Source organism: Schistocerca nitens, chromosome 3 (assembly GCF_023898315.1).
Source record: "Schistocerca nitens isolate TAMUIC-IGC-003100 chromosome 3, iqSchNite1.1, whole genome shotgun sequence".
NCBI classification, from domain to species: domain Eukaryota; kingdom Metazoa; phylum Arthropoda; class Insecta; order Orthoptera; family Acrididae; genus Schistocerca; species Schistocerca nitens.
The window spans coordinates 106,611,821-106,755,999 of record NC_064616.1 but is presented as its reverse complement, the minus strand read 5'-3'; positions in this window follow the sequence as shown (position 1 = coordinate 106,755,999).

Below are 144,179 nucleotides of genomic sequence, written 5' to 3'. Positions count from 1 at the left end.
CCGACTGGCCAAAGTATCAAAAAAATGTGTACTTGGGTGAGCAATTAGCAGGAATCACTATGACACTCATAGGGTAGCCAATGCCTCGTCACCAGCATAATCACATCAGCAACTTCAAGAAACCCCTGGCAAAAGTTACAAGACTCTTAAGATACACAACTAGTGGCGTAGCTATCAGGCAGACTGGAAAGAGTATCTAAAAAATGTGAATTTGGATGAGCAACTGGCAGGAAACACTGTGACTCTCTTAGGGTAGCCAATATCTCGTCACCAGTATAATCACATCTTCAAAGTCAAGAAACCGCTGGCAAGAGTAACGATGTTCCTCTTAAGATACACAACTAGTGGCGTATCGCTTCAGGCACACTGGAAACAGTATCTAAAAAATGTGTATTTGGGTGAGCAACTGGCACGAAACACTGTGACTCTCTTAGGGTAGCCAATATCTCGTCACCAGTATAATCACAGCTTCAAAGTCAAGAAACCGCTGGCAAGAGTAACGATGTTTCTCTTAAGATACACAACTAGTGGCGTATCGCTTCAGGCAGACTGGTCACAATATCTCAAAATGTGTATTTGGGTGAGCAACTGGCAGGAAGCACTATGACTCTCTTAAGGTAGGCAATGCCTCGTCACCAACATAATCCCATCACCAACTTCAAGAAACCGCTTGCAAAGGTAACGAAGCTTCTCATAAGATACACAGCTAGTGGGGTGTCACTTGAGGCAGACTGGCCAAAGTATCAAAAAAATGTGTATTTGGGTGAGCAACTAGCAGGAATCACTATGACACTCATAGGGTAGCCAATGCCTCGTCACCAGCATAATCACATCAGCAACTTCAAGAAACCCCTCGCAAAAGTTACAATGACTCTTAAGATACACAACTAGTGGCGTAGCTATCAGGCAGACTGGAAAGAGTATCTAAAAAATGTGTATTTGGGTGAAGAACTGGCAGGAATCTCTATGACTCTCTTGAGGTAGCCAATGCCTCGTCACCAGCAGAATCAAATCATCAACTTCTAGAAACCCCTGGCAAAAGTAACGATGTTTCTCTTAAGATACACAACTAGTGGCGTATCGCTTCAGGCACACTGGAAACAGTATCTAAAAAATGTGTATTTGGGTGACCAACTGGCACGAAACACTGTGACTCTCTTAGGGTAACCAATATCTCGTCACCAGTATAATCACATCTTCAAAATCAAGAAACCGCTGGCAAGAGTAACGATGTTTCTCTTAAGATACACAACTAGTGGCGTATCGCTTCAGGCAGACTGGCCGCAGTATCTCAAAATGTGTATTTGGGTGAGCAACTGGCAGAAAGCACTATGACTCTCTTAAGGTAGCCAATGCCTCGTCACCAACATAATCACATCACCAACTTCAAGAAACCGCTTGCAAAGGTAACGAAGCTTCTCCTAAGATACACAGCTAGTTGGGTGTCACTTGAGGCAGACTGGCCAAAGTATCAAAAAAATGTGTATTTGGGTGAGCAACTAGCAGGAATCACTATGACACTCATAGGGTAGCCAATGCCTCGTCACCAGCATAATCACATCAGCAACTTCAAGAAACCCCTGGCAAAAGTTACAAGACTCTTAAGATACACAACTAGTGGCGTAGCTATCAGGCTGACTGGAAAGAGTATCTAAAAAATGTGAATTTGGATGAGCAACTGGCAGGAAACACTGTGACTCTCTTAGGGTAGCCAATATCTCGTCACCAGTATAATCACATCTTCAAAGTCAAGAAACCGCTGGCAAGAGTAACGATGTTCCTCTTAAGATACACAACTAGTGGCGTATCGCTTCAGGCAGACTGGCCGCAGTATCTCAAAATGTGTATTTGGGTGAGCAACTGGCAGAAAGCACTATGACTCTCTTAAGGTAGCCAATGCCTCGTCACCAACATAATCCCATCACCAACTTCAAGAAACCGCTTGCAAAGGTAACGAAGCTTCTCATAAGATACACAGCTAGTGGGGTGTCACTTGAGGCAGACTGGCCAAAGTATCAAAAAAATGTGTATTTGGGTGAGCAACTAGCAGGAATCACTATGACACTCATAGGGTAGCCAATGCCTCGTCACCAGCATAATCACATCAGCAACTTCAAGAAACCCCTCGCAAAAGTTACAATGACTCTTAAGATACACAACTAGTGGCGTAGCTATCAGGCAGACTGGAAAGAGTAACTAAAAAATGTGTATTTGGGTGAAGAACTGGCAGGAATCTCTATGACTCTCTTGAGGTAGCCAATGCCTCGTCACCAGCAGAATCAAATCAGCAACTTCTAGAAACCCCTGGCAAAAGTAACGATGTTTCTCTTAAGATACACAACTAGTGGCGTATCGCTTCAGGCACACTGGAAACAGTATCTAAAAAATGTGTATTTGGGTGACCAACTGGCACGAAACACTGTGACTCTCTTAGGGTAACCAATATCTCGTCACCAGTATAATCACATCTTCAAAATCAAGAAACCGCTGGCAAGAGTAACGATGTTTCTCTTAAGATACACAACTAGTGGCGTATCGCTTCAGGCAGACTGGCCGCAGTATCTCAAAATGTGTATTTGGATGAGCAACTGGCAGAAAGCACTATGACTCTCTTAAGGTAGCCAATGCCTCGTCACCAGCATAATCACATCACCAACTTCAAGAAACCGCTTGCAAAGGTAACGAAGCTTCTCCTAAGATACACAGCTAGTTGGGTGTCACTTGAGGCAGACTGGCCAAAGTATCAAAAAAATGTGTATTTGGGTGAGCAACTAGCAGGAATCACTATGACACTCATAGGGTAGCCAATGCCTCGTCACCAGCATAATCACATCAGTAACTTCAAGAAACCCCTGGCAAAAGTTACAAGACTCTTAAGATACACAACTAGTGGCGTAGCTATCAGGCAGACTGGAAAGAGTATCTAAAAAATGTGAATTTGGATGAGCAAATGGCAGGAAACACTGTGACTCTCTTAGGGTAGCCAATATCTCGTCACCAGTATAATCACATCTTCAAAGTCAAGAAACCGCTGGCAAGAGTAACGATGTTCCTCTTAAGATACACAACTAGTGGCGTATCGCTTCAGGCACACTGGAAACAGTATCTAAAAAATGTGTATTTGGGTGAGCTACTGGCACGAAACACTGTGACTCTCTTAGGGTAGCCAATATCTCGTCACCAGTATAATCACAGTTTCAAAGTCAAGAAACCGCTGGCAAGAGTAACGATGTTTCTCTTAAGATACACAACTAGTGGCGTATCGCTTCACGCAGACTGGCCACAGTATCTCAAAATGTGTATTTGGGTGAGCAACTGGCAGGAAGCACTGTGACTCTCTTAAGGTAGCCAATGCCTCATCACCAACATAATCCCAAAACCAACTTCAAGAAACCGCTTGCAACGGTAACGAAGCTTCTCATAAGATACACAGCTAGTGGGGTGTCACTTGAGGCAGACTGGCCAAAGTATCAAAAAAATGTGTATTTGGGTGAGCAACTAGCAGGAATCACTATGACACTCATAGGGTAGCCAATGCCTCGTCACCAGCATAATCACATCAGCAACTTCAAGAAACCCCTGGCAAAAGTTACAATGACACTTAAGATACACAACTAGTGGCGTAGCTATCAGGCAGACTGGCAAGTGTATCTAAAAATGTGTATTTGGATGAGCAACTGGCAGGAAACACTGTGACTCTCTTAGGGTAGCCAATATGTCGTCACCAGTATAATCACATCTTCAAAGTCAAGAAACCGCTGGCAAGAGTAACGATGTTTCTCTTAAGATACACAACTAGTGGCGTATCGCTTCAGGCAGACTGGTCACAATATCTCAAAATGTGTATTTGGGTGAGCAACTGGCAGGAAGCACTATGACTCTCTTAAGGTAGGCAATGCCTCGTCACCAACATAATCCCATCACCAACTTCAAGAAACCGCTTGCAAAGGTAACGAAGCTTCTCATAAGATACACAGCTAGTGGGGTGTCACTTGAGGCAGACTGGCCAAAGTATCAAAAAAATGTGTATTTGGGTGAGCAACTAGCAGGAATCACTATGACACTCATAGGGTAGCCAATGCCTCGTCACCAGCATAATCACATCAGCAACTTCAAGAAACCCCTCGCAAAAGTTACAATGACTCTTAAGATACACAACTAGTGGCGTAGCTATCAGGCAGACTGGAAAGAGTATCTAAAAAATGTGTATTTGGGTGAAGAACTGGCAGGAATCTCTAAGACTCTCTTGAGGTAGCCAATGCCTCGTCACCAGCAGAATCAAATCAGCAACTTCTAGAAACCCCTGGCAAAAGTAACGATGTTTCTCTTAAGATACACAACTAGTGGCGTATCGCTTCAGGCACACTGGAAACAGTATCTAAAAAATGTGTATTTGGGTGACCAACTGGCACGAAACACTGTGACTCTCTTAGGGTAACCAATATCTCGTCACCAGTATAATCACATCTTCAAAATCAAGAAACCGCTGGCAAGAGTAACGATGTTTCTCTTAAGATAGACAACTAGTGGCGTATCGATTCAGGCAGACTGGCCGCAGTATCTCAAAATGTGTATTTGGGTGAGCAACTGGCAGAAAGCACTATGACTCTCTTAAGGTAGCCAATGCCTCGTCACCAACATAATCACATCACCAACTTCAAGAAACCGCTTGCAAAGGTAACGAAGCTTCTCATAAGATACACAGCTAGTTGGGTGTCACTTGAGGCAGACTGGCCAAAGTATCAAAAAAATGTGTACTTGTGTGAGCAATTAGCAGGAATCACTATGACACTCATAGGGTAGCCAATGCCTCGTCACCAGCATAATCACATCAGCAACTTCAAGAAACCCCTGGCAAAAGTTACAAGACTCTTAAGATACACAACTAGTGGCGTAGCTATCAGGCAGACTGGAAAGAGTATCTAAAAAATGTGAATTTGGATGAGCAACTGGCAGGAAACACTGTGACTCTCTTAGGGTAGCCAATATCTCGTCACCAGTATAATCACATCTTCAAAGTCAAGAAACCGCTGGCAAGAGTAACGATGTTCCTCTTAAGATACACAACTATTGGCGTATCGCTTCAGGCACACTGGAAACAGTATCTATAAAATGTGTATTTGGGTGACCAACTGGCACGAAACACTGTGACTCTCTTAGGGTAGCCAACATCTCGTCACCAGTATAATCACAGCTTCAAAGTCAAGAAACCGCTGGCAAGAGTAACGATGTTTCTCTTAAGATACACAACCAGTGGCGTATCGCTTCAGGCAGACTGGTCACAATATCTCAAAATGTGTATTTGGGTGAGCAACTGGCAGGAAGCACTATGACTCTCTTAAGGTAGGCAATGCCTCGTCACTAACATAATCCCATCACCAACTTCAAGAAACCGCTTGCAAAGGTAACGAAGCTTCTCATAAGATACACAGCTAGTGGGGTGTCACTTGAGGCAGACTGGCCAAAGTATCAAAAAAATGTGTATTTGGGTAAGCAACTAGCAGGAATCACTATGACACTCATAGGGTAGCCAATGCCTCGTCACCAGCATAATCACATCAGTAACTTCAAGAAACCCCTGGCAAAAGTTACAAGACTCTTAAGATACACAACTAGTGGCGTAGCTATCAGGCAGACTGGAAAGAGTATCTAAAAAATGTGAATTTGGATGAGCAACTGGCAGGAAACACTGTGACTCTCTTAGGGTAGCCAATATCTCGTCACCAGTATAATCACATCTTCAAAGTCAAGAAACCGCTGGCAAGAGTAACGATGTTTCTCTTAAGATACACAACTAGTGGCGTATCGCTTCAGGCAGACTGGTCACAATATCTCAAAATGTGTATTTGGGTGAGCAACTGGCAGGAAGCACTATGACTCTCTTAAGGTAGGCAATGCCTCGTCACCAACATAATCCCATCACCAACTTCAAGAAACCGCTTGCAAAGGTAACGAAGCTTCTCATAAGATACACAGCTAGTGGGGTGTCACTTGAGGCAGACTGGCCAAAGTATCAAAAAAATGTGTATTTGGGTGAGCAACTAGCAGGAATCACTATGACACTCATAGGGTAGCCAATGCCTCGTCACCAGCATAATCACATCAGCAACTTCAAGAAACCCCTCGCAAAAGTTACAATGACTCTTAAGATACACAACTAGTGGCGTAGCTATCAGGCAGACTGGAAAGAGTATCTAAAAAATGTGTATTTGGGTGAAGAACTGGCAGGAATCTCTAAGACTCTCTTGAGGTAGCCAATGCCTCGTCACCAGCAGAATCAAATCAGCAACTTCTTGAAACCCCTGGCAAAAGTAACGATGTTTCTCTTAAGATACACAACTAGTGGCGTATCGCTTCAGGCACACTGGAAACAGTATCTAAAAAATGTGTATTTGGGTGACCAACTGGCACGAAACACTGTGACTCTCTTAGGGTAACCAATATCTCGTCACCAGTATAATCACATCTTCAAAATCAAGAAACCGCTGGCAAGAGTAACGATGTTTCTCTTAAGATAGACAACTAGTGGCGTATCGATTCAGGCAGACTGGCCGCAGTATCTCAAAATGTGTATTTGGGTGAGCAACTGGCAGAAAACACTATGACTCTCTTAAGGTAGCCAATGCCTCGTCACCAACATAATCACATCACCAACTTCAAGAAACCGCTTGCAAAGGTAACGAAGCTTCTCATAAGATACACAGCTAGTTGGGTGTCACTTGAGGCAGACTGGCCAAAGTATCAAAAAAATGTGTACTTGGGTGAGCAATTAGGAGGAATCACTATGACACTCATAGGGTAGCCAATGCCTCGTCACCAGCATAATCACATCAGCAAATTCAAGAAACCCCTGGCAAAAGTTACAAGACTCTTAAGATACACAACTAGTGGCGTAGCTATCAGGCAGACTGGAAAGAGTATCTAAAAAATGTGAATTTGGATGAGCAACTGGCAGGAAACACTGTGACTCTCTTAGGGTAGCCAATATCTCGTCACCAGTATAATCACATCTTCAAAGTCAAGAAACCGCTGGCAAGAGTAACGATGTTCCTCTTAAGATACACAACTATTGGCGTATCGCTTCAGGCACACTGGAAACAGTATCTAAAAAATGTGTATTTGGGTGAGCAACTGGCACGAAACACTGTGACTCTCTTAGGGTAGCCAATATCTCGTCACCAGTATAATCACAGCTTCAAAGTCAAGAAACCGCTGGCAAGAGTAACGATGTTTCTCTTAAGATACACAACTAGTGGCGTATCGCTTCAGGCAGACTGGTCACAATATCTCAAAATCTGTATTTGGGTGAGCAACTGGCAGGAAGCACTATGACTCTCTTAAGGTAGGCAATGCCTCGTCACTAACATAATCCCATCACCAACTTCAAGAAACCGCTTGCAAAGGTAACGAAGCTTCTCATAAGATACACAGCTAGTGGGGTGTCACTTGAGGGAGACTGGCCAAAGTATCAAAAAAATGTGTATTTGGGTGAGCAACTAGCAGGAATCACTATGACACTCATAGGGTAGCCAATGCCTCGTCACCAGCATAATCACATCAGCAACTTCAAGAAACCCCTCGCAAAAGTTACAATGACTCTTAAGATACACAACTAGTGGCGTAGCTATCAGGCAGACTGGAAAGAGTATCTAAAAAATGTGTATTTGGGTGAAGAACTGGCAGGAATCTCTATGACTCTCTTGAGGTAGCCAATGCCTCGTCACCAGCAGAATCAAATCAGCAACTTCTAGAAACCCCTGGCAAAAGTAACGATGTTTCTCTTAAGATACACAACTAGTGGCGTATCGCTTCAGGCACACTGGAAACAGTATCTAAAAAATGTGTATTTGGGTGACCAACTGGCACGAAACACTGTGACTCTCTTAGGGTAACCAATATCTCGTCACCAGTATAATCACATCTTCAAAATCAAGAAACCGCTGGCAAGAGTAACGATGTTTCTCTTAAGATACACAACTAGTGGCGTATCGCTTCAGGCAGACTGGCCGCAGTATCTCAAAATGTGTATTTGGGTGAGCATCTGGCAGAAAGCACTATGACTCTCTTAAGGTAGCCAATGCCTCGTCACCAGCATAATCACATCACCAACTTCAAGAAACCGCTTGCAAAGGTAACGAAGCTTCTCCTAAGATACACAGCTAGTTGGGTGTCACTTGAGGCAGACTGGCTAAAGTATCAAAAAAATGTGTATTTGGGTGAGCAACTAGCAGGAATCACTATGACACTCATAGGGTAGCCAATGCCTCGTCACCAGCATAATCACATCAGTAACTTCAAGAAACCCCTGGCAAAAGTTACAAGACTCTTAAGATACACAACTAGTGGCGTAGCTATCAGGCAGACTGGAAAGAGTATCTAAAAAATGTGAATTTGGATGAGCAACTGGCAGGAAACACTGTGACTCTCTTAGGGTAGCCAATATCTCGTCACCAGTATAATCACATCTTCAAAGTCAAGAAACCGCTGGCAAGAGTAACGATGTTCCTCTTAAGATACACAACTAGTGGCGTATCGCTTCAGGCACACTGGAAACAGTATCTAAAAAATGTGTATTTGGGTGAGCTACTGGCACGAAACACTGTGACTCTCTTAGGCTAGCCAATATCTCGTCACCAGTATAATCACAGTTTCAAAGTCAAGAAACCGCTGGCAAGAGTAACGATGTTTCTCTTAAGATACACAACTAGTGGCGTATCGCTTCACGCAGACTGGTCACAATATCTCAAAATGTGTATTTGGGTGAGCAACTGGCAGGAAGCACTATGACTCTCTTAAGGTAGCCAATGCCTCGTCACCAACATAATCCCATCACCAACTTCAAGAAACCGCTTGCAAAGGTAACGAAGCTTCTCATAAGATACACAGCTAGTGGGGTGTCACTTGAGGCAGACTGGCCAAAGTATCAAAAAAATGTGTATTTGGGTGAGCAACTAGCAGGAATCACTATGACACTCATAGGGTAGCCAATGCCTCGTCACCAGCATAATCACATCAGCAACTTCAAGAAACCCCTCGCAAAAGTTACAATGACTCTTAAGATACACAACTAGTGGCGTAGCTATCAGGCAGACTGGAAAGAGTATCTAAAAAATGTGTATTTGGGTGAAGAACTGGCAGGAATCTCTAAGACTCTCTTGAGGTAGCCAATGCCTCGTCACCAGCAGAATCAAATCAGCAACTTCTAGAAACCCCTGGCAAAAGTAACGATGTTTCTCTTAAGATACACAACTAGTGGCGTATCGCTTCAGGCACACTGGAAACAGTATCTAAAAAATGTGTATTTGGGTGACCAACTGGCACGAAACACTCTGACTCTCTTAGGGTAACCAATATCTCGTCACCAGTATAATCACATCTTCAAAATCAAGAAACCGCTGGCAAGAGTAACGATGTTTCTCTTAAGATAGACAACTAGTGGCGTATCGCTTCAGGCAGACTGGCCGCAGTATCTCAAAATGTGTATTTGGGTGAGCAACTGGCAGAAAGCACTATGACTCTCTTAAGGTAGCCAATGCCTCGTCACCAACATAATCACATCACCAACTTCAAGAAACCGCTTGCAAAGGTAACGAAGCTTCTCATAAGATACACAGCTAGTTGGGTGTCACTTGAGGCAGACTGGCCAAAGTATCAAAAAAATGTGTACTTGGGTGAGCAATTAGCAGGAATCACTATGACACTCATAGGGTAGCCAATGCCTCGTCACCAGCATAATCACATCAGCAACTTCAAGAAACCCCTGGCAAAAGTTACAAGACTCTTAAGATACACAACTAGTGGCGTAGCTATCAGGCAGACTGGAAAGAGTATCTAAAAAATGTGAATTTGGATGAGCAACTTGCAGGAAACACTGTGACTCTCTTAGGGTAGCCAATATCTCGTCACCAGTATAATCACATCTTCAAAGTCAAGAAACCGCTGGCAAGAGTAACGATGTTCCTCTTAAGATACACAACTATTGGCGTATCGCTTCAGGCACACTGGAAACAGTATCTAAAAAATGTGTATTTGGGTGAGCAACTGGCACGAAACACTGTGACTCTCTTAGGGTAGCCAATATCTCGTCACCAGTATAATCACAGTTTCAAAGTCAAGAAACCGCTGGCAAGAGTAACGATGTTTCTCTTAAGATACACAACTAGTGGCGTATCGCTTCACGCAGACTGGCCACAGTATCTCAAAATGTGTATTTGGGTGAGCAACTGGCAGGAAGCACTGTGACTCTCTTAAGGTAGCCAATGCCTCATCACCAACATAATCCCATCACCAACTTCAAGAAACCGCTTGCAACGGTAACGAAGCTTCTCATAAGATACACAGCTAGTGGGGTGTCACTTGAGGCAGACTGGCCAAAGTATCAAAAAAATGTGTATTTGGGTGAGCAACTAGCAGGAATCACTATGACACTCATAGGGTAGCCAATGCCTCGTCACCAGCATAATTACATCAGCAACTTCAAGAAACCCCTGGCAAAAGTTACAATGACTCTTAAGATACACAACTAGTGGCGTAGCTATCAGGCAGACTGGCAAGTGTATCTAAAAATGTGTATTTGGATGAGCAACTGGCAGGAAACACTGTGACTCTCTTAGGGTAGCCAATATGTCGTCACCAGTATAATCACATCTTCAAAGTCAAGAAACCGCTGGCAAGAGTAACGATGTTTCTCTTAAGATACACAACTAGTGGCGTATCGCTTCAGGCAGACTGGTCACAATATCTCAAAATGTGTATTTGGGTGAGCAACTGGCAGGAAGCACTATGACTCTCTTAAGGTAGGCAATGCCTCGTCACCAACATAATCCCATCACCAACTTCAAGAAACCGCTTGCAAAGGTAACGAAGCTTCTCATAAGATACACAGCTAGTGGGGTGTCACTTGAGGCAGACTGGCCAAAGTATCAAAAAAATGTGTATTTGGGTGAGCAACTAGCAGGAATCACTATGACACTCATAGGGTAGCCAATGCCTCGTCACCAGCATAATCACATCAGCAACTTCAAGAAACCCCTCGCAAAAGTTACAATGACTCTTAAGATACACAACTAGTGGCGTAGCTATCAGGCAGACTGGAAAGAGTATCTAAAAAATGTGTATTTGGGTGAAGAACTGGCAGGAATCTCTATGACTCTCTTGAGGTAGCCAATGCCTCGTCACCAGCAGAATCAAATCAGCAACTTCTAGAAACCCCTGGCAAAAGTAACGATGTTTCTCTTAAGATACACAACTAGTGGCGTATCGCTTCAGGCAGACTGCCCGCAGTATCTCAAAATGTGTATTTGGGTGAGCAACTGGCAGAAAGCACTATGACTCTCTTAAGGTAGCAAATGCCTCGTCACCAACATAATCACATCACCAACTTCAAGAAACCGCTTGCAAAGGTAACGAAGCTTCTCCTAAGATACACAGCTAGTTGGGTGTCACTTGAGGCAGACTGGCCAAAGTATCAAAAAAATGTGTATTTGGGTGAGCAACTGGCAGGAAGCACTGTGACTCTCTTAAGGTAGCCAATGCCTCATCACCAACATAATCCCATCACCAACTTCAAGAAACCGCTTGCAAAGGTAACGAAGCTTCTCATAAGATACACAGCTAGTGGGGTGTCACTTGAGGCAGACTGGCCAAAGTATCAAAAAAATGTGTATTTGGGTGAGCAACTAGCAGGAATCACTATGACACTCATAGGGTAGCCAATGCCTCGTCACCAGCATAATCACATCAGCAACTTCAAGAAACCCCTGGCAAAAGTTACAAGACTCTTAAGATACACAACTAGTGGCGTAGCTATCAGGCAGACTGGAAAGAGTATCTAAAAAATGTGTATTTGGATGAGCAACTGGCAGGAAACACTGTGACTCTCTTAGGGTAGCCAATATCTCGTCACCAGTATAATCACATCTTCAAAGTCAAGAAACCGCTGGCAAGAGTAACGATGTTCCTCTTAAGATACACAACTAGTGGCGTATCGCTTCAGGCACACTGGAAACAGTATCTAAAAATGTGTATTTGGGTGAGCTACTGGCACGAAACACTGTGACTCTCTTAGGGTAGCCAATATCACGTCACCAGTATAATCACAGTTTCAAAGTCAAGAAACCGCTGGCAAGAGTAACGATGTTTCTCTTAAGATACACAACTAGTGGCGTATCGCTTCACGCAGACTGGCCACAGTATCTCAAAATGTGTATTTGGGTGAGCAACTGGCAGGAAGCACTGTGACTCTCTTAAGGTAGCCAATGCCTCATCACCAACATAATCCCATCACCAACTTCAAGAAACCGCTTGCAAAGGTAACGAAGCTTCTCATAAGATACACAGCTAGTGGGGTGTCACTTGAGGCAGACTGGCCAAAGTATCAAAAAAATGTGTATTTGGGTGAGCAACTAGCAGGAATCACTATGACACTCATAGGGTAGCCAATGCCTCGTCACCAGCATAATCACATCAGCAACTTCAAGAAACCCCTGGCAAAAGTTACAATGACTCTTAAGATACACAACTAGTGGCGTAGCTATCAGGCAGACTGGCAAGTGTATCTAAAAATGTGTATTTGGATGAGCAACTGGCAGGAAACACTGTGACTCTCTTAGGGTAGCCAATATGTCGTCACCAGTATAATCACATCTTCAAAGTCAAGAAACCGCGGGCAAGAGTAACGATGTTTCTCTTAAGATACACAACTAGTGGCGTATCGCTTCAGGCAGACTGGCCACAGTATCTCAAAATGTGTATTTGGGTGAGCAACTGGCAGGAAGCACTATGACTCTCTTAAGGTAGCCAATGCCTCGTCACCAACATAATCCCATCACCAACTTCAGGAACCCGCTTGCAAAGGTAACGAAGCTTCTCATAAGATACACAGCTAGTGGGGTGTCACTTGAGGCAGACTGGCCAAAGTATCAAACAAATGTGTATTTGGGTGAGCAACTAGCAGGAATCACTATGACACTCATAGGGTAGCCAATGCCTCGTCACCAGCATAATCACATCAGCAACTTCAAGAAACCCCTGGCAAAAGTTACAATGACTCTTAAGATACACAACTAGTGGCGTAGCTATCAGGCAGACTGGAAAGAGTATCTAAAAAATGTGTATTTGGGTGAAGAACTGGCTGGAATCTCTATGACTCTCTTGAGGTAGCCAATGCTTCGTCACCAGCAGAATCAAATCAGCAACTTCTAGAAACCACTTTCAAAAGTAACGATGTTTCTCTTAAGATACACAACTAGTGGCGTATCGCTTCAGGCACACTGGAAACAGTATCTAAAAAATGTGTATTTGGGTGACCAACTGGCACGAAACACTGTGACTCTCTTAGGGTAACCAATATCTCGTCACCAGTATAATCACATCTTCAAAATCAAGAAACCGCTGGCAAGAGTAACGATGTTTCTCTTAAGATACACAACTAGTGGCGTATCGCTTCAGGCAGACTGGTCACAATATCTCAAAATGTGTATTTGGGTGAGCAACTGGCAGGAAGCACTATGACTCTCTTAAGGTAGGCAATGCCTCGTCACCAACATAATCCCATCACCTACTTCAAGAAACCGCTTGCAAATTAACGAAGCTTCTCATAAGATACACAGCTAGTGGGGTGTCACTTGAGGCAGACTGGCCAAAGTATGAAAAAAATGTGTATTTGGGTGAGCAACTAGCAGGAATCACTATGACACTCATAGGGTAGCCAATGCCTCGTCACCAGCATAATCACATCAGCAACTTCAAGAAACCCCTGGCAAAAGTTACAAGACTCTTAAGATACACAACTAGTGGCGTAGCTATCAGGCAGACTGGAAAGAGTAACCAAAAATGTGAATTTGGATGAGCAACTGGCAGGAAACACTGTGACTCTCTTAGGGTAGCCAATATCTCGTCACCAGTATAATCACATCTTCAAAGTCAAGAAACCGCTGGCAAGAGTAACGATGTTTCTCTTAAGATACACAACTAGTGGCGTATCGCTTCAGGCAGACTGGCCACAGTATCTCAAAATGAGTATTTGGGTGAGCAACTGGCAGGAAGCACTATGACTCTCTTAAGGTAGCCAATGCCTCGTCACCAACATAATCCCATCACCAACTTCAAGAAACCGCTTGCAAAGGTAACGAAGCTTCTCATAAGATACACAGCTAGTGGGGTGTCACTTGAGGCAGACTGGCCAAAGTATGAAAAAAATGTGTATTTAGGTGAGCAACTAGCAGGAATCACTATGACACTCATAGGGTAGCCAATGCCTCGTCACCAGCATAATCACATCAGCAACTTCAAGAAACCCCTCGCAAAAGTTACAATGACTCTTAAGATACACAACTAGTGGCGTAGCTATCAGGCAGACTGGAAATAGTATCTAAAAAATGGGTATTTGGGTGAAGAACTGGCAGGAATCTCTATGACTCTCTTGAGGTAGCCAATGCTTCGACACCAGCAGAATCAAATCAGCAACTTCTAGAAACTCCTTTCAAAAGTAACGATGTTTCTCTTAAGATACACAACTAGTGTCGTATCGCTTCAGGCACACTGGAAACAGTATCTAAAAAATGTGTATTTGGGTGAGAAACTGGCACGAAACACTGTGACTCTCTTAGGGTAGACAATATCTCGTCACCAGTATAATCACAGCTTCAAAGTCAAGAAACCGCTGGCAAGAGTAACGATGTTTCTCTTAAGATACACAACTAGTGGCGTATCGGCTCACGCAGACTGGCCACAGTATCTCAAAATGTGTATTTGGGTGAGCAACTGGCAGGAAGCACTATGACTCTCTTAAGGTAGCCAATGCCTCGTCACCAACATAATCCCATCACCAACTTCAAGAAACCGCTTGCAAAGGTAACGAAGCTTCTCATAAGATACACAGCTAGTGGGGTGTCACTTGAGGCAGACTGGCCAAAGTATCAAAAAAATGTGTATTTGGGTGAGCAACTAGCAGGAATCTCTATGACACTCATAGGGTAGCCAATGCCTCGTCACCAGCATAATCACATCAGCAACTTCAAGAAACCCCTGGCAAAAGTTACAATGACTCTTAAGATACACAACTAGTGGCGTAGCTATCAGGCAGACTGGAAAGAGTATCTAAAAATGTGTATTTGGGAGAAGAACTGGCAGGAATCTCTATGACTCTCTTGAGGTAGCCAATGCCTCGTCACCAGCAGAATCAAATCAGCAACTTCTAGAAACCCCTGGCTGAAGTAACGATGTTTCTCTTAAGATACACAACTAGTGGCGTATCGCTTCAGGCAGACTGGCCACAGTATCTCAAAATGTGTATTTGGGTGAGCAACTGGCACGAAACACTGTGACTCTCTTAGGGTAGCCAATATCTCGTCACCAGTATAATCACAGCTTCAAAGTCAAGAAACTGCTGGCAAGAGTAACGATGTTTCTCTTAAGATACACAACTAGTGGCGTATCGCTTAAGGCAGACTGGTCACAGTATCTCAAAATGTGTATTTGGGTGAGCAACTGGCAGAAAGCACTATGACTCTCTTAAGGTAGGCAATGCCTCGTCACCAACATAATCCCATCACCAACTTCAAGAAACCGCTTGCAAAGGTAACGAAGCTTCTAATAAGATACACAGCTAGTGGGATGTCACTTGAGGCAGACTGGCCAAAGTATCAAAAAAATGTGTATTTGGGAGAGCAACTAGCAGGAATCACTATGACACTCATAGGGTAGCCAATGCCCCGTCACCAGCATAATCACATCAGCAACTTCAAGAAACCCCTGGCAAAAGTTACAATGACTCTTAAGATACACAACTAGTGGCGTAGCTATCAGGCAGACTCGCAAGTGTGTCTAAAAAATGTGTATTTGGATGAGCAACTGGCAGGAAACACTGTGACTCTCTTAGGGTAGCCAATATCTCGTCACCAGTATAATCATATCTTCAAAGTCAAGAAACCGCTGGCAAGAGTAACGATGTTTCTCTTAAGATACACTACTAGTGGCGTATCGCTTCAGGCAGCCTGGCCACAGTATCTCAAAATGTGTATTTGGGTGAGCAACTGGCAGAAAGCACTATGACTCTCTTAAGGTAGGCAATGCCTCGTCACCAACATAATCCCATCACCAACTTCAAGAAACCGCTTGCAAAGGTAACGAAGCTTCTCATAAGATACACAGGTAGTGGGGTGTCACTTGAGGCAGACTGGCCAAAGTATAAAAAAAATGTGTATTTGGGTGAGCAACTAGCAGGAATCACTATGACACTCATAGGGTAGCCAATGCCTCGTCACCAGCATAATCACATCAGCAACTTCAAGAAACCCCTGGCAAAAGTTACAATGACTCTTAAGATACACAACTAGTGGCGTAGCTATCAGGCAGACTGGAAATAGTATCTAAAAAATGTGTATTTGGGTGAAGAACTGGCAGGAATCTCTATGACTCTCTTGAGGTGGCCAATGCTTCGTCACCAGCAGAATCAAATCAGCAACTTCTAGAAACTCCTTTCAAAAGTAACGATGTTTCTCTTAAGATACACAACTAGTGTCGTATCGCTTCAGGCACACTGGAAACAGTATCTAAAAAATGTGTATTTGGGTGAGCAACTGGCACGAAACACTGTGACTCTCTTAGGGTAGACAATATCTCGTCACCAGTATAATCACAGCTTCAAAGTCAAGAAACCGCTGGCAAGAGTAACGATGTTTCTCTTAAGATACACAACTAGTGGCGTATCGGCTCACGCAGACTGGCCACAGTATCTCAAAATGTGTATTTGGGTGAGCAACTGGCAGGAAGCACTATGACTCTCTTAAGGTAGCCAATGCCTCGTCAACAACATAATCCCATCACCAACTTCAAGAAACCGCTTGCAAAGGTAACGAAGCTTCTCATAAGATACACAGCTAGTGGGGTGTCACTTGAGGCAGACTGGCCAAAGTATCAAAAAAATGTGTATTTGGGTGAGCAACTAGCAGGAATCTCTATGACACTCATAGGGTAGCCAATGCCTCGTCACCAGCATAATCACATCAGCAACTTCAAGAAACCCCTGGCAAAAGTTACAATGACTCTTAAGATACACAACTAGTGGCGTAGCTATCAGGCAGACTGGAAAGAGTATCTAAAAAATGTGTATTTGGGAGAAGAACTGGCAGGAATCTCTATGACTCTCTTGAGGTAGCCAATGCCTCGTCACCAGCAGAATCAAATCAGCAACTTCTAGAAACCCCTGGCTGAAGTAACGATGTTTCTCTTAAGATACACAACTAGTGGCGTATCGCTTCAGGCAGACTGGCCACAGTATCTCAAAATGTGTATTTGGGTGAGCAACTGGCACGAAACACTGTGACTCTCTTAGGGTAGCCAATATCTCGTCACCAGTATAATCACAGCTTCAAAGTCAAGAAACTGCTGGCAAGAGTAACGATGTTTCTCTTAAGATACACAACTAGTGGCGTATCGCTTAAGGCAGACTGGTCACAGTATCTCAAAATGTGTATTTGGGTGAGCAACTGGCAGAAAGCACTATGACTCTCTTAAGGTAGGCAATGCCTCGTCACCAACATAATCCCATCACCAACTTCAAGAAACCGCTTGCAAAGGTAACGAAGCTTCTAATAAGATACACAGCTAGTGGGATGTCACTTGAGGCAGACTGGCCAAAGTATCAAAAAAATGTGTATTTGGGAGAGCAACTAGCAGGAATCACTATGACACTCATAGGGTAGCCAATGCCCCGTCACCAGCATAATCACATCAGCAACTTCAAGAAACCCCTGGCAAAAGTTACAATGACTCTTAAGATACACAACTAGTGGCGTAGCTATCAGGCAGACTCGCAAGTGTGTCTAAAAAATGTGTATTTGGATGAGCAACTGGCAGGAAACACTGTGACTCTCTTAGGGTAGCCAATATCTCGTCACCAGTATAATCATATCTTCAAAGTCAAGAAACCGCTGGCAAGAGTAACGATGTTTCTCTTAAGATACACTACTAGTGGCGTATCGCTTCAGGCAGCCTGGCCACAGTATCTCAAAATGTGTATTTGGGTGAGCAACTGGCAGAAAGCACTATGACTCTCTTAAGGTAGGCAATGCCTCGTCACCAACATAATCCCATCACCAACTTCAAGAAACCGCTTGCAAAGGTAACGAAGCTTCTCATAAGATACACAGGTAGTGGGGTGTCACTTGAGGCAGACTGGCCAAAGTATAAAAAAAATGTGTATTTGGGTGAGCAACTAGCAGGAATCACTATGACACTCATAGGGTAGCCAATGCCTCGTCACCAGCATAATCACATCAGCAACTTCAAGAAACCCCTGGCAAAAGTTACAATGACTCTTAAGATACACAACTAGTGGCGTAGCTATCAGGCAGACTGGAAATAGTATCTAAAAAATGTGTATTTGGGTGAAGAACTGGCAGGAATCTCTATGACTCTCTTGAGGTGGCCAATGCTTCGTCACCAGCAGAATCAAATCAGCAACTTCTAGAAACTCCTTTCAAAAGTAACGATGTTTCTCTTAAGATACACAACTAGTGGCGTATCGCTTCAGGCACACTGGAAACAGTATCTAAAAAATGTGTATTTGGGTGAGCAACTGGCACGAAACACGGTGACTCTCTTAGGGTAGCCAATATCTCGTCACCAGTATAATCACAGCTTCAAAGTCAAGAAACCGCTGGCAAGAGTAACGATGTTTCTCTTAAGATACACAACTAGTGGCGTATCGCTTCAGGCAGACTGGCCACAGTATCTCAAAATGTGTATTTGGGTGAGCAACTGGCAGGAAGCACTATGACTCTCTTAAGGTATCCAATGCCTCGTCACCAACATAATCCCATCACCAACTTCAGGAACCCGCTTGCAAAGGTAACGAAGCTTCTCATAAGATACACAGGTAGTGGGGTGTCACTTGAGGCAGACTGGCCAAAGTATCAAACAAATGTGTATTTGGGTGAGCAACTAGCAGGAAACACTATGACACTCATAGGGTAGCCAATGCCTCGTCACCAGCATAATCACATCAGCAACTTCAAGAAACCCCTGGCAAAAGTTACAATGACTCTTAAGATACACAACTAGTGGCGTAGCTATCAGGCAGACTGGAAAGAGTATCTAAAAAATGTGTATTTGGGTGAAGAACTGGCAGGAATCTCTATGACTCTCTTGAGGTAGCCAATGCTTCGTCACCAGCAGAATCAAATCAGCAACTTCTAGAAACCCCTTTCAAAAGTAACGATGTTTCTCTTAAGATACACAACTAGTGGCGTATCGCTTCAGGCACACTGGAAACAGTATCTAAAAAATGTGTATTTGGGTGAGCAACTGGCACGAAACACTGTGACTCTCTTAGGGTAGCCAATATCTCGTCACCAGTATAATCACATCTTCAAAATCAAGAAACCGCTGGCAAGAGTAACGAACTTTCTCTTAAGATACACAACTAGTGGCGTATCGCTTCAGGCAGACTGGCCGCAGTATCTCAAAATGTGTATTTGGGTGAGCAACTGCCAGGAAGCACTATTACTCTCTTAAGGTAGCCAATGCCTCGTCACCAACATAATCACATCACCAACTTCAAGAAACCGCTTGCAAAGGTAACGAAGCTTCTCATAAGATACACAGCTAGTTGGGTGTCACTTGAGGCAGACTGGCCAAAGTATCAAAAAAATGTGTATTTGGGTGAGCAACTAGCAGGAATCACTATGACACTCATAGGGTAGCCAATGCCTCGTCACCAGCATAATCACATCAGCAACTTCAAGAAACCCCTGGCAAAAGTTACAATGACTCTTAAGATACACAACTAGTGGCGTAGCTATCAGGCAGACTGGAAATAGTATCTAAAAAATGGGTATTTGGGTGAAGAACTGGCAGGAATCTCTATGACTCTCTTGAGGTAGCCAATGCTTCGTCACCAGCAGAATCAAATCAGCAACTTCTAGAAACTCCTTTCAAAAGTAACGATGTTTCTCTTAAGATACACAACTAGTGGCGTATCGCTTCAGGCACGCTGGAAACAGTATCTAAAAAATGTGTATTTGGGTGAGCAACTGGCACAAAACACTGTGACTCTCTTAGGGTAGCCAATATCTCGTCACCAGTATAATCACAGCTTCAAAGTCAAGAAACCGCTGGCAAGAGTAACGATGTTTCTCTTAAGATACACAACTAGTGGCGTATCGTTTCACGCAGACTGGCCACAGTATCTCAAAATGTATATTTGGGTGAGCAACTGGCAGGAAGCACTATGACTCTCTTAAGGTAGCCAATGCCTCGTCACCAACATAATCCCATCACCAACTTCAAGAAACCGCTTGCAAAGGTGACGAAGCTTCTCATAAGATACACAGCTAGTGGGGTGTCACTTGAGGCAGACTGGCCAAAGTATCAAAAAAATGTGTATTTGGGTGAGCAACTAGCAGGAATCACTATGACACTCATAGGGTAGCCAATGCCTCGTCACCAGCATAATCACATCAGCAACTTCAAGAAACCCCTGGCAAAAGTTACAATGACTCTTAAGATACACAACTAGTGGCGTAGCTATCAGGCAGACTGGAAAGAGTATCCAAAATATGTGTATTTGGGTGAAGAACTGGCAGGAATCTCTATGACTCTCTTGAGGTAGCCAATGCCTCGTCACCAGCAGAATCAAATCAGCAACTTCCAGAAACCCCTTTCAAAAGTAACGATGTTTCTCTTAAGATACACAACTAGTGGCGTATCGCTTCAGGCACACTGGAAACAGTATCTAAAAAATGTGTATTTGGGTGAGCAACTGGCACGAAACACGGTGACTCTCTTAGGGTAGCCAATATCTCGTCACAAGTATAATCACAGCTTCAAAGTCAAGAAACCGCTGGCAAGAGTAACGATGTTTCTCTTAAGATACACAACTAGTGGCGTATCGCTTCAGGCAGACTGGCCACAGTATCTCAAAATGTGTATTTGGGTGAGCAACTGGCAGAAAGCACTATGACTCTCTTAAGGTAGCCAATGCCTCGTCACCAACATAATCCCATCACCAACTTTAGGAACCCGCTTGCAAAGGTAACGAAGCTTCTCATAAGATACACAGCTAGTGGGGTGTCACTTGAGGCAGACTGGCCAAAGTATCAAACAAATGTGTATTTGGGTGAGCAACTAGCAGGAATCACTATGACACTCATAGGGTAGCCAATGCCTCGTCACCAGCATAATCACATCAGCAACTTCAAGAAACCCCTGGCAAAAGTTACAATGACTCTTAAGATACACAACTAGTGGCGTAGCTATCAGGCAGACTGGAAAGAGTATCTAAAAAATGTGTATTTGGGTGAAGAACTGGCAGGAATCTCTATGACTCTCTTGAGGTAGCCAATGCTTCGTCACCAGCAGAATCAAATCAGCAACTTCTAGAAACCCCTTTCAAAAGTAACGATGTTTCTCTTAAGATACACAACTAGTGGCGTATCGCTTCAGGCACACTGGAAACAGTATCTAAATAATGTGAATTTGGGTGAGCAACTGGCACGAAACACTGTGACTCTCTTAGGGTAGCCAATATCTCGTCACCAGTATAATCACATCTTCAAAATCAAGAAACCGCTGGCAAGAGTAACGATGTTTCTCTTAAGATACACAACTAGAGGCGTATCGCTTCAGGCAGACTGGCCGCAGTATCTCAAAATGTGTATTTGGGTGAGCAACTGGCAGAAAGCACTATTACTCTCTTAAGGTAGCCAATGCCTCGTCACCAACATAATCACATCACCAACTTCAAGAAACCGCTTGCAAAGGTAACGAAGCTTCTCATAAGATACACAGCTAGTTGGGTGTCACTTGAGGCAGACTGGCCAAAGTATCAAAAAAATGTGTATTTGGGTGAGCAACTAGCAGGAATCACTATGACACTCATAGGGTAGCCAATGCCTCGTCACCAGCATAATCACATCAGCAACTTCAAGAAACCCCTGGCAAAAGTTACAATGACTCTTAAGATACACAACTAGTGGCTTAGCTATCAGGCAGACTGGAAAGAGAATCTAAAAAATGTGAATTTGGATGAGCAACTGGCAGGAAACACTGTGACTCTCTTAGGGTAGCCAATATCTCGTCACCAGTATAATCACATCTTCAAAGTCAAGAAACCGCTGGCAAGAGTAACGATGTTCCTCTTAAGATACACAACTAGTGGCGTATCGCTTCAGGCACACTGGAAACAGTATCTAAAAAATGTGTATTTCGGTGAGCAACTGGCACGAAACACTGTGACTCTCTTAGGGTAGCCAATATCTCGTCACCAGTATAATCACAGCTTCAAAGTCAAGAAACCGCTGGCAAGAGTAACGATGTTTCTCTTAAGATACACAACTAGTGGCGTATCGCTTCAGGCAGACTGGTCACAATATCTCAAAATGTGTATTTGGTTGAGCAACTGGCAGGAAGCACTATGACTCTCTTAAGGTAGGCAATGCCTCGTCACCAACATAATCCCATCACCAACTTCAAGAAACCGCTTGCAAATTAACGAAGCTTCTCATAAGATACACGGCTAGTGGGGTGTCACTTGAGGCAGACTGGCCAAAGTATCAAAAAAATGTGTATTTGGGTGAGCAACTAGCAGGAATCACTATGACACTCATAGGGTAGCCAATGCCTCGTCACCAGCTTAATCACATCAGCAACTTCAAGAAACCCCTGGCAAAAGTTACAATGACTCTTAAGATACACAACTAGTGGCGTAGCTATCAGGCAGAGTGGAAAGAGTATCTAAAAAATGTGTATTTGTGTGAAGAACTGGCAGGAATCTCTATGACTCTCTTGAGGTAGCCAATGCTTCGTCACCAGCAGAATCAAATCAGCAACTTCTAGAAACTCCTTTCAAAAGTAACGATGTTTCTCTTAAGATACACAACTAGTGGCGTATCGCTTCAGGCACGCTGGAAACAGTATCTAAAAAATGTGTATTTGGGTGAGCAACTGGCACAAAACACTGTGACTCTCTTAGGGTAGCCAATATCTCGTCACCAGTATAATCACAGCTTCAAAGTCAAGAAACCGCTGGCAAGAGTAACGATGTTTCTCTTAAGATACACAACTAGTGGCGTATCGTTTCACGCAGACTGGCCACAGTATCTCAAAATGTGTATTTGGGTGAGCAACTGGCAGGAAGCACTATGACTCTCTTAAGGTAGCCAATGCCTCGTCACCAACATAATCCCATCACCAACTTCAAGAAACCGCTTGCAAAGGTAACGAAGCTTGTCATAAGATACACAGCTAGTGCGGTGTCACTTGAGGCAGACTGGCCAAAGTATCAAAAAAATGTGTATTTGGGTGAGCAACTAGCAGGAATCACTATGACACTCATAGGGTAGCCAATGCCTCGTCACCAGCATAATCACATCAGCAACTTCAAGAAACCCCTGGCAAAAGTTACAATGACTCTTAAGATACACAACTAGTGGCGTAGCTATCAGGCAGACTGGAAAGAGTATCTAAAAAATGTGTATTTGGATGAGCAACTGGCAGGAAACACTGTGACTCTCTTAGGGTAGCCAATATCTCGTCACCAGTATAATCACATCTTCAAAGTCAAGAAACCGCTGGCAAGAGTAACGATGTTTCTCTTAAGATACACAACTAGTGGCGTAGCGCTTCAGGCACACTGGAAACAGTATCTAAAAAATGTGTATTTCGGTGAGCAACTGGCACGAAACACTGTGACTCTGTTAATGTAACCAATATCTCGTCACCAGTATAATCACATCTTCAAAGTCAAGAAACCGCTGGCAAGAGTAACGATGTTTCTCTTAAGATACAGAACTAGTGGCGTATCGCTTCAGGCAGACTGGCCACAGTATCTCAAAATGTGTATTTGGGTGAGCAACAGGCAGGAAGCACTATGACTCTCTTAAGGTAGCCAATGCCTCGTCACCAACATAATCCCATCACCAACTTCAAGAAACCGCTTGCAAAGGTAACGAAGCTTCTCATAAGATACACAGCTAGTGGTGTGTCACTTGAGGCAGACTGACCAAAGTATCAAAAAAATGTGTATTTGGGTGAGCAACTAGCAGGAATCACTATGACACTCATAGGGTAGCCAATGCCTCGTCACCAGCATAATCACATCAGCAACTTCAAGAAACCCCTGGCAAAAGTTACAATGACTCTTAAGATACACAACTAGTGGCGTAGCTATCAGGCAGACTGGAAATAGTATCTAAAAAATGTGTATTTGGGTGAAGAACTGGCAGGAATCTCTATGACTCTCTTGAGGTAGCCAATGCTTCGTCACCAGCAGAATCAAATCAGCAACTTCTAGAAACTCCTTTCAAAAGTAACGATGTTTCTCTTAAGATACACAACTAGTGGCGTATCGCTTCAGGCACGCTGGAAACAGTATCTAAAAAATGTGTATTTGGGTGAGCAACTGGCACAAAACACTGTGACTCTCTTAGGGTAGCCAATATCTCGTCACCAGTATAATCACAGCTTCAAAGTCAAGAAACCGCTGGCAAGAGTAACGATGTTTCTCTTAAGATACACAACTAGTGGCGTATCGTTTCACGCAGACTGGCCACAGTATCTCAAAATGTGTATTTGGGTGAGCAACTGGCAGGAAGCACTATGACTCTCTTAAGGTAGCCAATGCCTCGTCACCAACATAATCCCATCACCAACTTCAAGAAACCGCTTGCAAAGGTAACGAAGCTTCTCATAAGATACACAGCTAGTGGGGTGTCACTTGAGGCAGACTGGCCAAAGTATCAAAAAAATGTGTATTTGGGTGAGCAACTAGCAGGAATCACTATGACACTCATAGGGTAGCCAATGCCTCGTCACCAGCATAATCACATCAGCAACTTCAAGAAACCCCTGGCAAAAGTTACAATGACTCTTAAGATACACAACTAGTGGCGTAGCTATCAGGCAGACTGGAAAGAGTATCTAAAAAATGTGTATTTGGATGAGCAACTGGCAGGAAACACTGTGACTCTCTTAGGGTAGCCTATATCTCGTCACCAGTATAATCACATCTTCAAAGTCAAGAAACCGCTGGCAAGAGTAACGATGTTTCTCTTAAGATACACAACTAGTGGCGTAGCGCTTCACGCACACTGGAAACAGTAACTAAAAAATGTGTATTTCGGTGAGCAACAGGCACGAAACACTGTGACTCTGTTAGGGTAACCAATATCTCGTCACCAGTATAATCACATCTTCAAAGTCAAGAAACTGCTGGCAAGAGTAACGATGTTTCTCTTAAGATACAGAACTAGTGGCGTATCGCTTCAGGCAGACTGGCCACAGTATCTCAAAATGTGTATTTGGGTGAGCAACTGGCAGGAAGCACTATGACTCTCTTAAGGTAGCCAATGCCTCGTCACCAACATAATCCCATCAACAACTTCAAGAAACCGCTTGCAAAGGTAACGAAGCTTCTCATAAGATACACAGCTAGTGGTGTGTCACTTGAGGCAGACTGACCAAAGTATCAAAAAAATGTGTATTTGGGTGAGCAACTAGCAGGAATCACTATGACACTCATAGGGTAGCCAATGCCTCGTCACCAGCATAATCACATCAGCAACTTCAAGAAACCCCTGGCAAAAGTTACAATGACTCTTAAGATACACAACTAGTGGCGTAGCTATCAGGCAGACTGGAAATAGTATCTAAAAAATGTGTATTTGGGTGAAGAACTGGCAGGAATCTCTATGACTCTCTTGAGGTAGCCAATGCTTCGTCACCAGCAGAATCAAATCAGCAACTTCTAGAAACTCCTTTCAAAAGTAACGATGTTTCTCTTAAGATACACAACTAGTGGCGTATCGCTTCAGGCACGCTGGAAACAGTATCTAAAAAATGTGTATTTGGGTGAGCAACTGGCACAAAACACTGTGACTCTCTTAGGGTAGCCAATATCTCGTCACCAGTATAATCACAGCTTCAAAGTCAAGAAACCGCTGGCAAGAGTAACGATGTTTCTCTTAAGATACACAACTAGTGGCGTATCGTTTCACGCAGACTGGCCACAGTATCTCAAAATGTGTATTTGGGTGAGCAACTGGCAGGAAGCACTATGACTCTCTTAAGGTAGCCAATGCCTCGTCACCAACATAATCCCATCACCAACTTCAAGAAACCGCTTGCAAAGGTAACGAAGCTTCTCATAAGATACACAGCTAGTGGGGTGTCACTTGAGGCAGACTGGCCAAAGTATCAAAAAAATGTGTATTTGGGTGAGCAACTAGCAGGAATCACTATGACACTCATAGGGTAGCCAATGCCTCGTCACCAGCATAATCACATCAGCAACTTCAAGAAACCCCTGGCAAAAGTTACAATGACTCTTAAGATACACAACTAGTGGCGTAGCTATCAGGCAGACTGGAAAGAGTATCTAAAAATTGTGTATTTGGATGAGCAACTGGCAGGAAACACTGTGACTCTCTAAGGGTAGCCAATATCTCGTCACCAGTATAATCACATCTTCAAAGGCAAGAAACCGCTGGCAAGAGTAACGATGTTTCTCTTAAGATACACAACTAGTGGCGTAGCGCTTCAGGCACACTGGAAACAGTATCTAAAAAATGTGTATTTCGGTGAGCAATTGGCACGAAACACTGTGACTCTGTTAGGGTAACCAATATCTCGTCACCAGTATAATCACATCTTCAAAGTCAAGAAACCGCTGGCAAGAGTAACGATGTTTCTCTTAAGATACAGAACTAGTGGCGTATCGCTTCAGGCAGACTGGCCACAGTATCTCAAAATGTGTATTTGGGTGAGCAACTGGCAGGAAGCACTATGACTCTCTTAAGGTAGCCAATGCCTCGTCACCAACATAATCCCATCACCAACTTCAAGAAACCGCTTGCAAAGGTAACGAAGCTTCTCATAAAATACACAGCTAGTGGTGTGTCACTTGAGGCAGACTGACCAAAGTATCAAAAAAATGTGTATTTGGGTGAGCAACTAGCAGGAATCACTATGACACTCATAGGGTAGCCAATGCCTCGTCACCAGCATAATCACATCAGCAACTTCAAGAAACCCCTGGCAAAAGTTACAATGACTCTTAAGATACACAACTAGTGGCGTAGCTATCAGGCAGACTGGAAATAGTATCTAAAAAATGTGTATTTGGGTGAAGAACTGGCAGGAATCTCTATGACTCTCTTGAGGTAGCCAATGCTTCGTCACCAGCAGAATCAAATCAGCAACTTCTAGAAACTCCTTTCAAAAGTAACGATGTTTCTCTTAAGATACACAACTAGTGGCGTATCGCTTCAGGCACGCTGGAAACAGTATCTAAAAAATGTGTATTTGGGTGAGCAACTGGCACAAAACACTGTGACTCTCTTAGGGTAGCCAATATCTCGTCACCAGTATAATCACAGCTTCAAAGTCAAGAAACCGCTGGCAAGAGTAACGATGTTTCTCTTAAGATACACAACTAGTGGCGTATCGTTTCACGCAGACTGGCCACAGTATCTCAAAATGTGTATTTGGGTGAGCAACTGGCAGGAAGCACTATGACTCTCTTAAGGTAGCCAATGCCTTGTCACCAACATAATCCCATCACCAACTTCAAGAAACCGCTTGCAAAGGTAACGAAGCTTCTCATAAGATACACAGCTAGTGGGGTGTCACTTGAGGCAGACTGGCCAAAGTATCAAAAAAATGTGTATTTGGGTGAGCAACTAGCAGGAATCACTATGACACTCATAGGGTAGCCAATGCCTCGTCACCAGCATAATCACATCAGCAACTTCAAGAAACCCCTGGCAAAAGTTACAATGACTCTTAAGATACACAACTAGTGGCGTAGCTATCAGGCAGACTGGAAAGAGTATCTAAAAAATGTGTATTTGGGTGAAGAACTGGCAGGAATCTCTATGACTCTCTTGAGGTAGCCAATGCCTCGTCACCAGCAGAATCAAATCAGCAACTTCCAGAAACCCCTGGCAAAAGTAACGATGTTTCTCTTAAGATACACAACTAGTGGCGTATCGCTTCAGGCACACTGGAAACAGTATCTAAAAAATGTGTATTTGGGTGAGCAACTGGCACGAAACACGGTGACTCTCTTAGGGTAGCCAATATCTCGTCACCAGTATAATCACAGCTTCAAAGTCAAGAAACCGCTGGCAAGAGTAACGATGTTTCTCTTAAGATACACAACTAGTGGCGTATCGCTTCAGGCAGACTGGCCACAGTATCTCAAAATGTGTATTTGGGTGAGCAACTGGCAGGAAGCACTATGACTCTCTTAAGGTAGCCAATGCCTCGTCACCAACATAATCCCATCACCAACTTCAGGAACCCGCTTGCAAAGGTAACGAAGCTTCTCATAAGATACACAGCTAGTGGGGTGTCACTTGAGGCAGACTGGCCAAAGTATCAAAAAAATGTGTATTTGGGTGAGCAACTAGCAGGAATCACTATGACACTCATAGGGTAGCCAATGCCTCGTCACCAGCATAATCACATCAGCAACTTCAAGAAACCCCTGGCAAAAGTTACAATGACCCTTAAGATACACAACTAGTGGCGTAGCTATCAGGCAGACTGGAAAGAGTATCTAAAAAATGTGTATTTGGGTGAAGAACTGGCAGGAATCTCTATGACTCTCTTGAGGTAGCCAATGCTTCGTCACCAGCAGAATCAAATCAGCAACTTCTAGAAACCCCTTTCAAAAGTAACGATGTTTCTCTTAAGATACACAACTAGTGGCGTATCGTTTCAGGCACACTGGAAACAGTATCTAAAAAACGTGTATTTGGGTGAGCAACTGGCACGAAACACTGTGACTCTCTTAGGGTAGCCAATATCTCGTCACCAGTATAATCACAGCTTCAAAGTCAAGAAACCGCTGGCAAGAGTAACGATGTTTCTCTTAAGATACACAACTAGTGGCGTATCGCTTCACGCAGACTGGCCACAGTATCTCAAAATGTGTATTTGGGTGAGCAACTGGCAGGAAGCACTATGACTCTCTTAAGGTAGCCAATGCCTCGTCACCAACATAATCCCATCACCAACTTCAAGAAACCGCTTGCAAATGTAACGAAGCTTGTCATAAGATACACAGGTAGTGGGGTGTCACTTGAGGCAGACTGGCCAAAGTATCAAAAAAATGTGTATTTGGGTGAGCAACTAGCAGGAATCACTATGACACTCATAGGGTAGCCAATGCCTCGTCACCAGCATAATCACATCAGCAACTTCAAGAAACCCCTGGCAAAAGTTACAATGACTCTTAAGATACACAACTAGTGGCGTAGCTATCAGGCAGACTGGAAAGAGTATCTAAAAAATGTGTATTTGGGTGAAGAACTGGCAGGAATCTCTATGACTCTCTTGAGGTAGCCAGTGCCTCGTCACCAGCAGAATCAAATCAGCAACTTCCAGAAACCCCTTTCAAAAGTAACGATGTTTCTCTTAAGATACACAACTAGTGGCGTATCGCTTCAGGCACACTGGAAACAGTATCTAAAAAATGTGTATTTGGGTGAGCAACTGGCACGAAACACGGTGACTCTCTTAGGGTAGCCAATATCTCGTCACCAGTATAATCACAGCTTCAAAGTCAAGAAACCGCTGGCAAGAGTAACGATGTTTCTCTTAAGATACACAACTAGTGGCGTATCGCTTCAGGCAGACTGGCCACAGTATCTCAAAATGTGTATTTGGGTGAGCAACTGGCAGGAAGCACTATGACTCTCTTAAGGTAGCCAATGCCTCGTCACCAACATAATCCCATCACCAACTTCAGGAACCCACTTGCAAAGGTAACGAAGCTTCTCATAAGATACACAGCTAGTGGGGTGTCACTTGAGGCAGACTGGCCAAAGTATCAAAAAAATGTGTATTTGGGTGAGCAACTAGCAGGAATCACTATGACACTCATAGGGTAGCCAATGCCTCGTCACCAGCATAATCACATCAGCAACTTCAAGAAACCCCTGGCAAAAGTTACAATGACTCTTAAGATACACAACTAGTGGCGTAGCTATCAGGCAGACTGGAAAGAGAATCTAAAAAATCTGAATTTGGATGAGCAACTGGCAGGAAACACTGTGACTCTCTTAGGGTAGCCAATATCTCGTCACCAGTATAATCACATCTTCAAAGTCAAGAAACCGCTGGCAAGAGTAACGATGTTCCTCTTAAGATACACAACTAGTGGCGTATCGCTTCAGGCACACTGGAAACAGTATCTAAAATATGTGTATTTGGGTGAGCAACTGCCACGAAACACTGTGACTCTCTTACGGTAGCCAATATCTCGTCACCAGTATAATCACAGCTTCAAAGTCAAGAAACCGCTGGCAAGAGTAACGATGTTTCTCTTAAGATACACAACTAGTGGCGTATCGCTTCAGGCAGACTGGTCACAATATCTCAAAATGTGTATTTGGTTGAGCAACTGGCAGGAAGCACTATGACTCTCTTAAGATAGCCAATGCCTCGTAACCAACATAATCCCATCACCAACTTCAAGAAACCGCTTGCAAAGGTAACGAAGCTTCTCATAAGATACACAGCTAGTGGTGTGTCACTTGAGGCAGACTGACCAAAGTATCAAAAAAATGTGTATTTGGGTGAGCAACTAGCAGGAATTACTATGACACTCATAGGGTAGCCAATGCCTCGTCACCAGCATAATCACATCAGCAACTTCAAGAAACCCCTGGCAAAAGTTACAATGACTCTTAAGATACACAACTAGTGGCGTAGCTATCAGGCAGACTGGAAATAGTATCTAAAAAATGTGTATTTGGGTGAAGAACTGGCAGGAATCTCTATGACTCTCTTGAGGTAGCCAATGCTTCGTCACCAGCAGAATCAAATCAGCAACTTCTAGAAACTCCTTTCAAAAGTAACGATGTTTCTCTTAAGATACACAACTAGTGGCGTATCGCTTCAGGCACGCTGGAAACAGTATCTAAAAAATGTGTATTTGGGTGAGCAACTGGCACAAAACACTGTGACTCTCTTAGGGTAGCCAATATCTCGTCACCAGTATAATCACAGCTTCAAAGTCAAGAAACCGCTGGCAAGAGTAACGATGTTTCTCTTAAGATACACAACTAGTGGCGTATCGTTTCACGCAGACTGGCCACACTATCTCAAAATGTGTATTTGGGTGAGCAACTGGCAGGAAGCACTATGACTCTCTTAAGGTAGCCAATGCCTCGTCACCAACATAATCCCATCACCAACTTCAAGAAACCGCTTGCAAAGGTAACGAAGCTTCTCATAAGATTCACAGCTAGTGGGGTGTCACTTGAGGCAGACTGGCCAAAGTATCAAAAAAATGTGTATTTGGGTGAGCAACTAGCAGGAATCACTATGACACTCATAGGGTAGCCAATGCCTCGTCACCAGCATAATCACATCAGCAACTTCAAGAAACCCCTGGCAAAAGTTACAATGACTCTTAAGATACACAACTAGTGGCGTAGCTATCAGGCAGACTGGAAAGAGTATCTAAAAAATGTGTATTTGGGTGAAGAACTGGCAGGAATCTCTATGACTCTCTTGAGGTAGCCAATGCCTCGTCACCAGCAGAATCAAATCAGCAACTTCCAGAAACCCCTGGCAAAAGTAACGATGTTTCTCTTAAGATACACAACTAGTGGCGTATCGCTTCAGGCACACTGGAAACAGTATCTAAATAACGTGTATTTGGGTGAGCAACTGGCACGAAACACTGTGACTCTCTTAGGGTAGCCAATATCTCGTCAAAAGTATAATCACATCTTCAAAATCAAGAAACCGCTGGCAAGAGTAACGATGTTTCTCTTAAGATACACAACTAGTGGCGTATCGCTTCAGGCAGACTGGCCGCAGTATCTCAAAATGTGTATTTGGGTGAGCAACTGGCAGAAAGCACTATGACTCTCTTAAGGTAGCCAATGCCTCGTCACCAACATAATCACATCACCAACTTCAAGAAACCGCTTGCAAAGGTAACGAAGCTTCTCATAAGATACACAGCTAGTTGGGTGTCACTTGAGGCAGACTGGCCAAAGTATCAAAAAAATGTGTATTTGGGTGAGCAACTAGCAGGAATCACTATGACACTCATAGGGTAGCCAATGCCTCGTCACCAGCATAATCACATCAGCAACTTCAAGAAACCCCTGGCAAAAGTTACAATGACTCTTAAGATACACAACTAGTGGCGTAGCTATCAGGCAGACTGGAAAGAGTATCTAAAAAATGTGTATTTGGATGAGCAACTGGCAGGAAACACTGTGACTCTCTTAGGGTAGCCAATATCTCGTCACCAGTATAATCACAGCTTCAAAGTCAAGAAACCGCTGGCAAGAGTAACGATGTTTATCTTAAGATACACAACTAGTGGCGTATCGCTTCAGGCAGACTGGCCACAGTATCTCAAAATGTGTATTTGGGTGAGCAACTGGGAGGAAGCACTATGACTCTCTTAAGGTAGCCAATGACTCGTCACCAACATAATCCCATCACCAACTTCAGGAACCCGCTTGCAAAGGTAACGAAGCTTCTCATAAGATACACAGCTAGTGGGGTGTCACTGGAGGCAGACTGGCCAAAGTATCAAACAAATGTGTATTTGGGTGAGCAACTAGCAGGAATCACTATGACACTCATAGAGTAGCCAATGCCTCGTCACCAGCATAATCACATCAGCAACTTCAAGAAACCCCTGGCAAAAGTTACAATGACTCTTAAGATACACAACTAGTGGCGTAGCTATCAGGCAGACTGGAAAGAGTATCTAAAAAATGTGTATTTGGGTGAAGAACTGGCAGGAATCTCTATGACTCTCTTGAGGTAGCCAATGCTTCGTCACCAGCAGAATCAAATCAGCAACTTCTAGAAACCCCTTTCAAAAGTAACGATGTTTCTCTTAAGATACACAACTAGTGGCGTATTGCTTCAGGCACACTGGAAACAGTATCTAAAAAATGTGTATTTGGGTGAGCAACTGGCACGAAACACTGTGACTCTCTTAGGGTAGCCAATATCTCGTCACCAGTATAATCACATCTTCAAAATCAAGAAACCGCTGGCAAGAGTAACGATGTTTCTCTTAAGATACACAACTAGTGGCGTATCGCTTCAGGCAGACTGGCCGCAGTATCTCAAAATGTGTATTTGGGTGAGCAACTGGCAGAAAGCACTATTACTCTCTTAAGGTAGCCAATGCCTCGTCACCAACATAATCACATCACCAACTTCAAGAAACCGCTTGCAAAGGTAACGAAGCTTCTCATAAGATACACAGCTAGTTGGGTGTCACTTGAGGCAGACTGGCCAAAGTATCAAAAAAATGTGTATTTGGGAGAGCAACTAGCAGGAATCACTATGACACTCATAGGGTAGCCAATGCCTCGTCACCAGCATAATCACATCAGCAACTTCAAGAAACCCCTGGCAAAAGTTACAATGACTCTTAAGATACACAACTAGTGGCGTAGCTATCAGGCAGACTGGAAAGAGAATCTAAAAAATTTGAATTTGGATGAGCAACTGGCAGGAAACACTGTGACTCTCTTAGGGTAGCAAATATCTAGTCACCAGTATAATCACATCTTCAAAGTCAAGAAACCGCTGGCAAGAGTAACGATGTTCCTCTTAAGATACACAACTAGTGGCGTATCGCTTCAGGCACACTGGAAACAGTATCTAAAAAATGTGTATTTGGGTGAGCAACTGGCACGAAACACTGTGACTCTGTTAGGGTAGCCCATATCTCGTCACCAGTATAATCACAGCTTCAAAGTCAAGAAACCGCTGGCCAGAGTAACGATGTTTCTCTTAAGATACACAACTAGTGGCGTATCGCTTCAGGCAGACTGGTCACAATATCTCAAAATGTGTATTTGGTTGAGCAACTGGCAGGAAGCACTATGACTCTCTTAAGGTAGGCAATGCCTCGTCACCAACATAATCCCATCACCAACTTCAAGAAACCGCTTGCAAATTAACGAAGCTTCTCATAAGATACACAGCTAGTGGGGTGTCACTTGAGGCAGACTGGCCAAAGTATCAAAAAAATGTGTATTTGGGTGAGCAACTAGCAGGAATCACTATGACACTCATAGGGTAGCCAATGCCTCGTCACCAGCTTAATCACATCAGCAACTTCAAGAAACCCCTGGCAAAAGTTACAATGACTCTTAAGATACACAACTAGTGGCGTAGCTATCAGGCAGACTGGAAAGAGTATCTAAAAAATGTGTATTTGGATGAGCAACTGGCAGGAAACACTGTGACTCTCTTAGGGTAGCCAATATCTCGTCACCAGTATAATCACATCTTCAAAGTCAAGAAACCGCTGGCAAGAGTAACGATGTTTCTCTTAAGATACACAACTAGTGGCGTAGCGCTTCAGGCACACTGGAAACAGTATCTAAAAAATGTGTATTTCGGTGAGCAACTGGCACGAAACACTGTGACTCTGTTAGGGTAACCAATATCTCGTCACCAGTATAATCACATCTTCAAAGTCAAGAAACCGCTGGCAAGAGTAACGATGTTTCTCTTAAGATACAGAACTAGTGGCGTATCGCTTCAGGCAGACTGGCCACAGTATCTCAAAATGTGTATTTGGGTGAGCAACTGGCAGGAAGCACTATGACTCTCTTAAGGTAGCCAATGCCTCGTCACCAACATAATCCCATCACCAACTTCAAGAAACCGCTTGCAAAGGTAACGAAGCTTCTCATAAGATACACAGCTAGTGGGGTGTCACTTGAGGCAGACTGGCCAAAGTATCAAAAAAATGTGTATTTGGGTGAGCAACTAGCAGGAATCACTATGACACTCATAGGGTAGCCAATGCCTCGTCACCAGCATAATCACATCAGCAACTTCAAGAAACCCCTGGCAAAAGTTACAATGACTCTTAAGATACACAACTAGTGGCGTAGCTATCAGGCAGACTGGAAATAGTATCTAAAAAATGTGTATTTGGGTGAAGAACTGGCAGGAATCTCTATGACTCTCTTGAGGTAGCCAATGCTTCGTCACCAGCAGAATCAAATCAGCAACTTCTAGAAACTCCTTTCAAAAGTAAAGATGTTTCTCTTAAGATACACAACTAGTGGCGTATCGCTTCAGGCACGCTGGAAACAGTATCTAAAAAATGTGTATTTGGGTGAGCAACTGGCACAAAACACTGTGACTCTCTTAGGGTAGCCAATATCTCGTCACCAGTATAATCACAGCTTCAAAGTCAAGAAACCGCTGGCAAGAGTAACGATGTTTCTCTTAAGATACACAACTAGTGGCGTATCGTTTCACGCAGACTGGCCACAGTATCTCAAAATGTGTATTTGGGTGAGCAACTGGCAGGAAGCACTATGACTCTATTAAGGTAGCCAATGCCTCGTCACCAACATAATCCCATCACCATTTCAAGAAACCGCTTGCAAAGGTAACGAAGCTTCTCATAAGATACACAGCTAGTGGGGTGTCACTTGAGGCAGACTGGCCAAAGTATCAAAAAAATGTGTATTTGGGTGAGCAACTAGCAGGAATCACTATGACACTCATAGGGTAGCCAATGCCTCGTCATCAGCATAATCACATCAGCAACTTCAAGAAACCCCTGGCAAAAGTTACAATGACTCTTAAGATACACAACTAGTGGCGTAGCTATCAGGCAGACTGGAAAGAGTATCTAAAAAATGTGTATTTGGGTGAAGAACTGGCAGGAATCTCTATGACTCTCTTGAGGTAGCCAATGCCTCGTCACCAGCAGAATCAAATCAGCAACTTCCAGAAACCCCTGGCAAAAGTAACGATGTTTCTCTTAAGATACACAACTAGTGGCGTATCGCTTCAGGCACACTGGAAACAGTATCTAAAAAATGTGTATTTGGGTGAGCAACTGGCACGAAACGCGGTGACTCTCTTAGGGTAGCCAATATCTCGTCACCAGTATAATCACAGCTTCAAAGTCAAGAAACCGCTGGCAAGAGTAACGATGTTTCTCTTAAGATACACAACTAGTGGCGTATCGCTTCAGGCAGACTGGCCACAGTATCTCAAAATGTGTATTTGGGTGAGCAACTGCCAGGAAGCACTATGACTCTCTTAAGGTATCCAATGCCTCGTCACCAACATAATCCCATCACCAACTTCAGGAACCCGCTTGCAAAGGTAACGAAGCTTCTCATAAGATACACAGCTAGTGGGGTGTCACTTGAGGCAGACTGGCCAAAGTATCAAAAAAATGTGTATTTGGGTGAGCAACTAGCAGGAATCACTATGACACTCATAGGGTAGCCAATGCCTCGTCACCAGCATAATCACATCAGCAACTTCAAGAAACCCCTGGCAAAAGTTACAATGACTCTTCAGATACACAACTAGTGGCGTAGCTATCAGGCAGACTGGAAAGAATATCTAAAAATGTGTATTTGGGTGAAGAACTGGCAGGAATCTCTATGAGTCTCTTGAGGTAGCCAATGCTTCGTCACCAGCAGAATCAAATCAGCAACTTCTAGAAACCCCTTTCAAAAGTAACGATGTTTCTCTTAAGATACACAACTAGTGGCGTATCGCTTCAGGCACACTGGAAACAGTATCTAAAAAATGTGTATTTGGGTGAGGAACTGGCACGAAACACTGTGACTCTCTTAGGGTAGCCAATATCTCGTCACCAGTATAATCACATCTTCAAAATCAAGAAACCGCTGGCAAGAGTAACGATGTTTCTCTTAAGATACACAACTAGTGGCGTATCGCTGCAGGCAGACTGGCCGCAGTATCTCAAAATGTGTATTTGGGTGAGCAACTGGCAGAAAGCACTATTACTCTCTTAAGGTAGCCAATGCCTCGTCACCAACATAATCCCATCACCAACTTCAAGAAACCGCTTGCAAAGGTAACGAAGCTTCTCATAAGATACACAGCTAGTGGGGTGTCACTTGAGGCAGACTGGCCAAAGTATCAAAAAAATGTGTATTTGGGTGAGCAACTAGCAGGAATCACTATGACACTCATAGGGTACCCAATGCCTCGTCACCAGCTTAATCACATCAGCAACTTCAAGAAACCCCTGGCAAAAGTTACAATGACTCTTAAGATACACAACTAGTGGCGTAGCTATCAGGCAGACTGGAAAGAGTATCTAAAAAATGTGTATTTGGATGAGCAACTGGCAGGAAACACTGTGACTCTCTTAGGGTAGCCAATATCTCGTCCCCAGTATAATCACATCTTCAAAGTCAAGAAACCGCTGGCAAGAGTAACGATGTTTCTCTTAAGATACACAACTAGTGGTGTAGCGCTTCAGGCACACTGGAAACAGTATCTAAAAAATGTGTATTTCGGTGAGCAACTAGCACGAAACACTGTGACTCTGTTAGGGTAACCAATATCTCGTCACCAGTATAATCACATCTTCAAAGTCAAGAAACCGCTGGCAAGAGTAACGATGTTTCTCTTAAGATACACAACTAGTGGCGTATCGTTTCACGCAGACTGGCCACAGTATCTCAAGAAACCGCTGGCAAGAGTAACGATGTTTCTCTTAAGATACACAACTAGTGGCGTATCGCTTCAGGCAGACTGGTCACAATATCTCAAAATGTGTATTTGGTTGAGCAACTGGCAGGAAGCACTATGACTCTCTTAAGGTAGGCAATGCCTCGTCACCAACAAAATCCCATCACCAACTTCAAGAAACCGCTTGCAAATTAACGAAGCTTCTCATAAGATACACAGCTAGTGGTGTGTCACTTGAGGCAGACTGATCCAAAGTATCAAAAAAATGTGTATTTGGGTGAGCAACTAGCAGGAATCACTATGACACTCATAGGGTAGCCAATGCCTCGTCACCAGCTTAATCACATCAGCAACTTCAAGAAACCCCTGGCAAAAGTTACAATGACTCTTAAGGTACACAACTAGTGGCGTAGCTATCAGGCAGACTGGAAAGAGTATCTAAAAATTGTGTATTTGGATGAGCAACTGGCAGGAAACACTGTGACTCTCTTAGGGTAGCCAATATCTCGTCACCAGTATAATCACATCTTCAAAGTCAAGAAACCGCTGGCAAGAGTAACGATGTTTCCCTTAAGATACACAACTAGTGGCGTATCGCTTCAGGCAGACTGGCCACAGTATCTCAAAATGTGTATTTGGGTGAGCAACTGGCAGGAAGCACTATGACTCTCTTAAGGTAGCCAATGCCTCGTCACCAACATAATCCCATCACCAACTTCAGGAACCCGCTTGCAAAGGTAACGAAGCTTCTCATAAGATGCACAGCTAGTGGGGTGTCACTTGAGGCAGACTGGCCAAAGTATCAAACAAATGTGTATTTGGGTGAGCAACTAGCAGGAATCACTATGACACTCATAGGGTAGCCAATGCCTCGTCACCAGCATAATCACATCAGCAACTTCAAGAAACCCCTGGCAAAAGTTACAATGACTCTTAAGATACACAACTAGTGGCGTAGCTATCAGGCAGACTGGAAAGAGTATCTAAAAAATGTGTATTTGGGTGAAGAACTGGCAGGAATCTCTATGACTCTCTTGAGGTAGCCAATGCTTCGTCACCAGCAGAATCAAATCAGCAACTTCTAGAAACCCCTTTCAAAAGTAACGATGTTTCTCTTAAGATACACAACTAGTGGCGTATCGCTTCAGGCACACTGGAAACAGTATCTAAAAAATGTGTATTTGGGTGAGCAACTGGCACGAAACACTGTGACTCTCTTAGGGTAGCCAATATCTCGTCACCAGTATAATCACAGCTTCAAAGTCAAGAAACCGCTGGCAAGAGTAACGATGTTTCTCTTAAGATACACAACTAGTGGCGTATCGCTTCAGGCAGACTGGTCACAATATCTCAAAATGTGTATTTGGTTGAGCAACTGGCAGGAAGCACTATGACTCTCTTAAGGTAGGCAATGCCTCGTCACCAACATAATCCCATCACCAACTTCAAGAAACCGCTTGCAAAGGTAACGAAGCTTCTCATAAGATACACAGCTAGTGGGGTGTCACTTGAGGCAGACTGGCCAAAGTATCAAAAAAATGTGTATTTGGGTGAGCAACTAGCAGGAATCACTATGACACTCATAGGGTAGCCAATGCCTCGTCACCAGCATAATCACATCAGCAACTTCAAGAAACCCCTGGCAAAAGTTACAATGACTCTTAAGATACACAACTAGTGGCGTAGCTATCAGGCAGACTGGAGAGAGTATCTAAAAAATGTGTATTTGGGTGAAGAACTGGCAGGAATCTCTATGACTCTCTTGAGGTAGCCAATGCCTCGTCACCAGCAGAATCAAATCAGCAACTTCCAGAAACCCCTGGCAAAAGTAACGATGTTTCTCTTAAGATACACAACTAGTGGCGTATCGCTTCAGGCACACTGGAAACAGTATCTAAAAAATGGGTATTTGGGTGAGCAACTGGCACGAAACACGGTGACTCTCTTAGGGTAGCCAATATCTCGTCACCAGTATAATCACAGCTTCAAAGTCAAGAAACCGCTGGCAAGAGTAACGATGTTTCTCTTAAGATACACAACTAGTGGCGTATCGCTTCAGGCAGACTGGCCACAGTATCTCAAAATGTGTATTTGGGTGAGCAACTGGCAGGAAGCACTATGACTCTCTTAAGGTAGCCAATGCCTCGTCACCAACATAATCCCATCACCAACTTCAGGAACCCGCTTGCAAAGGTAACGAAGCTTCTCATAAGATACACAGCTAGTGGGGTGTCACTTGAGGCAGACTGGCCAAAGTATCAAACAAATGTGTATTTGGGTGAGCAACTAGCAGGAATCACTATGACACTCATAGGGTAGCCAATGCCTCGTCACCAGCATAATCACATCAGCAACTTCAAGAAACCCCTGGCAAAAGTTACAATGACTCTTAAGATACACAACTAGTGGCGTAGCTATCAGGCAGACTGGAAAGAGTATCTAAAAAATGTGTATTTGGGTGAAGAACTGGCAGGAGTCTCTATGACTCTCTTGAGGTAGCCAATGCTTCGTCACCAGCAGAATCAAATCAGCAACTTCTAGAAACCCCTTTCAAAAGTAACGATGTTTCTCTTAAGATACACAACTAGTGGCGTATCGCTTCAGGCACACTGGAAACTGTATCTAAAAAATGTGTATTTGGGTGAGCAACTGGCACGAAACACTGTGACTCTCTTAGGGTAGCCAATATCTCGTCACCAGTATAATCACAGCTTCAAAGTCAAGAAACCGCTGGCAAGAGTAACGATGTTTCTCTTAAGATACACAACTAGTGGCGTATCGCTTCAGGCAGACTGGTCACAATATCTCAAAATGTGTATTTGGTTGAGAAACTGGCAGGAAGCACTATGACTCTCTTAAGGTAGGCAATGCCTCGTCACCAACATAATCCCATCACCAACTTCAAGAAACCGCTTGCAAATTAACGAAGCTTCTCATAAGATACACAGCTAGTGGGGTGTCACTTGAGGCAGACTGGCCAAAGTATCAAAAACATGTGTATTTGGGTGAGCAACTAGCAGGAATCACTATGACACTCATAGGGTAGCCAATGCCTCGTCACCAGCTTAATCACATCAGCAACTTCAAGAAACCCCTGGTAAAAGTTACAATGACTCTTAAGATACACAACTAGTGGCGTAGCTATCAGGCAGACTGGAAAGAGTATCTAAAAAATGTGTATTTGGATGAGCAACTGGCAGGAAACACTGTGACTCTCTTAGGGTAGCCAATATCTCGTCACCAGTATAATCACATCTTCAAAGTCAAGAAACCGCTGGCAAGAGTAACGATGTTTCTCTTAAGATACACAACTAGTGGCGTATCGCTTCAGGCACACTGGAAACAGTATCTAAAAAATGTGTATTTCGGTGAGCAACTGGCACGAAACACTGTGACTCTGTTAGGGTAACCAATATCTCGTCACCAGTATAATCACATCTTCAAAGTCAAGAAACCGCTGGCAAGAGTAACGATGTTTCTCTTAAGATACAGAACTAGTGGCGTATCGCTTCAGGCAGACTGGCCACAGTATCTCAAAATGTGTATTTGGGTGAGCAACTGGCAGGAAGCACTATGACTCTCTTAAGGTAGCCAATGCCTCGTCACCAACATAATCCCATCACCAACTTCAAGAAACCGCTTGCAAAGGTAACGAAGCTTCTCATAAGATACACAGCTAGTGGGGTGTCACTTGAGGCAGACTGGCCAAAGTATCAAAAAAATGTGTATTTGGGTGAGCAACTAGCAGGAATCACTATGACACTCATAGGGTAGCCAATGCCTCGTCACCAGCATAATCACATCAGCAACTTCAAGAAACCCCTGGCAAAAGTTACAATGATCTTAAGATACACAACTAGTGGCGTAGCTATCAGGCAGACTGGAAATAGTATCTAAAAAATGTGTATTTGGGTGAAGAACTGGCAGGAATCTCTATGACTCTCTTGAGGTAGCCAATGCTTCGTCACCAGCAGAATCAAATCAGCAACTTCTAGAAACTCCTTTCAAAAGTAACGATGATTCTCTTAAGATACACAACTAGTGGCGTATCGCTTCAGGCACACTGGAAACAGTATCTAAAAAATGTGTATTTGGGTGAGCAACTGGCACGAAACACTGTGACTCTCTTAGGGTAGCCAATATCTCGTCACCAGTATAATCACAGCTTCAAAGTCAAGAAACCGCTGGCAAGAGTGACGATGTTTCTCTTAAGATACACAACTAGTGGCGTATCGCTTCAGGCAGACTGGCCGCAGTATCTCAAAATGTGTATTTGGGTGAGCAACTGGCAGAAAGCACTATGACTCTCTTAAGGTAGCCAATGCCTCAACACCAACATAATCACATCACCAACTTCAAGAAACCGCTTGCAAAGGTAACGAAACTTCTCATAAGATACACAGCTAGTTGGGTGTCACTTGAGGCAGACTGGCCAAAGTATCAAAAAAATGTGTATTTGGGTGAGCAACTAGCAGGAATCACTATGACACTCATAGGGTAGCCAATGCCTCGTCACCAGCATAATCACATCAGCAACTTCAAGAAACCCCTGGCAAAAGTTACAATGACTCTTAAGATACACAACTAGTGGCGTAGCTATCAGGCAGACTGGAAAGAGTATCTAAAAAATGTGTATTTGGATGAGCAACTGGCAGGAAACACTGTGACTCTCTTAGGGTAGCCAATATCTCGTCACCAGTATAATCACATCTTCAAAGTCAAGAAACCGCTGGCAAGAGTAACGATGTTTCTCTTAAGATACACAACTAATGGCGTATTGCTTCAGGCACACTGGAAACAGTATCTAAAAAATGTGTATTTCGGTGAGCAACTGGCACGAAACACTGTGACTCTGTTAGGGTAACCAATATCTCGTCACCAGTATAATCACATCTTCAAAGTCAAGAAACCGCTGGCAAGAGTAACGATGTTTCTCTTAAGATACAGAACTAGTGGCGTATCGCTTCAGGCAGACTGGCCACAGTATCTCAAAATGTGTATTTGGGTGAGCAACTGGCAGGAAGCACTATGACTCTCTTAAGGTAGCCAATGCCTCGTCACCAACATAATCCCATCACCAACTTCAAGAAACCGCTTGCAAAGGTAACGAAGCTTCTCATAAGATACACAGCTAGTGGGGTGTCACTTGAGGCAGACTGGCCAAAGTATCAAAAAAATGTGTATTTGGGTGAGCAACTAGCAGGAATCACTATGACACTCATAGGGTAGCCAATGCCTCGTCATTAGCATAATCACATCAGCAACTTCAAGAAACCCCTGGCAAAAGTTACAATGACTCTTAAGATACACAACTAGTGGCGTAGCTATCAGGCAGACTGGAAATAGTATCTAAAAAATATGTATTTGGGTGAAGAACTGGCAGGAATCTCTATGACTCTCTTGAGGTAGCCAATGCTTCGTCACCAGCAGAATCAAATCAGCAACTTCTAGAAACTCCTTTCAAAAGTAACGATGTTTCTCTTAAGATACACAACTAGTGGCGTATCGCTTCAGGCACACTGGAAACAGTATCTAAAAAATGTGTATTTGGGTGAGCAACTGGCACGAAACACTGTGACTCTCTTAGGGTAGCCAATATCTCGTCACCAGTATAATCACAGCTTCAAAGTCAAGAAACCGCTGGCAAGAGTGACGATGTTTCTCTTAAGATACACAACTAGTGGCGTATCGTTTCACGCAGACTGGCCACAGTATCTCAAAATGTGTATTTGGGTGAGCAACTGGCAGGAAGCACTATGACTCTCTTAAGGTAGCCAATGCCTCGTCACCAACATAATCCCATCACCAACTTCAAGAAACCGCTTGCAAAGGTAACGAAGCTTCTCATAAGATACACAGCTAGTGGGGTGTCACTTGAGGCAGACTGGCCAAAGTATCAAAAAAATGTGTATTTGGGTGAGTAACTAGCAGGAATCACTATGACACTTATAGGGTAGCCAATGCCTCGTCACCAGCATAATCACATCAGCAACTTCAAGAAACCCCTGGCAAAAGTTACAATGACTCTTAAGATACACAACTAGTGGCGTAGCTATCAGGCAGACTGGAAAGAGTATCTAAAAAATGTGTATTTGGGTGAAGAACTGGCAGGAATCTCTATGACTCTCTTGAGGTAGCCAATGCCTCGTCACCAGCAGAATCAAATCAGCAACTTCCAGAAACCCCTGGCAAAAGTAACGATGTTTCTCTTAAGATACACAACTAGTGGCGTATCGCTTCAGGCACACTGGAAACAGTATCTAAAAAATGTGTATTTGGGTGAGCAACTGGCACGAAACACTGTGACTCTCTTAGGGTAACCAATATCTCGTCACCAGTATAATCTCATCTTCAAAATCAAGAAACCGCTGGCAAGAGTAACGATGTTTCTCTTAAGATACACAACTAGTGGCGTATCGCTTCAGGCAGACTGGCCACAGTATCTCAAAATGTGTATTTGGGTGAGCAACTGGCAGAAAGCACTATGACTCTCTTAAGGTAGCAAATGCCTCGTCACCAACATAATCACATCACCAACTTCAAGAAACCGCATGCAAAGGTAACGAAGCTTCTCATAAGATACACAGCTAGTTGGGTATCACTTGAGGCAGACTGGCCAAAGTATCAAAAAAATGTGTATTTGGGTGAGCAACTAGCAGGAATCACTATGACACTCATAGGGTAGCCAATGCCTCGTCACCAGCATAATCACATCAGCAACTTCAAGAAACCCCTGGCAAAAGTTACAATGACTCTTAAGATACACAACTAGTGGCGTAGCTATCAGGCAGACTGGAAAGAGTATCTAAAAAATGTGTATTTGGATGAGCAACTGGCAGGAAACACTGTGACTCTCTTAGGGTAGCCAATATCTCGTCTCCAGTATAATCACATCTTCAAAGTCAAGAAACCGCTGGCAAGAGTGACGATGTTTCTCTTAAGATACACAACTAGTGGCGTATCGCTTCAGGCAGACTGGCCACAGTATCTCAAAATGTGTATTTGGGTGAGCAACTGGCAGAAAGCACTATGACTCTCTTAAGGTAGGCAATGCCTCGTCACCAACATAATCACATCACCAACTTCAAGAAACCGCTTGCAAAGGTAACGAAGCTTCTCATAAGGTACACAGCTAGTGGGGTGTCACTTGAGGCAGACTGGCCAAAGTATCAAAAAAATGTGTATTTGGGTGAGCAACTAGCAGGAATCACTATGACACTCATAGGGTAGCCAATGCCTCGTCACCAGCATAATCACATCAGCAACTTCAAGAAACCCCTGGCAAAAGTTACAATGACTCTTAAGATACACAACTAGTGGCGTAGCTATCAGGCAGACTGGAAATAGTATCTAAAAAATGTGTATTTGGGTGAAGAACTGGCAGGAATCTCTATGACTCTCTTGAGGTAGCCAATGCTTCGTCACCAGCAGAATCAAATCAGCAACTTCTAGAAACTCCTTTCAAAAGTAACGATGTTTCTCTTAAGATACACAACTAGTGGCGTATCGCTTCAGGCACACTGGAAACAGTATCTAAAAAATGTGTATTTGGGTGAGCAACTGGCACGAAACACTGTGACTCTCTTAGGGTAGCCAATATCTCGTCACCAGTATAATCACAGCTTCAAAGTCAAGAAACCGCTGGCAAGAGTGACGATGTTTCTCTTAAGATACACAACTAGTGGCGTATCGTTTCACGCAGACTGGCCACAGTATCTCAAAATGTGTATTTGGGTGAGCAACTGGCAGGAAGCACTATGACTCTCTTAAGGTAGCCAATGCCTCGTCACCAACATAATCCCATCACCAACTTCAAGAAACCGCTTGCAAAGGTAACGAAGCTTCTCATAAGATACACAGCTAGTGGGGTGTCACTTGAGGCAGACTGGCCAAAGTATCAAAAAAATGTGTATTTGGGTGAGCAACTAGCAGGAATCACTATGACACTCATAGGGTAGCCAATGCCTCGTCATTAGCATAATCACATCAGCAACTTCAAGAAACCCCTGGCAAAAGTTACAATGACTCTTAAGATACACAACTAGTGGCGTAGCTATCAGGCAGACTGGAAATAGTATCTAAAAAATGTGTATTTGGGTGAAGAACTGGCAGGAATCTCTATGACTCTCTTGAGGTAGCCAATGCTTCGTCACCAGCAGAATCAAATCAGCAACTTCTAGAAACTCCTTTCAAAAGTAACGATGTTTCTCTTAAGATACACAACTAGTGGCGTATCGCTTCAGGCACACTGGAAACAGTATCTAAAAAATGTGTATTTGGGTGAGCAACTGGCACGAAACACTGTGACTCTCTTAGGGTAGACAATATCTCGTCACCAGTATAATCACAGCTTCAAAGTCAAGAAACCGCTGGCAAGAGTAACGATGTTTCTCTTAAGATACACAACTAGTGGCGTATCGTTTCACGCAGACTGGCCACAGTATCTCAAAATGTGTTATTGGGTGAGCAACTGGCAGGAAGCACTATGACTCTCTTAAGGTAGCCAATGCCTCGTCACCAACATAATCCCATCACCAACTTCAAGAAACCGCTTGCAAAGGTAACGAAGCTTCTCATAAGATACACAGCTAGTGGGGTGTCACTTGAGGCAGACTGGCCAAAGTATCAAAAAAATGTGTATTTGGGTGAGCAACTACCAGGAATCACTATGACACTCATAGGGTAGCCAATGCCTCGTCACCAGCATAATCACATCAGCAACTTCAAGAAACCCCTGGCAAAAGTTACAATGACTCTTAAGATACACAACTAGTGGCGTAGCTATCAGGCAGACTGGAAAGAGTATCTAAAAAATGTGTATTTGGGTGAAGAACTGGCAGGAATCTCTATAACTCTCTTGAGGTAGCCAATGCCTCGTCACCAGCAGAATCAAATCAGCAACTTCCAGAAACCCCTGGCAAAAGTAACGATGTTTCTCTTAAGATACACAACTAGTGGCGTATCGCTTCAGGCACACTGGAAACAGTATCTAAAAAATGTGTATTTGGGTGAGCAACTGGCACGAAACACTGTGACTCTCTTAGGGTAACCAATATCTCGTCACCAGTATAATCTCATCTTCAAAATCAAGAAACCGCTGGCAAGAGTAACGATGTTTCTCTTAAGATACACAACTAGTGGCGTATCGCTTCAGGCAGACTGGCCACAGTATCTCAAAATGTGTATTTGGGTGAGCAACTGGCAGAAAGCACTATGACTCTCTTAAGGTAGCCAATGCCTCGTCACCAACATAATCACATCACCAACTTCAAGAAACCGCATGCAAAGGTAACGAAGCTTCTCATAAGATACACAGCTAGTTGGGTATCACTTGAGGCAGACTGGCCAAAGTATCAAAAAAATGTGTATTTGGGTGAGCAACTAGTAGGAATCACTATGACACTCATAGGGTAGCCAATGCCTCGTCACCAGCATAATGACATCAGCAACTTCAAGAAACCCCTGGCAAAAGTTACAATGACTCTTAAGATACACAACTAGTGGCGTAGCTATCAGGCAGACTGGAAAGAGTATCTAAAAAATGTGTATTTGGATGAGCAACTGGCAGGAAACACTGTGACTCTCTTAGGGTAGCCAATATCTCGTCTCCAGTATAATCACATCTTCAAAGTCAAGAAACCGCTGGCAACAGTAACGATGTTTCTCTTAAGATACACAACTAGAGGCGTATAGCTTCAGGCACATTGGAAACAGTATCTAAAAAATGTGTATTTGGGTGAGCAACTGGCAGAAAGCACTATGACTCTCTTAAGGTAGGCAATGCCTCGTCACCAACATAATCCCATCACCAACTTCAAGAAACCGCTTGCAAAGGTAACGAAGCTTCTCATAAGATACACAGCTAGTGGGGTGTCACTTGAGGCAGACTGGCCAAAGTATCAAAAAAATGTGTATTTGGGAGAGCAACTAGCAGGAATCACTATGACACTCATAGGGTAGCCAATGCCTCGTCACCAGCATAATCACATCAGCAACTTCAAGAAACCCCTGGCAAAAGTTACAATGACTCTTAAGATACACAACTAGTGGCGTAGCTATCAGGCAGACTGGCAAGTGTATCTAAAAAATGTGTATTTGGGTGAGCAACTGGCAGGAAACCCTGTGACTCTCTTAGGGTAGCCAATATCTCGTCACCAGTATAATCACATCTTCAAAGTCAAGAAACCGCTGGCAAGAGTAACGATGTTTCTCTTAAGATACACAACTAGTGGCGTATCGCTTCAGGCAGACTGGCCACAGTATCTCAAAATGTGTATTTGGGTGAGCAACTGGCAGAAAGCACTATGACTCTCTTAAGGTAGGCAATGCCTCGTCACCAACATAATCCCATCACCAACTTCAAGAAACCGCTTGCAAAGGTAACGAAGCTTCTCATAAGGTACACAGCTAGTGGGGTGTCACTTGAGGCAGACTGGCCAAAGTATCAAAAAAATGTGTATTTGGGTGAGCAACTAGCTGGAATCACTATGACACTCATAGGGTAGCCAATGCCTCGTCACCAGCATAATCACATCAGCAACTTCAAGAAACCCCTGGCAAAAGTTACAATGACTCTTAAGATACACAACTAGTGGCGTAGCTATCAGGCAGACTGGAAATAGTATCTAAAAAATGTGTATTTGGGTGAAGAACTGGCAGGAATCTCTATGACTCTCTTGAGGTAGCCAATGCTTCGTCACCAGCAGAATCAAATCAGCAACTTCTAGAAACTCCTTTCAAAAGTAACGATGTTTCTCTTAAGATACACAACTAGTGGCGTATCGCTTCAGGCACACTGGAAACAGTATCTAAAAAATGTGTATTTGGGTGAGCAACTGGCACGAAACACTGTGACTCTCTTAGGGTAGCCAATATCTCGTCTCCAGTATAATCACAGCTTCAAAGTCAAGAAACCGCTGGCAAGAGTAACGATGTTTCTCTTAAGATACACAACTAGTGGCGTATCGCTTCACGCAGACTGGCCACAGTATCTCAAAATGTGTATTTGGGTGAGCAACTGGCAGGAAGCACTATGACTCTCTTAAGGTAGCCAATGCCTCGTCACCAACATAATCCCATCACCAACTTCAAGAAACCGCTTGCAAAGGTAACGAAGCTTCTCATAAGATACACAGCTAGTGGGGTGTCACTTGAGGCAGACTGGCCAAAGTATCAAAAAAATGTGTATTTGGGTGAGCAACTACCAGGAATCACTATGACACTCATAGGGTAGCCAATGCCTCGTCACCAGCATAATCACATCAGCAACTTCAAGAAACCCCTGGCAAAAGTTACAATGACTCTTAAGATACACAACTAGTGGCGTAGCTATCAGGCAGACTGGAAAGAGTATCTAAAAAATGTGTATTTGGGTGAAGAACTGGCAGGAATCTCTATAACTCTCTTGAGGTAGCCAATGCCTCGTCACCAGCAGAATCAAATCAGCAACTTCCAGAAACCCCTGGCAAAAGTAACGATGTTTCTCTTAAGATACACAACTAGTGGCGTATCGCTTCAGGCACACTGGAAACAGTATCTAAAAAATGTGTATTTGGGTGAGCAACTGGCACGAAACACTGTGACTCTCTTAGGGTAACCAATATCTCGTCACCAGTATAATCTCATCTTCAAAATCAAGAAACCGCTGGCAAGAGTAACGATGTTTCTCTTAAGATACACAACTAGTGGCGTATCGCTTCAGGCAGACTGGCCACAGTATCTCAAAATGTGTATTTGGGTGAGCAACTGGCAGAAAGCACTATGACGCTCTTAAGGTAGCCAATGCCTCGTCACCAACATAATCACATCACCAACTTCAAGAAACCGCATGCAAAGGTAACGAAGCTTCTCATAAGATACACAGCTAGTTGGGTATCACTTGAGGCAGAGTGGCCAAAGTATCAAAAAATGTGTATTTGGGTGAGCAACTAGTAGGAATCACTATGACACTCATAGGGTAGCCAATGCCTCGTCACCAGCATAATGACATCAGCAACTTCAAGAAACCCCTGGCAAAAGTTACAATGACTCTTAAGATACACAACTAGTGGCGTAGCTATCAGGCAGACTGGAAAGAGTATCTAAAAAATGTGTATTTGGATGAGCAACTGGCAGGAAACACTGTGACTCTCTTAGGGTAGCCAATATCTCGTCTCCAGTATAATCACATCTTCAAAGTCAAGAAACCGCTGGCAACAGTAACGATGTTTCTCTTAAGATACACAACTAGAGGCGTATAGCTTCAGGCACATTGGAAACAGTATCTAAAAAATGTGTATTTGGGTGAGCAACTGGCAGAAAGCACTATGACTCTCTTAAGGTAGGCAATGCCTCGTCACCAACATAATCCCATCACCAACTTCAAGAAACCGCTTGCAAAGGTAACGAAGCTTCTCATAAGATACACAGCTAGTGGGGTGTCACTTGAGGCAGACTGGCCAAAGTATCAAAAAAATGTGTATTTGGGAGAGCAACTAGCAGGAATCACTATGACACTCATAGGGTAGCCAATGCCTCGTCACCAGCATAATCACATCAGAAACTTCAAGAAACCCCTGGCAAAAGTTACAATGACTCTTAAGATACACAACTAGTGGCGTAGCTATCAGGCAGACTGGCAAGTGTATCTAAAAAATGTGTATTTGGGTGAGCAACTGGCAGGAAACCCTGTGACTCTCTTAGGGTAGCCAATATCTCGTCACCAGTATAATCACATCTTCAAAGTCAAGAAACCGCTGGCAAGAGTAACGATGTTTCTCTTAAGATACACAACTAGTGGCGTATCGCTTCAGGCAGACTGGCCACAGTATCTCAAAATGTGTATTTGGGTGAGCAACTGGCAGAAAGCACTATGACTCTCTTAAGGTAGGCAATGCCTCGTCACCAACATAATCCCATCACCAACTTCAAGAAACCGCTTGCAAAGGTAACGAAGCTTCTCATAAGGTACACAGCTAGTGGGGTGTCACTTGAGGCAGACTGGCCAAAGTATCAAAAAAATGTGTATTTGGGTGAGCAACTAGCTGGAATCACTATGACACTCATAGGGTAGCCAATGCCTCGTCACCAGCATAATCACATCAGCAACTTCAAGAAACCCCTGGCAAAAGTTACAATGACTCTTAAGATACACAACTAGTGGCGTAGCTATCAGGCAGACTGGAAATAGTATCTAAAAAATGTGTATTTGGGTGAAGAACTGGCAGGAATCTCTATGACTCTCTTGAGGTAGCCAATGCTTCGTCACCAGCAGAATCAAATCAGCAACTTCTAGAAACTCCTTTCAAAAGTAACGATGTTTCTCTTAAGATACACAACTAGTGGCGTATCGCTTCAGGCACACTGGAAACAGTATCTAAAAATGTGTATTTGGGTGAGCAACTGGCACGAAACACTGTGACTCTCTTAGGGTAGCCAATATCTCGTCTCCAGTATAATCACAGCTTCAAAGTCAAGAAACCGCTGGCAAGAGTAACGATGTTTCTCTTAAGATACACAACTAGTGGCGTATCGCTTCACGCAGACTGGCCACAGTATCTCAAAATGTGTATTTGGGTGAGCAACTGGCAGGAAGCACTATGACTCTCTTAAGGTAGCCAATTCCTCGTCACCAACATAATCCCATCACCAACTTCAAGAAACCGCTTGCAAAGGTAACGAAGCTTCTCATAAGATACACAGCTAGTGGGGTGTCACTTGAGGCAGACTGGCCAAAGTATCAAAAAAATGTGTATTTGGGTGAGCAACTAGCAGGAATCACTATGACATTCATAGGGTAGCCAATGCCTCGTCACCAGCATAATCACATCAGCAACTTCAAGAAACCCCTGGCAAAAGTTACAATGACTCTTAAGATACACAACTAGTGGCGTAGCTATCAGGCAGACTGGAAAGAGTATCTAAAAAATGTGTATTTGGGTGAAGAACTGGCAGGAATCTCTATGACTCTCTTGAGGTAGCCAATGCCTCGTCACCAACAGAATCAAATCAGCAACTTCCAGAAACCCCTGGCAAAGGTAACGATGTTTCTCTTAAGATACACAACTAGTGGCGTATCGCTTCAGGCACACTGGAAACAGTATCTAAAAAATGTGTATTTGGGTGAGCAACTGGCACGAAACACTGTGACTCTCTTAGGGTAACCAATATCTCGTCACCAGTATAATCACATCTTCAAAATCAAAAAACCGCTGGCAAGAGTAACGATGTTTCTCTTAAGATACACAACTAGTGGCGTATCGCTTCAGGCAGACTGGCCACAGTATCTCAAAATGTGTATTTGGGTGAGCAACTGGCAGAAAGCACTATGACTCTCTTAAGGTAGCCAATGCCTCGTCACCAACATAATCACATCACCAACTTCAAGAAACCGTATGCAAAGGTAACGAAGCTTCTCATAAGATACACAGCTAGTTGGGTGTCACTTGATTCAGACTGGCCAAAGTATCAAAAAAATGTGTATTTGGGTGAGCAACTAGCAGGAATCACTATGACACTCATAGGGTAGCCAATGCCTCGTCACCAGCATAATCACATCAGCAACTTCAAGAAACCCCTGGCAAAAGTAACGATGTTTCTCTTAAGATACACAACTAGTGGCGTATCGCTTCAGGCACACTGGAAACAGTATCTAAAAATGTGTATGTAGGTGAGCAACTGGCACGAAACACTGCGACTCTCTTAGGGTAGCCAATATCTCGTCACCAGTATAATCACAGCTTCAAAGTCAAGAAACCGCTGGCAAGAGTAACGATGTTTCTCTTAAGATACACAACTAGTGGCGTATCGCTTCACGCAGACTGGCCACAGTATCTCAAAATGTGTATTTGGGTGAGCAACTGGCAGGAAGCACTATGACTCTCTTAAGGTAGCCAATGCCTCGTCACCAACATAATCCCATCACCAACTTCAAGAAACCGCTTGCAAAGGTAACGAAGCTGCTCATAAGATACACAGCTAGTGGGGTGTCACTTGAGGCAGACTGGCCAAAGTATCAAAAAAATGTGTATTTGGGTGAGCAACTAGCAGGAATCACTATGACACTCATAGGTTAGCCAATGCCTCGTCACCAGCATTATCACATCAGCAACTTCAAGAAACCCCTGGCAAAAGTTACAATGACTCTTAAGATACACAACTAGTGGCGTAGCTATCAGGCAGACTGGAAAGAGTATCTAAAAATGTGTATTTGGGTGAAGAACTGGCAGGAATCTCTATGACTCTCTTGAGGTAGCCAATGCCTCGTCACCAGCAGAATCAAATCAGCAACTTCTAGAAACCCCTGGCAAAAGTAACGATGTTTCTCTTAAGATACACAACTAGTGGCGTATCGCTTCAGGCACACTGGAAACAGTATCTAAAAAATGTGTTTTTGGGTGAGCAACTGGCACGAAACACTGTGACTATCTTAGGGTAACCAATATCTCGTCACCAGTATAATCACATCATCAAAGTCAAGAAACCGCTGGCAAGAGTAACGATGTTTCTCTTAAGATACACAACTAGTGGCGTATCGCTTCAGGCAGACGCCACAGTATCTCAAAATGTGTATTTGGGTGAGCAACTGGCAGAAAGCACTATGACTCTCTTAAGGTAGCCAATGCCTCGTCACCAACATAATCCCATCACCAACTTCAAGAAACCGCTTGCAAAGGTAACGAAGCTTCTCATAAGATACACAACTAGTGGGGTGTCACTTGAGGCAGACTGGCCAAAGTATCAAAAAAATGTGTATTTGGGTGAGCAACTAGCAGGAATCACTATGACACTCATAGGGTAGCCAATGCCTCGTCACCAGCATAATCACATCAGCAACTTCAAGAAACCCCTGGCAAAAGTTACAATGACTCTTAAGATACACAACTAGTGGCGTAGCTATCAGGCAGACTGGAAAGAGTATCTAAAAAATGTGTATTTGGGTGAAGAACTGGCAGGAATCTCTATGACTCTCTTGAGGTAGCCAATGCCTCGTCACCAGCAGAATCAAATCAGCAACTTCTAGAAACCCCTGGCAAAAGTAACGATGTTTCTCTTAAGATACACAACTAGTGGCGTATCGCTTCAGGCACACCGGAAACAGTATCTAAAAAATGTGTATTTGGGTGAGCAACTGGCACGAAACACTGCGACTCTCTTAGGGTAGCCAATATCTCGTCACCAGTATAATCACAGCTTCAAAGTCAAGAAACCGCTGGCAAGAGTAACGATGTTTCTCTTAAGATACACAAGTAGTGGAGTATCGCTTCAGGCAGACTGGCCACAGTATCTCAAAATGTGTATTTGGGTGAGCAACTGGCAGGAAGCACTATGACTCTCTTAAGGTAGCCAATGCCTCGTCACCAACATAATCCCATCACCAACTTCAAGAAACTGCCTGCAAAGGTAACGAAGCTTCTCATAAGATACACAGTTAGTGGGGTGTCACTTGAGGCAGACTGGCCAAAGTATCAAAGAAATGTGTATTTGGGTGAGCAACTAGCAGGAATCACTATGACACTCATAGGGTAGCCAATGCCTCGTCACCTGCATAATCACATCAGCAACTTCAAGAAACCCCTGGCAAAAGTTACAATGACTCTTAAGATACACAACTAGTGGCGTAGCTATCAGGCAGACAGGAAAGTGTATCTAAAAAATGTGTATTTGGGTGAAGAACTGGCAGGAATCTCTATGACTCTCTTGAGGTAGCCAATGCCTCGTCACCAGCAGAATCAAATCAGCAACTTCTAGAAACCCCTGGCAAAAGTAACGATGTTTCTCTTAAGATACACAACTAGTGGCGTATCGCTTCAGGCACACTGGAAACAGTATCTAAAAAATGTGTATTTGGGTGAGCAACTGGCACGAAACACTGCGACTCTCTTAGGGTAACCAATATCTCGTCACCAGTATAATCACAGCTTCAAAGTCAAGAAACCGCTGGCAAGAGTAACGATGTTTCTCTTAAGATACACAACTAGTGGCGTATCGCTTCAGGCAGACGCCACAGTATCTCAAAATGTGTATTTGGGTGAGCAACTGGCAGGAAGCACTATGACTCTCTTAAGGTAGCCAATGCCTCGTCACCAACATAATCCCATCACCAACTTCAAGAAACCGCTTGCAAAGGTAACGAAGCTTCTCATAAGATACACAGCTAGTGGGGTGTCACTTGAGGCAGACTGGCCAAAGTATCAAAAAAATGTGTATTTGGGTGAGCAACTAGCAGGAATCACTATGACACTCATAGGGTAGCCAATGCCGCGTCACCAGCATAATCACATCAGCAACTTCAAGAAACCCCTGGCAAAAGTTACAATGACTCTTAAGATACACAACTAGTGGCGTAGCTATCAGGCAGACTGGAAAGAGTATCTAAAAAATGTGTATTTGGGTGAAGAACTGGCAGGAATCTCTATGACTCTCTTGAGGTAGCCAATGCCTCGTCACCAGCAGAATCAAATCAGCAACTTCTAGAAACCCCTGGCAAAAGTAACGATGTTTCTCTTAAGATACACAACTAGTGGCGTATCGCTTCAGGCACACTGGAAACAGTATGTAAAAAATGTGTATTTGGGTGAGCAACTGGCACGAAACACTGTGACTATCTTAGGGTAACCAATATCTCGTCACCAGTATAATCACATCATCAAAGTCAAGAAACCGCTGGCAAGAGTAACGATGTTTCTCTTAAGATACACAACTAGTGGCGTATCGCTTCAGGCAGACTGGCCACAGTATCTCAAAATGTGTATTTGGGTGAGCAACTGGCAGGAAGCACTATGACTCTCTTAAGGTAGCCAATGCCTCGTCACCAACATAATCCCATCACCAACTTCAAGAAACCGCTTGCAAAGGTAACGAAACTTCTCATAAGATACACAGCTAGTGGGGTTCACTTGAGGCAGACTGGCCAAAGTATCAAAAAAATGTGTATTTGGGTGAGCAACTAGCAGGAATCACTATGACACTCATAGGGTAGCCAATGCCTCGTCACCAGCATAATCACATCAGCAACTTCAAGAAACCCCTGGCAAAAGTTACAATGACTCTTAAGATACACAACTAGTGGCTTAGCTATCAGGCAGACTGGAAAGAGTATCTAAAAAATGTGTATTTGGGTGAAGAACTGGCAGGAATCGCTATGACTCTCTTGAGGTAGCCAATGCCTCGTCACCAGCAGAATCAAATCAGCAACTTCTAGAAACCCCTGGCTAAAGTAACGATGTTTCTCTTAAGATACACAACTAGTGGCGTATCGCTTCAGGCAGACTGGCCACAGTATCTCAATATGTGTATTTGGGTGAGCAACTGGCAGGAAGCACTATGACTCTCTTAAGGTAGCCAATGCCTCGTCACCAACATAATCCCATCACCAACTTCAAGAAACCGCTTGCAAAGGTAACGAAGCTTCTCATAAGATACACAGCTAGTGGGGTGTCACTTGAGGCAGACTGGCCAAAGTATCAAAAAAATGTGTATTTGGGTAAGCAACTAGCTGGAATCACTATGACACTCATAGGGTAGCCAATGCCTCTTCACCAGCATAATCACATAAGCAACTTCAAGAAACCCCTGGAAAAGTTACAATGACTCTTAAGATACACAACTAGTGGCGTAGCTATCAGGCAGACTGGAAAGAGTATCTAAAAAATGTGTATTTGGGTGAATAACTGGCAGGAATCTCTATGACTCTCTTGAGGTAGCCAATGCCTCGTCACCAGCAGAATCAAATCAGCAACTACTAGAAACCCCTGGCAAAAGTAACGATGTTTCTCTTAAGATACACAACTAGTGGCGTATCGCTTCAGGCAGACTGGCCACAGTATCTCAAAATGTGTATTTGGGTGAGCAACTGGCAGGAAGCACTATGACTCTCTTAAGGTAGCCAATGCCTCGTCACCAACATAATCCCATCACCAACTTCAAGAAACCGCTTGCAAAGGTAACGAAACTTCTCATAAGATACACAGCTAGTGGGGTGTCACTTGAGGCAGACTGGCCAAAGTATCAAAAAATGTGTATTTGGGTGAGCAACTAGCAGGAATCACTATGACACTCATAGGGTAGCCAATGCCTCGTCACCAGCATAATCACATCAGCAACTTCAAGAAACCCCTGGCAAAAGTTACAATGACTCTTAAGATACACAACTAGTGGCTTAGCTATCAGGCAGACTGGAAAGAGTATCTAAAAAATGTGTATTTGGGTGAAGAACTGGCAGGAATCGCTATGACTCTCTTGAGGTAGCCTATGCCTCGTCACCAGCAGAATCAAATCAGCAACTTCTCGAAACCCCTGGCTAAAGTAACGATGTTTCTCTTAAGATACACAACTAGTGGCGTATCGCTTCAGGCAGACTGGCCACAGTATCTCAAAATGTGTATTTGGGTGAGCAACTGGCAGGAAGCACTATGACTCTCTTAAGGTAGCCAATGCCTCGTCACCAACATAATCCCATCACCAACTTCAAGAAACCGCTTGCAAAGGTAACGAAACTTCTCATAAGATACACAGCTAGTGGGGTGTCACTTGAGGCGGACTGGCCAAAGTATCAAAAAAAAGTGTATTTGGGTGAGCAACTAGCTGGAATCACTATGACACTCATAGGGTAGCCAATGCCTCGTCACCAGCATAATCACATAAGCAACTTCAAGAAACCCCTGGAAAAGTTACAATGACTCTTAAGATACACAACTAGTGGCGTAGCTATCAGGCAGACTGGAAAGAGTATCTAAAAAATGTGTATTTGGGTGAATAACTGGCAGGAATCTCTATGACTCTCTTGAGGTAGCCAATGCCTCGTCACCAGCAGAATCAAATCAGCAACTTCTAGAAACCCCTGGCAAAAGTAACGATGTTTCTCTTAAGATACACAACTAGTGGCGTATCGCTTCAGGCAGACTGGCCACAGTATCTCAAAATGTGTATTTGGGTGAGCAACTGGCAGGAAGCACTATGACTCTCTTAAGGTAGCCAATGCCTCGTCACCAACATAATCCCATCACCAACTTCAAGAAACCGCTTGCAAAGGTAACGAAACTTCTCATAAGATACACAGCTAGTGGGGTGTCACTTGAGGCAGACTGGCCAAAGTATCAAAAAATGTGTATTTGGGTGAGCAACTAGCAGGAATCACTATGACACTCATAGGGTAGCCAATGCCTCGTCACCAGCATAATCACATCAGCAACTTCAAGAAACCCCTGGCAAAAGTTACAATGACTCTTACGATACACAACTAGTGGCGTAGCTATCAGGCAGACTGGAAAGAGTATCTAAAAAATGTGTATTTGTGTGAATAACTGGCAGGAATCTCTATGACTCTCTTGAGGTAGCCAATGCCTCGTCACCAGCAGAATCAAATCAGCAACTTCTAGAAACCCCTGGCAAAAGTAACGATGTTTCTCTTAAGATACACAACTAGTGGCGTATCGCTTCAGGCAGACTGGCCACAGTATCTCAAAATGTGTATTTGGGTGAGCAACTGGCAGGAAGCACTATGACTCTCTTAAGGTAGCCAATGCCTCGTCACCAACATAATCCCATCACCAACTTCAAGAAACCGCTTGCAAAGGTAACGAAACTTCTCATAAGATACACAGCTAGTGGGGTGTCACTTGAGGCAGACTGGCCAAAGTATCAAAAATTGTGTATTTGGGTGAGCAACTAGCAGGAATCACTATGACACTCATAGGGTAGCCAATGCCTCGTCACCAGCATAATCACATCAGCAACTTCAAGAAACCCCTGGCAAAAGTTACAATGACTCTTACGATACACAACTAGTGGCGTAGCTATCAGGCAGACTGGAAAGAGTATCTAAAAAATGTGTATTTGTGTGAAGAACTGGCAGGAATCTCTATGACTCTCTTGAGGTAGCCAATGCCTCGTCACCAGCAGAATCAAATCAGCAACTTCTAGAAACCCCTGGCAAAAGTAACGATGTTTCTCTTAAGATACACAACTAGTGGCGTATCGCTTCAGGCACACTGGAAACAGTATCTAAAAAATGTGTATTTGGGTGAGCAACTGGCACGAAACACTGTAACTATCTTAGGGTAACCAATATCTCGTCACCAGTATAATCACATCTTCAAAGGCAAGAAACCGCTGGCAAGAGTAACGATGTTTCTCTTAAGATACACAACTAGTGGCGTATCGCTTCAGGCAGACTGGCCACAGTATCTCAAAATGTGTACTTGGGTGAGCAACTGGCAGAAAGCACTATGACTCTCTTAAGGTAGTCAATGCCTCGTCACCAACATAATCACATCACCAAATTCAAGAAACCGCTTGCAAAGGTTACGAAGCTTCTCATAAGATACACAACTAGTGGGGTGTCACTTGAGGCAGACTGGCCAAAGTATCAAAAAAATGTGTATTTGGGTGAGCAACTAGCTGGAATCACTATGACACTCATAGGGTAGCCAATGCCTCGTCACCAGCATAATCACATCAGCAACTTCAAGAAACCCCTGGCAAAAGTTACAATGACTCTTAAGACACACAACTAGTGGCGTAGGTATCAGGCAGACTGGAAAGAGTATCTAAAAAATGTGTATTTGGGTGAAGAACTGGCAGGAATCTCTATGACTCTCTTGAGGTAGCCAATGTCTCGTCACCAGCAGAATCAAATCAGCAACTTCTAGAAACCCCTGGCAAAAGTAACGATGTTTCTCTTAAGATACACAACTAGTGGCGTATCGCTTCAGGCACAATGGAAACAGTATCTAAAAAATGTGTATTTGGGTGAGCAACTGGCACGAAACACTGTGACTATCTTAGGGTAAGCAATATCTCGTCACCAGTATAATCACATCTTCAAAGTCAAGAAACCGCTGGCAAGAGTAACGATGTTTCTCTTAAGATACACAACTAGTGGCGTATCGCTTCAGGCAGACTGGCCACAGTATCTCAATATGTGTATTTGGGTGAGCAACTGGCAGGAAGCACTATGACTCTCTTAAGGTAGCCAATGCCTCGTCACCAACATAATCCAATCACCAACTTCAAGAAACCGCTAGCAAAGGTAACGAAACTTCTCATAAGATACACAGCTAGTGGGGTGTCACTTGAGGCAGACTGGCCAAAGTATCAAAAAAATGTGTATTTGGGTGAGCAACTAGCAGGAATCACTATGACACTCATAGGGTAGCCAATGCCTCGTCACCAGCATAATCACATCAGCAACTTCAAGAAACCCCTGGCAAAAGTTACAATGACTCTTAAGATACACAACTAGTGGCGTAGCTATCAGGCAGACTGGAAAGAGTATCTAAAAAATGTGTATTTGGGAGAAGAACTGGCAGGAATCTCTATGACTCTCTTGAGGTAGCCAATGCCTCGTCACCAGCAGAATCAAATCAGCAACTTCTAGAAACCCCTGGCTAAAGTAACGATGTTTCTCTTAAGATACACAACTAGTGGCGTATCGCTTCAGGCAGACTGGCCACAGTATCTCAAAATGTGTATTTGGGTGAGCAACTGGCAGGAAGCACTATGACTCTCTTAAGGTAGCCAATGCCTCGTCACCAACATAATCCCATCACCAACTTCAAGAAACCGCTTGCAAAGGTAACGAAACTTCTCATAAGATACACAGCTAGTGGGGTGTCACTTGAGGCAGACTGGCCAAAGTATCAAAAAAATGTGTATTTGGGTGAGCAACTAGCTGGAATCACTATGACACTCATAGGGTAGCCAATGCCTCGTCACCAGTATAATCACATAAGCAACTTCAAGAAACCCCTGGCAAAAGTTACAATGACTCTTAAGATACATAACTAGTGGCGTAGCTATCAGGCAGACTGGAAAGAGTATCTAAAAAATGTGTATTTGGGTGAAGAACCGGCAGGAATCTCTATGACTCTCTTGAGGTAGCCAATGCCTCGTCACCAGCAGAATCAAATCAGCAACTTCTAGAAACCCCTGGCAAAAGTAACGATGTTTCTCTTAAGATACACAACTAGTGGCGTATCGCTTCAGGCAGACTGGCCACAGTATCTCAAAATGTGTATTTGGGTGAGCAACTGGCAGGAAGCACTATGACTCTCTTAAGGTAGCCAATGCCTCGTCACCAACATAATCCCATCACCAACTTCAAGAAACCGCTTGCAAAGGTAACGAAACTTCTCATAAGATACACAGCTAGTGGGGTGTCACTTGAGGCAGACTGGCCAAAGTATCAAAAATTGTGTATTTGGGTGAGCAACTAGCAGGAATCACTATGACACTCATAGGGTAGCCAATGCCTCGTCACCAGCATAATCACATCAGCAACTTCAAGAAACCCCTGGCAAAAGTTACAATGACTCTTAAGACACACAACTAGTGGCGTAGCTATCAGGCAGACTGGAAAGAGTATCTAAAAAATGTGTATTTGGGTGAAGAACTGGCAGGAATCTCTATGACTCTCTTGAGGTAGCCAATGCCTCGTCACCAGCAGAATCAAATCAGCAACTTCTAGAAACCCCTGGCAAAAGTAACGATGTTTCTCTTAAGATACACAACTAGTGGCGTATCGCTTCAGGCACACTGGAAACAGAATCTAAAAATGTGTATTTGGGTGAGCAACTGGCACGAAACACTGTGACTATCTTAGGGTAACCAATATCTCGTCACCAGTATAATCACATCTTCAAAGTCAAGAAACCGCTGGCAAGAGTAACGATGTTTCTCTTAAGATACACAACTAGTGGAGTATCGCTTCAGGCAGACTGGCCACAGTATCTCAAAATGTGTATTTGGGTGAGCAACTGGCAGGAAGCACTATGACTCTCTTAAGGTAGCCAATGCCTCGTCACCAACATAATCCCATCACCAACTTCAAGAAACCGCTTGCAAAGGTAACGAAACTTCTCATAAGAAACACAGCTAGTGGGGTGTCACTTGAGGCAGACTGGCCAAAGTATCAAAAATATGTGTATTTGGGTGAGCATCTAGCTGGAATCACTATGACACTCATAGGGTAGCCAATGCCTCGTCACCAGCATAATCACATAAGCAACTTCAAGAAACCCCTGGCAAAAGTTACAATGACTCTTAAGATACACAACTAGTGGCGTAGCTATCAGGCAGACTGGAAAGAGTATCTAAAACATGTGTATTTGGGTGAAGAACTGGCAGGAATCTCTATGACTCTCTTGAGGTAGCCAATGCCTCGTCACCAGCAGAATGAAATCAGCAACTTCTAGAAACCCCTGGCAAAAGTAACGATGTTTCTCTTAAGATACACAACTAGTGGCGTATCGCTTCAGGCAGACTGGCCACAGTATCTCAAAATGTGTATTTGGGTGAGCAACTGGCAGGAAGCACTATGACTCTCTTAAGGTAGCCAATGCCTCGTCACCAACATAATCCAATCACCAACTTCAAGAAACTGCTAGCAAAGGTAACGAAACTTCTCATAAGATACACAGCTAGTGGGGTGTCACTTGAGGCAGACTGGCCAAAGTATCAAAAAAATGTGTATTTGGGTGAGCAACTAGCAGGAATCACTATGACACTCATAGGGTAGCCAATGCCTCGTCACCAGCATAATCACATCAGCAACTTCAAGAAACCCCTGGCAAAAGTTACAATGACTCTTAAGATACACAACTAGTGGCGTAGCTATCAGGCAGACTGGAAAGAGTATCTAAAAAATGTGTATTTGGGAGAAGAACTGGCAGGAATCTCTATGACTCTCTTGAGGTAGCCAATGCCTCGTCACCAGCAGAATCAAATCAGCAACTTCTAGAAACCCCTGGCTAAAGTAACGATGTTTCTCTTAAGATACACAACTAGTGGCGTATCGCTTCAGGCAGACTGGCCACAGTATCTCAAAATGTGTATTTGGGTGAGCAACTGGCAGGAAGCACTATGACTCTCTTAAGGTAGCCAATGTCTCGTCACCAACATAATCCCATCACCAACTTCAAGAAACCGCTTGCAAAGGTAACGAAACTTCTCATAAGATACACAGCTAGTGGGGTGTCACTTGAGGCAGACTGGCCAAAGTATCAAAAATATGTGTATTTGGGTGAGCAACTAGCTGGAATCACTATGACACTCATAGGGTAGCCAATGCCTCGTCACCAGCATAATCACATAAGCAACTTCAAGAAACCCCTGGCAAAAGTTACAATGACTCTTAAGATACACAACTAGTGGCGTAGCTATCAGGCAGACTGGAAAGAGTATCTAAAAAATGTGTATTTGTGTGAAGAACTGGCAGGAATCTCTATGACTCTCTTGAGGTAGCCAATGCCTCGTCACCAGCAGAATCAAATCAGCAACTTCTAGAAACCCCTGGCTAAAGTAACGATGTTTCTCTTAAGATACACAACTAGTGGCGTATCGCTTCAGGCAGACTGGCCACAGTATCTCAAAATGTGTATTTGGGTGAGCAACTGGCAGGAAGCACTATGACTCTCTTAAGGTAGCCAATGCCTCGTCACCAACTTAATCCCATCACCAACTTCAAGATACCGCTTGCAAAGGTAACGAAACTTCTCATAAGATACACAGCTAGTGGGGTGTCACTTAAGGCAGACTGGCCAAAGTATCAAAAAAATGTGTATTTGGGTGAGCAACTAGCAGGAATCACTATGACACTCATAGGGTAGCCAATGCCTCGTCACCAGCATAATCACATCAGCAACCTCAAGAAACCCCTGGCAAAAGTGACAATGACTCTTAAGATACACAACTAGTGGCGTAGCTATCAGGCAGACTGGAAAGAGTATCTAAAAAATGTGTATTTGGGTGAAGAACTGGCAGGAATCTCTATGACTCTCTTGAGGTAACCAATGCCTCGTCACCAGCAGAATCAAATCAGCAACTTCTAGAAACCCCTGGCAAAAGTAACGATGTTTCTCTTAAGATACACAACTAGGTACAGTGAAGCGACTCTAACAGCCTCTCCTGTACAAATGTCAACCTCACCTACCCGAGTTGCAGCTAAGGATTGCTGCACGGTACACCCTGTTATTGCTAACGAGGCTCTGACGACCGAATGTTTCCCGGGATAAGGAAACCCCCCCTATCAAGTGCCAACGGTCTCAAAGAGAGCGGATGAGCGGATAGAGGCAGGGCACTCTCTTGTCCTTGGAGTGAGAAATTGCTCCTAAGGGCGGAAGAGCTTCACAGTCAACGGCATAGGATGGAGAAGGCAACGGGAAACCACTCCATTAAAGATCACTCAAGATATCCCAAGAATCAGTAGCGCACCATGCCAGAATCTTCTGTTAAACATAAATCCGGAGTAATAGTCCCCCAATCGGATCTCCGGGTGGGGACAATGGAAGGTCAGGCAAAGTTGAAGAATACACTAAAAATAGCAACATGGAATGTAAGAACACTCCTCCAATGCGGGAAATTAGAGAACCTCAAACTAGAGATGGACAGAATGGGAACAGACATAATAGGAATATCTGAGATGCGATGGCCTGAACCAGGAGACTTCAGATCAGGAAATTATCGTATTATTCATACAGGTACTAACCAAGGAACAACTGGAATCGGTGGAGTTGGAATAATTCTAAAAGGAAAACTCGGGAATCTAGTCACAGGATATGTGCAATTTAACTCTAGGATAATACTAGTCAAAATTGGAACCAAACCAAAGAACACGGTAATAGTACAAGTCTATATGCCGACATCGGCAGAAGAAGACGATGTAATAGAAACAGTGTATGAAGACATCAACAAAGTTATAAATTATGTTAAAGGTGAAGAGAACTTAATTATAATGGGAGATTGGAATGCTAGTGTTGGAGAAGAGAAAGTTGACGGAATTGTAGGGAAATATGGTCTAGGAGACAGGAACGAAAGAGGAAGCCGGCTAATTGAATTTTGTGCCAAAAACAAGTTGGTCATAGCGAACTCCCTTTTCAACCACCATAAAAGAAGAAGGTACACGTGGAAAGCCCCAGGAGATACTAGAAGACACCAAATCGACTATATATTAGTAAAATCGCGTTTTAAAAACCAAATCAAGGATTGCAGAAGCTACCCGTCTGCGGATATTAATAGTGATCACAACCTTGTAATGATGAAATGCTTACTCAAACTCAAGCGATTAGAGAGAAAAACGAACAAAGTATGGAACAGAGATAACCTAAAGTCTGAAGAACTAGTGATCCCTTATGCACGGAAAACTGATGAGATGGCATCAAACATTATCCCCGGGAGTACTAACGAGGAGTGGAAACAAATCAAAGAAGGCATACATAAAGCAGCAGAAGAATTTATTGGGAAAGCCAAACCTGTAAACAGGAAAGAGTGGATAACACCTGAAATAATTTGTCTAATGGAAGAAAGAAGACTATACAAAAATGCCTCTGACGAGCAAAGCGAAAACAAATATAGAAAGCTTAGAAACCAAATAAACAGAGAATCTAGGAAAGCAAAAGAAAATTACCTCAACAGCATTTGTAAAGAGGTGGAGGAAAACATGGTTAAAGGAAAAACTGACTTGGCCTACAGAACAATAAAACAAAACTTTGCTAAACGGAAAGTAAAATCTTCAGGAACTATAAAGAACAAAGAGGGCAAGGTACTATTTGGATATGACACGCTGAAGAGATGGCAAGAATACATTGAAGAGCTATATCAAGGAGACCCTCTAACAGATAATATGATAGAATTAAGCGAAGAAGTAGAGAAAGAAGAACTAGGGGACACAATTCTGAAAGATGAATTTGAAAAAGCACTAAAAGAACTACCAGATAAGAAAGCGGCAGGTGTTGATGATATACCTTCTGAACTAATTAAGAAATCAGGAGACAAAATGAAAGCTACATTACTGCAACTCATACAGAAAATATACAAAACAGGTGAAGTTCCTGAAGACTATCAGAAATGCATCATATTCCCCATACCTAAGAAAGCATCTACTATGGACTGTGAAAACCATCGAACACTCAGTCTTCTTTCACACGCATCAAAAATTCTAATAAGAATAATTTTGAAAAGAGTTGAAAACCAATTGAATAGCACTCTAAGTGAAGACCAATTCGGTTTTAGAAGCGGTGTAGGGACGAGGGAAGCAATCTTATCTTTAAGACTAATAATTGAGAAACAAATTTCCAAAAACAAACAAGTATTTATAGCCTTCGTAGACCTCGAAAAGGCATTTGACAATGTTGTATGGCCAGAAATGTTTAGAATTCTGAAGAAGGCTGGTCTGAAATATAATGACAGAAGGATAATCTTTAAAATATACCAAAATGAAACAGCCTTAGTTAAGAAGGAAAACAAAGAAGAAACAGCAAGAATAAGGAAAGGAGTGAGACAGGGATGCCCACTATCTCCAGTAATTTTCAACGCATATATCCAAGAAGCAATAGATAAAATAAGAGAGAATATTGAAGTAGGAATAAAACTTAACGGAATGAAAATAGATATGTTGCGATATGCAGATGATATCGCCATAATTACAGAAAGGAAAGAAGATTTAGAAGCCGCACTCAATGAAATGGAAAACACCTTAAAAGAACAGTATGGAATGAAAATAAATAAGAAAAAGACTAAAGTGATGGTGAGTGGCGCCCTGAACTACAATGAACCCATACGAATAACAATAAAGGGAGAGAAACTAGGGCAGGTTACAGAATTTAACTACTTAGGTAGCAAAATAACAGCAGATGGAAGGAGCAAAAGTGACATTAAAAACAGAATACAACTTGCCAAAATAGCATTCAATGGAAAAAGAAACTTACTGACGAGTAGAAATGTTAGTTTAGACGTAAGAAAGAGAGTCATGAAAACCTATGTGTGGAGTACAGCCCTTTACGGATGTGAAACTTGGACTAGTGGAAAAGAAGAAAAGAGAAGATTAGAGGCATTCGAAATCTGGTGCTACCGGAGAATGGAAAAAATCAGCTGGCGAGACAAGGCTACAAACGAAGATGTCCTCAGAAGAGTGAAAGAAAACAGATCTCTTTGGCGAAATATACAGAAAAGAAGAATAACCTTCATAGGTCACATTTTACGGCATAACAATTTCATTAAGAGAATATTAGAAGGAATCATTGAAGGAAGAACTCGCCGAGGACGACCTAGATTAAGCTACATTCAACAAGTAATAAATGACATCGGGTGCCAGACCTATGCAGATATGAAGAAGAAAGTTGACAAAAGAACGGAATGGCGTGCTGCTGCCAACCAACCTGTGGGTTGATAACCGAAGAAGAGAAGACACAACTAGTGGCGTATCGCTTCAGGCACACTGGAAACAGTATCTAAAAATGTGTATTTGGGTGAGCAACTGGCACGAAACACTGTAACTATCTTAGGGTAACCAATATCTCGTCACCAGTATAATCACATCTTCAAAGGCAAGAAACCGCTGGCAAGAGTAACGAAGTTTCTCTTAAGATACACAACTAGTGGCGTATCGCTTCAGGCAGACTGGCCACAGTATCTCAAAATGTGTACTTGGGTGAGCAACTGGCAGAAAGCACTATGACTCTCTTAAGGTAGTCAATGCCTCGTCACCAACATAATCACATCACCAAATTCAAGAAACCGCTTGCAAAGGTAACGAAGCTTCTCATAAGATACACAACTAGTGGGGTGTCACTTGAGGCAGACTGGCCAAAGTATCAAAAAAATGTGTATTTGGGTGAGCAACTAGCTGGAATCACTATGACACTCATAGGGTAGCCAATGCCTCGTCACCAGCATAATCACATCAGCAACTTCAAGAAACCCCTGGCAAAAGTTACAATGACTCTTAAGACACACAACTAGTGGCGTAGCTATCAGGCAGACTGGAAAGAGTATCTAAAAAATGTGTATTTGGGTGAAGAACTGGCAGGAATCTCTATGACTCTCTTGAGGTAGCCAATGCCTCGTCACCAGCAGAATGAAATCAGCAACTTCTAGAAACCCCTGGCAAAAGTAACGATGTTTCTCTTAAGATACACAACTAGTGGCGTATCGCTTCAGGCACACTGGAAACAGTATCTAAAAAATGTGTATTTGGGTGAGCAACTGGCACGAAACACTGTAACTATCTTAGGGTAACCAATATCTCGTCACCAGTATAATCACATCTTCAAAGGCAAGAAACCGCTGGCAAGAGTAACGATGTTTCTCTTAAGATACACAACTAGTGGCGTATCGCTTCAGGCAGACTGGCCACAGTATCTCAAAATGTGTACTTGGGTGAGCAACTGGCAGAAAGCACTATGACTCTCTTAAGGTAGTCAATGCCTCGTCACCAACATAATCACATCACCAAATTCAAGAAACCGCTTGCAAAGGTTACGAAGCTTCTCATAAGATACACAACTAGTGGGGTGTCACTTGAGGCAGACTGGCCAAAGTATCAAAAAAATGTGTATTTGGGTGAGCAACTAGCTGGAATCACTATGACACTCATAGGGTAGCCAATGCCTCGTCACCAGCATAATCACATCAGCAACTTCAAGAAACCCCTGGCAAAAGTTACAATGACTCTTAAGACACACAACTAGTGGCGTAGCTATCAGGCAGACTGGAAAGAGTATCTAAAAAATGTGTATTTGGGTGAAGAACTGGCAGGAATCTCTATGACTCTCTTGAGGTAGCCAATGCCTCGTCACCAGCAGAATCAAATCAGCAACTTCTAGAAACCCCTGGCAAAAGTAACGATGTTTCTCTTAAGATACACAACTAGTGGCGTATCGCTTCAGGCACACTGGAAACAGAATCTAAAAATGTGTATTTGGGTGAGCAACTGGCACGAAACACTGTGACTATCTTAGGGTAACCAATATCTCGTCACCAGTATAATCACATCTTCAAAGTCAAGAAACCGCTGGCAAGAGTAACGATGTTTCTCTTAAGATACACAACTAGTGGAGTATCGCTTCAGGCAGACTGGCCACAGTATCTCAAAATGTGTATTTGGGTGAGCAACTGGCAGGAAGCACTATGACTCTCTTAAGGTAGCCAATGCCTCGTCACCAACATAATCCCATCACCAACTTCAAGAAACCGCTTGCAAAGGTAACGAAACTTCTCATAAGAAACACAGCTAGTGGGGTGTCACTTGAGGCAGACTGGCCAAAGTATCAAAAATATGTGTATTTGGGTGAGCATCTAGCTGGAATCACTATGACACTCATAGTGTAGCCAATGCCTCGTCACCAGCATAATCACATCAGCAACTTCAAGAAACCCCTGGCAAAAGTTACAATGACTCTTAAGATACACAACTAGTGGCGTAGCTATCAGGCAGACTGGAAAGAGTATCTAAAAAATGTGTATTTGGGAGAAGAACTGGCAGGAATCTCTATGACTCTCTTGAGGTAGCCAATGCCTCGTCACCAGCAGAATCAAATCAGCAACTTCTAGAAACCCCTGGCTAAAGTAACGATGTTTCTCTTAAGATACACAACTAGTGGCGTATCGCTTCAGGCAGACTGGCCACAGTATCTCAAAATGTGTATTTGGGTGAGCAACTGGCAGGAAGCACTATGACTCTCTTAAGGTAGCCAATGTCTCGTCACCAACATAATCCCATCACCAACTTCAAGAAACCGCTTGCAAAGGTAACGAAACTTCTCATAAGATACACAGCTAGTGGGGTGTCACTTGAGGCAGACTGGCCAAAGTATCAAAAAAATGTGTATTTGGGTGAGCAACTAGCTGGAATCACTATGACACTCATAGGGTAGCCAATGCCTCGTCACCAGCATAATCACATAAGCAACTTCAAGAAACCCCTGGCAAAAGTTACAATGACTCTTAAGATACACAACTAGTGGCGTAGCTATCAGGCAGACTGGAAAGAGTATCTAAAAAATGTGTATTTATGTGAAGAACTGGCAGGAATTACTATGACTCTCTTGAGGTAGCCAATGCCTCGTCACCAGCAGAATCAAATCAGCAACTTCTAGAAACCCCTGGCTAAAGTAACGATGTTTCTCTTAAGATACACAACTAGTGGCGTATCGCTTCAGGCAGACTGGCCACAGTATCTCAAAATGTGTATTTGGGTGAGCAACTGGCAGGAAGCACTATGACTCTCTTAAGGTAGCCAATGCCTCGTCACCAACTTAATCCCATCACCAACTTCAAGATACCGCTTGCAAAGGTAACGAAACTTCTCATAAGATACACAGCTAGTGGGGTGTCACTTGAGGCAGACTGGCCAAAGTATCAAACAAATGTGTATTTGGTTGAGCAACTAGCAGGAATCACTATGACACTCATAGGGTAGCCAATGCCTCGTCACCAGCATAATCACATCAGCAACTTCAAGAAACCCCTGGCAAAAGTTACAATGACTCTTAAGATACACAACTAGTGGCGTAGCTATCAGGCAGACTGGAAAGAGTATCTAAAAAATGTGTATTTGGGTGAAGAACTGGCAGGAATCTCTATGACTCTCTTGAGGTAACCAATGCCTCGTCACCAGCAGAATCAAATCAGCAACTTCTAGAAACCCCTGGCAAAAGTAACGATGTTTCTCTTAAGATACACAACTAGGTACAGTGAAGCGACTCTAACAGCCTCTCCTGTACAAATGTCAACCTCACCTACCCGAGTTGCAGCTAAGGATTGCTGCACGGTACACCCTGTTATTGCTAACGAGGCTCTGACGACCGAATGTTTCCCGGGATAAGGAAACCCCCCCTATCAAGTGCCAACGGTCTCAAAGAGAGCGGATGAGCGGATAGAGGCAGGGCACTCTCTTGTCCTTGGAGTGAGAAATTGCTCCTAAAGGCGGAAGAGCTTCACAGTCAACGGCATAGGATGGAGAAGGCAACGGGAAACCACTCCATTAAAGATCACTCAAGATATCCCAAGAATCAGTAGCGCACCATGCCAGAATCTTCTGTTAAACATAAATCCGGAGTAATAGTCCCCCAATCGGATCTCCGGGTGGGGACAATGGAAGGTCAGGCAAAGTTGAAGAATACACTAAAAATAGCAACATGGAATGTAAGAACACTCCTCCAATGCGGGAAATTAGAGAACCTCAAACTAGAGATGGACAGAATGGGAACAGACATAATAGGAATATCTGAGATGCGATGGCCTGAACCAGGAGACTTCAGATCAGGAAATTATCGTATTATTCATACAGGTACTAACCAAGGAACAACTGGAATCGGTGGAGTTGGAATAATTCTAAAAGGAAAACTCGGGAATCTAGTCACAGGATATGTGCAATTTAACTCTAGGATAATACTAGTCAAAATTGGAACCAAACCAAAGAACACGGTAATAGTACAAGTCTATATGCCGACATCGGCAGAAGAAGACGATGTAATAGAAACAGTGTATGAAGACATCAACAAAGTTATAAATTATGTTAAAGGTGAAGAGAACTTAATTATAATGGGAGATTGGAATGCTAGTGTTGGAGAAGAGAAAGTTGACGGAATTGTAGGGAAATATGGTCTAGGAGATAGGAACGAAAGAGGAAGCCGGCTAATTGAATTTTGTGCCAAAAACAAGTTGGTCATAGCGAACTCCCTTTTCAACCACCATAAAAGAAGAAGGTACACGTGGAAAGCCCCAGGAGATACTAGAAGACACCAAATCGACTATATATTAGTAAAATCGCGTTTTAAAAACCAAATCAAGGATTGCAGAAGCTACCCGTCTGCGGATATTAATAGTGATCACAACCTTGTAATGATGAAATGCTTACTCAAACTCAAGCGATTAGAGAGAAAAACGAACAAAGTATGGAACAGAGATAACCTAAAGTCTGAAGAACTAGTGATCCCTTATGCACGGAAAACTGATGAGATGGCATCAAACATTATCCCCGGGAGTACTAACGAGGAGTGGAAACAAATCAAAGAAGGCATACATAAAGCAGCAGAAGAATTTATTGGGAAAGCCAAACCTGTAAACAGGAAAGAGTGGATAACACCTGAAATAATTTGTCTAATGGAAGAAAGAAGACTATACAAAAATGCCTCTGACGAGCAAAGCGAAAACAAATATAGAAAGCTTAGAAACCAAATAAACAGAGAATCTAGGAAAGCAAAAGAAAATTACCTCAACAGCATTTGTAAAGAGGTGGAGGAAAACATGGTTAAAGGAAAAACTGACTTGGCCTACAGAACAATAAAACAAAACTTTGCTAAACGGAAAGTAAAATCTTCAGGAACTATAAAGAACAAAGAGGGCAAGGTACTATTTGGATATGACACGCTGAAGAGATGGCAAGAATACATTGAAGAGCTATATCAAGGAGACCCTCTAACAGATAATATGATAGAATTAAGCGAAGAAGTAGAGAAAGAAGAACTAGGGGACACAATTCTGAAAGATGAATTTGAAAAAGCACTAAAAGAACTACCAGATAAGAAAGCGGCAGGTGTTGATGATATACCTTCTGAACTAATTAAGAAATCAGGAGACAAAATGAAAGCTACATTACTGCAACTCATACAGAAAATATACAAAACAGGTGAAGTTCCTGAAGACTATCAGAAATGCATCATATTCCCCATACCTAAGAAAGCATCTACTATGGACTGTGAAAACCATCGAACACTCAGTCTTCTTTCACACGCATCAAAAATTCTAATAAGAATAATTTTGAAAAGAGTTGAAAACCAATTGAATAGCACTCTAAGTGAAGACCAATTCGGTTTTAGAAGCGGTGTAGGGACGAGGGAAGCAATCTTATCTTTAAGACTAATAATTGAGAAACAAATTTCCAAAAACAAACAAGTATTTATAGCCTTCGTAGACCTCGAAAAGGCATTTGACAATGTTGTATGGCCAGAAATGTTTAGAATTCTGAAGAAGGCTGGTCTGAAATATAATGACAGAAGGATAATCTTTAAAATATACCAAAATGAAACAGCCTTAGTTAAGAAGGAAAACAAAGAAGAAACAGCAAGAATAAGGAAAGGAGTGAGACAGGGATGCCCACTATCTCCAGTAATTTTCAACGCATATATCCAAGAAGCAATAGATAAAATAAGAGAGAATATTGAAGTAGGAATAAAACTTAACGGAATGAAAATAGATATGTTGCGATATGCAGATGATATCGCCATAATTACAGAAAGGAAAGAAGATTTAGAAGCCGCACTCAATGAAATGGAAAACACCTTAAAAGAACAGTATGGAATGAAAATAAATAAGAAAAAGACTAAAGTGATGGTGAGTGGCGCCCTGAACTACAATGAACCCATACGAATAACAATAAAGGGAGAGAAACTAGGGCAGGTTACAGAATTTAACTACTTAGGTAGCAAAATAACAGCAGATGGAAGGAGCAAAAGTGACATTAAAAACAGAATACAACTTGCCAAAATAGCATTCAATGGAAAAAGAAACTTACTGACGAGTAGAAATGTTAGTTTAGACGTAAGAAAGAGAGTCATGAAAACCTATGTGTGGAGTACAGCCCTTTACGGATGTGAAACTTGGACTAGTGGAAAAGAAGAAAAGAGAAGATTAGAGGCATTCGAAATCTGGTGCTACCGGAGAATGGAAAAAATCAGCTGGCGAGACAAGGCTACAAACGAAGATGTCCTCAGAAGAGTGAAAGAAAACAGATCTCTTTGGCGAAATATACAGAAAAGAAGAATAACCTTCATAGGTCACATTTTACGGCATAACAATTTCATTAAGAGAATATTAGAAGGAATCATTGAAGGAAGAACTCGCCGAGGACGACCTAGATTAAGCTACATTCAACAAGTAATAAATGACATCGGGTGCCAGACCTATGCAGATATGAAGAAGAAAGTTGACAAAAGAACGGAATGGCGTGCTGCTGCCAACCAACCTGTGGGTTGATAACCGAAGAAGAGAAGACACAACTAGTGGCGTATCGCTTCAGGCACACTGGAAACAGTATCTAAAAATGTGTATTTGGGTGAGCAACTGGCACGAAACACTGTAACTATCTTAGGGTAACCAATATCTCGTCACCAGTATAATCACATCTTCAAAGGCAAGAAACCGCTGGCAAGAGTAACGAAGTTTCTCTTAAGATACACAACTAGTGGCGTATCGCTTCAGGCAGACTGGCCACAGTATCTCAAAATGTGTACTTGGGTGAGCAACTGGCAGAAAGCACTATGACTCTCTTAAGGTAGTCAATGCCTCGTCACCAACATAATCACATCACCAAATTCAAGAAACCGCTTGCAAAGGTAACGAAGCTTCTCATAAGATACACAACTAGTGGGGTGTCACTTGAGGCAGACTGGCCAAAGTATCAAAAAAATGTGTATTTGGGTGAGCAACTAGCTGGAATCACTATGACACTCATAGGGTAGCCAATGCCTCGTCACCAGCATAATCACATCAGCAACTTCAAGAAACCCCTGGCAAAAGTTACAATGACTCTTAAGACACACAACTAGTGGCGTAGCTATCAGGCAGACTGGAAAGAGTATCTAAAAAATGTGTATTTGGGTGAAGAACTGGCAGGAATCTCTATGACTCTCTTGAGGTAGCCAATGCCTCGTCACCAGCAGAATCAAATCAGCAACTTCTAGAAACCCCTGGCAAAAGTAACGATGTTTCTCTTAAGATACACAACTAGTGGCGTATCGCTTCAGGCACACTGGAAACAGTATCTAAAAAATGTGTATTTGGGTGAGCAACTGGCACGAAACACTGTGACTATCTTAGGGTAACCAATATCTCGTCACCAGTATAATCACATCTTCAAAGTCAAGAAACCGCTGGCAAGAGTAACGATGTTTCTCTTAAGATACACAACTAGTGGAGTATCGCTTCAGGCAGACTGGCCACAGTATCTCAAAATGTGTATTTGGGTGAGCAACTGGCAGGAAGCACTATGACTCTCTTAAGGTAGCCAATGCCTCGTCACCAACATAATCCCATCACCAACTTCAAGAAACCGCTTGCAAAGGTAACGAAACTTCTCATAAGATACACAGCTAGTGGGGTGTCACTTGAGGCAGACTGGCCAAAGTATCAAAAAAATGTGTATTTGGGTGAGCAACTAGCTGGAATCACTATGACACTCATAGGGTAGCCAATGCCTCGTCACCAGCATAATCACATAAGCAACTTCAAGAAACCCCTGGCAAAAGTTACAATGACTCTTAAGATACACAACTAGTGGCGTAGCTATCAGGCAGACTGGAAAGAGTATCTAAAAAATGTGTATTTGTGTGAAGAACTGGCAGGAATCTCTATGACTCTCTTGAGGTAGCCAATGCCTCGTCACCAGCAGAATCAAATCAGCAACTTCTAGAAACCCCTGGCTAAAGTAACGATGTTTCTCTTAAGATACACAACTAGTGGCGTATCGCTTCAGGCAGACTGGCCACAGTATCTCAAAATGTGTATTTGGGTGAGCAACTGGCATGAAGCACTATGACTCTCTTAAGGTAGCCAATGCCTCGTCACCAACTTAATCCCATCACCAACTTCAAGATACCGCTTACAAAGGTAACGAAACTTCTCATAAGATACACAGCTAGTGGGGTGTCACTTGAGGCAGACTGGCCAAAGTATCAAAAAAATGTGTATTTGGGTGAGCAACTAGCAGGAATCACTATGACACTCATAGGGTAGCCAATGCCTCGTCACCAGCATAATCACATCAGCAACCTCAAGAAACCCCTGGCAAAAGTGACAATGACTCTTAAGATACACAACTAGTGGCGTAGCTATCAGGCAGACTGGAAAGAGTATCTAAAAAATGTGTATTTGGGTGAAGAACTGGCAGGAATCTCTATGACTCTCTTGAGGTAACCAATGCCTCGTCACCAGCAGAATCAAATCAGCAACTTCTAGAAACCCCTGGCAAAAGTAACGATGTTTCTCTTAAGATACACAACTAGGTACAGTGAAGCGACTCTAACAGGCTCTCCTGTACAAATGTCAACCTCACCTACCCGAGTTGCAGCTAAGGATTGCTGCACGGTACACCCTGTTATTGCTAACGAGGCTCTGACGACCGAATGTTTCCCGGGATAAGGAAACCCCCCCTATCAAGTGCCAACGGTCTCAAAGAGAGCGGATGAGCGGATAGAGGCAGGGCACTCTCTTGTCCTTGGAGTGAGAAATTGCTCCTAAAGGCGGAAGAGCTTCACAGTCAACGGCATAGGATGGAGAAGGCAACGGGAAACCACTCCATTAAAGATCACTCAAGATATCCCAAGAATCAGTAGCGCACCATGCCAGAATCTTCTGTTAAACATAAATCCGGAGTAATAGTCCCCCAATCGGATCTCCGGGTGGGGACAATGGAAGGTCAGGCAAAGTTGAAGAATACACTAAAAATAGCAACATGGAATGTAAGAACACTCCTCCAATGCGGGAAATTAGAGAACCTCAAACTAGAGATGGACAGAATGGGAACAGACATAATAGGAATATCTGAGATGCGATGGCCTGAACCAGGAGACTTCAGATCAGGAAATTATCGTATTATTCATACAGGTACTAACCAAGGAACAACTGGAATCGGTGGAGTTGGAATAATTCTAAAAGGAAAACTCGGGAATCTAGTCACAGGATATGTGCAATTTAACTCTAGGATAATACTAGTCAAAATTGGAACCAAACCAAAGAACACGGTAATAGTACAAGTCTATATGCCGACATCGGCAGAAGAAGACGATGTAATAGAAACAGTGTATGAAGACATCAACAAAGTTATAAATTATGTTAAAGGTGAAGAGAACTTAATTATAATGGGAGATTGGAATGCTAGTGTTGGAGAAGAGAAAGTTGACGGAATTGTAGGGAAATATGGTCTAGGAGATAGGAACGAAAGAGGAAGCCGGCTAATTGAATTTTGTGCCAAAAACAAGTTGGTCATAGCGAACTCCCTTTTCAACCACCATAAAAGAAGAAGGTACACGTGGAAAGCCGCAGGAGATACTAGAAGACACCAAATCGACTATATATTAGTAAAATCGCGTTTTAAAAACCAAATCAAGGATTGCAGAAGCTACCCGTCTGCGGATATTAATAGTGATCACAACCTTGTAATGATGAAATGCTTACTCAAACTCAAGCGATTAGAGAGAAAAACGAACAAAGTATGGAACAGAGATAACCTAAAGTCTGAAGAACTAGTGATCCCTTATGCACGGAAAACTGATGAGATGGCATCAAACATTATCCCCGGGAGTACTAACGAGGAGTGGAAACAAATCAAAGAAGGCATACATAAAGCAGCAGAAGAATTTATTGGGAAAGCCAACCCTGTAAACAGGAAAGAGTGGATAACACCTGAAATAATTTGTCTAATGGAAGAAAGAAGACTATACAAAAATGCCTCTGACGAGCAAAGCGAAAACAAATATAGAAAGCTTAGAAACCAAATAAACAGAGAATCTAGGAAAGCAAAAGAAAATTACCTCAACAGCATTTGTAAAGAGGTGGAGGAAAACATGGTTAAAGGAAAAACTGACTTGGCCTACAGAACAATAAAACAAAACTTTGCTAAACGGAAAGTAAAATCTTCAGGAACTATAAAGAACAAAGAGGGCAAGGTACTATTTGGATATGACACGCTGAAGAGATGGCAAGAATACATTGAAGAGCTATATCAAGGAGACCCTCTAACAGATAATATGATAGAATTAAGCGAAGAAGTAGAGAAAGAAGAACTAGGGGACACAATTCTGAAAGATGAATTTGAAAAAGCACTAAAAGAACTACCAGATAAGAAAGCGGCAGGTGTTGATGATATACCTTCTGAACTAATTAAGAAATCAGGAGACAAAATGAAAGCTACATTACTGCAACTCATACAGAAAATATACAAAACAGGTGAAGTTCCTGAAGACTATCAGAAATGCATCATATTCCCCATACCTAAGAAAGCATCTACTATGGACTGTGAAAACCATCGAACACTCAGTCTTCTTTCACACGCATCAAAAATTCTAATAAGAATAATTTTGAAAAGAGTTGAAAACCAATTGAATAGCACTCTAAGTGAAGACCAATTCGGTTTTAGAAGCGGTGTAGGGACGAGGGAAGCAATCTTATCTTTAAGACTAATAATTGAGAAACAAATTTCCAAAAACAAACAAGTATTTATAGCCTTCGTAGACCTCGAAAAGGCATTTGACAATGTTGTATGGCCAGAAATGTTTAGAATTCTGAAGAAGGCTGGTCTGAAATATAATGACAGAAGGATAATCTTTAAAATATACCAAAATGAAACAGCCTTAGTTAAGAAGGAAAACAAAGAAGAAACAGCAAGAATAAGGAAAGGAGTGAGACAGGGATGCCCACTATCTCCAGTAATTTTCAACGCATATATCCAAGAAGCAATAGATAAAATAAGAGAGAATATTGAAGTAGGAATAAAACTTAACGGAATGAAAATAGATATGTTGCGATATGCAGATGATATCGCCATAATTACAGAAAGGAAAGAAGATTTAGAAGCCGCACTCAATGAAATGGAAAACACCTTAAAAGAACAGTATGGAATGAAAATAAATAAGAAAAAGACTAAAGTGATGGTGAGTGGCGCCCTGAACTACAATGAACCCATACGAATAACAATAAAGGGAGAGAAACTAGGGCAGGTTACAGAATTTAACTACTTAGGTAGCAAAATAACAGCAGATGGAAGGAGCAAAAGTGACATTAAAAACAGAATACAACTTGCCAAAATAGCATTCAATGGAAAAAGAAACTTACTGACGAGTAGAAATGTTAGTTTAGACGTAAGAAAGAGAGTCATGAAAACCTATGTGTGGAGTACAGCCCTTTACGGATGTGAAACTTGGACTAGTGGAAAAGAAGAAAAGAGAAGATTAGAGGCATTCGAAATCTGGTGCTACCGGAGAATGGAAAAAATCAGCTGGCGAGACAAGGCTACAAACGAAGATGTCCTCAGAAGAGTGAAAGAAAACAGATCTCTTTGGCGAAATATACAGAAAAGAAGAATAACCTTCATAGGTCACATTTTACGGCATAACAATTTCATTAAGAGAATATTAGAAGGAATCATTGAAGGAAGAACTCGCCGAGGACGACCTAGATTAAGCTACATTCAACAAGTAATAAATGACATCGGGTGCCAGACCTATGCAGATATGAAGAAGAAAGTTGACAAAAGAACGGAATGGCGTGCTGCTGCCAACCAACCTGTGGGTTGATAACCGAAGAAGAGAATACACAACTAGTGGCGTATCGCTTCAGGCACACTGGAAACAGTATCTAAAAATGTGTATTTGGGTGAGCAACTGGCACGAAACACTGTAACTATCTTAGGGTAACCAATATCTCGTCACCAGTATAATCACATCTTCAAAGGCAAGAAACCGCTGGCAAGAGTAACGAAGTTTCTCTTAAGATACACAACTAGTGGCGTATCGCTTCAGGCAGACTGGCCACAGTATCTCAAAATGTGTACTTGGGTGAGCAACTGGCAGAAAGCACTATGACTCTCTTAAGGTAGTCAATGCCTCGTCACCAACATAATCACATCACCAAATTCAAGAAACCGCTTGCAAAGGTAACGAAGCTTCTCATAAGATACACAACTAGTGGGGTGTCACTTGAGGCAGACTGGCCAAAGTATCAAAAAAATGTGTATTTGGGTGAGCAACTAGCTGGAATCACTATGACACTCATAGGGTAGCCAATGCCTCGTCACCAGCATAATCACATCAGCAACTTCAAGAAACCCCTGGCAAAAGTTACAATGACTCTTAAGACACACAACTAGTGGCGTAGCTATCAGGCAGACTGGAAAGAGTATCTAAAAAATGTGTATTTGGGTGAAGAACTGGCAGGAATCTCTATGACTCTCTTGAGGTAGCCAATGCCTCGTCACCAGCAGAATCAAATCAGCAACTTCTAGAAACCCCTGGCAAAAGTAACGATGTTTCTCTTAAGATACACAACTAGTGGCGTATCGCTTCAGGCACACTGGAAACAGTATCTAAAAAATGTGTATTTGGGTGAGCAACTGGCACGAAACACTGTGACTATCTTAGGGTAACCAATATCTCGTCACCAGTATAATCACATCTTCAAAGTCAAGAAACCGCTGGCAAGAGTAACGATGTTTCTCTTAAGATACACAACTAGTGGAGTATCGCTTCAGGCAGACTGGCCACAGTATCTCAAAATGTGTATTTGGGTGAGCAACTGGCAGGAAGCACTATGACTCTCTTAAGGTAGCCAATGCCTCGTCACCAACTTAATCCCATCACCAACTTCAAGATACCGCTTGCAAAGGTAACGAAACTTCTCATAAGATACACAGCTAGTGGGGTGTCACTTGAGGCAGACTGGCCAAAGTATCAAAAAAATGTGTATTTGGGTGAGCAACTAGCAGGAATCACTATGACACTCATAGGGTAGCCAATGCCTCGTCACCAGCATAATCACATCAGAAACCTCAAGAAACCCCTGGCAAAAGTGACAATGACTCTTAAGATACACAACTAGTGGCGTAGCTATCAGGCAGACTGGAAAGAGTATCTAAAAAATGTGTATTTGGGTGAAGAACTGGCAGGAATCTCTATGACTCTCTTGAGGCAACCAATGCCTCGTCACCAGCAGAATCAAATCAGCAACTTCTAGAAACCCCTGGCAAAAGTAACGATGTTTCTCTTAAGATACACAACTAGGTACAGTGAAGCGACTCTAACAGCCTCTCCTGTACAAATGTCAACCTCACCTACCCGAGTTGCAGCTAAGGATTGCTGCACGGTACACCCTGTTATTGCTAACGAGGCTCTGACGACCGAATGTTTCCCGGGATAAGGAAACCCCCCCTATCAAGTGCCAACGGTCTCAAAGAGAGCGGATGAGCGGATAGAGGCAGGGCACTCTCTTGTCCTTGGAGTGAGAAATTGCTCCTAAAGGCGGAAGAGCTTCACAGTCAACGGCATAGGATGGAGAAGGCAACGGGAAACCACTCCATTAAAGATCACTCAAGATATCCCAAGAATCAGTAGCGCACCATGCCAGAATCTTCTGTTAAACATAAATCCGGAGTAATAGTCCCCCAATCGGATCTCCGGGTGGGGACAATGGAAGGTCAGGCAAAGTTGAAGAATACACTAAAAATAGCAACATGGAATGTAAGAACACTCCTCCAATGCGGGAAATTAGAGAACCTCAAACTAGAGATGGACAGAATGGGAACAGACATAATAGGAATATCTGAGATGCGATGGCCTGAACCAGGAGACTTCAGATCAGGAAATTATCGTATTATTCATACAGGTACTAACCAAGGAACAACTGGAATCGGTGGAGTTGGAATAATTCTAAAAGGAAAACTCGGGAATCTAGTCACAGGATATGTGCAATTTAACTCTAGGATAATACTAGTCAAAATTGGAACCAAACCAAAGAACACGGTAATAGTACAAGTCTATATGCCGACATCGGCAGAAGAAGACGATGTAATAGAAACAGTGTATGAAGACATCAACAAAGTTATAAATTATGTTAAAGGTGAAGAGAACTTAATTATAATGGGAGATTGGAATGCTAGTGTTGGAGAAGAGAAAGTTGACGGAATTGTAGGGAAATATGGTCTAGGAGATAGGAACGAAAGAGGAAGCCGGCTAATTGAATTTTGTGCCAAAAACAAGTTGGTCATAGCGAACTCCCTTTTCAACCACCATAAAAGAAGAAGGTACACGTGGAAAGCCCCAGGAGATACTAGAAGACACCAAATCGACTATATATTAGTAAAATCGCGTTTTAAAAACCAAATCAAGGATTGCAGAAGCTACCCGTCTGCGGATATTAATAGTGATCACAACCTTGTAATGATGAAATGCTTACTCAAACTCAAGCGATTAGAGAGAAAAACGAACAAAGTATGGAACAGAGATAACCTAAAGTCTGAAGAACTAGTGATCCCTTATGCACGGAAAACTGATGAGATGGCATCAAACATTATCCCCGGGAGTACTAACGAGGAGTGGAAACAAATCAAAGAAGGCATACATAAAGCAGCAGAAGAATTTATTGGGAAAGCCAACCCTGTAAACAGGAAAGAGTGGATAACACCTGAAATAATTTGTCTAATGGAAGAAAGAAGACTATACAAAAATGCCTCTGACGAGCAAAGCGAAAACAAATATAGAAAGCTTAGAAACCAAATAAACAGAGAATCTAGGAAAGCAAAAGAAAATTACCTCAACAGCATTTGTAAAGAGGTGGAGGAAAACATGGTTAAAGGAAAAACTGACTTGGCCTACAGAACAATAAAACAAAACTTTGCTAAACGGAAAGTAAAATCTTCAGGAACTATAAAGAACAAAGAGGGCAAGGTACTATTTGGATATGACACGCTGAAGAGATGGCAAGAATACATTGAAGAGCTATATCAAGGAGACCCTCTAACAGATAATATGATAGAATTAAGCGAAGAAGTAGAGAAAGAAGAACTAGGGGACACAATTCTGAAAGATGAATTTGAAAAAGCACTAAAAGAACTACCAGATAAGAAAGCGGCAGGTGTTGATGATATACCTTCTGAACTAATTAAGATATCAGGAGACAAAATGAAAGCTACATTACTGCAACTCATACAGAAAATATACAAAACAGGTGAAGTTCCTGAAGACTATCAGAAATGCATCATATTCCCCATACCTAAGAAAGCATCTACTATGGACTGTGAAAACCATCGAACACTCAGTCTTCTTTCACACGCATCAAAAATTCTAATAAGAATAATTTTGAAAAGAGTTGAAAACCAATTGAATAGCACTCTAAGTGAAGACCAATTCGGTTTTAGAAGCGGTGTAGGGACGAGGGAAGCAATCTTATCTTTAAGACTAATAATTGAGAAACAAATTTCCAAAAACAAACAAGTATTTATAGCCTTCGTAGACCTCGAAAAGGCATTTGACAATGTTGTATGGCCAGAAATGTTTAGAATTCTGAAGAAGGCTGGTCTGAAATATAATGACAGAAGGATAATCTTTAAAATATACCAAAATGAAACAGCCTTAGTTAAGAAGGAAAACAAAGAAGAAACAGCAAGAATAAGGAAAGGAGTGAGACAGGGATGCCCACTATCTCCAGTAATTTTCAACGCATATATCCAAGAAGCAATAGATAAAATAAGAGAGAATATTGAAGTAGGAATAAAACTTAACGGAATGAAAATAGATATGTTGCGATATGCAGATGATATCGCCATAATTACAGAAAGGAAAGAAGATTTAGAAGCCGCACTCAATGAAATGGAAAACACCTTAAAAGAACAGTATGGAATGAAAATAAATAAGAAAAAGACTAAAGTGATGGTGAGTGGCGCCCTGAACTACAATGAACCCATACGAATAACAATAAAGGGAGAGAAACTAGGGCAGGTTACAGAATTTAACTACTTAGGTAGCAAAATAACAGCAGATGGAAGGAGCAAAAGTGACATTAAAAACAGAATACAACTTGCCAAAATAGCATTCAATGGAAAAAGAAACTTACTGACGAGTAGAAATGTTAGTTTAGACGTAAGAAAGAGAGTCATGAAAACCTATGTGTGGAGTACAGCCCTTTACGGATGTGAAACTTGGACTAGTGGAAAAGAAGAAAAGAGAAGATTAGAGGCATTCGAAATCTGGTGCTACCGGAGAATGGAAAAAATCAGCTGGCGAGACAAGGCTACAAACGAAGATGTCCTCAGAAGAGTGAAAGAAAACAGATCTCTTTGGCGAAATATACAGAAAAGAAGAATAACCTTCATAGGTCACATTTTACGGCATAACAATTTCATTAAGAGAATATTAGAAGGAATCATTGAAGGAAGAACTCGCCGAGGACGACCTAGATTAAGCTACATTCAACAAGTAATAAATGACATCGGGTGCCAGACCTATGCAGATATGAAGAAGAAAGTTGACAAAAGAACGGAATGGCGTGCTGCTGCCAACCAACCTGTGGGTTGATAACCGAAGAAGAGAAGACACAACTAGTGGCGTATCGCTTCAGGCACACTGGAAACAGTATCTAAAAATGTGTATTTGGGTGAGCAACTGGCACGAAACACTGTAACTATCTTAGGGTAACCAATATCTCGTCACCAGTATAATCACATCTTCAAAGGCAAGAAACCGCTGGCAAGAGTAACGAAGTTTCTCTTAAGATACACAACTAGTGGCGTATCGCTTCAGGCAGACTGGCCACAGTATCTCAAAATGTGTACTTGGGTGAGCAACTGGCAGAAAGCACTATGACTCTCTTAAGGTAGTCAATGCCTCGTCACCAACATAATCACATCACCAAATTCAAGAAACCGCTTGCAAAGGTAACGAAGCTTCTCATAAGATACACAACTAGTGGGGTGTCACTTGAGGCAGACTGGCCAAAGTATCAAAAAAATGTGTATTTGGGTGAGCAACTAGCTGGAATCACTATGACACTCATAGGGTAGCCAATGCCTCGTCACCAGCATAATCACATCAGCAACTTCAAGAAACCCCTGGCAAAAGTTACAATGACTCTTAAGACACACAACTAGTGGCGTAGCTATCAGGCAGACTGGAAAGAGTATCTAAAAAATGTGTATTTGGGTGAAGAACTGGCAGGAATCTCTATGACTCTCTTGAGGTAGCCAATGCCTCGTCACCAGCAGAATCAAATCAGCAACTTCTAGAAACCCCTGGCAAAAGTAACGATGTTTCTCTTAAGATACACAACTAGTGGCGTATCGCTTCAGGCACACTGGAAACAGTATCTAAAAAATGTGTATTTGGGTGAGCAACTGGCACGAAACACTGTGACTATCTTAGGGTAACCAATATCTCGTCACCAGTATAATCACATCTTCAAAGTCAAGAAACCGCTGGCAAGAGTAACGATGTTTCTCTTAAGATACACAACTAGTGGAGTATCGCTTCAGGCAGACTGGCCACAGTATCTCAAAATGTGTATTTGGGTGAGCAACTGGCAGGAAGCACTATGACTCTCTTAAGGTAGCCAATGCCTCGTCACCAACATAATCCCATCACCAACTTCAAGAAACCGCTTGCAAAGGTAACGAAACTTCTCATTAGATACACAGCTAGTGGGGTGTCACTTGAGGCAGACTGGCCAAAGTATCAAAAAAATGTGTATTTGGGTGAGCAACTAGCAGGAATCACTATGACACTCATAGGGTAGCCAATGCCTCGTCACCAGCATAATCACATCAGCAACTTCAAGAAACCCCTGGCAAAAGTTACAATGATTCTTAAGATACACAACTAGAGGCTTAGCTATCAGGCAGACTGGAAAGAGTATCTAAAAAATGTGTATTTGGGTGAAGAACTGGCAGGAATCTCTATGACTCTCTTGAGGTAGCCAATGCCTCGTCACCAGCAGAATCAAATCAGCAACTTCTAGAAACCCCTGGCTAAAGTAACGATGTTTCTCTTAAGATACACAACTAGTGGCGTATCGCTTCAGGCAGACTGGCCACAGTATCTCAAAATGTGTATTTGGGTGAGCAATTGGCAGGAAGCACTATGACTCTCTTAAGGTAGCCAATGCCTCGTCACCAACATAATCCCATCAGCAACTTCAAGAAACCGCTTGCAAAGGTAACGAAACTTCTCATAAGATACACAGCTAGTCGGGTGTCACTTGAGGCAGACTGGCCAAAGTATCAAAAAATGTGTATTTGGGTGAGCAACTAGCAGGAATCACTATGACACTCATAGGGTAGCCAATGCCTCGTCACCAGCATAATCACATCAGCAACTTCAAGAAACCCCTGGCAAAAGTTACAATGACTCTTACGATACACAACTAGTGGCGTAGCTATCAGGCAGACTGGAAAGAGTATCTAAAAAATGTGTATTTGGGTGAAGAAATGGCAGGAATCTCTATGACTCTCTTCAGGTAGCCAATGCCTCGTCACCAGCAGAATCAAATCAGCAACTTCTAGAAACCCCTGGCAAAAGTAACGATGTTTCTCTTAAGATACACAACTAGTGGCGTATCGCTTCAGGCACACTGGAAACAGTATCTAAAAATGTGTATTTGGGTGAGCAACTGGCACGAAACACTGTAACTATCTTAGGGTAACCAATATCTCGTCAACAGTATAATCACATCTTCAAAGGCAAGAAACCGCTGGCAAGAGTAACGATGTTTCTCTTAAGATACACAACTAGTGGCGTATCGCTTCAGGCAGACTGGCCACAGTATCTCAAAATGTGTACTTGGGTGAGCAACTGGCAGAAAGCACTATGACTCTCTTAAGGTAGTCAATGCCTCGTCACCAACATAATCACATAACAAAATTCAAGAAACCGCTTGCTAAGGTAACGAAGCTTCTCATAAGATACACAACTAGTGGGGTGTCACTTGAGGCAGACTGGCCAAAGTATCAAAAAAATGTGTATTTGGGTGAGCAACTAGCTGGAATCACTATGACACTCATAGGGTAGCCAATGCCTCGTCACCAGCATAATCACATCAGCAACTTCAAGAAACCCCTGGCAAAAGTTACAATGACTCTTAAGACACACAACTAGTGGCGTAGCTATCAGGCAGACTGGAAAGAGTATCTAAAAAATGTGTATTTGGGTGAAGAACTGGCAGGAATCTCTATGACTCTCTTGAGGTAGCCAATGCCTCGTCACCAGCAGAATCAAATCAGCAACTTCTAGAAACCCCTGGCAAAAGTAACGATGTTTCTCTTAAGATACACAACTAGTGGCGTATCGCTTCAGGCACACTGGAAACAGTATCTAAAAAATGTGTATTTGGGTGAGCAACTGGCACGAAACACTGTGACTATCTTAGGGTAACCAATATCTCGTCACCAGTATAATCACATCTTCAAAGTCAAGAAACCGCTGGCAAGAGTAACGATGTTTCTCTTAAGATACACAACTAGTGGAGTATCGCTTCAGGCAGACTGGCCACAGTATCTCAAAATGTGTATTTGGGTGAGCAACTGGCAGGAAGCAATATGACTCTCTTAAGGTAGCCAATGCCTCGTCACCAACATAATCCCATCACCAACTTCAAGAAACCGCTTGCAAAGGTAACGAAACTTCTCATAAGATACACAGCTAGTGGGGTGTCACTTGAGGCAGACTGGCCAAAGTATCAAAAAAATGTGTATTTGGGTGAGCAACTAGCAGGAATCACTATGACACTCATAGGGTAGCCAATGCCTCGTCACCAGCATAATCACATCAGCAACTTCAAGAAACCCCTGGCAAAAGTTACAATGTCTCTTAAGATACACAACTAGTGGCTTAGCTATCAGGCAGACTGGAAAGAGTATCTAAAAAATGTGTATTTGGGTGAAGAACTGGCAGGAATCGCTATGACTCTCTTGAGGTAGCCAATGCCTCGTCACCAGCAGAATCAAATCAGCAACTTCTAGAAACCCCTGGCTAAAGTAACGATGTTTCTCTTAAGATACACAACTAGTGGCGTATCGCTTCAGGCAGACTGGCCACAGTATCTCAAAATGTGTATTTGGGTGAGCAACTGGCAGGAAGCACTATGACTCTCTTAAGGTAGCCAATGCCTCGTCACCAACATAATCCCATCACCAACTTCAAGAAACCGCTTGCAAAGGTAACGAAACTTCTCATAAGATACACAGCTAGTGGGGTGTCACTTGAGGCAGACTGGCCAAAGTATCAAAAAATGTGTATTTGGGTGAGCAACTAGCAGGAATCACTATGACACTCATAGGGTAGCCAATGCCTCGTCACCAGCATAATCACATCAGCAACTTCAAGAAACCCCTGGCAAAAGTTACAATGACTCTTACGATACACAACTAGTGGCGTAGCTATCAGGCAGACTGGAAAGAGTATCTAAAAAATGTGTATTTGGGTGAAGAACTGGCAGGAATCTCTATGACTCTCTTGAGGTAGCCAATGCCTCGTCACCAGCAGAATCAAATCAGCAACTTCTAGAAACCCCTGGCAAAAGTAACGATGTTTCTCTTAAGATACACAACTAGTGGCGTATCGCTTCAGGCACACTGGAAACAGTATCTAAAAAATGTGTATTTGGGTGAGCAACTGGCACGAAACACTGTAACTATGTTAGGGTAACCAATATCTCGTCACCAGTATAATCACATCTTCAAAGGCAAGAAACCGCTGGCAAGAGTAACGATGTTTCTCTTAAGATACACAACTAGTGGCGTATCGCTTCAGGCAGACTGGCCACAGTATCTCAAAATGTGTACTTGGGTGAGCAACTGGCAGAAAGCACTATGACTCTCTTAAGGTAGTCAATGCCTCGTCACCAACATAATCACATCACCAAATTCAAGAAACCGCTTGCAAAGGTTACGAAGCTTCTCATAAGATACACAACTAGTGGGGTGTCACTTGAGGCAGACTGGCCAAAGTATCAAAAAAATGTGTATTTGGGTGAGCAACTAGCTGGAATCACTATGACACTCATAGGGTAGCCAATGCCTCGTCACCAGCATAATCACATCAGCAACTTCAAGAAACCCCTGGCAAAAGTTACAATGACTCTTAAGACACACAACTAGTGGCGTAGCTATCAGGCAGACTGGAAAGAGTATCTAAAAAATGTGTATTTGGGTGAAGAACTGGCAGGAATCTCTATGACTCTCTTGAGGTAGCCAATGCCTCGTCACCAGCAGAATCAAATCAGCAACTTCTAGAAACCCGTGGCTAAAGTAACGATGTTTCTCTTAAGATACACAACTAGCGGCGTATCGCTTCAGGCAGACTGGCCACAGTATCTCAAAATATGTATTTGGGTGAGCAACTGGCAGGAAGCACTATGACTCTCTTAAGGTAGCCAATGCCTCGTCACCAACATAATCCCATCACCAACTTCAAGATACCGCTTGCAAAGGTAACGAAACTTCTCATAAGATACACAGCTAGTGGGGTGTCACTTGAGGCAGACTGGCCAAAGTATCAAAAAAATGTGTATTTGGGTGAGCAACTAGCAGGAATCACTATGACACTCATAGGGTAGCCAATGCCTCGTCACCAGCATAATCACATCAGCAACCTCAAGAAACCCCTGGCAAAAGTGACAATGACTCTTAAGATACACAACTAGTGGCGTAGCTATCAGGCAAACTGGAAAGAGTATCTAAAAAATGTGTATTTGGGTGAAGAACTGGCAAAAATCTCTATGACTCTCTTGAGGTAGCCAATGCCTCGTCACCAGCAGAATCAAATCAGCAACTTCTAGAAACCCCTGGCAAAAGTAACGATGTTTCTCTTAAGATACACAACTAGTGGCGTATCGCTTCAGGCACACTGGAAACAGTATCTAAAAAATGTGTATTTGGGTGAGCAACTGGCAGGAAGCACTATGACTCTCTTAAGGTAGCCAATGCCTCGTCACCAACATAATCCAATCACCAACTTCAAGAAACCGCTAGCAAAGGTAACGAAACTTCTCATAAGATACACAGCTAGTGGGGTGTCACTTGAGGCAGACTGGCCAAAGTATCAAAAAAATGTGTATTTGGGTGAGCAACTAGCAGGAATCACTATGACACTCATAGGGTAGCCAATGCCTCGTCACCAGCATAATCACATCAGCAACTTCAAGAAACCCCTGGCAAAAGTTACAATGACTCTTAAGATACACAACTAGTGGCGTAGCTATCAGGCAGACTGGAAAGAGTATCTAAAAAATGTGTATTTGGGAGAAGAACTGGCAGGAATCTCTATGACTCTCTTGAGGTAGCCAATGCCTCGTCACCAGCAGAATCAAATCAGCAACTTCTAGAAACCCCTGGCTAAAGTAACGATGTTTCTCTTAAGATACACAACTAGTGGCGTATCGCTTCAGGCAGACTGGCCACAGTATCTCAAAATGTGTATTTGGGTGAGCAACTGACAGGAAGCACTATGACTCTCTTAAGGTAGCCAATGCCTCGTCACCAACATAATCCCATCACCAACTTCAAGAAACCGCTTGCAAAGGTAACGAAACTTCTCATAAGATACACAGCTAGTGGGGTGTCACTTGAGGCAGACTGGCCAAAGTATCAAAAAAATGTGTATTTGGGTGAGCAACTAGCTGGAATCACTATGACACTCATAGGGTAGCCAATGCCTCGTCACCAGCATAATCACATCAGCAACTTCAAGAAACCCCTGGCAAAAGTTACAATGACTCTTAAGATACACAACTAGTGGCGTAGCTATCAGGCAGACTGGAAAGAGTATCTAAAAAATGTGTATTTGGGTGAAGAACTGGCAGGAATCTCTATGACTCTCTTGAGGTAGCCAATGCCTCGTCACCAGCAGAATCAAATCAGCAACTTCTAGAAACCCCTGGCAAAAGTAACGATGTTTCTCTTAAGATACACAACTAGTGGCGTATCGCTTCAGGCAGACTGGCCACAGTATCTCAAAATGTGTATTTGGGTGAGCAACTGGCAGGAAGCACTATGACTCTCTTAAGGTAGCCAATGCCTCGTCACCAACATAATCCCATCACCAACTTCAAGAAACCGCTTGCAAAGGTAACGAAACTTCTCATAAGATACACAGCTAGTGGGGTGTCACTTGAGGCAGACTGGCCAAAGTATCAAACAAATGTGTATTTGGTTGAGCAACTAGCAGGAATCACTATGACACTCATAGGGTAGCCAATGCCTCGTCACCAGCATAATCACATCAGCAACTTCAAGAAACCCCTGGCAAAAGTTACAATGACTCTTACGATACACAACTAGTGGCGTAGCTATCAGGCAGACTGGAAAGAGTATCTAAAAAATGTGTATTTGTGTGAAGAACTGGCAGGAATCTCTATGACTCTCTTGAGGTAGCCAATGCCTCGTCACCAGCAGAATCAAATCAGCAACTTCTAGAAACCCCTGGCAAAAGTAACGATGTTTCTCTTAAGATACACAACTAGTGGCGTATCGCTTCAGGCACACTGGAAACAGTATCTAAAAAATGTGTATTTGGGTGAGCAACTGGCACGAAACACTGTAACTATCTTAGGGTAATCAATATCTCGTCACCAGTATAATCACATCTTCAAAGGCAAGAAAGCGCTGGCAAGAGTAACGTTGTTTCTCTTAAGATACACAACTAGTGGCGTATCGCTTCAGGCAGACTGGCCACAGTATCTCAAAATGTGTATTTGGGTGAGCAACTGGCAGAAAGCACTATGACTCTCTTAAGGTAGTCAATGCCTCGTCACCAACATAATCACATCACCGAATTCAAGAAACCGCTTGCAAAGGTAACGAAGCTTCTCATAAGATACACAACTAGTGGGGTGTCACTTGAGGCAGACTGGCCAAAGTATCAAAAAAATGTGTATTTGGGTAAGCAACTAGCAGGAATCACTATGCCACTCATAGGGTAGCCGATGCCTCGTCACCAGCATAATCACATCAGCAACCTCAAGAAACCCCTGGCAAAAGTGACAATGACTCTTAAGATACACAACTAGTGGCGTAGCTATCAGGCAAACTGGAAAGAGTATCTAAAAAATGTGTATTTGGGTGAAGAACTGGCAAAAATCTCTATGACTCTCTTGAGGTAGCCAATGCCTCGTCACCAGCAGAATCAAATCAGCAACTTCTAGAAACCCCTGGCAAAAGTAACGATGTTTCTCTTAAGATACACAACTAGTGGCGTATCGCTTCAGGCACACTGGAAACAGTATCTAAAAAATGTGTATTTGGGTGAGCAACTGGCAGGAAGCACTATGACTCTCTTAAGGTAGCCAATGCCTCGTCACCAACATAATCCAATCACCAACTTCAAGAAACCGCTAGCAAAGGTAACGAAACTTCTCATAAGATACACAGCTAGTGGGGTGTCACTTGAGGCAGACTGGCCAAAGTATCAAAAAAATGTGTATTTGGGTGAGCAACTAGCTGGAATCACTATGACACTCATAGGGTAGCCAATGCCTCGTCACCAGCATAATCAAATAAGCAACTTCAAGAAACCCATGGCAAAAGTTGCAATGACTCTTAAGATACACAACTAGTGGCGTAGCTATCAGGCAGACTGGAAAGAGTATCTAAAAAAATGTGTATTTGGGTGAAGAACTGGCAGGAATCTCTATGACTCTCTTGAGGTAGCCAATGCCTCGTCACCAGCAGAATCAAATCAGCAACTTCTAGAAACCCCTGGCAAAAGTAACGATGTTTCTCTTAAGATACACAACTAGTGGCGTATCGCTTCAGGCAGACTGGCCACAGTATCTCAAAATGTGTATTTGGGTGAGCAACTGGCAGGAAGCACTATGACTCTCTTAAGGTAGCCAATGCCTCGTCACCAACATAATCCCATCACCAACTTCAAGAAACCGCTTGCAAAGGTAACGAAACTTCTCATAAGATACACAGCTAGTGGGGTGTCACTTGAGGCAGACTGGCCAAAGTATCAAACAAATGTGTATTTGGGTGAGCAACTAGCAGGAATCACTATGACACTCATAGGGTAGCCAATGCCTCGTCACCAGCATAATCACATCAGCAACTTCAAGAAACCCCTGGCAAAAGTTACAATGACTCTTACGATACACAACTAGTGGCGTAGCTATCAGGCAGACTGGAAAGAGTATCTAAAAAATGTGTATTTGTGTGAAGAACTGGCAGGAATCTCTATGACTCTCTTGAGGTAGCCAATGCCTCGTCACCAGCAGAATCAAATCAGCAACTTCTAGAAACCCCTGGCAAAAGTAACGATGTTTCTCTTAAGATACACAACTAGTGGCGTATCGCTTCAGGCACACTGGAAACAGTATCTAAAAAATGTGTATTTGGGTGAGCAACTGGCACGAAACACTGTAACTATCTTAGGGTAACCAATATCTCGTCACCAGTATAATCACATCTTCAAAGGCAAGAAAGCGCTGGCAAGAGTAACGTTGTTTCTCTTAAGATACACAACTAGTGGCGTATCGCTTCAGGCAGACTGGCCACAGTATCTCAAAATGTGTATTTGGGTGAGCAACTGGCAGAAAGCACTATGACACTCTTAAGGTAGTCAATGCCTCGTCACCAACATAATCACATCACCAAATTCAAGAAACCGCTTGCAAAGGTAACGAAGCTTCTCATAAGATACAGAACTAGTGGGGTGTCACTTGAGGCAGACTGGCCAAAGTATCAAAAAAATGTGTATTTGGGTGAGCAACTAGCTGGAATCACTATGACACTCATAGGGTAGCCAATGCCTCGTCACCAGCATAATCACATCAGCAACTTCAAGAAACCCCTGGCAAAAGTTACAATGACTCTTAAGACACACAACTAGTGGCGTAGCTATCAGGCAGACTGCAAAGAGTATCTAAAAAATGTGTATTTGGGTGAAGAACTGGCAGGAATCTCTATGACTCTCTTGAGGTAGCCAATGCCTCGTCACCAGCAGAATCAAATCAGCAACTTCTAGAAACCCCTGGCAAAAGTAACGATGTTTCTCTTAAGATACACAACTAGTGGCGTATCGCTTCAGGCACACTGGAAACAGTATCTAAAAAAATGTGTATTTGGGTGAGCAACTGGCACGAAACACTGTGACTATCTTAGGGTAACCAATATCTCGTCACCAGTATAATCACATCTTCAAAGTCAAGAAACCGCTGGCAAGAGTAACGATGCTTCTCTTAAGATACACAACTAGTGGAGTATCGCTTCAGGCAGACTGGCCACAGTATCTCAAAATGTGTATTTGGGTGAGCAACCGGCAGGAAGCACTATGACTCTCTTAAGGTAGCCAATGCCTCGTCACCAACATAATCCCATCACCAACTTCAAGAAACCGCTTGCAAAGGTAACGAAACTTCTCATAAGATACACAGCTAGTGGGGTGTCACTTGAGGCAGACTGGCCAAAGTATCAAAAAAATGTGTATTTGGGTGAGCAACTAGCTGGAATCACTATGACACTCATAGGGTAGCCAATGCCTCGTCACCAGCATAATCACATATGCAACTTCAAGAAACCCCTGGCAAAAGTTACAATGACTCTTAAGATACACAACTAGTGGCGTAGCTATCAGGCAGACTGGAAAGAGTATCTAAAAAATGTGTATTTGGGTGAAGAACTGGCAGGAATCTCTATGACTCTCTTGAGGTAGCCAATGCCTCGTCACCAGCAGAATCAAATCAGCAACTTCTAGAAACCCCTGGCTAAAGTAACGATGTTTCTCTTAAGATACACAACTAGTTGCGTATCGCTTCAGGCAGACTGGCCACAGTATCTCAAAATGTGTATTTGGGTGAGCAACTGGCAGGAAGCACTATGACTCTCTTAAGGTAGCCAATGCCTCGTCACCAACATAATCCCATCACCAACTTCAAGATACCGCTTGCAAAGGTAACGAAACTTCTCATAAGATACACAGCTAGTGGGGTGTCACTTGAGGCAGACTGGCCAAAGTATCAAAAAAATGTGTATTTTCGTGAGCAACTAGCAGGAATCACTGTGACACTCATAGGGTAGCCAATGCCTCGTCACCAGCATAATCACATCAGCAACCTCAAGAAACCCCTGGCAAAAGTGACAATGACTCTTAAGATACACAACTAGTGGCGTAGCTATCGGGCAAACTGGAAAGAGTATCTAAAAAATGTGTATTTGGGTGAAGAACTGGCAAAAATCTCTATGACTCTCTTGAGGTAGCCAATGCCTCGTCACCAGCAGAATCAAATTAGCAACTTCTAGAAACCCCTGGCAAAAGTAACGATGTTTCTCTTAAGATACACAACTAGTGGCGTATCGCTTCAGGCACACTGGAAACAGTATCTAAAAAATGTGTATTTGGGTGAGCAACTGGCACGAAACACTGTGACTGTATTAGGGTAACCAATATCTCGTCACCAGTATAATCACATCTTCAAAGTCAAGAAACCGCTGGCAAGAGTAACGATGTTTCTCTTAAGATACACAACTAGTGGAGTATCGCTTCAGGCAGACTGGCCACAGTATCTCAAAATGTGTATTTGGGTGAGCAACTGGCAGGAAGCACTATGACTCTCTTAAGGTAGCCAATGCCTCGTCACCAACATAATCCCATCACCAACTTCAAGAAACCGCTTGCAAAGGTAACGAAACTTCTCATAAGATACACAGCTAGTGGGGTGTCACTTGAGGCAGACTGGCCAAAGTATCAAAAATATGTGTATTTGGGTGAGCATCTAGCTGGAATCACTATGACACTCATAGGGTAGCCAATGCCTCGTCACCAGCATAATCACATAAGCAACTTCAAGAAACCCCTGGCAAAAGTTACAATGACTCTTAAGATACACAACTAGTGGCGTAGCTATCGGGCAGACTGGAAAGAGTATCTAAAACATGTGTATTTGGGTGAAGAACTGGCAGGAATCTCTATGACTCTCTTGAGGTAGCCAATGCCTCGTCACCAGCAGAATGAAATCAGCAACTTCTAGAAACCCCTGGCAAAACTAACGATGTTTCTCTTAAGATACACAACTAGTGGCGTATCGCTTCAGGCAGACTGGCCAAAGTATCTCAAAATGTGTATTTGGGTGAGCAACTGGCAGGAAGCACTATGACTCTCTTAAGGTAGCCAATGCCTCGTCACCAACATAATCCAATCACCAACTTCAAGAAACCGCTAGCAAAGGTAACGAAACTTCTCATAAGATAAACAGCTAGTGGGGTGTCACTTGAGGCAGACTGGCCAAAGTATCAAAAAAATGTGTATTTGGGTGAGCAACTAGCAGGAATCACTATGACACTCATAGGGTAGCCAATGCCTCGTCACCAGCATAATCACATCAGCAACTTCAAGAAACCCCTGGCAAAAGTTACAATGACTCTTAAGATACACAACTAGTGGCGTAGTTATCAGGCAGACTGGAAAGAGTATCTAAAAAATGTGTATTTGGGAGAAGAACTGGCAGGAATCTCTATGACTCTCTTGAGGTAGCCAATGCCTCGTCACCAGCAGAATCAAATCAGCAACTTCTAGAAACCCCTGGCTAAAGTAACGATGTTTCTCTTAAGATACACAACTAGTGGCGTATCGCTTCAGGCAGACTGGCCACAGTATCTCAAAATGTGTATTTGGGTGAGCAACTGGCAGGAAGCACTATGACTCTCTTAAGGTAGCCAATGCCTCGTCACCAACATAATCCCATCACCAACTTCAAGAAACCGCTTGCAAAGGTAACGAAACTTCTCATAAGATACACAGCTAGTGGGGTGTCACTTGAGGCAGACTGGCCAAAGTATCAAAAAAATGTGTATTTGGGTGAGCAACTAGCTGGAATCACTATGACACTCATAGGGTAGCCAATGCCTCGTCACCAGCATAATCACATAATCAACTTCAAGAAACCCCTGGCAAAAGTTACAATGACTCTTAAGATACACAACTAGTGGCGTAGCTATCAGGCAGACTGGAAAGAGTATCTAAAAAATGTGTATTTGGGTGAAGAACTGGCAGGAATCTCTATGACTCTCTTGAGGTAGCCAATGCCTCGTCACCAGCAGAATCAAATCAGCAACTTCTAGAAACCCCTGGCTAAAGTAACGATGTTTCTCTTAAGATACACAACTAGTGGCGTATCGCTTCAGGCAGACTGGCCACAGTATCTCAAAATGTGTATTTGGGTGAGCAACTGGCAGGAAGCACTATGACTCTCTTAAGGTAGCCAATGCCTCGTCACCAACATAATCCCATCACCAACTTCAAGATACCGCTTGCAAAGGTAACGAAACTTCTCATAAGATACACAGCTAGTGGGGTGTCACTTGAGGCAGACTGGCCAAAGTATCAAACAAATGTGTATTTGGGTGAGCAACGAGCAGGAATCACTATGACACTCATAGGGTAGCCAATGCCTCGTCACCAGCATAATCACATCAGCAACTTCAAGAAACCCCTGGCAAAAGTTACAATGACTCTTACGATACACAACTAGTGGCGTAGCTATCAGGCAGACTGGAAAGAGTATCTAAAAAATGTGTATTTGTGTGAAGAACTGGCAGGAATCTCTATGACTCTCTTGAGGTAGCCAATGCCTCGTCACCAGCAGAATCAAATCAGCAACTTCTAGAAACACCTGGCAAAAGTAACGATGTTTCTCTTAAGATACACAACTAGTGGCGTATCGCTTCAGGCACACTGGAAACAGTATCTAAAAAATGTGTATTTGGGTGAGCAACTGGCACGAAACACTGTAACTATCTTAGGGTAACCAATATCTCGTCACCAGTATAATCACATCTTCAAAGGCAAGAAAGCGCTGGCAAGAGTAACGTTGTTTCTCTTAAGATACACAACTAGTGGCGTATCGCTTCAGGCAGACTGGCCACAGTATCTCAAAATGTGTACTTGGGTGAGCAACTGGCAGAAAGCACTATGACTCTCTTAAGGTAGTCAATGCCTCGTCACCAACATAATCACATCACCGAATTCAAGAAACCGCTTGCAAAGGTAACGAAGCTTCTCATAAGATACACAACTAGTGGGGTGTCACTTGAGGCAGACTGGCCAAAGTATCAAAAAAATGTGTATTTGGGTGAGCAACTAGCAGGAATCACTATGACACTCATAGGGTAGCCAATGCCTCGTCACCAGCATAATCACATCAGCAACTTCAAGAAACCCCTGGCAAAAGTTACAATGACTCTTAAGACACACAACTAGTGGCGTAGCTATCAGGCAGACTGGAAAGAGTATCTAAAAAATGTGTATTTGGGTGAAGAACTGGCAGGAATCTCTATGACTCTCTTGAGGTAGCCAATGCCTCGTCACCAGCAGAATCAAATCAGCAACTTCTAGAAACCCCTGGCAAAAGTAACGATGTTTCTCTTAAGATACACAACTAGTGGCGTATCGCTTCAGGCACACTGGAAACAGTATCTAAAAAATGTGTATTTGGGTGAGCAACTGGCACGAAACACTGTGACTATCTTAGGGTAACCAATATCTCGTCACCAGTATAATCACATCTTCAAAGTCAAGAAACCGCTGGCAAGAGTAACGATGTTTCTCTTAAGATACACAACTAGTGGAGTATCGCTTCAGGCAGACTGGCCACAGTATCTCAAAATGTGTATTTGGGTGAGCAACTGGCAGGAAGCACTATGACTCTCTTAAGGTAGCCAATGCCTCGTCACCAACATAATCCCATCACCAACTTCAAGAAACAGCTTGCAAAGGTAACGAAACTTCTCATAAGATACACAGCTAGTGGGGTGTCACTTGAGGCAGACTGGCCAAAGTATCAAAAAAATGTGTATTTGGGTGAGCAACTAGCAGGAATCACTATGACACTCATAGGGTAGCCAATGCCTCGTCACCAGCATAATCACATCAGCAACTTCAAGAAACCCCTGGCAAAAGTTACAATGACTCTTAAGATACACAACTAGTGGCTTAGCTATCAGGCAGACTGGAAAGAGTATCTAAAAAATGTGTATTTGGGTGAAGAACTGGCAGGAATCTCTATGACTCTCTTGAGGTAGCCAATGCCTCGTCACCAGCAGAATCAAATCAGCAACTTCTAGAAACCCCTGGCTAAAGTAACGATGTTTCTCTTAAGATACACAACTAGTGGCGTATCGCTTCAGGCAGACTGGCCACAGTATCTCAAAATGTGTATTTGGGTGAGCAACTGGCAGGAAGCACTATGACTCTCTTAAGGTAGCCAATGCCTCGTCACCAACATAATCCCATCACCAACTTCAAGAAACCGCTTGCAAAGGTAACGAAACTTCTCATAAGATACACAGCTAGTGGGGTGTCACTTGAGGCAGACTGGCCAAAGTATCAAAAATATGTGTATTAGGGTGAGCAACTAGCTGGAAACACTATGACACTCATAGGGTAGCCAATGCCTCGTCACCAGCAGAATCAAATCAGCAACTTCTAGAAACCCCTGGCAAAAGTAACGATGTTTCTCTTAAGATACACAACTAGTGGCGTATCGCTTCAGGCACACTGGAAACATTATCTAAAAAATGTGTATTTGGGTGAGCAACTGGCACGAAACACTGTAACTATCTTAGGGTAACCAATATCTCGTCACCAGTGTAATCACATCTTCAAAGGCAAGAAAGCGCTGGCAAGAGTAACGTTGTTTCTCTTAAGATACACAACTAGTGGCGTATCGCTTCAGGCAGACTGGAAACAGTATCTAAAAAATGTGTATTTGGGTGAGCAACTGGCACGAAACACTGTAACTATCTTAGGGTAACCAATATCTCGTCACCAGTATAATCACATCTTCAAAGGCAAGAAAGCGCTGGCAAGAGTAACGTTGTTTCTCTTAAGATACACAACTAGTGGCGTATCGCTTCAGGCAGAATGGCCACAGTATCTCAAAATGTGTATTTGGGTGAGCAACTGGCAGAAAGCACTATGACTCTCTTAAGGTAGTCAATGCCTCGTCACCAACATAATCACATCACCAAATTCAAGAAACCGCTTGCAAAGGTAACGAAGCTTCTCATAAGATACACAACTAGTGGGGTGTCACTTGAGGCAGACTGGCCAAAGTATCAAAAAAATGTGTATTTGGGTGAGCAACTAGCTGGAATCACTATGACACTCATAGGGTAGCCAATGCCTCGTCACCAGCATAATCACATCAGCAACTTCAAGAAACCCCTGCCAAAAGTTACAATGACTCTTAAGACACACAACTAGTGGCGTAGCTATCAGGCAGACTGGAAAGAGTATCTAAAAAATGTGTATTTGGGTGAAGAACTGGCAGGAATCTCTATGACTCTCTTGAGGTAGCCAATGCCTCGTCACCAGCAGAATCAAATCAGCAACTTCTAGAAACCCCTGGCAAAAGTAACGATGTTTCTCTTAAGATACACAACTAGTGGCGTATCGCTTCAGGCACACTGGAAACAGTATCTAAAAAATGTGTATTTGGGTGAGCAACTGGCACGAAACACTGTGACTATCTTAGGGTAACCAATATCTCGTCACCAGTATAATCACATCTTCAAAGTCAAGAAACCGCTGGCAAGAGTAACGATGTTTCTCTTAAGATACACAACTAGTGGAGTATCGCTTCAGGCAGACTGGCCACAGTATCTCAAAATGTGTATTTGGGTGAGCAACTGGCAGGAAGCACTATGACTCTCTTAAGGTAGCCAATGCCTCGTCACCAACATAATCCCATCACCAACTTCAAGAAACCGCTTGCAAAGGTAACGAAACTTCTCATAAGATACACAGCTAGTGGGGTGTCACTTGAGGCAGACTGGCCAAAGTATCAAAAAAATGTGTATTTGGGTGAGCAACTAGCTGGAATCACTATGACACTCATAGGGTAGCCAATGCCTCGTCACCAGCATAATCACATCAGCAACTTCAAGAAACCCCTGGCAAAAGTTACAATGACTCTTAAGATACACAACTAGTGGCGTAGCTATCAGGCAGACTGGAAAGAGTATCTAAAAAATGTGTATTTGGGTGAAGAACTGGCAGGAATCTCTATGACTCTCTTGAGGTAGCCAATGCCTCGTCACCAGCAGAATCAAATCAGCAACTTCTAGAAACCCCTGGCTAAAGTAACGATGTTTCTCTTAAGATACACAACTAGTGGCGTATCGCTTCAGGCAGACTGGCCACAGTATCTCAAAATGTGTATTTGGGTGAGCAACTGGCAGGAAGCACTATGACTCTCTTAAGGTAGCCAATGCCTCGTCACCAACGTAATCCCATCACCAACTTCAAGATACCGCTTGCAAAGGTAACGAAACTTCTCATAAGATACACAGCTAGTGGGGTGTCACTTGAGGCAGACTGGCCAAAGTATCAAACAAATGTGTATTTGTGTGAGTCTTAAGATACACAACTAGTGGCGTAGCTATCAGGCAGACTGGAAAGAGTATCTAAAAAATGTGTATTTGGGTGAAGAACTGGCAGGAATCTCTATGACTCTCTTGAGGTAGCCAATGCCTCGTCACCAGCAGAATCAAATCAGCAACTTCTAGAAACCCCTGGCAAAAGTAACGATGTTTCTCTTAAGATACACAACTAGTGGCGTATCGCTTCAGGCACACTGGAAACATTATCTAAAAAATGTGTATTTGGGTGAGCAACTGGCACGAAACACTGTAACTATCTTAGGGTAACCAATATCTCGTCACCAGTGTAATCACATCTTCAAAGGCAAGAAAGCGCTGGCAAGAGTAACGTTGTTTCTCTTAAGATACACAACTAGTGGCGTATCGCTTCAGGCAGACTGGAAACAGTATCTAAAAAATGTGTATTTGGGTGAGCAACTGGCAGGAAGCACTATGACTCTCTTAAGGTAGCCAATGCCTCGTCACCAACATAATCCCATCACCAACTTCAAGAAACCGCTTGCAAAGGTAACGAAACTTCTCATAAGATACACAGCTAGTGGGGTGTCACTTGAGGCAGACTGGCCAAAGTATAAAAAAAATGTGTATTTGGGTGAGCAACTAGCTGGAATCACTATGACACTCATAGGGTAGCCAATGCCTCGTCACCTGCATAATCACATAAGCAACTTCAAGAAACCCCTGGCAAAAGTTACAATGACTCTTAAGATACACAACTAGTGGCGTAGCTATCAGGCAGACTGGAAAGAGTATCTAAAAAATGTGTATTTGGGTGAAGAACTGGCAGGAATCTCTATGACTCTCTTGAGGTAGCCAATGCCTCGTCACCAGCAGAATGAAATCAGCAACTTCTAGAAACCCCTGGCAAAAGTAACGATCTTTCTCTTAAGATACACAACTAGTGGCGTATCGCTTTAGGCACACTGGAAACAGTATCTAAAAAATGTGTATTTGGGTGAGCAACTGGCACGAAACACTGTAACTATCTTAGGGTAACCAATATCTCGTCACCAGTATAATCACATCTTCAAAGGCAAGAAACCGCTGGCAAGAGTAACGATGTTTCTCTTAAGATACACAACTAGTGGCGTATCGCTTCAGGCAGACGCCACAGTATCTCAAAATGTGTACTTGGGTGAGCAACTGGCAGAAAGCACTATGACTCTCTTAAGGTAGTCAATGCCTCGTCACCAACATAATCACATCACCAAATTCAAGAAACCGCTTGCAAAGGTAACGAAGCTTCTCATAAGATACACAACTAGTGGAGTGTCACTTGAGGCAGACTGGCCAAAGTATCAAAAAAATGTGTATTTGGGTGAGCAACTAGCTGGAATCACTATGACACTCATAGGGTAGCCAATGCCTCGTCACCAGCATAATCACATCAGCAACTTCAAGAAACCCCTGGCAAAAGTTACAATGACTCTTAAGACACACAACTAGTGGCGTAGCTATCAGGCAGACTGGAAAGAGTATCTAAAAAATGTGTATTTGGGTGAAGAACTGGCAGGAATCTCTATGACTCTCTTGAGGTAGCCAATGCCTCGTCACCAGCAGAATCAAATCAGCAACTTCTAGAAACCCCTGGCTAAAGTAACGATGTTTCTCTTAAGATACACAACTAGTGGCGTATCGCTTCAGGCAGACTGGCCACAGTATCTCAAAATGTGTATTTGGGTGAGCAACTGGCAGGAAGCACTATGACTCTCTTAAGGTTGCCAATGCCTCGTCACCAACATAAACCCATCACCAACTTCAGGAAACCGCTTGCAAAGGTAACGAAGCTTCTCATAAGATACACAGCTAGTGGGGTGTCAGTTGAGGCCGACTGGCCAAAGTATCAAAAAGATGTGTATTTGCGTGAGCAACTAGCAGGAATCACTATGACACTCATAGGCTAGCCAATGCCTCGTCACCAGCATAATCACATCAGCAACTTCAAGAAACCCCTGGCAAAAGTTACAATGACTCTTAAGATACACAACTAGTGGCGTAGCTATCAGGCAGACTGGAAAGAGTATCTAAAAAATGTGTATTTGGGTGAAGAACTGGCAGGAATCTCTATGGCTCTCTTGAGGTAGCCAATGCCTCGTCACCAGCAGAATCAAATCAGCAACTTCTAGAAACCCCTGGCAAAAGTAACGATGTTTCTCTTAAGATACACAACTAGTGGCGTATCGCTTCAGGCACACTGGAAACAGTATCTAAAAAATGTGTATTTGGGTGAGCAACTGGCACGAAACACTGTGACTATCTTAGGGTAAACAATATCTCGTCACCAGTATAATCACATCTTCAAAGTCAAGAAACCTCTGGCAAGAGTAACGATGTTTCTCTTAAGATACACAACTAGTGGCGTATCGCTTCAGGCAGACTGGCCACAGTATCTCAAAATGTGTATTTGGGTGAGCAACTGGCAGGAAGCACTATGACTCTCTTAAGGTAGCCAATGCCTCGTCACCAACATAATCCCATCACCAACTTCAAGAAACCGCTTGCAAAGGTAACGAAACTTCTCATAAGATACACAGCTAGTGGGGTGTCACATGAGGCAGACTGGCCAAAGTATCAAAAAATGTGTATTTGGGTGAGCAACTAGCAGGAATCACTATGACACTCATAGGGTAGCCAATGCCTCGTCACCAGCATAATCACATCAGCAACTTCAAGAAACCCCTGGCAAAAGTTACAATGACTCTTACGATACACAACTAGTGGCGTAGCTATCAGGCAGACTGGAAAGAGTATCTAAAAAATGTGTATTTGGGTGAAGAACTGGCAGGAATCTCTATGACTCTCTTGAGGTAGCCAATGCCTCGTCACCAGCAGAATCAAATCAGCAACTTCTAGAAACCCCTGGCAAAAGTAACGATGTTTCTCTTAAGATACACAACTAGTGGCGTATCGCTTTAGGCACACTGGAAACAGTATTTAAAAAATGTGTATTTGGGTGAGCAACTGGCACGAAACACTGTAACTATCTTAGGGTAACCAATATCTCGTCACCAGTATAATCACATCTTCAAAGGCAAGAAACCGCTGGCAAGAGTAACGATGTTTCTCTTAAGATACACAATTAGTGGCGTATCGCTTCAGGCAGACTGGCCACAGTATCTCAAAATGTGTATTTGGGTGAGCAACTGGCAGGAAGCACTATGACTCTCTTAAGGTAGCCAATGCCTCGTCACTAACATAATCCATTCACCAACTTCAAGAAACCGCTAGCAAAGGTAACGAAACTTCTCATAAGATACACAGCTAGTGGGGTGTCACTTGAGGCAGACTGGCCAAAGTATCAAAAAAATGTGTATTTGGGTGAGCAACTAGCAGGAATCACTATGACACTCATAGGGTAGCCAATGCCTCGTCACCAGCATAATCACATCAGCAACTTCAAGAAACCCCTGGCAAAAGTTACAATGACTCTTAAGATACACAACTAGTGGCGTAGCTATCAGGCAGACTGGAAAGAGTATCTAAAAAATGTGTATTTGGGAGAAGAACTGGCAGGAATCTCTATGACTCTCTTGAGGTAGCCAATGCCTCGTCACCAGCAGAATCAAATCAGCAACTTCTAGAAACCCCTGGCAAAAGTAACGATGTTTCTCTTAAGATACACAACTAGTGGCGTATCGCTTCAGGCAGACTGGCCACAGTATCTCAAAATGTGTATTTGGGTGAGCAACTGGCACGAAGCACTATGACTCTCTTAAGGTAGCCAATGCCTCGTCACCAACATAATCCCATCACCAACTTCAAGAAACCGCTTGCAAAGGTAACGAAACTTCTCATAAGATACACAGCTAGTGGGGTGTCACTTGAGGCAGACTGGCCAAAGTATCAAACAAATGTGTATTTGGGTGAGCAACTAGCAGGAATCACTATGACACTCATAGGGTAGCCAATGCCTCGTCACCAGCATAATCACATCAGCAACTTCAAGAAACCCCTGGCAAAAGTTACAATGACTCTTACGATACACAACTAGTGGCGTAGCTATCAGGCAGACTGGAAACAGTATCTAAAAAATGTGTATTTGGGTGAAGAACTGGCAGGAATCTCTATGACTCTCTTGAGGTAGCCAATGCCTCGTCACCAGCAGAATCAAATCAGCAACTTCTAGAAACCCCTGGCAAAAGTAACGATGTTTCTCTTAAGATACACAACTAGTGGCGTATCGCTTCAGGCACACTGGAAACAGTATCTAAAAAATGTGTATTTGGGTGAGCAACTGGCACGAAACACTGTAACTATCTTAGGGTAAGCAATATCTCGTCACCAGTATAATCACATCTTCAAAGTCTAGAAACCGCTGGCAAGAGTAACGATGTTTCTCTTAAGATACACAACTAGTGGCGTATCGCTTCAGGCAGACTGGCCACAGTATCTCAAAATGTGTATTTGGGTGAGCAACAGGCAGGAAGCACTATGACTCTCTTAAGGTAGCAGATGCCTCGTCACCAACATAATCCCATCACCAACTTCAAGAAACCGCTTGCAAAGGTAACGAAACTTATCATAAGATACACAGCTAGTGGGGTGTCACTTGAGGCAGACTGGCCAAAGTATCAAAAAAATGTGTATTTGGGTGAGCAACTAGCAGGAATCACTATGACACTCATAGGGTAGCCAATGCCTCGTCACCAGCATAATCACATCAGCAACTTCAAGAAACCCCTGGCAAAAGTTACAATGACTCTTAAGATACACAACTAGTGGCTTAGCTATCAGGCAGACTGGAAAGAGTATCTAAAAAATGTGTATTTGGGTGAAGAACTGGCAGGAATCTCTATGACTCTCTTGAGGTAGCCAATGCCTCGTCACCAGCAGAATCAAATCAGCAACTTCTAGAAACCCCTGGCTAAAGTAACGATGTTTCTCTTAAGATACACAACTAGTGGCGTATCGCTTCAGGCAGACTGGCCACAGTATCTCAAAATGTGTATTTGGGTGAGCAACTGGCAGGAAGCACTATGACTCTCTTAAGGTAGCCAATGCCTCGTCACCAACATAATCCCATCACCAACTTCAAGAAACCGCTTGCAAAGGTAACGAAACTTCTCATAAGATACACAGCTAGTGGGGTGTCACTTGAGGCAGACTGGCCAAAGTATCAAAAATATGTGTATTTGGGTGAGCAACTAGCTGGAATCACTATGACACTCATAGGGTAGCCAATGCCTCGTCACCAGCATAATCACATAAGCAACTTCAAGAAACCCCTGGCAAAAGTTACAATGACTCTTAAGATACACAACTAGTGGCGTAGCTATCAGGCAGACTGGAAAGAGTATCTAAAACATGTGTATTTGGGTGAAGAACTGGCAGGAATCTCTATGACTCTCTTGAGGTAGCCAATGCCTCGTCACCAGCAGAATGAAATCAGCAACTTCTAGAAACCCCTGGCAAAAGTAACGATGTTTCTCTTAAGATACACAACTAGTGGCGTATCGCTTCAGGCAGACTGGCCACAGTATCTCAAAATGTGTATTTGGGTGAGCAACTGGCAGGAAGCACTATGACTCTCTTAAGGTAGCCAATGCCTCGTCACCAACATAATCCCATCACCAACTTCAAGAAACCGCTTGCAAAGGTAACGAAACTTCTCATAAGATACACAGCTAGTGGGGTGTCACATGAGGCAGACTGGCCAAAGTATCAAAAAATGTGTATTTGGGTGAGCAACTAGCAGGAATCACTATGACACTCATAGGGTAGCCAATGCCTCGTCACCAGCATAATCACATCAGCAACATCAAGAAACCCCTGGCAAAAGTTACAATGACTCTTACGATACACAACTAGTGGCGTAGCTATCAGGCAGACTGGAAAGAGTATCTAAAAAATGTGTATTTGGGTGAAGAACTGGCAGGAATCTCTATGACTCTCTTGAGGTAGCCAATGCCTCGTCACCAGCAGAATCAAATCAGCAACTTCTAGAAACCCCTGGCAAAAGTAACGATGTTTCTCTTAAGATACACAACTAGTGGCGTATCGCCTTAGGCACACTGGATACAGTATCTAAAAAATGTGTATTTGGGTGAGCAACTGGCACGAAACACTGTAACTATCTTAGGGTAACCAATATCTCGTCACCAGTATAATCACATCTTCAAAGGCAAGAAACCGCTGGCAAGAGTAACGATGTTTCTCTTAAGATACACAACTAGTGGCGTATCGCTTCAGGCAGACTGGCCACAGTATCTCAAAATGTGTACTTGGGTGAGCAACTGGCAGAAAGCACTATGACTCTCTTAAGGTAGTCAATGCCTCGTCACCAACATAATCACATCACCAAATTCAAGAAACCGCTTGCAAAGGTAACGAAGCTTCTCATAAGATACACAACTAGTGGAGTGTCACTTGAGGCAGACTGGCCAAAGTATCAAAAAAATGTGTATTTGGGTGAGCAACTAGCTGGAATCACTATGACACTCATAGGGTAGCCAATGCCTCGTCACCAGCATAATCACATCAGCAACTTCAAGAAACCCCTGGCAAAAGTTACAATGACTCTTAAGACACACAACTAGTGGCGTAGCTATCAGGCAGACTGGAAAGAGTATCTAAAAAATGTGTATTTGGGTGAAGAACTGGCAGGAATCTCTATGACTCTCTTGAGGTAGCCAATGCCTCGTCACCAGCAGAATCAAATCAGCAACTTCTAGAAACCCCTGGCAAAAGTAACGATGTTTCTCTTAAGATACACAACTAGTGGCGTATCGCTTCAGGCAGACTGGCCACAGTATCTCAAAATGTGTATTTGGGTGAGCAACTGGCAGGAAGCACTATGACTCTCTTAAGATAGCCAATGCCTCGTCACCAACATAATCCCATCACCAACTTCAAGATACCGCTTGCAAAGGTAACGAAACTTCTCATAAGATACACAGCTAGTGGGGTGTCACTTGAGGCAGACTGGCCAAAGTATCAAAAAAATGTGTATTTGGGTGAGCAACTAGCAGGAATCACTATAACACTCATAGGGTAGCCAATGCCTCGTCACCAGCATAATCACATCAGCAACCTCAAGAAACCCCTGGCAAAAGTGATAATGACTCTTAAGATACACAACTAGTGGCGTAGCTATCAGGCAGACTGGAAAGAGTATCTAAAAAATGTGTATTTGGGTGAAGAACTGGCAGGAATCTCTATGACTCTCTTGAGGTAGCCAATGCCTCGTCACCAGCAGAATCAAATCAGCAACTTCTAGAAACCCCTGGCAAAAGTAACGATGTTTCTCTTAAGATACACAACTAGTGGCGTATCGCTTCAGGCACACTGGAAACAGTATCTAAAAAATGTGTATTTGGGTGAGCAACTGGCACGAAACACTGTGACTATCTTAGGGTAAGCAATATCTCGTCACCAGTATAATCACATCTTCAAAGTCTAGAAACCGCTGGCAAGAGTAACGATGTTTCTCTTAAGATACACAACTAGTGGCGTATCGCTTCAGGCAGACTGGCCACAGTATCTCAAAATGTGTATTTGGGTGAGCAACAGGCAGGAAGCACTATTACTCTCTTAAGGTAGCCAATGCCTCGTCACCAACATAAACCCATCACCATCTTCAAGAAACCGCTTGCAAAGGTAACGAAGCTTCTCATAAGATATACAGCTAGTGGGGTGTCACTTGAGGCAGACTGGCCAAAGTATCAAAAAAATGTGTATTTGGGTGAGCAACTAGCAGGAATCACTATGACACTCATAGGGTAGCCAATGCCTCGTCACCAGCATAATCACATCAGCAACTTCAAGAAACCCCTGGCAAAAGTTACAATGACTCTTAAGATACACAACTAGTGGCGTAGCTATCAGGCAGACTGGAAAGAGTATCTAAAAAATGTGTATTTGGGTGAAGAACTGGCAGGAATCTCTATGACTCTCTTGAGGTAGCCAATGCCTCGTCACCAGCAGAATCAAATCAGCAACTTCTAGAAACCCCTGGCAAAAGTAACGATGTTTCTCTTAAGATACACAACTAGTGGCGTATCGCTTCAGGCACACTGGAAACAGTATCTAAAAAATGTGTATTTGGGTGAGCAACTGGCACGAAACACTGTGACTATCTTAGGGTAACCAATATCTCGTCACCAGTATAATCACAGCTTCAAAGTCAAGAATCCGCTGGCAAGAGTAACGATGTTTCTCTTAAGATACACAACTAGTGGCGTATCGCTTCAGGCAGACTGGAAACAGTATCTCAAAATGTGTATTTGGGTGAGCAACTGGCAGGAAGCACTATGACTCTCTTAAGGTAGCAAATGCCTCGTCACCAACATAATCCCATCACCAACTTCAAGAAACCGCTTGCAAAGGTAACGAAACTTATCATAAGATACACAGCTAGTGGGGTGTCACTTGAGGCAGACTGGCCAAAGTATCAAAAAAATGTGTATTTGGGTGAGCAACTAGCAGGAATCACTATGACACTCATAGGGTAGCCAATGCCTCGTCACCAGCATAATCACATCAGCAACTTCAAGAAACCCCTGGCAAAAGTTACAATGACTCTTAAGATACACAACTAGTGGCGTAGCTATCAGGCAGACTGAAAAGAGTATCTACAAAATGTGTATTTGGGTGAAGAACTGGCAGGAATCTCTATGACTCTCTTGAGGTAGCCAATGCTTCGTTACCAGCAGAATCAAATCAGCAACTTCTAGAAACCCCTTTCAAAAGTAACGATGTTTCTCTTAAGATACACAACTAGTGGCGTATCGCTTCAGGCACACTGGAAACAGTATCTAAAAAATGTGTATTTGGGTGAGCAACTGGCACGAAACACTGTGACTCTCTTAGGGTAGCCAATATCTCGTCACCAGTATAATCACAGCTTCAAAGTCAAGAAACCGCTGGGAAGAGTAACGATGTTTCTCTTAAGATACACAACTAGTGGCGTATCGCTTCAGGCAGACTGGCCACAGTATCTCAAAATGTGTATTTGGGTGAGCAACTGGCAGGAAGCACTATGACTCTCTTAAGGTAGCCAATGCCTCGTCACCAACATAAACCCATCACCAACTTCAGGAAACCGCTTGCAAAGGTAACGAAGCTTCTCATAAGATACACAGCTAGTGGGGTGTCACTTGAGGCCGACTGGCCAAAGTATCAAAAAGATGTGTATTTGCGTGAGCAACTAGCAGGAATCACTATGACACTCATAGGCTAGCCAATGCCTCGTCACCAGCATAATCACATCAGCAACTTCAAGAAACCCCTGGCAAAAGTTACAATGACTCTTAAGACACACAACTAGTGGCGTAGCTATCAGGCAGACTGGAAAGAGTATCTAAAAAATGTGTATTTGGGTGAAGAACTGGCAGGAATCTCTATGACTCTCTTGAGGTAGCCAATGCCTCGTCACCAGCAGAATCAAATCAGCAACTTCTAGAAACCCCTGGCTAAAGTAACGATGTTTCTCTTAAGATACACAACTAGTGGCGTATCGCTTCAGGCAGACTGGCCACAGTATCTCAAAATGTGTATTTGGGTGAGCAACTGGCAGGAAGCACTATGACTCTCTTGAGGTAGCCAATGCCTCGTCACCAGCAGAATCAAATCAGCAACTTCTAGAAACCCCTGGCTAAAGTAACGATGTTTCTCTTAAGATACACAACTAGTGGCGTATCGCTTCAGGCAGACTGGCCACAGTATCTCAAAATGTGTATTTGGGTGAGCAACAGGCAGGAAGCACTATTACTCTCTTAAGGTAGCCAATGCCTCGTCACCAACATAAACCCATCACCATCTTCAAGAAACCGCTTGCAAAGGTAACGAAGCTTCTCATAAGATATACAGCTAGTGGGGTGTCACTTGAGGCAGACTGGCCAAAGTATCAAAAAAATGTGTATTTGGGTGAGCAACTAGCAGGAATCTCTATGACACTCATAGGGTAGCCAATGCCTCGTCACCAGCATAATCACATCAGCAACTTCAAGAAACCCCTGGCAAAAGTTACAATGACTCTTAAGATACACAACTAGTGGCGTAGCTATTAGGCAGACTGGAAAGAGTATCTAAAAAATGTGTATTTGGGTGAAGAACTGGCAGGAATCTCTATGACTCTCTTGAGGTAGCCAATGCCTCGTCACCAGCAGAATCAAATCAGCAACTTCTAGAAACCCCTGGCAAAAGTAACGATGTTTCTCTTAAGATACACAACTAGTGGCGTATCGCTTCAGGCACACTGGAAACAGTATCTAAAAAATGTGTATTTGGGTGAGCAACTGGCACGAAACACTGTGACTATCTTAGGGTAACCAATATCTCGTCACCAGTATAATCACATCTTCAAAGTCAAGAAACCTCTGGCAAGAGTAACGATGTTTCTCTTAAGATACACAACTAGTGGCGTATCGCTTCAGGCAGACTGGAAACAGTATCCAAAAAATGTGTATTTGGGTGAGCAACTGGCACGAAACACTGTGACTCTCTTAGGGTAGCCAATATCTCGTCACTAGTATAATCACAGCTTCAAAGTCAAGAAACCGCTGGGAAGAGTAACGATGTTTCTCTTAAGATACACAACTAGTGGCGTATCGCTTCAGGCAGACTGGCCACAGTATCTCAAAATGTGTATTTGGGTGAGCAACTGGCAGGAAGCACTATGACTCTCTTAAGGTAGCCAATGCCTCGTCACCAACATAAACCCATCACCAACTTCAGGAAACCGCTTGCAAAGGTAACGAAGCTTCTCATAAGATACACAGCTAGTGGGGTGTCACTTGAGGCCGACTGGCCAAAGTATCAAAAAAATGTGTATTTGGGTGAGCAACTAGCAGGAATCACTATGACACTCATAGGGTAGCCAATGCCTCGTCACCAGCATAATCACATCAGCAACTTCAAGAAACCCCTGGCAAAAGTTACAATGACTCTTACGATACACAACTAGTGGCGTAGCTATCAGGCAGACTGGAAAGAGTATCTAAAAAATGTGTATTTGGGTGAAGAACTGGCAGGAATCTCTGTGACTCTCTTGAGGTAGCCAATGCCTCGTCACCAGCAGAATCAAATCAGCAACTTCTAGAAACCCCTGGCAAAAGTAACGATGTTTCTCTTAAGATACACAACTAGTGGCGTATCGCTTTAGGCACACTGGAAACAGTATCAAAAAATGTGTATTTGGGTGAGCAACTGGCACGAAACACTGTAACTATCTTAGGGTAACCAATATCTCAGTCACCAGTATAATCACATCTTCAAAGGCAAGAAACCGCTGGCAAGAGTAACGATGTTTCTCTTAAGATACACAACTAGTGGCGTATCGCTTCAGGCAGACTGGCCACAGTATCTCAAAATGTGTACTTGGGTGAGCAACTGGCAGAAAGCACTATGACTCTCTTAAGGTAGTCAATGCCTTGTCACCAACATAATCACATCACCAAATTCAAGAAACCGCTTGCAAAGGTAACGAAGCTTCTCATAAGATACACAACTAGTGGAGTGTCACTTGAGGCAGACTGGCCAAAGTATCAAAAAAATGTGTATTTGGGTGAGCAACTAGCTGGAATCACTATGACACTCATAGGGTAGCCAATGCCTCGTCACCAGCATAATCACATCAGCAACTTCAAGAAACCCCTGGCAAAAGTTACAATGACTCTTAAGACACACAACTAGTGGCGTAGCTATCAGGCAGACTGGAAAGAGTATCTAAAAAATGTGTATTTGGGTGAAGAACTGGCAGGAATCTCTATGACTCTCTTGAGGTAGCCAATGCCTCGTCACCAGCAGAATCAAATCAGCAACTTCTAGAAACCCCTGGCTAAAGTAACGATGTTTCTCTTAAGATACACAACTAGTGGCGTATCGCTTCAGGCAGACTGGCCACAGTATCTCAAAATGTGTACTTGGGTGAGCAACTGGCAGAAAGCACTATGACTCTCTTAAGGTAGTCAATGCCTCGTCACCAACATAATCACATCACCAAATTCAAGAAACCGCTTGCAAAGGTAACGAAGCTTCTCATAAGATACACAACTAGTGGAGTGTCACTTGAGGCAGACTGGCCAAAGTATCAAAAAAATGTGTATTTGGGTGAGCAACTAGCTGGAATCACTATGACACTCATAGGGTAGCCAATGCCTCGTCACCAGCATAATCACATCAGCAACTTCAAGAAACCCCTGGCAAAAGTTACAATGACTCTTAAGCCACACAACTAGCGGCGTAGCTATCAGGCAGCCTGGAAAGAGTATCTAAAAAATGTGTATTTGGGTGAAGAACTGGCAGGAATCTCTATGACTCTCTTGAGGTAGCCAATGCCTCGTCACCAGCAGAATCAAATCAGCAACTTCTAGAAACCCCTGGCTAAAGTAACGATGTTTCTCTTAAGATACACAACTAGTGGCGTATCGCTTCAGGCAGACTGGCCACAGTATCTCAAAATGTGTATTTGGGTGAGCAACTGGCAGGAAGCACTATGACTCTCTTGAGGTAGCCAATGCCTCGTCACCAGCAGAATCAAATCAGCAACTTCTAGAAACCCCTGGCAAAAGTAACGATGTTTCTCTTAAGATACACAACTAGTGGCGTATCGCTTTAGGCACACTGGAAACAGTATCTAAAAAATGTGTATTTGGGTGAGCAACTGGCACGAAACACTGTAACTATCTTAGGGTAACCAATATCTCGTCACCAGTATAATCACATCTTCAAAGGCAAGAAACCGCTGGCAAGAGTAACGATGTTTCTCTTAAGATACACAACTAGTGGCGTATCGCTTCAGGCAGACTCGCCACAGTATCTCAAAATGTGTATTTGGGTGAGCAACTGGCAGGAAGCACTATGACTCTCTTAAGGTAGCCAATGCCTCGTCACCAACATAATCCCATCACCAACTTCAAGATACCGCTTGCAAAGGTAACGAAACTTCTCATAAGATACACAGCTAGTGGGGTGTCACTTGAGGCAGACTGGCCAAAGTATCAAAAAAAAGGGTATTTGGGTGAGCAAATAGCAGGAATCACTATGACACTCATAGGGTAGCCAATGCCTCGTCACCAGCATAATCACATCAGCAACTTCAAGAAACCCCTGGCAAAAGTTACAATGACTCTTAAGATACACAACTAGTGGTGTAGCTATCAGGCAGACTGGAAAGAGTATCTAAAAAATGTGTATTTGGGTGAAGAACTGGCAGGAATCTCTATGACTCTCTTGAGGTAGCCAATGCCTCGTCACCAGCAGAATCAAATCAGCAACTTCTAGAAACCCCTGGCAAAAGTAACGATGTTTCTCTTAAGATACACAACTAGTGGCGTATCGCTTCAGGCAGACTGGCCACAGTATCTCAAAATGTGTATTTGGGTGAGCAACTGGCAGGAAGCACTATGACTCTCTTAAGGTAGCCAATGCCTCGTCACCAACATAATCCCATCACCAACTTCAAGAAACCGCTTGCAAAGGTAACGAAACTTCTCATAATATACACAGCTAGTGGGGTGTCACTTGAGGCAGACTGGCCAAAGTATCAAAAAAATGTGTATTTGGGTGAGCAACTAGCAGGAATCACTATGACACTCATAGGGTAGCCAATGCCTCGTCACCAGCATAATCACATCAGCAACTTCAAGAAACCCCTGGCAAAAGTTACAATGACTCTTACGATACACAACTAGTGGCGTAGCTATCAGGCAGACTTGAAAGAGTATCTAAAAAATGTGTATTTGGGTGAAGAACTGGCAGGAATCTCTATGACTCTCTTGAGGTAGCCAATGCCTCGTCACCAGCAGAATCAAATCAGCAACTTCTAGAAACCCCTGGCAAAAGTAACGATGTTTCTCTTAAGATACACAACTAGTGGCGTATCGCTTTAGGCACACTGGAAACAGTATCTAAAAAATGTGTATTTGGGTGAGCAACTGGCACGAAACACTGTAACTATCTTAGGGTAACCAATATCTCGTCACCAGTATAATCACATCTTCAAAGGCAAGAAACCGCTGGCAAGAGTAACGATGTTTCTCTTAAGATACACAACTAGTGGCGTATCGCTTCAGGCAGACTGGCCACAGTATCTCAAAATGTGTACTTGGGTGAGCAACTGGCAGAAAGCACTATGACTCTCTTAAGGTAGTCAATGCCTCGTCACCAACATAATCACATCACCAAATTCAAGAAACCGCTTGCAAAGGTAACGAAGCTTCTCATAAGATGCACAACTAGTGGAGTGTCACTTGAGGCAGACTGGCCAAAGTATGAAAAAAATGTGTATTCGGGTGAGCAACTAGCTGGAATCACTATGACACTCATAGGGTAGCCAATGCCTCGTCACCAGCATAATCACATCAGCAACTTCAAGAAACCCCTGGCAAAAGGTACAATGACTCTTAAGACACACAACTAGTGGCGTAGCTATCAGGCAGACTGGAAAGAGTATCTAAAAAATGTGTATTTGGGTGAAGAACTGGCAGGAATCTCTATGACTCTCTTGAGGTAGCCAATGCCTCGTCACCAGCAGAATCAAATCAGCAACTTCTAGAAACCCCTGGCAAAAGTAACGATGTTTCTCTTAAGATACACAACTAGTGGCGTATCGCTTCAGGCACACTGGAAACAGTATCTACAAAATGTGTATTTGGGTGAGCAACTGGCACGAAACACTGTGACTATCTTAGGGTAAGCAATATCTCGTCACCAGTATAATCACATCTTCAAAGTCTAGAAACCGCTGGCAAGAGTAACGATGTTTCTCTTAAGATACACAACTAGTGGCGTATCGCTTCAGGCAGACTGGCCACAGTATCTCAAAATGTGTATTTGGGTGAGCAACTGGCAGGAAGCACTATGACTCTCTTAAGGTAGCCAATGCCTCGTCACCAACATAATCCCATCACCAACTTCAAGAAACCGCTAGCAAAGGTAACGAAACTTCTCATAAGATACACAGCTAGTGGGGTGTCACTTGAGGCAGACTGGCCAAAGTATCAAAAAAATGTGTATTTGGGTGAGCAACTAGCAGGAATCACTATGACACTCATAGGGTAGCCAATGCCTCGTCACCAGCATAATCACATCAGCAACTTCAAGAAACCCCTGGCAAAAGTTACAATGACTCTTAAGATACACAACTAGTGGCGTAGCTATCAGGCAGACTGGAAAGAGTATCTAAAAAATGTGTATTTGGGAGAAGAACTGGCAGGAATCTCTATGACTCTCTTGAGGTAGACAAAGCCTCGTCACCCGCAGAATCAAATCAGCAACTTCTAGAAACCCCTGGCAAAAGTAACGATGTTTTTCTTAAGATACAAAACTAGTGGCGTATCGCTTCAGGCAGACTGGGCACAGTATCTCAAAATGTGTATTTGGGTGAGCAACTGGCAGGAAGCACTATGACTCTCTTAAGGTAGCCAATGCCTCCTCACCAACATAATCCCATCACCAACTTCAAGAAACCGCTTGCAAAGGTAACGAAACTTATCATAAGATACACAGCTAGTGGGGTGTCACTTGAGGCAGACTGGCCAAAGTATCAAAAAAATGTGTATTTGGGTGAGCAACTAGCAGGAATCAGTATGACACTCATAGGGTAGCCAATGCTTCGTCACCAGCATAATCACATCAGCAATTTCAAGAAACCCCTGGCAAAAGTTACAATGACTCTTAAGATACACAACTAGTGGCGTAGCTATCAGGCAGACTGGAAAGAGTATCTAAAAAATGTGTATTTGGGTGAAGAACTGGCAGGAATCTCTATGACTCTCTTGAGGTAGCCAATGCCTCGTCACCAGCAGAATCAAATCAGCAACTTCTAGAAACCCCTGGCAAAAGTAACGATGTTTCTCTTAAGATACACAACTAGTGGCGTATCGCTTCAGGCACACTGGAAACAGTATCTACAAAATGTGTATTTGGGTGAGCAACTGGCACGAAACACAGTGACTCTCTTAGGGTAGCCAATATCTCGTCACCAGTATAATCACAGCTTCAAAGTCAAGAAACCGCTGGCAAGAGTAACGATGTTTCTCTTAAGATACACAACTAGTGGCGTATCGCTTCAGGCAGACTGGCCACAGTATCTCAAAATGTGTATTTGGGTGAGCAACAGCCAGGAAGCACTATGACTCTCTTAAGGTAGCCAATGCCTCGTCACCAACATAAAACCATCACCATCTTCAAGAAACCGCTTGCAAAGGTAACGAAGCTTCTCATAAGATACACAGCTAGTGGGGTGTCACTTGAGGCAGACTGGCCAAAGTATCAAAAAAATGTGTATTTGGGTGAGCAACTAGCAGGAATCACTATGACACTCATAGGGTAGCCAATGCCTCGTCACCAGCATAATCACATCAGCAACTTCAAGAAACCCCTGGCAAAAGTTACAATGACTCTTAAGATACACAACTAGTGGCGTAGCTATCAGGCAGACTGGAAAGAGTATCTAAAAAATGTGTATTTGGGTGAAGAACTGGCAGGAATCTCTATGGCTCTCTTGAGGTAGCCAATGCCTCGTCACCAGCAGAATCAAATCAGCAACTTCTAGAAACCCCTGGCAAAAGTAACGATGTTTCTCTTAAGATACACAACTAGTGGCGTATCGCTTCAGGCACACTGGAAACAGTATCTAAAAAATGTGTATTTGGGTGAGCAACTGGCACGAAACACTGTGACTATCTTAGGGTAACCAATATCTCGTCACCAGTATAATCACATCTTCAAAGTCAAGAAACCGCTGGCAAGAGTAACGATGTTTCTCTTAAGATACACAACTAGTGGCGTATCGCTTCAGGCAGACTGGCCACAGTATCTCAAAATGTGTATTTGGGTGAGCAACTGGCAGGAAGCACTATGACTCTCTTAAGGTAGCCAATGCCTCGTCACCAACATAATCCCATCACCAACTTCAAGATACCGCTTGCAAAGGTAACGAAGCTTCTCATAAGATACACAACTAGTGGAGTGTCACTTGAGGCAGACTGGCCAAAGTATCAAAAAAATGTGTATTTGGGTGATCAACTAGCTGGAATCACTATGACACTCATAGGGTAGCCAATGCCTCGTCACCAGCATAATCACATCAGCAACTTCAAGAAACCCCTGGCAAAAGTTACAATGACTCTTAAGACACACAACTAGTGGCGTAGCTATCAGGCAGACTGGAAAGAGTATCTAAAAAATGTGTATTTGGGTGAAGAACTGGCAGGAATCTCTATGACTCTCTTGAGGTAGCCAATGCCTCGTCACCAGCAGAATCAAATCAGCAACTTCTAGAAACCCCTGGCAAAAGTAACGATGTTTCTCTTAAGATACACAACTAGTGGCGTATCGCTTCAGGCAGACTGGCCACAGTATCTCAAAATGTGTATTTGGGTGAGCAACTGGCAGGAAGCACTATGACTCTCTTAAGGTAGCCAATGCCTCGTCACCAACATAATCCCATCACCAACTTCAAGATACCGCTTGCAAAGGTAACGAAACTTCTCATAATATACACAGCTAGTGGGGTGTCACTTGAGGCAGACTGGCCAAAGTATCAAAAAAATGTGTATTTGGGTGAGCAACTAGCAGGAATCACTATGACACTCATAGGGTAGCCAATGCCTCGTCACCAGCATAATCACATCAGCAACTTCAAGAAACCCCTGGCAAAAGTTACAATGACTCTTACGATACACAACTAGTGGCGTAGCTATCAGGCAGACTGGAAAGAGTATCTAAAAAATGTGTATTTGGGTGAAGAACTGGCAGGAATCTCTATGACTCTCTTGAGGTAGCCAATGCCTCGTCACCAGCAGAATCAAATCAGCAACTTCTAGAAACCCCTGGCAAAAGTAACGATGTTTCTCTTAAGATACACAACTAGTGGCGTATCGCTTTAGGCACACTGGAAACAGTATCTAAAAAATGTGTATTTGGGTGAGCAACTGGCACGAAACACTGTAACTATCTTAGGGTAACCAATATCTCGTCACCAGTATAATCACATCTTCAAAGTCAAGAAACCGCTGGCAAGAGTAACGATGTTTCTCTTAAGATACACAACTAGTGGCGTATCGCTTCAGGCAGACCGGCCACAGTATCTCAAAATGTGTACTTGGGTGAGCAACTGGCAGGAAGCACTATGACTCTCTTAAGGTAGTCAATGCCTCGTCACCAACATAATCACATCACCAAATTCAAGAAACCGCTTGCAAAGGTAACGAAGCTTCTCATAAGATACACAACTAGTGGAGTGTCACTTGAGGCAGACTGGCCAAAGTATCAAAAAAATGTGTATTTGGGTGAGCAACTAGCTGGAATCACTATGACACTCATAGGGTAGCCAATGCCTCGTCACCAGCATAATCACATCAGCAACTTCAAGAAACCCCTGGCAAAAGTTACAATGACTCTTAAGACACACAACTAGTGGCGTAGCTATCAGGCAGACTGGAAAGAGTATCTAAAAAATGTGTATTTGGGTGAAGAACTGGCAGGAATCTCTATGACTCTCTTGAGGTAGCCAATGCCTCGTCACCAGCAGAATCAAATCAGCAACTTCTAGAAACCCCTGGCTAAAGTAACGATGTTTCTCTTAAGATACACAACTAGTGGCGTATCGCTTCAGGCAGACTGGCCACAGTATCTCAAAATGTGTATTTGGGTGAGCAACTGGCAGGAAGCACTATGACTCTCTTAAGGTAGCCAATGCCTCGTCACCAACATAATCCCATCACCAACTTCAAGATACCGCTTGCAAAGGTAACGAAACTTCTCATAAGATACACAGCTAGTGGGGTGTCACTTGAGGCAGACTGGCCAAAGTATCAAAAAAATGTGTATTTGGGTGAGCAACTAGCAGGAATCACTATGACACTCATAGGGTAGCCAATGCCTCGTCACCAGCATAATCACATCAGCAACCTCAAGAAACCCCTGGCAAAAGTGACAATGACTCTTAAGATACACAACTAGTGGCGTAGCTATCAGGCAGACTGGAAAGAGTATCTAAAAAATGTGTATTTGGGTGAAGAACTGGCAGGAATCTCTATGACTCTCTTGAGGTAGCCAATGCCTCGTCACCAGCAGAATCAAATCAGCAACTTCTAGAAACCCCTGGCAAAAGTAACGATGTTTCTCTTAAGATACACAACTAGTGGCGTATCGCTTCAGGCAGACTGGCCACAGTATCTCAAAATGTGTATTTGGGTGAGCAACTGGCAGAAAGCACTATGACTCTCTTAAGGTAGCCAATGCCTCGTCACCAACATAATCCCATCACCAACTTCAAGAAACCGCTTGCAAAGGTAACGAAACTTCTCATAATATACACAGCTAGTGGGGTGTCACTTGATGCAGACTGGCCAAAGTATCAAAAAAATGTGTATTTGGGTGAGCAACTAGCAGGAATCACTATGACACTCATAGGGTAGCCAATGCCTCGTCACCAGCATAATCACATCAGCAACTTCAAGAAACCCCTGGCAAAAGTTACAATGACTCTTACGATACACAACTAGTGGCGTAGCTATCAGGCAGACTGGAAAGAGTATCTAAAAAATGTGTATTTGGGTGAAGAACTGGCAGGAATCTCTATGACTCTCTTGAGGTAGCCAATGCCTCGTCACCAGCAGAATCAAATCAGCAACTTCTAGAAACCCCTGGCAAAAGTAACGATGTTTCTCTTAAGATACACAACTAGTGGCGTATCGCTTTAGGCACACTGGAAACAGTATCTAAAAAATGTGTATTTGGGTGAGCAACTGGCACGAAACACTGTGACTATCTTAGGGTAACCAATATCTCGTCACCAGTATAATCACATCTTCAAAGTCAAGAAACCGCTGGCAAGAGTAACGATGTTTCTCTTAAGATACACAACTAGTGGCGTATCGCTTCAGGCAGACTGGCCACAGTATCTCAAAATGTGTATTTGGGTGAGCAACTGGCAGGAAGCACTATGACTCTCTTAAGGTAGCCAATGCCTCGTCACCAACATAATCCCATCACCAACTTCAAGATACCGCTTGCAAAGGTAACGAAGCTTCTCATAAGATACACAACTAGTGGAGTGTCACTTGAGGCAGACTGGCCAAAGTATCAAAAAAATGTGTATTTGGGTGATCAACTAGCTGGAATCACTATGACACTCATAGGGTAGCCAATGCCTCGTCACCAGCATAATCACATCAGCAACTTCAAGAAACCCCTGGCAAAAGTTACAATGACTCTTAAGACACACAACTAGTGGCGTAGCTATCAGGCAGACTGGAAAGAGTATCTAAAAAATGTGTATTTGGGTGAAGAACTGGCAGGAATCTCTATGACTCTCTTGAGGTAGCCAATGCCTCGTCACCAGCAGAATCAAATCAGCAACTTCTAGAAACCCCTGGCAAAAGTAACGATGTTTCTCTTAAGATACACAACTAGTGGCGTATCGCTTCAGGCAGACTGGCCACAGTATCTCAAAATGTGTATTTGGGTGAGCAACTGGCAGGAAGCACTATGACTCTCTTAAGGTAGCCAATGCCTCGTCACCAACATAATCCCATCACCAACTTCAAGATACCGCTTGCAAAGGTAACGAAACTTCTCATAATATACACAGCTAGTGGGGTGTCACTTGAGGCAGACTGGCCAAAGTATCAAAAAAATGTGTATTTGGGTGAGCAACTAGCAGGAATCACTATGACACTCATAGGGTAGCCAATGCCTCGTCACCAGCATAATCACATCAGCAACTTCAAGAAACCCCTGGCAAAAGTTACAATGACTCTTACGATACACAACTAGTGGCGTAGCTATCAGGCAGACTGGAAAGAGTATCTAAAAAATGTGTATTTGGGTGAAGAACTGGCAGGAATCTCTATGACTCTCTTGAGGTAGCCAATGCCTCGTCACCAGCAGAATCAAATCAGCAACTTCTAGAAACCCCTGGCAAAAGTAACGATGTTTCTCTTAAGATACACAACTAGTGGCGTATCGCTTTAGGCACACTGGAAACAGTATCTAAAAAATGTGTATTTGGGTGAGCAACTGGCACGAAACACTGTAACTATCTTAGGGTAACCAATATCTCGTCACCAGTATAATCACATCTTCAAAGTCAAGAAACCGCTGGCAAGAGTAACGATGTTTCTCTTAAGATACACAACTAGTGGCGTATCGCTTCAGGCAGACCGGCCACAGTATCTCAAAATGTGTACTTGGGTGAGCAACTGGCAGGAAGCACTATGACTCTCTTAAGGTAGTCAATGCCTCGTCACCAACATAATCACATCACCAAATTCAAGAAACCGCTTGCAAAGGTAACGAAGCTTCTCATAAGATACACAACTAGTGGAGTGTCACTTGAGGCAGACTGGCCAAAGTATCAAAAAAATGTGTATTTGGGTGAGCAACTAGCTGGAATCACTATGACACTCATAGGGTAGCCAATGCCTCGTCACCAGCATAATCACATCAGCAACTTCAAGAAACCCCTGGCAAAAGTTACAATGACTCTTAAGACACACAACTAGTGGCGTAGCTATCAGGCAGACTGGAAAGAGTATCTAAAAAATGTGTATTTGGGTGAAGAACTGGCAGGAATCTCTATGACTCTCTTGAGGTAGCCAATGCCTCGTCACCAGCAGAATCAAATCAGCAACTTCTAGAAACCCCTGGCTAAAGTAACGATGTTTCTCTTAAGATACACAACTAGTGGCGTATCGCTTCAGGCAGACTGGCCACAGTATCTCAAAATGTGTATTTGGGTGAGCAACTGGCAGGAAGCACTATGACTCTCTTAAGGTAGCCAATGCCTCGTCACCAACATAATCCCATCACCAACTTCAAGATACCGCTTGCAAAGGTAACGAAACTTCTCATAAGATACACAGCTAGTGGGGTGTCACTTGAGGCAGACTGGCCAAAGTATCAAAAAAATGTGTATTTGGGTGAGCAACTAGCAGGAATCACTATGACACTCATAGGGTAGCCAATGCCTCGTCACCAGCATAATCACATCAGCAACCTCAAGAAACCCCTGGCAAAAGTGACAATGACTCTTAAGATACACAACTAGTGGCGTAGCTATCAGGCAGACTGGAAAGAGTATCTAAAAAATGTGTATTTGGGTGAAGAACTGGCAGGAATCTCTATGACTCTCTTGAGGTAGCCAATGCCTCGTCACCAGCAGAATCAAATCAGCAACTTCTAGAAACCCCTGGCAAAAGTAACGATGTTTCTCTTAAGATACACAACTAGTGGCGTATCGCTTCAGGCAGACTGGCCACAGTATCTCAAAATGTGTATTTGGGTGAGCAACTGGCAGAAAGCACTATGACTCTCTTAAGGTAGCCAATGCCTCGTCACCAACATAATCCCATCACCAACTTCAAGAAACCGCTTGCAAAGGTAACGAAACTTCTCATAATATACACAGCTAGTGGGGTGTCACTTGATGCAGACTGGCCAAAGTATCAAAAAAATGTGTATTTGGGTGAGCAACTAGCAGGAATCACTATGACACTCATAGGGTAGCCAATGCCTCGTCACCAGCATAATCACATCAGCAACTTCAAGAAACCCCTGGCAAAAGTTACAATGACTCTTACGATACACAACTAGTGGCGTAGCTATCAGGCAGACTGGAAAGAGTATCTAAAAAATGTGTATTTGGGTGAAGAACTGGCAGGAATCTCTATGACTCTCTTGAGGTAGCCAATGCCTCGTCACCAGCAGAATCAAATCAGCAACTTCTAGAAACCCCTGGCAAAAGTAACGATGTTTCTCTTAAGATACACAACTAGTGGCGTATCGCTTTAGGCACACTGGAAACAGTATCTAAAAAATGTGTATTTGGGTGAGCAACTGGCACGAAACACTGTAACTATCTTAGGGTAACCAATATCTCGTCACCAGTATAATCACATCTTCAAAGGCAAGAAACCGCTGGCAAGAGTAACGATGTTTCTCTTAAGATACACAACTAGTGGCGTATCGCTTCAGGCAGACTGGACACAGTATCTCAAAATGTGTACTTGGGTGAGCAACTGGCAGAAAGCACTATGACTCTCTTAAGGTAGTCAATGCCTCGTCACCAACATAATCACATCACCAAATTCAAGAAACCGCTTGCAAAGGTAACGAAGCTTCTCATAAGATACACAACTAGTGGAGTGTCACTTGAGGCAGACTGGCCAAAGTATGAAAAAAATGTGTATTTGGGTGAGCAACTAGCTGGAATCACTATGACACTCATAGGGTAGCCAATGCCTCGTCACCAGCATAATCACATCAGCAACTTCAAGAAACCCCTGGCAAAAGTTACAATGACTCTAAAGACACACAACTAGTGGCGTAGCTATCAGGCAGACTGGAAAGAGTATCTAAAAAATGTGTATTTGGGTGAAGAACTGGCAGGAATCTCTATGACTCTCTTGAGGTAGCCAATGCCTCGTCACCAGCAGAATCAAATCAGCAACTTCTAGAAACCCATGTCTAAAGTAACGATGTTTCTCTTAAGATACACAACTAGTGGCGTATCGCTTCAGGCAGACTGGCCACAGTATCTCAAAATGTGTATTTGGGTGAGCAACTGGCAGGAAGCACTATGACTCTCTTAAGGTAGCCAATGCCTCGTCACCAACATAATCCCATCACCAACTTCAAGATACCGCTTGCAAAGGTAACGAAACTTCTCATAAGATACACAGCTAGTGGGGTGTCACTTGAGGCAGACTGGCCAAAGTATCAAAAAAATGTGTATTTGGGTGAGCAACTAGCAGGAATCACTATGACACTCATAGGGTAGCCAATGCCTCGTCACCAGCATAATCACATCAGCCACCTCAAGAAACCCCTGGCAAAAGTGACAATGACTCTTAAGATACACAACTAGTGGCGTAGCTATCAGGCAGACTGGAAAGAGTATCTAAAAAATGTGTATTTGGGTGAAGAACTGGCAGGAATCTCTATGACTCTCTTGAGGTAGCCAATGCCTCGTCACCAGCAGAATCAAATCAGCAACATCTAGAAAACCCTGGCAAAAGTAACGATGTTTCTCTTAAGATACACAACTAGTGGCGTATCGCTTCAGACACACTGGAAACAGTATCTACAAAATGTGTATTTGGGTGAGCAACTGGCACGAAACACTGTGACTATCTTAGGGTAAGCAATATCTCGTCACCAGTATAATCACATCTTCAAAGTCTAGAAACCGCTGGCAAGAGTAACGATGTTTCTCTTAAGATACACAACTAGTGGCGTATCGCTTCAGGCAGACTGGCCACAGTATCTCAAAATGTGTATTTGGGTGAGCAACTGGCAGGAAGCACTATGACTCTCTTAAGGTAGCCAATGCCTCGTCACCAACATAATCCCATCACCAACTTCAAGAAACCGCTAGCAAAGGTAACGAAACTTCTCATAAGATACACAGCTAGTGGGGTGTCACTTGAGGCAGACTGGCCAAAGTATCAAAAAAATGTGTATTTGGGTGAGCAACTAGCAGGAATCACTATGACACTCATAGGGTAGCCAATGCCTCGTCACCAGCATAATCACATCAGCAACTTCAAGAAACCCCTGGCAAAAGTTACAATGACTCTTAAGATACACAACTAGTGGCGTAGCTATCAGGCAGACTGGAAAGAGTATCTAAAAAATGTGTATTTGGGAGAAGAACTGGCAGGAATCTCTATGACTCTCTTGAGGTAGACAAAGCCTCGTCACCCGCAGAATCAAATCAGCAACTTCTAGAAACCCCTGGCAAAAGTAACGATGTTTTTCTTAAGATACAAAACTAGTGGCGTATCGCTTCAGGCAGACTGGGCACAGTATCTCAAAATGTGTATTTGGGTGAGCAACTGGCAGGAAGCACTATGACTCTCTTAAGGTAGCCAATGCCTCCTCACCAACATAATCCCATCACCAACTTCAAGAAACCGCTTGCAAAGGTAACGAAACTTATCATAAGATACACAGCTAGTGGGGTGTCACTTGAGGCAGACTGGCCAAAGTATCAAAAAAATGTGTATTTGGGTGAGCAACTAGCAGGAATCAGTATGACACTCATAGGGTAGCCAATGCTTCGTCACCAGCATAATCACATCAGCAATTTCAAGAAACCCCCGGCAAAAGTTACAATGACTCTTAAGATACACAACTAGTGGCGTAGCTATCAGGCAGACTGGAAAGAGTATCTAAAAAATGTGTATTTGGGTGAAGAACTGGCAGGAATCTCTATGACTCTCTTGAGGTAGCCAATGCCTCGTCACCAGCAGAATCAAATCAGCAACTTCTAGAAACCCCTGGCAAAAGTAACGATGTTTCTCTTAAGATACACAACTAGTGGCGTATCGCTTCAGGCACACTGGAAACAGTATCTACAAAATGTGTATTTGGGTGAGCAACTGGCACGAAACACTGTGACTCTCTTAGGGTAGCCAATATCTCGTCACCAGTATAATCACAGCTTCAAAGTCAAGAAACCGCTGGCAAGAGTAACGATGTTTCTCTTAAGATACACAACTAGTGGCGTATCGCTTCAGGCAGACTGGCCACAGTATCTCAAAATGTGTATTTGGGTGAGCAACAGGCAGGAAGCACTATGACTCTCTTAAGGTAGCCAATGCCTCGTCACCAACATAAACCCATCACCATCTTCAAGAAACCGCTTGCAAAGGTAACGAAGCTTCTCATAAGATACACAGCTAGTGGGGTGTCACTTGAGGCAGACTGGCCAAAGTATCAAAAAAATGTGTATTTGGGTGAGCAACTAGCAGGAATCACTATGACACTCATAGGGTAGCCAATGCCTCGTCACCAGCATAATCACATCAGCAACTTCAAGAAACCCCTGGCAAAAGTTACAATGACTCTTAAGATACACAACTAGTGGCGTAGCTATCAGGCAGACTGGAAAGAGTATCTAAAAAATGTGTATTTGGGTGAAGAACTGGCAGGAATCTCTATGGCTCTCTTGAGGTAGCCAATGCCTCATCACCAGCAGAATCAAATCAGCAACTTCTAGAAACCCCTGGCAAAAGTAACGATGTTTCTCTTAAGATACACAACTAGTGGCGTATCGCTTCAGGCACACTGGAAACAGTATCTAAAAAATGTGTATTTGGGTGAGCAACTGGCACGAAACACTGTGACTATCTTAGGGTAACCAATATCTCGTCACCAGTATAATCACATCTTCAAAGTCAAGAAACCGCTGGCAAGAGTAACGATGTTTCTCTTAAGATACACAACTAGTGGCGTATCGCTTCAGGCAGACTGGCCACAGTATCTCAAAATGTGTATTTGGGTGAGCAACTGGCAGGAAGCACTATGACTCTCTTAAGGTAGCCAATGCCTCGTCACCAACATAATCCCATCACCAACTTCAAGATACCGCTTGCAAAGGTAACGAAACTTCTCATAAGATACACAGCTAGTGGGGTGTCACTTGAGGCAGACTGGCCAAAGTATCAAAAAAAAGGGTATTTGGGTGAGCAACTAGCAGGAATCACTATGACACTCATAGGGTAGCCAATGCCTCGTCACCAGCATAATCACATCAGCAACTTCAAGAAACCCCTGGCAAAAGTTACAATGACTCTTATGATACAAAACTAGTGGCGTAGCTATCAGGCAGACTGGAAAGAGTATCTAAAAAATGTGTATTTGGGTGTATAACTGGCAGGAATCTCTATGACTCTCTTGAGGTAGCCAATGCCTCGTCACCAGCAGAATGAAATCAGCAACTTCTAGAAACCCCTGGCAAAAGTAACGATGTTTCTCTTAAGATACACAACTAGTGGCGTATCGCTTCAGGCAGACTGGCCACAGTATCTCAAAATGTGTATTTGGGTGAGCAACTGGCAGGAAGCACTATGACTCTCTTAAGGTAGCCAATGCCTCGTCACCAACATAATCCCATCACCAACATCAAGAAACCGCTTGCAAAGGTAACGAAACTTCTCATAAGATACACAGCTAGTGGGGTGTCACTTGAGGCAGACTGGCCAAAGTATCAAAAAAATGTGTATTTGGGTGAGCAACAGGCAGGAATCACTATGACACTCATAGGGTAGCCAATGCCTCGTCACCAGCATAATCACATCAGCAACTTCAAGAAACCCCTGGCAAAAGTTACAAAGACTCTTAAGATACACAACTAGTGGCGTAGCTATCAGGCAGACTGAAAAGAGTATCTAAAAAATGTGTATTTGGGTGACGAACTGGCAGGAATCTCTATGACTCTCTTGAGGTAGCCAATGCTTCGTTACCAGCAGAATCAAATCAGCTACTTCTAGAAACCCCTTTCAAAAGTAACGATGTTTCTCTTAAGATACACAACTAATGGCGCATCGCTTCAGGCACACTGGTAACAGTATCTAAAAAATGTGTATTTGGGTGAGCAACTGGCACGAAACACTGTGACTCTCTTAGGGTAGCCAATATCTCGTCACCAGTATAATCACAGCTTCAAAGTCAAGAAACCGCTGGCAAGAGGAACGATGTTTCTCTAAAGATACACAACTAGTGGCGTATCGCTTCAGGCAGACTGGCCACAGTATCTCAAAATGTGTATTTGGGTGAGCAACTGGCAGGAAGCACTATGACTCTCTTAAGGTAGCCAATGCCTCGTCGCCAACATAATCCCATCACCAACTTCAAGAAACCGCTAGCAAAGGTAACGAAACTTCTCATAAGATACACAGCTAGTGGGGTGTCACTTGAGGCAGACTGGCCAAAGTATCAAAAAAATGTGTATTTGGGTGAGCAACTAGCAGGAATCACTATGACACTCATAGGGTAGCCAATGCCTCGTCACCAGCATAATCACATCAGCAACTTCAAGAAACCCCTGGCAAAAGTTACAATGACTCTTAAGATACACAACTAGTGGCGTAGCTATCAGGCAGACTGGAAAGAGTATCTAAAAAATGTGTATTTGGGTGAAGAACTGGCAGGAATCTCTATGACTCTCTTGAGGTAGCCAATGCCTCGTCACCAGCAGAATCAAATCAGCAACTTCTAGAAACCCCTGGCAAAAGTAACGATGTTTCTCTTAAGATACACAACTAGTGGCGTATCGCTTCAGGCACACTGGAAACAGTATCTACAAAATGTGTATTTGGGTGAGCAACTGGCACGAAACACTGTGACTCTCTTAGGGTAGCCAATATCTCGTCACCAGTATAATCACAGCTTCAAAGTCAAGAAACCGCTGGCAAGAGTAACGATGTTTCTCTTAAGATACACAACTAGTGGCGTATCGCTTCAGGCAGACTGGCCACAGTATCTCAAAATGTGTATTTGGGTGAGCAACAGGCAGGAAGCACTATGACTCTCTTAAGGTAGCCAATGCCTCGTCACCAACATAAACCCATCACCATCTTCAAGAAACCGCTTGCAAAGGTAACGAAGCTTCTCATAAGATACACAGCTAGTGGGGTGTCACTTGAGGCAGACTGGCCAAAGTATCAAAAAAATGTGTATTTGGGTGAGCAACTAGCAGGAATCACTATGACACTCATAGGGTAGCCAATGCCTCGTCACCAGCATAATCACATCAGCAACTTCAAGAAACCCCTGGCAAAAGTTACAATGACTCTTAAGATACACAACTAGTGGCGTAGCTATCAGGCAGACTGGAAAGAGTATCTAAAAAATGTGTATTTGGGTGAAGAACTGGCAGGAATCTCTATGGCTCTCTTGAGGTAGCCAATGCCTCATCACCAGCAGAATCAAATCAGCAACTTCTAGAAACCCCTGGCAAAAGTAACGATGTTTCTCTTAAGATACACAACTAGTGGCGTATCGCTTCAGGCACACTGGAAACAGTATCTAAAAAATGTGTATTTGGGTGAGCAACTGGCACGAAACACTGTGACTATCTTAGGGTAACCAATATCTCGTCACCAGTATAATCACATCTTCAAAGTCAAGAAACCGCTGGCAAGAGTAACGATGTTTCTCTTAAGATACACAACTAGTGGCGTATCGCTTCAGGCAGACTGGCCACAGTATCTCAAAATGTGTATTTGGGTGAGCAACTGGCAGGAAGCACTATGACTCTCTTAAGGTAGCCAATGCCTCGTCACCAACATAATCCCATCACCAACTTCAAGATACCGCTTGCAAAGGTAACGAAACTTCTCATAAGATACACAGCTAGTGGGGTGTCACTTGAGGCAGACTGGCCAAAGTATCAAAAAAAAGGGTATTTGGGTGAGCAACTAGCAGGAATCACTATGACACTCATAGGGTAGCCAATGCCTCGTCACCAGCATAATCACATCAGCAACTTCAAGAAACCCCTGGCAAAAGTTACAATGACTCTTATGATACAAAACTAGTGGCGTAGCTATCAGGCAGACTGGAAAGAGTATCTAAAAAATGTGTATTTGGGTGTATAACTGGCAGGAATCTCTATGACTCTCTTGAGGTAGCCAATGCCTCGTCACCAGCAGAATGAAATCAGCAACTTCTAGAAACCCCTGGCAAAAGTAACGATGTTTCTCTTAAGATACACAACTAGTGGCGTATCGCTTCAGGCAGACTGGCCACAGTATCTCAAAATGTGTATTTGGGTGAGCAACTGGCAGGAAGCACTATGACTCTCTTAAGGTAGCCAATGCCTCGTCACCAACATAATCCCATCACCAACATCAAGAAACCGCTTGCAAAGGTAACGAAACTTCTCATAAGATACACAGCTAGTGGGGTGTCACTTGAGGCAGACTGGCCAAAGTATCAAAAAAATGTGTATTTGGGTGAGCAACAGGCAGGAATCACTATGACACTCATAGGGTAGCCAATGCCTCGTCACCAGCATAATCACATCAGCAACTTCAAGAAACCCCTGGCAAAAGTTACAAAGACTCTTAAGATACACAACTAGTGGCGTAGCTATCAGGCAGACTGAAAAGAGTATCTAAAAAATGTGTATTTGGGTGACGAACTGGCAGGAATCTCTATGACTCTCTTGAGGTAGCCAATGCTTCGTTACCAGCAGAATCAAATCAGCTACTTCTAGAAACCCCTTTCAAAAGTAACGATGTTTCTCTTAAGATACACAACTAATGGCGCATCGCTTCAGGCACACTGGTAACAGTATCTAAAAAATGTGTATTTGGGTGAGCAACTGGCACGAAACACTGTGACTCTCTTAGGGTAGCCAATATCTCGTCACCAGTATAATCACAGCTTCAAAGTCAAGAAACCGCTGGCAAGAGGAACGATGTTTCTCTAAAGATACACAACTAGTGGCGTATCGCTTCAGGCAGACTGGCCACAGTATCTCAAAATGTGTATTTGGGTGAGCAACTGGCAGGAAGCACTATGACTCTCTTAAGGTAGCCAATGCCTCGTCGCCAACATAATCCCATCACCAACTTCAAGAAACCGCTAGCAAAGGTAACGAAACTTCTCATAAGATACACAGCTAGTGGGGTGTCACTTGAGGCAGACTGGCCAAAGTATCAAAAAAATGTGTATTTGGGTGAGCAACTAGCAGGAATCACTATGACACTCATAGGGTAGCCAATGCCTCGTCACCAGCATAATCACATCAGCAACTTCAAGAAACCCCTGGCAAAAGTTACAATGACTCTTAAGATACACAACTAGTGGCGTAGCTATCAGGCAGACTGGAAAGAGTATCTAAAAAATGTGTATTTGGGTGAAGAACTGGCAGGAATCTCTATGACTTTCTTGAGGTAGCCAATGCCTCGTCACCAGCAGAATCAAATCAGCAACTTCTAGAAACCCCTGGCAAAAGTAACGATGTTTCTCTTAAGATACACAACTAGTGGCGTATCGCTTCAGGCAGACTGGCCACAGTATCTCAAAATGTGTATTTGGGTGAGCAACTGGCAGGAAGCACTATGACTCTCTTAAGATAGCCAATGCCTCGTCACCAACATAATCCCATCACCAACTTCAAGATACCGCTTGCAAAGGTAACGAAACTTCTCATAAGATACACAGCTAGTGGGGTGTCACTTGAGGCAGACTGGCCAAAGTATCAAAAAAATGTGTATTTGGGTGAGCAACTAGCAGGAATCACTATAACACTCATAGGGTAGCCAATGCCTCGTCACCAGCATAATCACATCAGCAACCTCAAGAAACCCCTGGCAAAAGTGTTAATGACTCTTAAGATACACAACTAGTGGCGTAGCTATCAGGCAGACTGGAAAGAGTATCTAAAAAATGTGTATTTGGGTGAAGAACTGGCAGGAATCTCTATGACTCTCTTGAGGTAGCCAATGCCTCGTCACCAGCAGAATCAAATCAGCAACTTCTAGAAACCCCTGGCAAAAGTAACGATGTTTCTCTTAAGATACACAACTAGTGGCGTATCGCTTCAGGCACACTGGAAACAGTATCTAAAAAATGTGTATTTGGGTGAGCAACTGGCACGAAACACTGTGACTATCTTAGGGTAAGCAATATCTCGTCACCAGTATAATCACATCTTCAAAGTCTAGAAACCGCTGGCAAGAGTAACGATGTTTCTCTTAAGATACACAACTAGTGGCGTATCGCTTCAGGCAGACTGGCCACAGTATCTCAAAATGTGTATTTGGGTGAGCAACAGGCAGGAAGCACTATTACTCTCTTAAGGTAGCCAATGCCTCGTCACCAACATAAACCCATCACCATCTTCAAGAAACCGCTTGCAAAGGTAACGAAGCTTCTCATAAGATATACAGCTAGTGGGGTGTCACTTGAGGCAGACTGGCCAAAGTATCAAAAAAATGTGTATTTGGGTGAGCAACTAGCAGGAATCACTATGACACTCATAGGGTAGCCAATGCCTCGTCACCAGCATAATCACATCAGCAACTTCAAGAAACCCCTGGCAAAAGTTACAATGACTCTTAAGATACACAACTAGTGGCGTAGCTATCAGGCAGACTGGAAAGAGTATCTAAAAAATGTGTATTTGGGTGAAGAACTGGCAGGAATCTCTATGACTCTCTTGAGGTAGCCAATGCCTCGTCAGCAGCAGAATCAAATCAGCAACTTCTAGAAACCCCTGGCAAAAGTAACGATGTTTCTCTTAAGATACACAACTAGTGGCGTATCGCTTCAGGCACACTGGAAACAGTATCTAAAAAATGTGTATTTGGGTGAGCAACTGGCACGAAACACTGTGACTATCTTAGGGTAACCAATATCTCGTCACCAGTATAATCACAGCTTCAAAGTCAAGAATCCGCTGGCAAGAGTAACGATGTTTCTCTTAAGATACACAACTAGTGGCGTATCGCTTCAGGCAGACTGGAAACAGTATCTCAAAATGTGTATTTGGGTGAGCAACTGGCAGGAAGCACTATGACTCTCTTAAGGTAGCAAATGCCTCGTCACCAACATAATCCCATCACCAACTTCAAGAAACCGCTTGCAAAGGTAACGAAACTTATCATAAGATACACAGCTAGTGGGGTGTCACTTGAGGCAGACTGGCCAAAGTATCAAAAAAATGTGTATTTGGGTGAGCAACTAGCAGGAATCACTATGACACTCATAGGGTAGCCAATGCCTCGTCACCAGCATAATCACATCAGCAACTTCAAGAAACCCCTGGCAAAAGTTACAATGACTCTTAAGATACACAACTAGTGGCGTAGCTATCAGGCAGACTGAAAAGAGTATCTACAAAATGTGTATTTGGGTGAAGAACTGGCAGGAATCTCTATGACTCTCTTGAGGTAGCCAATGCTTCGTTACCAGCAGAATCAAATCAGCAACTTCTAGAAACCCCTTTCAAAAGTAACGATGTTTCTCTTAAGATACACAACTAGTGGCGTATCGCTTCAGGCACACTGGAAACAGTATCTAAAAAATGTGTATTTGGGTGAGCAACTGGCACGAAACACTGTGACTCTCTTAGGGTAGCCAATATCTCGTCACCAGTATAATCACAGCTTCAAAGTCAAGAAACCGCTGGGAAGAGTAACGATGTTTCTCTTAAGATACACAACTAGTGGCGTATCGCTTCAGGCAGACTGGCCACAGTATCTCAAAATGTGTATTTGGGTGAGCAACTGGCAGGAAGCACTATGACTCTCTTAAGGTAGCCAATGCCTCGTCACCAACATAAACCCATCACCAACTTCAGGAAACCGCTTGCAAAGGTAACGAAGCTTCTCATAAGATACACAGCTAGTGGGGTGTCACTTGAGGCCGACTGGCCAAAGTATCAAAAAGATGTGTATTTGCGTGAGCAACTAGCAGGAATCACTATGACACTCATAGGCTAGCCAATGCCTCGTCACCAGCATAATCACATCAGCAACTTCAAGAAACCCCTGGCAAAAGTTACAATGACTCTTAAGACACACAACTAGTGGCGTAGCTATCAGGCAGACTGGAAAGAGTATCTAAAAAATGTGTATTTGGGTGAAGAACTGGCAGGAATCTCTATGACTCTCTTGAGGTAGCCAATGCCTCGTCACCAGCAGAATCAAATCAGCAACTTCTAGAAACCCCTGGCTAAAGTAACGATGTTTCTCTTAAGATACACAACTAGTGGCGTATCGCTTCAGGCAGACTGGCCACAGTATCTCAAAATGTGTATTTGGGTGAGCAACTGGCAGGAAGCACTATGACTCTCTTGAGGTAGCCAATGCCTCGTCACCAGCAGAATCAAATCAGCAACTTCTAGAAACCCCTGGCTAAAGTAACGATGTTTCTCTTAAGATACACAACTAGTGGCGTATCGCTTCAGGCAGACTGGCCACAGTATCTCAAAATGTGTATTTGGGTGAGCAACAGGCAGGAAGCACTATTACTCTCTTAAGGTAGCCAATGCCTCGTCACCAACATAAACCCATCACCATCTTCAAGAAACCGCTTGCAAAGGTAACGAAGCTTCTCATAAGATATACAGCTAGTGGGGTGTCACTTGAGGCAGACTGGCCAAAGTATCAAAAAAATGTGTATTTGGGTGAGCAACTAGCAGGAATCTCTATGACACTCATAGGGTAGCCAATGCCTCGTCACCAGCATAATCACATCAGCAACTTCAAGAAACCCCTGGCAAAAGTTACAATGACTCTTAAGATACACAACTAGTGGCGTAGCTATTAGGCAGACTGGAAAGAGTATCTAAAAAATGTGTATTTGGGTGAAGAACTGGCAGGAATCTCTATGACTCTCTTGAGGTAGCCAATGCCTCGTCACCAGCAGAATCAAATCAGCAACTTCTAGAAACCCCTGGCAAAAGTAACGATGTTTCTCTTAAGATACACAACTAGTGGCGTATCGCTTCAGGCACACTGGAAACAGTATCTAAAAAATGTGTATTTGGGTGAGCAACTGGCACGAAACACTGTGACTATCTTAGGGTAACCAATATCTCGTCACCAGTATAATCACATCTTCAAAGTCAAGAAACCTCTGGCAAGAGTAACGATGTTTCTCTTAAGATACACAACTAGTGGCGTATCGCTTCAGGCAGACTGGAAACAGTATCCAAAAAATGTGTATTTGGGTGAGCAACTGGCACGAAACACTGTGACTCTCTTAGGGTAGCCAATATCTCGTCACTAGTATAATCACAGCTTCAAAGTCAAGAAACCGCTGGCAAGAGTAACGATGTTTCTCTTAAGATACACAACTAGTGGCGTATCGCTTCAGGCAGACTGGCCACAGTATCTCAAAATGTGTATTTGGGTGAGCAACTGGCAGGAAGCACTATGACTCTCTTAAGGTAGCCAATGCCTCGTCACCAACATAAACCCATCACCAACTTCAGGAAACCGCTTGCAAAGGTAACGAAGCTTCTCATAAGATACACAGCTAGTGGGGTGTCACTTGAGGCCGACTGGCCAAAGTATCAAAAAAATGTGTATTTGGGTGAGCAACTAGCAGGAATCACTATGACACTCATAGGGTAGCCAATGCCTCGTCACCAGCATAATCACATCAGCAACTTCAAGAAACCCCTGGCAAAAGTTACAATGACTCTTACGATACACAACTAGTGGCGTAGCTATCAGGCAGACTGGAAAGAGTATCTAAAAAATGTGTATTTGGGTGAAGAACTGGCAGGAATCTCTGTGACTCTCTTGAGGTAGCCAATGCCTCGTCACCAGCAGAATCAAATCAGCAACTTCTAGAAACCCCTGGCAAAAGTAACGATGTTTCTCTTAAGATACACAACTAGTGGCGTATCGCTTTAGGCACACTGGAAACAGTATCAAAAAATGTGTATTTGGGTGAGCAACTGGCACGAAACACTGTAACTATCTTAGGGTAACCAATATCTCGTCACCAGTATAATCACATCTTCAAAGGCAAGAAACCGCTGGCAAGAGTAACGATGTTTCTCTTAAGATACACAACTAGTGGCGTATCGCTTCAGGCAGACTGGCCACAGTATCTCAAAATGTGTACTTGGGTGAGCAACTGGCAGAAAGCACTATGACTCTCTTAAGGTAGTCAATGCCTTGTCACCAACATAATCACATCACCAAATTCAAGAAACCGCTTGCAAAGGTAACGAAGCTTCTCATAAGATACACAACTAGTGGAGTGTCACTTGAGGCAGACTGGCCAAAGTATCAAAAAAATGTGTATTTGGGTGAGCAACTAGCTGGAATCACTATGACACTCATAGGGTAGCCAATGCCTCGTCACCAGCATAATCACATCAGCAACTTCAAGAAACCCCTGGCAAAAGTTACAATGACTCTTAAGACACACAACTAGTGGCGTAGCTATCAGGCAGACTGGAAAGAGTATCTAAAAAATGTGTATTTGGGTGAAGAACTGGCAGGAATCTCTATGACTCTCTTGAGGTAGCCAATGCCTCGTCACCAGCAGAATCAAATCAGCAACTTCTAGAAACCCCTGGCTAAAGTAACGATGTTTCTCTTAAGATACACAACTAGTGGCGTATCGCTTCAGGCAGACTGGCCACAGTATCTCAAAATGTGTACTTGGGTGAGCAACTGGCAGAAAGCACTATGACTCTCTTAAGGTAGTCAATGCCTCGTCACCAACATAATCACATCACCAAATTCAAGAAACCGCTTGCAAAGGTAACGAAGCTTCTCATAAGATACACAACTAGTGGAGTGTCACTTGAGGCAGACTGGCCAAAGTATCAAAAAAATGTGTATTTGGGTGAGCAACTAGCTGGAATCACTATGACACTCATAGGGTAGCCAATGCCTCGTCACCAGCATAATCACATCAGCAACTTCAAGAAACCCCTGGCAAAAGTTACAATGACTCTTAAGCCACACAACTAGTGGCGTAGCTATCAGGCAGCCTGGAAAGAGTATCTAAAAAATGTGTATTTGGACGAAGAACTGGCAGGAATCTCTATGACTCTCTTGAGGTAGCCAATGCCTCGTCACCAGCAGAATCAAATCAGCAACTTCTAGAAACCCCTGGCTAAAGTAACGATGTTTCTCTTAAGATACACAACTAGTGGCGTATCGCTTCAGGCAGACTGGCCACAGTATCTCAAAATGTGTATTTGGGTGAGCAACTGGCAGGAAGCACTATGACTCTCTTGAGGTAGCCAATGCCTCGTCACCAGCAGAATCAAATCAGCAACTTCTAGAAACCCCTGGCAAAAGTAACGATGTTTCTCTTAAGATACACAACTAGTGGCGTATCGCTTTAGGCACACTGGAAACAGTATCTAAAAAATGTGTATTTGGGTGAGCAACTGGCACGAAACACTGTAACTATCTTAGGGTAACCAATATCTCGTCACCAGTATAATCACATCTTCAAAGGCAAGAAACCGCTGGCAAGAGTAACGATGTTTCTCTTAAGATACACAACTAGTGGCGTATCGCTTCAGGCAGACTGGCCACAGTATCTCAAAATGTGTATTTGGGTGAGCAACTGGCAGGAAGCACTATGACTCTCTTAAGGTAGCCAATGCCTCGTCACCAACATAATCCCATCACCAACTTCAAGATACCGCTTGCAAAGGTAACGAAACTTCTCATAAGATACACAGCTAGTGGGGTGTCACTTGAGGCAGACTGGCCAAAGTATCAAAAAAAAGGGTATTTGGGTGAGCAAATAGCAGGAATCACTATGACACTCATAGGGTAGCCAATGCCTCGTCACCAGCATAATCACATCAGCAACTTCAAGAAACCCCTGGCAAAAGTTACATTGACTCTTAAGATACACAACTAGTGGTGTAGCTATCAGGCAGACTGGAAAGAGTATCTAAAAAATGTGTATTTGGGTGAAGAACTGGCAGGAATCTCTATGACTCTCTTGAGGTAGCCAATGCCTCGTCACCAGCAGAATCAAATCAGCAACTTCTAGAAACCCCTGGCAAAAGTAACGATGTTTCTCTTAAGATACACAACTAGTGGCGTATCGCTTCAGGCAGACTGGCCACAGTATCTCAAAATGTGTATTTGGGTGAGCAACTGGCAGGAAGCACTATGACTCTCTTAAGGTAGCCAATGCCTCGTCACCAACATAATCCCATCACCAACTTCAAGAAACCGCTTGCAAAGGTAACGAAACTTCTCATAATATACACAGCTAGTGGGGTGTCACTTGAGGCAGACTGGCCAAAGTATCAAAAAAATGTGTATTTGGGTGAGCAACTAGCAGGAATCACTATGACACTCATAGGGTAGCCAATGCCTCGTCACCAGCATAATCACATCAGCAACTTCAAGAAACCCCTGGCAAAAGTTACAATGACTCTTACGATACACAACTAGTGGCGTAGCTATCAGGCAGACTTGAAAGAGTATCTAAAAAATGTGTATTTGGGTGAAGAACTGGCAGGAATCTCTATGACTCTCTTGAGGTAGCCAATGCCTCGTCACCAGCAGAATCAAATCAGCAACTTCTAGAAACCCCTGGCAAAAGTAACGATGTTTCTCTTAAGATACACAACTAGTGGCGTATCGCTTTAGGCACACTGGAAACAGTATCTAAAAAATGTGTATTTGGGTGAGCAACTGGCACGAAACACTGTAACTATCTTAGGGTAACCAATATCTCGTCACCAGTATAATCACATCTTCAAAGGCAAGAAACCGCTGGCAAGAGTAACGATGTTTCTCTTAAGATACACAACTAGTGGCGTATCGCTTCAGGCAGACTGGCCACAGTATCTCAAAATGTGTACTTGGGTGAGCAACTGGCAGAAAGCACTATGACTCTCTTAAGGTAGTCAATGCCTCGTCACCAACATAATCACATCACCAAATTCAAGAAACCGCTTGCAAAGGTAACGAAGCTTCTCATAAGATGCACAACTAGTGGAGTGTCACTTGAGGCAGACTGGCCAAAGTATGAAAAAAATGTGTATTCGGGTGAGCAACTAGCTGGAATCACCATGACACTCATAGGGTAGCCAATGCCTCGTCACCAGCATAATCACATCAGCAACTTCAAGAAACCCCTGGCAAAAGTTACAATGACTCTTAAGACACACAACTAGTGGCGTAGCTATCAGGCAGACTGGAAAGAGTATCTAAAAAATGTGTATTTGGGTGAAGAACTGGCAGGAATCTCTATGACTCTCTTGAGGTAGCCAATGCCTCGTCACCAGCAGAATCAAATCAGCAACTTCTAGAAACCCCTGGCAAAAGTAACGATGTTTCTCTTAAGATACACAACTAGTGGCGTATCGCTTCAGGCACACTGGAAACAGTATCTACAAAATGTGTATTTGGGTGAGCAACTGGCACGAAACACTGTGACTATCTTAGGGTAAGCAATATCTCGTCACCAGTATAATCACATCTTCAAAGTCTAGAAACCGCTGGCAAGAGTAACGATGTTTCTCTTAAGATACACAACTAGTGGCGTATCGCTTCAGGCAGACTGGCCACAGTATCTCAAAATGTGTATTTGGGTGAGCAACTGGCAGGAAGCACTATGACTCTCTTAAGGTAGCCAATGCCTCGTCACCAACATAATCCCATCACCAACTTCAAGAAACCGCTAGCAAAGGTAACGAAACTTCTCATAAGATACACAGCTAGTGGGGTGTCACTTGAGGCAGACTGGCCAAAGTATCAAAAAAATGTGTATTTGGGTGAGCAACTAGCAGGAATCACTATGACACTCATAGGGTAGCCAATGCCTCGTCACCAGCATAATCACATCAGCAACTTCAAGAAACCCCTGGCAAAAGTTACAATGACTCTTAAGATACACAACTAGTGGCGTAGCTATCAGGCAGACTGGAAAGAGTATCTAAAAAATGTGTATTTGGGAGAAGAACTGGCAGGAATCTCTATGACTCTCTTGAGGTAGACAAAGCCTCGTCACCCGCAGAATCAAATCAGCAACTTCTAGAAACCCCTGGCAAAAGTAACGATGTTTTTCTTAAGATACAAAACTAGTGGCGTATCGCTTCAGGCAGACTGGGCACAGTATCTCAAAATGTGTATTTGGGTGAGCAACTGGCAGGAAGCACTATGACTCTCTTAAGGTAGCCAATGCCTCCTCACCAACATAATCCCATCACCAACTTCAAGAAACCGCTTGCAAAGGTAACGAAACTTATCATAAGATACACAGCTAGTGGGGTGTCACTTGAGGCAGACTGGCCAAAGTATCAAAAAAATGTGTATTTGGGTGAGCAACTAGCAGGAATCAGTATGACACTCATAGGGTAGCCAATGCTTCGTCACCAGCATAATCACATCAGCAATTTCAAGAAACCCCTGGCAAAAGTTACAATGACTCTTAAGATACACAACTAGTGGCGTAGCTATCAGGCAGACTGGAAAGAGTATCTAAAAAATGTGTATTTGGGTGAAGAACTGGCAGGAATCTCTATGACTCTCTTGAGGTAGCCAATGCCTCGTCACCAGCAGAATCAAATCAGCAACTTCTAGAAACCCCTGGCAAAAGTAACGATGTTTCTCTTAAGATACACAACTAGTGGCGTATCGCTTCAGGCACACTGGAAACAGTATCTACAAAATGTGTATTTGGGTGAGCAACTGGCACGAAACACAGTGACTCTCTTAGGGTAGCCAATATCTCGTCACCAGTATAATCACAGCTTCAAAGTCAAGAAACCGCTGGCAAGAGTAACGATGTTTCTCTTAAGATACACAACTAGTGGCGTATCGCTTCAGGCAGACTGGCCACAGTATCTCAAAATGTGTATTTGGGTGAGCAACAGCCAGGAAGCACTATGACTCTCTTAAGGTAGCCAATGCCTCGTCACCAACATAAACCCATCACCATCTTCAAGAAACCGCTTGCAAAGGTAACGAAGCTTCTCATAAGATACACAGCTAGTGGGGTGTCACTTGAGGCAGACTGGCCAAAGTATCAAAAAAATGTGTATTTGGGTGAGCAACTAGCAGGAATCACTATGACACTCATAGGGTAGCCAATGCCTCGTCACCAGCATAATCACATCAGCAACTTCAAGAAACCCCTGGCAAAAGTTACAATGACTCTTAAGATACACAACTAGTGGCGTAGCTATCAGGCAGACTGGAAAGAGTATCTAAAAAATGTGTATTTGGGTGAAGAACTGGCAGGAATCTCTATGGCTCTCTTGAGGTAGCCAATGCCTCGTCACCAGCAGAATCAAATCAGCAACTTCTAGAAACCCCTGGCAAAAGTAACGATGTTTCTCTTAAGATACACAACTAGTGGCGTATCGCTTCAGGCACACTGGAAACAGTATCTAAAAAATGTGTATTTGGGTGAGCAACTGGCACGAAACACTGTGACTATCTTAGGGTAACCAATATCTCGTCACCAGTATAATCACATCTTCAAAGTCAAGAAACCGCTGGCAAGAGTAACGATGTTTCTCTTAAGATACACAACTAGTGGCGTATCGCTTCAGGCAGACTGGCCACAGTATCTCAAAATGTGTATTTGGGTGAGCAACTGGCAGGAAGCACTATGACTCTCTTAAGGTAGCCAATGCCTCGTCACCAACATAATCCCATCACCAACTTCAAGATACCGCTTGCAAAGGTAACGAAGCTTCTCATAAGATACACAACTAGTGGAGTGTCACTTGAGGCAGACTGGCCAAAGTATCAAAAAAATGTGTATTTGGGTGAGCAACTAGCTGGAATCACTATGACACTCATAGGGTAGCCAATGCCTCGTCACCAGCATAATCACATCAGCAACTTCAAGAAACCCCTGGCAAAAGTTACAATGACTCTTAAGACACACAACTAGTGGCGTAGCTATCAGGCAGACTGGAAAGAGTATCTAAAAAATGTGTATTTGGGTGAAGAACTGGCAGGAATCTCTATGACTCTCTTGAGGTAGCCAATGCCTCGTCACCAGCAGAATCAAATCAGCAACTTCTAGAAACCCCTGGCAAAAGTAACGATGTTTCTCTTAAGATACACAACTAGTGGCGTATCGCTTCAGGCAGACTGGCCACAGTATCTCAAAATGTGTATTTGGGTGAGCAACTGGCAGGAAGCACTATGACTCTCTTAAGGTAGCCAATGCCTCGTCACCAACATAATCCCATCACCAACTTCAAGATACCGCTTGCAAAGGTAACGAAACTTCTCATAATATACACAGCTAGTGGGGTGTCACTTGAGGCAGACTGGCCAAAGTATCAAAAAAATGTGTATTTGGGTGAGCAACTAGCAGGAATCACTATGACACTCATAGGGTAGCCAATGCCTCGTCACCAGCATAATCACATCAGCAACTTCAAGAAACCCCTGGCAAAAGTTACAATGACTCTTACGATACACAACTAGTGGCGTAGCTATCAGGCAGACTGGAAAGAGTATCTAAAAAATGTGTATTTGGGTGAAGAACTGGCAGGAATCTCTATGACTCTCTTGAGGTAGCCAATGCCTCGTCACCAGCAGAATCAAATCAGCAACTTCTAGAAACCCCTGGCAAAAGTAACGATGTTTCTCTTAAGATACACAACTAGTGGCGTATCGCTTTAGGCACACTGGAAACAGTATCTAAAAAATGTGTATTTGGGTGAGCAACTGGCACGAAACACTGTAACTATCTTAGGGTAACCAATATCTCGTCACCAGTATAATCACATCTTCAAAGTCAAGAAACCGCTGGCAAGAGTAACGATGTTTCTCTTAAGATACACAACTAGTGGCGTATCGCTTCAGGCAGACCGGCCACAGTATCTCAAAATGTGTACTTGGGTGAGCAACTGGCAGGAAGCACTATGACTCTCTTAAGGTAGTCAATGCCTCGTCACCAACATAATCACATCACCAAATTCAAGAAACCGCTTGCAAAGGTAACGAAGCTTCTCATAAGATACACAACTAGTGGAGTGTCACTTGAGGCAGACTGGCCAAAGTATCAAAAAAATGTGTATTTGGGTGAGCAACTAGCTGGAATCACTATGACACTCATAGGGTAGCCAATGCCTCGTCACCAGCATAATCACATCAGCAACTTCAAGAAACCCCTGGCAAAAGTTACAATGACTCTTAAGACACACAACTAGTGGCGTAGCTATCAGGCAGACTGGAAAGAGTATCTAAAAAATGTGTATTTGGGTGAAGAACTGGCAGGAATCTCTATGACTCTCTTGAGGTAGCCAATGCCTCGTCACCAGCAGAATCAAATCAGCAACTTCTAGAAACCCCTGGCTAAAGTAACGATGTTTCTCTTAAGATACACAACTAGTGGCGTATCGCTTCAGGCAGACTGGCCACAGTATCTCAAAATGTGTATTTGGGTGAGCAACTGGCAGGAAGCACTATGACTCTCTTAAGGTAGCCAATGCCTCGTCACCAACATAATCCCATCACCAACTTCAAGATACCGCTTGCAAAGGTAACGAAACTTCTCATAAGATACACAGCTAGTGGGGTGTCACTTGAGGCAGACTGGCCAAAGTATCAAAAAAATGTGTATTTGGGTGAGCAACTAGCAGGAATCACTATGACACTCATAGGGTAGCCAATGCCTCGTCACCAGCATAATCACATCAGCAACCTCAAGAAACCCCTGGCAAAAGTGACAATGACTCTTAAGATACACAACTAGTGGCGTAGCTATCAGGCAGACTGGAAAGAGTATCTAAAAAATGTGTATTTGGGTGAAGAACTGGCAGGAATCTCTATGACTCTCTTGAGGTAGCCAATGCCTCGTCACCAGCAGAATCAAATCAGCAACTTCTAGAAACCCCTGGCAAAAGTAACGATGTTTCTCTTAAGATACACAACTAGTGGCGTATCGCTTCAGGCAGACTGGCCACAGTATCTCAAAATGTGTATTTGGGTGAGCAACTGGCAGGAAGCACTATGACTCTCTTAAGGTAGCCAATGCCTCGTCACCAACATAATCCCATCACCAACTTCAAGAAACCGCTTGCAAAGGTAACGAAACTTCTCATAATATACACAGCTAGTGGGGTGTCACTTGATGCAGACTGGCCAAAGTATCAAAAAAATGTGTATTTGGGTGAGCAACTAGCAGGAATCACTATGACACTCATAGGGTAGCCAATGCCTCGTCACCAGCATAATCACATCAGCAACTTCAAGAAACCCCTGGCAAAAGTTACAATGACTCTTACGATACACAACTAGTGGCGTAGCTATCAGGCAGACTGGAAAGAGTATCTAAAAAATGTGTATTTGGGTGAAGAACTGGCAGGAATCTCTATGACTCTCTTGAGGTAGCCAATGCCTCGTCACCAGCAGAATCAAATCAGCAACTTCTAGAAACCCCTGGCAAAAGTAACGATGTTTCTCTTAAGATACACAACTAGTGGCGTATCGCTTTAGGCACACTGGAAACAGTATCTACAAAATGTGTATTTGGGTGAGCAACTGGCACGAAACACTGTGACTATCTTAGGGTAAGCAATATCTCGTCACCAGTATAATCACATCTTCAAAGTCTAGAAACCGCTGGCAAGAGTAACGATGTTTCTCTTAAGATACACAACTAGTGGCGTATCGCTTCAGGCAGACTGGCCACAGTATCTCAAAATGTGTATTTGGGTGAGCAACTGGCAGGAAGCACTATGACTCTCTTAAGGTAGCCAATGCCTCGTCACCAACATAATCCCATCACCAACTTCAAGAAACCGCTAGCAAAGGTAACGAAACTTCTCATAAGATACACAGCTAGTGGGGTGTCACTTGAGGCAGAC